At 40.5% G+C, this 144,179-nt stretch overlaps 1 protein-coding gene and 1 long non-coding RNA gene across 13 annotated transcripts in view; both read left to right on the forward strand.

Annotated features, from left to right (window-relative positions):
* Positions 1-254: 254 nt before the first annotated feature.
* Positions 255-100,562, forward strand: PTPN20 (protein tyrosine phosphatase non-receptor type 20). Of its 12 annotated transcripts, none has more exons than XM_050802983.1 (13): positions 314-333; positions 3,298-3,371; positions 24,801-24,838; positions 29,792-29,909; positions 38,990-39,084; positions 42,265-42,362; positions 44,897-45,009; positions 64,816-64,967; positions 67,802-67,892; positions 82,792-83,126; positions 85,915-86,130; positions 98,132-98,194; positions 98,906-100,562. In XM_050802983.1, exons 4-13 carry the CDS (start codon positions 29,828-29,830, stop codon positions 98,969-98,971), a joined length of 1,311 nt encoding a protein of 436 aa, XP_050658940.1. In that variant the 5' UTR covers positions 314-333; positions 3,298-3,371; positions 24,801-24,838; positions 29,792-29,827; the 3' UTR covers positions 98,972-100,562. The 12 variants fall into 12 exon arrangements, with proteins under 12 accessions (XP_050658944.1, XP_050658951.1, XP_050658940.1 ...); XM_050802982.1 differs by lacking the exon at positions 314-333 and adding an exon at positions 541-898; XM_050802988.1 differs by lacking the exons at positions 314-333; positions 29,792-29,909 and adding an exon at positions 30,749-30,902 and having other exon boundaries at positions 2,359-3,371; positions 38,951-39,084.
* Positions 100,563-143,254: 42,692 nt separating this feature from the next.
* The window catches only part of LOC126962783 (uncharacterized), a 3,996-nt gene continuing 3,071 nt past the window's right edge, over positions 143,255-144,179 (forward strand). Inside the window, exon 1 of the long non-coding RNA XR_007728802.1 lies at positions 143,255-143,305. This is a non-coding gene — a long non-coding RNA (uncharacterized LOC126962783). The remainder of the gene's footprint in view (positions 143,306-144,179) is intronic.

The raw sequence follows: 144,179 nt of genomic DNA on the forward strand, positions 1-144,179 counted from the left end.
CAGTGGTTCAGGATATAAGCATGGCGCAGACAGCTGTTGGCATTATCAGCCTGGCCTGGGAGAGGGGGATGCGCACAGGGTAGTGCACACGCCCCGCAGGGAATTTACAGCGGCGTCTCCCATGGGTTCTCAGTGCCTTGGAAGACCGGTAGAGGCTCTGTCTGTCCCGGCCTGGCAGGCAGAGGGCCCCGGCGCAGGGCGAGGCTCCAGTGCGCAGGCTCGCGGGCGCAGGTGGGATTGGACAGCGACGAAGGCCGGCGGGCTAGGCGTGGACCCAACTGGCGAGGCTGCTGGGGTTGCGGCGGGGCAGTTGGGGCGGCCCCGCAGGCCCAGGTGAGGAAAGGTGACTGGGGGCCAGGTGGGCAGGGGGCGTGCGGGAGGCTGCCGCGCCGGGCTGTGGGAGGGCGGGCGTGAAGATGCCGTTGATGTGCAGGGGACCTAAGGCGTGGGTTGTGGCCCTGGCCCGGGAGGCTGCCCGGGTGGGCCTGGGCTGTGAGGTAGTGTCGCTGCAGCCCGAGGGCAGGACCCGATCCTGGCCGTGTGATGCCAGCTGCACTGTGACGCGTGTTGGGGCGCCTATGCATGACGGGACTGGGACAGGAACCCTGTGGCTCTGTGGCAGGGGAAGGCCACCAACTCCCTGAGGAGCAGCAGTGTGGTATGATTAGTAAGAAGCCGTCATCAGGCCCTAAGACAGCCAAGAACTTCCCAATGACTCAAGGGCCGGTGGAGGTCAAGAGACCTAGAAAGAAAGAACATGAATTCATCAATCCATTCAGCAGCTATTTTGAACGCCTCCTGTGTGCCAGACGCTGTTCCAGAAGCTATGAATATCACTGAATGTGATAGACAAGGCCCTCATATGCTAGCGTTGACTCAAGGAAAACTGTAGGATGGGGTAGGTTTCATTTTTGGAAGTTGTAGAATCAGTACTTACGTTTTGAATGTGTTAAGTTTGAGATGCCCAGTAGGTTTTTCCCAATAAAAAACCTACTAGACATAAGCATAAGCTGGGAAGAATTTTACAGAGGGCTCTGACCACCTACCACCTACAGGTGCCATGAACATTTAGCATATTTGATTTTTCACATTACCTATTCACCTTCTCTCCATTTATCAGTCACCTGGTAGTTTTTTTTTTGTTTTGTTTTTGTTTTTTTTTTTTAGTGTGGTGAAATATACACACATAAATCATCTAGTAGATATTTGGGTTGAGATATCAAATATACTTTTTAGAAATTTAAATCTGAAGTCCTGGAGGATGTCAGGCTAGAGTTAATCTTTGAAATCGACATCATATACTGTACATAGTATTTAAAATATATGGGACTGGTGAAGACATCTAGTTTAATAGTGTACACAAAGAAGAGGGGAAGCCAAAAAAGGGAAGGAGGTAGTGGTCAACCATGTTGAATGTTACTGTGTAAGATGAATTTGGTAATTAGGAGGATTTTAATCATTTTGACAAGAACAACTTTAATGGAGAAGAGAGGCATTAAGGTTGGGTAGAGTTTTTTCAAGAGAGAAGAAAGCAGAATGTTTATATGGCAATGTGATTAAACTCATAGAAAGGAAAAACTGCTGCAGATGAAAGAGGGGAACATTGTAGAGGGTAGCTGTTGAATACCTGAGAGAGGAGGAGACCCTACGCAGGTGAGTAGTTGGTTTTGAAATGAGCAGCGACACTTACTCTGTTGTAACTAGAGGGGAAGCTGAGACAACAGGTGCAGATACGGTGGATGGTGGGAAGAGAGTCTATTGGTACAGTCGTCCATCAGCTGAGAGGGAGGGCAGCAGGGGAGAGGAAAGGTGTGGGAACTTGGAGGAGAGACATGTGACAGAGTCCTAGAGAGGGTGAAAGTGAACTTACTAGAGAAATAAAGTTGGATTCCCAGGCAGTGCTGAGGGCCCATTTGAGATGTGGAGTCATGCATTTAAAGTGATACAAACCAGTGTAGTTGTATCGTGTTCAACTTCGGAAGGGTGTTGTGAGGATTAAATAAGGTATTGCATGAAAAACATTTAATAGAGTATCAGGCATTTGATGAATGTTAACGCTTTTTATTTGAGCCCTCATTTTGTTTTTCTTTTCTGTTTATACATATGTGACTGAGGAGGCCTGGCAATTACTACCCGACAGACTGTTCTGGGGCATGTTCTCCAATCACAGAGAACTGCAGTTTGCAGCTACTCAGAAGTCTGATTCCTGTTGCGGTTACATGTACACAGCGTGATAATTGAGGGTGTTTGCTTTTTAGAGGCATTGTCCTGGACTGTTTGGGCTGAGGTTTGTCACAGCGACAGTCCTTAAGTTTTTGTGAAATCTTTTATGACTGCATTTCATATTAGATCTGATGCACTAGTAATCTATAGAATCTACAAATCTAAGATCAGCAGGAAAATTTTCAGTTTGATAGATTTTCATTTCTCCCTGACCACTTGAGCTGTATTAAAATACAAATAACAATAATGTCTGACAGTAAGCTCTTGAAAGTGCCAAGCACTTTTCTAAGCACATCACATGCATAATCTTGTTTAATCGTCACCTCAACTCTACAAGGCAGGTACAATTATTTTACTGATTTTTCAGATGCAAAAATAGGCTCCAAGGGGTTAAGTAATTTGCCCAAGGTACACATACCTTGACCTCCAGTTTCTACTGCAGACAGTAATTTTTTTTTTTTTTTTTTAAACTGCTTCGCCATCACTCATCTGCATTGCAGTGGAGTACTTAACATGCTGGACTCCAAAGCCAGAATGCCTGGTTTCAGAAAACTGCCACTTAGAAGCTATGGGACTTTGGGTAAATTATCTAACTTCTGTGTGTCTTTGTTTCTTTTTTGACAAAATGGAAATAATAATAGTACCTGCCTGATAGGGCTATTATCATTGCAATTGAGAATCACATGAGTTAATATATTCAATATGCCTAATATAGTGCCTGGTTGTTTAAATGCTACTATTATCATCTGCTTGCTAGTACCACCATGGAGCAGTATATACTGATTGGTTTGATCAAAATAATACTCCAAGTGTCCTGTTACTGTGTCTAAGCAGAGTTTTAAAATTGCAGCCCACTATATTATTCCCACCTCAGGGATCACTCCTGTTTCCTCTGAGTTTATCTCTCTGAGGGAAACAAATAGATAAGTTTGCTTCCAGGAGCAGAAAACAACTCAAATTTCATTCATACTCATTTGACCAATAGAGTTCATTTCATTCATCCTGGCATTACATACAACTTAGCAAAGGGGAATAAGGCTGGGGAGTAATGTGATTCCGTGTTGTTTTTCCCAGATCAGCAGCCCATTTAGAGGAATTTGGTTAGAAAGGCCAATGGACTGCATAGCCAGTATTGGACACAGCATATGGTAGGTGATGTGGGTCAGTGGGCTGGACATAAAAGTATTCTGAAAAGATCTGTAAAGTCTTTGGAGTTACTACGATGTGTTGTGTCAGTTACTGATTAAAAGTGACTGGCAGGCTTGGCATTTGAGACCAGTGAAAGTTCTAAGTGATCTTTGCTGATGTGCAACACGTAGAGTAAATGTATGATAAAAAGTAGTAATTCTCAGTGAGTTTGCATCAGAATCACCAGTGGGGAGCTTTATGAAGATTTGTGAAGAATCTTCATAAGATTTGTGAAGAGCTTTATGAAGAATGACAGGCTCCACTTCCACAGATTCTGAATCAGTAAGTCTCAGCAGGGTTCTGGAATCAATCAACTTTTTAAAGAGCTCCCCCAGTGACTGTGATGTGCAGTTAGCTTGGGATATCATTAGTGCAAATCAGTGCTTTTAAGCCCTGACTGTGTTTTACAATTACCTTTCAATCGGCTTTTTAAAAACATACTGATGTTCTGGAGCCACCCCAGAGATTCTGATTTAATTTAGCCTGGGTGAGGTCTGGACATTTGTGTGTTTCTTTAAAAAAATTTCTCAGGTGATTCTAATGTACAGCTAGGTTTGAGAATCACTGGCATAGTCAGCTAGATTTCCTGCCATAGTTTATTTACTCTTAAAAATTTAAACATAGCTTCAGGCAGCATCTTACCACCAGGAAAGTGGAAAAATGAACATTTCTGAATTTCCCCAATGTAAATGTTCAATATGATAATCAGGTAACAACGAAAAATGTGAATTGCTGATAGAATTAGCATTTCTTACACTAAGCTGTGAAGATTTGATCAAGTTTCCCCTGGGGATGAGAATTTACATTTCCCAAGAGCTTTGTATAGAATCTCAATATTTCAGCAACTCTGGGAGGTACATATAATTCCCATTTTGTAGATGAGAATTTTGAGGCTAAGGGAGGTTAAGTAGCTTGCACACTCAGTTGTGTACATTTCCAAGGTCTAGGTTCCATTTTCTCAGTAATTCTCAACTTTGAGTGCACACTGGGATCGCCTGGGGAACTTTAAAATTACGAGTGCTTGGCTGGGTGCGGTGGCTCACGCCTGTAATCCCAGCACTTTGGGAGGCCAAGGCGGGTGGATCATGAGGTCAGGAGATCGAGACCATCCTGGCTAACATGGTGAAACCCCATCTCTACTAAAAGTACAAAAATTAGCTGGGCGTGGTGGCGTACACGTGTAGTTACAGCTACTTGGGAGGCTGAGGCAGAAGAATCGCTGGAAGCTGGGAGGTGGAGGTTGTAGTGAGCCAAGATCACGCCACTGCACCCCAGCCTGGCAACAGAGCGAGACTCCGTCTAAAAAGAAAAAAGAAAAAAAAAAAATTACCAGTGCTGGTGTTCCATTCTCAGAGACGCTGATTTTGTTGGTCTGGTGTGGCCTGGAATTGGGATTTTGCAAAGCTCTCCAGCTAATTCTAATATGCAGCTGAAATTGGGAATCATGCATTACACCATGCAGCTTCCTGGTGGTCTAAATTAATTTTCTCATACGCCCGTAGATTGCCCTTCTGTAGACTGCTGTGACTGGGTTCCTTGCCTTCGTATATTCACTTATAGATATCTTAGTGTCTTTTCTTTCCACTCCTTCCTCAACTTTTAACAAATAGGTAAAGATTGCCAGACACTGTTCTTGGTGCCAGAATGACACAGTGATGACAGGGCAGACCAAGTTGCCAGCCTCATAGTACTTATACTGGGGGAGGTAGACAATAAACATGTGAGAAGATGCATATGGACTTACATAGGTAAGCAAACTTTAAGGTAATGAAAAGTGCTTTGGGGAAAAGTAAAGCAGGATGATAAATAGTGATCCCAGCAGCAATGCATGAGATTCCATTTGCTCCACATCTTCATCAGAACCACTTTGTATTGGATTGTGTTTGTGTGCTTGATTTCAGCATTTCTAGTAGGTATGTAGTAGTATTTCGTTATGGTTTTCCTTTGCATTTTTATGTTGGCCAGTTCATGAAAATACATCTTTTCATGTATTTATTTGCCATCTATGTTTCTTCTTTGGTGAAGTATCTGTTCACATCTTTCGACTATTTAAAATTGGGTCGTCCTCTTTTTGAGTTATAAGGGTCTATATATTTAGGATATAAGTCCTTCCTCAGATGTGTGTTTTGCAAATATCTTCTCCCAGACTGGGGCTTGACTTTGCATTTCTTAATGTTGTCTTCTGAAGAGCAGAAGCTTTTAATTATTTTGAAGTCGAGTTATCAATTATTTCTTTTGTGGTTTGTGCTTAGTGTCTTAAGAAATCTTTGTTTAATCCAGTGTCACAAAAGTTTTCCCTTAAGTTTTCATCTAGAAGTTTTATAGGTTTAGAAATTTGCATTTAGGTCTGTCATCTATTTTGAGTTGATTTTTGTACATGTGAGTATGGGGTGAAGTTTATAATTCTGTGTGTGGATGTCTCATTTTCCCAACACACTTGTTGAAAGCACTATCCTATCCCCATTATATTATCTTGACACCTTTCCCCTCCTAAATCAATTGTTACTATGTGTGAACTATTTCTAATCTCTCTGTTCTTTCCTGCTGAGGTATATGTCTATTCTTATACCAGCACCACATTGGATATTCCAGTCATAATTTCTCTTCATTATAGGGAGGTCTTAGTTAGTGAAATAAAGGAAGGAAAAGATATAAGCGTAACCAGATTGAAAAGGAAGAAATAAAATTGTCTTTATTTGCAGACAACATGATTGTTTATGAGGAACCTGAGGAATCTACAAAAAAGCTACTAGAAATAACATGACTTTGGCAAAGACACAGGATGTGAGGCCAATATACAAAAATCAATAGTATTTATCACTGGCCGTGAACAATTGGAAATTAAAACTTAAAAACACAATTGACAATAGTATCAAAAACATGAAAAACTGAGGGAAAAATCTAATGAAGTTCTGTAATATTTGAATACTAAAAACTATAAAACATTGAAGAGAGAAAGAAAACCAAATAAATGGAGAAATAAATCTATTCTATTTGATAATATTTTGTTAAGGGGTTTTTTGCATATATATTCATGAGAGATACTGGTCTATAAAGATACTGGTCTGTAATATTCTTGATTTTGGTATCAAGGTTAATGGTGGTCTCATAAATTAGTTGGGAGTGTTCCCTTTTCTATTTTCTGGAACATTTTGTATAGGAGTGTTATTCTTCCTTAAAGGTTTGGTAGAGTTCAACAGGGAGGTGTCTGGGCCTAGAGTTTCCTTGTGTTAGTTTTATACCATCGACTCAAGTTTTAAAACTATATATGGCTATTCAGATTTTATGTGCTACTCAGTTCTTTTTGAGTGAACTTTAGTACTTTGTGTCTTTCAAGGAATTAGTTCCTTTCATCTATGTTATCAACTTTGGCATATAGTTGTTTGTAATACTTTCTTATTATCCTTTTAATGGCATTAACATTAGGATCTGTAGTGAAGTCCTCTTTTTCATTTCATTTCTGATTTTGGTTATTTGTGTATTCCATCTTCTCTGCCTCCCTTTTTCTCTCCCTCTATCTCTTCCTCTTCCTCTTTCCTTCCCACCCCTTCCTTTCTTTCAATAGTCAGTCTAGAGCTGCACTGTTCAATAGTTATCCCTAGTCACATGTGTCTATTTAGATGTAAATTAATTTCAATAAAATTACATTGAAAATTGAGTTCCTCAGTCACACCGGCCACATTTTAAGTGACCAGGAGTCACAAGTGGCTTCCATATTGGAGGGTGCTGCTATATAGAATGTTTTCATCATTCTACAAAGTTCTACTGGACGTTGAGGGTCTAGAGGTTAGTAATTTTTCTTTAAATCTTTTCAGGGACCTGTTTTTGATTTCATTGATTTTTCTCTGTTGTTTTTTTATTTTCCACTTCATTGATTTTTTGCTCTTTATTATTTCCCTCTTTTTGCTTGCCTTGAATTTAATTTCTTTTTTAATTTCTTAAAGTAGGACCTTAGATTACTCATTTGAGGCCTCTATTGTTTCCTAATATAAATATTTAACGCTATAAATTTCTCTATCAGCACTGTTTTAGCTGCATCCATGAATTTTGATGTTGTATTTTTACCTTCATTCAATTCAGAATAATGTATAGTTTCCTTTGTCACTTCTTTGAATTTAGAGTTATTTAGAAATATATTCTTTAATTTCCAAATATTTGAGAATTTTAAAGATGTATTTCTTTGATTTATATTTTAATTCCATTTTAAAAGTGTTGTTCAGGTTTTCTGTCCTTATTATCTGTCTACTTGTCTCCAACATTGTTGTAGATTTTTCTGTTTTTTCATTTCAGTTTTCATTTTATCACTTTGGAAGCTATGTTGTTGGATACACACACATTTCGAATTCTTACGTATTATGTAATTCCCCTTTTTATTTCTGGAAATGTTTATCATTTTTTAAAGTCTATGTTGTCGATGTTAATATGGCCATTCTATCTTTCTTTTGATCGGTATTTACATGGATTATCTTTTTTCCATTTTTAAAATTTATCATGTCTTTATAGGTAAGGTGGGTTTCTTGTAGACAGTATATAATTGGATCTCACTTTTCAAATCCTGTCAGACAATCCCTGACTTTTGATTTGGATGGCCAGACCGTTTACATTTAATATAATTATTGATATGATTAGATTGTAATCTGTTATCTTGCCGGGTTTGCGCTTGCCTTACCTGTGCTCTAATCTATTCCCTTCTTTTCCCATATTCTTTTGGTTTAAATGAGGCTTGCTTTACTTACTCAATTTTTTACTCCATTTTATCTCCACGCTGCCCTTTTCAGAGAAAAGCTTCTGCTTTTTCTCCTCCATGCTTCTTCTCCTTCTTTTTATTCTTTTTCTTAGTGGTTACTCTAGGCTATATAAGTTTGTCACAGTCTACCTTCAAATAATATATCATTTCACATATAGTATAATATATATACCTTACAGCAGTATGCTTTCATTATTTCCCACCCATACTTTGTGTTATGATTGCCATACATTTTACATCTGCATATCTTATAAACTCCACCATGTAATTGTCATTATTTTTGCTTTAGACAATTATCTTTTTAAATTCTTGTTCTCTTCACTCTTAAAAATCTTATTTTATAGACTACTTTTAGAATAGTTTTAGATTTATAAAAAATTGAGCAGATAGTACAGTAAGTTACCCTATACCCCCTCAGCCCCATGGTTTTCCCCATTGTTAATATGTTGCTTTTGTTTGGTACATTTGTTATAGTTAATAAACCAATATCCATAGATTAGTATTAACTGAAGTCTCTAGTTTACATTAAGGTTCACTAGTTATATTGTACATTTCTATGGGTTTTGACAAATGTATAATGTCATGTATCCACAATTATAGTATCATACAAAATAGTTTCATTGTCCTAAAAGTCTTCTGTGCTTCATCTATTCATTATTCCAGCTCAACCCCTGAACCCCTGCTAACCACTGATCTTTTTGCTGTCTCAAAAGCTTTGCTTTTCCTACAGTGTCATATAGTTGGAATTAAATAGTATGCAGCCTTTCAGATTGGCTTCTTTTGTTTAGAAACATTGATTTAAACTTTCTCCGTATCTTATTATAGCTTGATAGCTTATTGTTTATCATTATATAGATAGATGCTCCTTGAAAGGGCCATATATGCAAAATAACCCCCAAATACAGAAGGAGCCAAGAAATCAAAGAATGAGGCAGGCATATCTAGTTTATTGGCAGAGGGTGATTTTTAGGGGGAACTTATGGAGACAAATGTGTTCTTCGGCAGAAATGTGTTGTTTTAAGACAGGCAGATGTTCACACCATTACTCCCCAGACTCAGGGTTTATATACCATAGGGAAAGAGCATATATATGTTCCATAGACAATTAAAGACAACCCTCCAGAACAGGTAAGATTTCTCTATGTATCATAGCCTATAATTTGTGTGATAACATCAAGGTCGACATGTTCTTACACTATGGATAGGAAATAAGGTAGGAATCAGGAGGCGTTTCCAGGACTGGGGTTCATCAGAAGTTGGAGTAGTGGATTAGCATCCAAAATGGAGTAACTTCTGTCTCCACAATGGATATATCACAGTTTGTTCAAATTATGAAGTACATCTTGGTTGCTTCCAGTTTTGTGTGATTATGAGTTAAGCAGCTATACACATTTGAATGCAAGTTTTGTGTGAATGTAAGTTTTTGGATTAATTAGGTGAATACCTAGGAGTACAGTTGCTGGATAGTATAGCAATAGTATGTGTAGCTTTGAAGGAATTTGCTTAAAGTGTCTTTAAAGTGGCTGTACCATTTTGCATTCCCACTGACAATGAATGAGTGTTCCTGTTGCTCCATATACTCACCAGCATTTGCTATTGTCAGTTTTTTGTTTTTTAGCCATTCTAATAGGTATATAGTATTGTCTCATTGTTGTTTTAGTTTGCAATTCCAATAAGGACATATGATGCTAAGCATCTTTTCATATGCTTATTTTCCACCATTATAACTTCTTTTAGGAGGTGTCAGTTTAGATATTTTGCCAACTTTTTTTTGTTTCTTTTACTTTTTTTTTTTATTTTACTTTAAGTTCTAGGGTATGTGTGCACAATGTGCAGGTTTGTTACATAGGTATACATGTGCCATGTTGGTTTGCTGCACCCATTAACTTGTCATTTACATAAGGTATATCTCCTAATGCTATCCCTCCCCTAGCCCCCCACCCCATTACAGGCCCTGGTGTGTGATGTTCGCCGCCCTATGTCCAAGTGTTCTCATTGTTCAGTTCCCACCTATGAGTGAGAACATGTGGTGTTTGGTTTTCTGTCATTGTGATAGTTTGCTCAGAATGATGGTTTCCAGCTTCATTCATGTCCCTGCAAAGGACATGAACTCATCCATTTTTATGGCTGCATAGTATTCCACGGTGTATATGTGCCACATTTCCTTAATACAGTCTATCATTGTGGACATTTGGGTTGGTTCCAAGTCTTTGCTATTGTGAATAGTGCTGCATTAAACATACGTTTGCATGTGTCTTTATAGCAGAATGATTTATAATCCTCTGGGTATATACCCAGTAATGGGATTGCTGGGTCAAATGGTATTTCTGGTCCTAGATCCTTGAGGAATCACCACATTCTCTCCAGCACCTGTTGTTTCCTGACTTTTTAATGATCACTATTCTAACTGGTATGAGATGGTATCTCATTGTGGTTTTGATTTGCATTTCTCTGATGACCAGTGATGAGGAGCATTTGTTCATGTGTCTGTTGGTGGCATAAATGTCTTCTTTTGAGAAGTGTCTGCTCATAGCCTTCACCCACTTTTTGATGGGGTTGTTTGTTTTTTCTTGAAAACTTGTTTAAGTTCTTTGTAGATTCTGGATATTAGCCCTTTGTCAGATGAGTAGGTTGCAAAAATTTTCTCCCATTCTGTAGGTTGCCTGTTCACTCTGATGGTAGTTTATTTTGCTGTGCAGAAGCTCTTTAGTTTAATTAGATCCCATTTGTCAATTTTGGCTTTCGTTGCCATTACTTTTGGTGTTTTAGACATGAAGTCCTTGCCCATGCCTATGTCCTGAATGGTATTGCCTAGGTTTTCTTCTACGGTTTTTATGGTTTTTGGTCTAACATTTAAGTCCTTAATCCATCTTGAATTAATTTTTGTATAAGGTATAAGGTATAAGGAAGGAATCCAGTTTCAGCTTTCTACATACAGCTAGCCAGTTTTCCCAGCACCATTTATTAGATAGGGAATCCTTTCCCAATTTATTGTTTTCATCAGGTTTGTCAAAGATCAGATGGTTGTAGATGTGTGGTATTATTTCTGAGGCCTCTGTTCTGTTCCATTGGTCTATATTTCTTTTTTGGTTCCATATGAACTTTAAAGCAGTTTTTTTCCAATTCTGTGAAGAAAGTCATTGGTAGCTTAATGGGGATGGCATTGAATCTATAAATTACCTTGGGCAGTATGGCCATTTTCATGATATTGATTCTTCCTATCCATGAGCATGGAACGTTCTTCCATTTGTTTGTGTCTACTTTTATTTTGTCGAGCAGTGGTTTGTAGTTCTCCTTGAAGAGGTCCGTCGCATCCCTTGTAAGTTGGATTCCTCTTTGTAGGAATTGTGAATGGGAGTTCTGGTTTGTAGGAATTGCAAATGGGGGATGTGGCTGTTTGTCTGTTATTGGTGTATAGGAATGCTTGTGATTTTTGCACATTGATTTTGTATCCTGAGACTTTGCTAAAGGTGTTTATATCAGCTTAAGGAGATTTGGGGCTGAGACGATGGCGTTTTCTAAATATACAATCATGTCATCTGCAGACAGGGACAATCTGACTTATACTTTTCCTAACTGAATACTCTTTATTTCTTTCTCTTGCCTGATTGCCCTGACCAGAACTTCCAACACTATGTTGAACAGGAGTGATGAGAGAGGGCATCCCTGTCTTGTGCCAGTTTTCAAAGGGAATGCTTCCAGTTTTTGCCTATTCAGTATGATATTGGCTGTGGGTTTGTCATAAATAGCTCTTATTATTTTGAGATATGTTCCATCAGTACTTAGTTTATTGAGAGTTTTTAGCATGAAGGGCTGTTGAATTTTGTTGAAGGCCTTTTCTGCATCTGTTGAGATAATCATGTGGTTTTTGTCTTTGGTTCTGTTTATATGCTGGATTATGTTTCTTGATTTGCATATGTTGAAGTAGGCTTGCATCCTAGGGATGAAGCTGACTTGATCATGGTGGATAAGGTTTTTGATGTGCTGCTGGATTCAGTTTGCCAGTACTAAGAATTTTCGCATGGATGTTCATCAGGGATATTGGTCTAAAATTCTCTTTTTTGTTGTATCTCTGCCAGGCTTTGGTATCAGGATGATGCCGGCCTCATAAAATGAGTTAGGGAGGATTCTCTCTTTTTTTATTGATTGGAATAGTTTCAGAAGGAATGGTACCAGCTCCTCTTTTTACCTCTGGTAAAATTTAGCTGTGAATCCGTCTGGTCCTGGACTTTTTTTGGTTGGCAGGCTATTAATTACTGCCTCAGTTTCAGAGCCTATTATTGGTCTATTCAAAGATTCAACTTCTTCCTGGTTTAGTCTTGGGAGGGTGTATGTGTCCAGGAATTTATCCATTTCTTCTAGATTTTGTCGTTTATTTGCATTGAGGTGTTTATAGTATTCTCTGAGGGTAGTTTGTATTTCTGTGGGATCAGTGGTGATATCCCCTTTATCATTTTTTATTGCATCTATTTGGTTCTTATCTCTTTTCTTCTTTATTAGTCTTGCTAGTGGTCCATCAGTTTTGTTGATCTTTTCAAAAAACCAGCTCCTGGATTCATTGATTTTTTGAAGGGCTTTTTGTGTGTGTGTCTCTCTCCTTCAATTCTGCTCTGATCTTAGTTATTTCCTGCCTTCTGCTAGCTTTTGAATGTATTTGCTCTTGCTTCTCTAGTTATTTTAATTGTGATGTTAGGTTGTTGATTTTAGATCTTTCCTGCTTTCCCTTAAATGGACATTTACTACTATAAATTTCCCTCTACACACTGCTTTAAGTGTGTCCCAGAGATTCTGGTATGTTGTGTCTTTGCTCTCATTGGTTTCAAAGAGCATCTTTATTTGTGCCTTCATTTTGTTATTTACCCAGTAGTCATTCAGGAGCAGGTTGTTCAGTTTCCAGGTAACTGTGCAGTTTTGAGTTCTAATTTGATTGCACTGTGGTCTGAGAGACAATTTGTTGTGATTTCTGTTCTTTTCCATTTGTTGAGGAGTGCTTTACTTCCAACTATGTGGTCAATTTTGGAATAAGTGCGATGTGGTGCTGAGAAGAATGTATACTCTGTTGATTTGTGGTGGAAGTTTTGTAGATGTCTGTTAGGTCCACTTGGTGCAGAGCTGAGTTCAAGTCCTGGATATACTTGTTAACTTTCTGTCTCGTTGATCTGTCTAATATTGACGGTGGGGTGTTAAAGTCTCCCATTATTATTTTGTGGGAGTCTATGTCTCTTTGTAGGTCTCTAAGGACTTGCTTTATGAATCTAGGTGCTCCTGTATTGGGTGCATATATATTTAGGATACTTAGCTCTTCTTGCTGAATTGATCCCTTTACTATTATGTAACGGCCTTCTTTGTCTCTTTTGATCTTTGTTGGTTTAAAGTCTGTTTTATCAGAGACTAGGATTGCAATCCCTGCTTTTTTTTTTTTCTTTCCATTTGCTTGGTAGATTTTCTTCCATCCCTTTATTTTGAGCCTATGTTTGTCTCTGCATGTGAGATGGGTCTCCTGAATACAGCACACTGATGGGTCTTGACTCTTTACCCAATTTGTGAGTCTGTGTCTTTTGATTGAGGCATTTAGCCCATTTACATTTAAGGCTAATATTATCATGTGTGAATTTGATCCTGTCATTATGATGTTTGCTGGTTATTTTGCCCATTAATTGATGCAGTTTCTTCATAGCATCGATGGTCTTTACAATTTGACATGTTTTTGCAGTGGCTGGTAGTGGTTGTTCCTTTCCACGTTTAGTGCTTCCTTCAGGAACTCTTGTAAAGCAGGCCTCGTGGTGACAAAATCTCTCAGCATTTGCTTGTCTGTAAAGGATTTTATTTCTCCTTCACTTATGAAGCTTAGTTTGGCTGGATATGAAATTCTGGGTTGAAAATTCTTTTCTTTGAAAATGTTGAATATTGGCCCCCACTCTCTTCTGGCTTGTAGGGTTTCTGCCAAGAGAGCCACTGTTAGTCTGATGGGCTTCCCTTTGTGGGTAACCAGATCTTTCTCTCTGGCTGCCCTTAACATTTTTTCCTTCATTTCAACCTTGGTGAATCTGACAATTATGTGTCTTGGGGTATGTATCTTTGTGGTGTTCTCTGTATTTCCTGAATTTGAATGTTGGCCTGCCTTGCTAGGTTGCGGAAGTTCTCCTGGATAATATCCTGAAGAGTGTTTTCCAACTTGGTTCCCTTCTCCTCGTCACTTTCAGGCACACTTATCAAACGTAGATTTGGTCTTTTCACATAGTCCCATATTTCTTGGAGGCTTTGTTTGTTTCTTTTTATTCTTTTTTCTCTAAACTTCTCTTCTCACTTTATTTCACTAATTTGATCTTCAATCACTGATACCCTTTCTTCCATTTGATCAAATTGACTATTGAAACTTGTACATGCATCACGAAGTTCTCATGCCAAAGTTTTCAGGTCCATCCATTCATTTAAGGTCTTTTCTACACTGTTCTAGTTAGCAATTCATTTAATCTTTTTTTCAAGGTTTTTGGCGTCCTTGCAATGGGTTCAAACATGCTCCTTTAGCTTGGAGAAGTTTGTTATTACAGACCTTCTGAAGCATACTTCTGTCACCTCCTCAAAATCATTCTCTGTCCAGCTTTGTTCTGCTGCTGACGAGGAGCTGCGATCCTTTGGAGGAGAAGAGGCACTCTGGTTTTTAGAATTTTCAGCTTTTCTGCTGTGGTTTCTCCCCATGTTTGTGGTTTTATCTACCTTTGGTCTTGGATGTTGATGACCTACAGATGGGGTTTTGGTGTGGATGCTCTTTTTGATGATATTGATGCTATTCCTTTCTGTTTGTTAGTTTTCCTTCTAACAGTCAGGTCCCTCAGCTGCAGTTCTGTTGGAGTTTTCTGGAGGTTCACTCCACACCCCGTTTGCCTGGGTATCACCAGTGGAGGCTGCAGGACAGCAAATATTGCAGAACAGTAAATAGTGCTGCCTGATCCTTCCTCTGGAAGCTTCATCCCAGAGGGGCACCACCTGTATGAGGTGTCAGTTGGCCCCTACTGGGAGGTGTCTCCCAGTTAGGCTACACGGGGGTCAGGGACCCACTTGAGGAGGCAGTCTGTCCATTCTCAGAGCTCAAACAGTGTCCTGGGAGAACCACTGCTCTCTTCAGAGCTGTCAGGGACGTTTAAGTCTGCAGAAGTTTCTACTGCCTTTTGTTCAGCTATGCCCTGCCCCCAGAGGTGCAGTCTATAGAGGCAGCCGGCCTTGCTGAGCAGCAGTGGGCTCTGCCAGGTTTGAGCTTCCTGCTGCTTTGTTTGCCTACTCAAGCCTCAGCAATGGCGGACGCCCCTCCCCCTGCCAGACTGCTGCCTCGCAGGTTGATCTGACTGCTGTGCTAGCAGTGAGCAAGGCTCTGTGAGTGTGGGACCCACTGAGCCAGCTGCGGGATGTAGTCTCCTGGTCTACTGTTTGCTAAGATTGTTGGAAAAACAACGGTATTAGGGTGGGAGTGTACCATTTTTGCAGGTACAGTCTGTCATGGCTTCCCTTGGCTAGGAAAGGGAAATCCCCCGACCCCTTGCACTTCCTGGGTGAGGCGACACCTCACCCTGCTTTGGCTTGCCCTCCGTGGGCTGCACCCACTGCCCAACCAGTCCCAATGAGATGAACCAGGTACCTCAGTTGGAAATGCAGAAATCACCCGTCTTCTGCGTCGATCACGCTGGGAGCTGCAGACTGGAGCTGTTCCTATTCAGCCATCTTAGAAGGCATTTCTTGTTTCCTTTAAAAAAAAAGATTTCAACAGTTTTGGGGGAACAGGTGGTTTTTTGTTATATAGATAAGTTCTTTAGTTATAATTTCTGAAATTTTGGTGCACCCATCACCTGAGCAGTGTGTACTGGACCCAATGTGTATTCTTTCTATCACTTACCCCACTTCCCAACTTCCTCCTAAATACCCAAAGTCCATTATATCATTCTTATGTCTTTGCATCCTCATAGCTTGAGATCCCATGTATAAGTGAGAATATATGATATTTGGTTTTCCATTCCTGAATTATTTCACTTAGAATAATGTTCTCCAACTCCACCAGGTTGCTGTACATGCGATTATTTTGTTCCATTTTATGGCTGAGTGGTATTCCATGGTGTATGTATGTGTGTGTGTGTGTGTGTGTGTGTGTGTATATATATATATATATATATCTCACATTTTCTTTTCATTGGTATTTAGGCTTGTTCTTTATTTTTGCAATTACAAATTGTGTTGCTGTAAACATGCCTGTGCAAGTGTCTTTTTCATATAATGACTTCTTTTCCTCTGGGTAGATACCAGTACTGGGATGGCTGGATAAAATGGTAATTCTACTTTTAGTTCTTTAGGGTATCTCCATACTGTTTTCCATAGTGGTTGTACTGGTTTACATTCCTACCAGCAGTGTAAAAGAGTTCCCTTTTCACCACATCCATGCCAACATCTATTAATTTTTATTTTTAACTTATTGCCATTTTTTCAGGGGTAAGGTGGTATCTCACTGTAGTTTTGATTTGCATTTCCCTGATAGTTATATTGAGCATTTTTTCATATGTTTATTGGCTGTTTGTACAACTTCTTTTGAGAATTGTCTATTCATGGCCTTTGCCCACTTTTTGATTTTTTTTTTTCCTTTCTGATTTAAGTTCCTTTTAGATTCTGGAAATTCGTCCTTTGTTGGATACATAGTTTATGAATATTTTCTCCCCCTCTGTGGGTTGATTGTTTACTCTGCTGATTATTTCTTTTGCTATGCAGAAGCTTTTAAGTTCATCAGGTCCTATCTACTTATTTTTGTTTTTATTGCATTTGTTTTTGGGTTATTGGTCATGAAGTCTTTGCCTAAGCCAATATCTAGTAGAGTTTTACCAATGTTATCTTCTGGAATTTTTATGGTTTCAGGTCTTAGATTTAAGTCTTTGATCCATCTTGAGTGGATTTTTGTATAAGGTGAGAGATGAGGATTCAGTTTCATTCTTCTGCATGTGGCTTGTCAGTTATCCCAGCACCATAAAGTGGGAAAAGGATACTTTCCCCACTGGTAAATCACAGAATTTGTTGAACAGGGTGTCCCTTCCCCATTTTATGTTTTTGTTTGCTTTGTCAAAGATCAGTTGGCTGTAGTTGGCTTTATTTCTAAGTTCTCTATTCTGTGCCATTGGTCTACATGCCTATTTTTATACCAGTGTGATGCTGTTTTGGTAACTATAGCCTTGTAGCATAGTTTGAAATGGAGTAATGTGATGCCTCCAGATTTGTTCTTTTTGCTTAGTCTTGCTTTGGCTGTATGGGGTCGTTTTTGGTTTCATATGAATTTTAGGGTTTTTTTCTCATTCTGTGAAGAATGATGATGGTACTCTGATGAGAATTGCATAGAATCTGTAGATTGCTTTGGGCAGTTTAATGATTTTCACAATATGGATTTTACCCATCCATGAACATGGTGTGTATTTCCATTTGTTTGTGTCATCAGTGATTCCTTTCACCAGTATTTTGTAGTTTTCCTCATGCAGATCTTTCACCTCCTTGGTTAGGTATATTACTAAGCATTTTATTTTTATTTTTTATAGCTGTTATAAAAGGGATTGAGTTCTTGATTTGCTTCTCAGCTTGGTTGTTGTTGAGGTATAGCAGTGCTACCGATTTGTGTGCATTGATTTTGTGTCTTGAAACTTACAGAATTAATTTATCAGATCTAGGAGCTTTTTGGATGAGTTTTTAGTTTTTTCTAGGTATACAATCATATCATTGGTGAACAGTGACAGTTTGACTTCCTCTTTACCAATTTGGATGCCCTTTATTTCTCTTGTCTGATTACTCTGTCTAGGACTTCCAGTACTATGTTGAATAGAAGTGGTGAAAGTGGGCATCCTTGTCTTGTTCCAGTTCTCAGGGGGAATGCTATCAACTTTTCCCTATTCAGTATAATGTTGGCTGTGGGTTTGTCATAGATGGTTCTTACTACCTTGAGGTATGTTCCTTCTATGCCAGTTCTGCTGAGGCTTTTAATTATGACGGGATGCTGGATTTTGTCAAATGCTTTTTCTGCATCTATTAAGATGATCATATGATTTTTAATTCTGTTTATGTGATATATCACATTTATCTTCTTATGTATGTTAAACTATCCCTCCATCCCTGGTATGAAACCCACTTGATCATGGTCTATCATCTTTTTGATACGCTGTTGGATTCACTTAACTAGTATTTTGTTGAGGATTTTTGCATCTATGTTCATCAGGGGTATTGGTTTGTAATTTTCTATTTTTTTTTAATTACGTCCTTTCCTGGTTTTGGTATTAGGGTAATACTGGCTTCATAGAATTATTTAGGGAGGATTCTCTCTTTCTCTATTTTTTGGAATAGTTTCAATAAGATTGGTACCAATTCTTCTTTGAATGTCTGATAAAATACAGCCATAAATCCTTCTGGTCCTGGGCTTTCTGTTGTTGTTGTTAACATTTTTTTTTTTTTTTGTTATTACTGACTGAGTGTTGCTACTTGTTATTGGTCTGTTCAGAGTTTCTATTTCTTCATTTAATCCTGGAGGGCTATATATTTCCAGGAATTTATCTCCTCTAGATTTTCTAGTTTGTGTGCATAAAGGTGTTCATAGTAGCCTGGAATGAGCTTTTGTGTTTCCATAGTATCTGTTGTAATATCCTGTTTCGTTTCCAGTTGAATCTATTTGGATCTTCTCTCTCCTTGGTTAATCTAGCTAAAGGCCTTTCAATTTTGTCGATCTTTTCAAAGAACCAGCTGTTTGTTTCATTTACCTTTTGTATATTTTGTTTCAATTTTATTTAGTTCTGCTCTGATCTTTGTTATTTCTTTTTTTCTGCTGGGTTTGAGTTTAGTTTGTTCTTGTTTCTCTAGTTCCTTGAGGTGTGACCTTAGAATGTCTGCTTGTGCTCTTTCAGACCTTTTGATGTAGGTATTTAATGCACTGAACTTTCTTCTTAGCACCACTTTTGCTGTATCCTAGAGGTTTTGATGTTATTTCACTATTATTGTTCAACTCAAAAAAATTTTAAATTCCATCTTGATTTCATTGTTGACCCAAAGATTAATCAAGAGCAGATTAATTAATTTCCATGTATTTGTATAATTTCAAGAGTTCCTTTTGGAGTTAATTTCCAGTTTTGTTCTACTGGGGTCTAAGAGAATACTTGATATAATTTTCATTTTCTTAAATTTATTGAGACTTTTTGATGTACTATTATATGATCTATCTTGGAGGATGTTCCATGCACTGAAGTAAAGAATGTATATTCTGCATTTGTTGGGTAGAATGTTCTGTAAATATCTTTTAAGTCCATTTGTTCAAGAGTGTAGCTTAAGCCCATTGTTTCTTTGTTGACTGTCTTAATGACCTGTCCAGTGCTGCCAATGGAGTATCAAAATCCCTCAATATTATTGTGTTGCCATCTGTCTCATTTCTTTGGTCTCATAGCAATTGTTTTATAAATTTGGGAGCTCCAGTGTTAGGTGCATATGTTTTTAGGATTGTGATAGTTCCCTGTGGGACTAATCTTTTCATCATTGTATAATGTCCTTTTTTTTTTTTTTTTTTTTTTTTTTTTTTTTTTTTTTTTTACTGTTGCTGTTTTACAGTCTGTTTTGTCTGATATAAGAAAAATTATTTCTGCTTGCTTTTGGCTTCCATTTACATGGGATATCTTTTTCCACCCCATTACCTTAAGTTTATGTGAGTCCTTATGTGTTAGGTGCATCTCTTAAAGAGAACAGTTACTTGGTTGGTCTATTTTTATCCATTCTGCCATTCTGTATCTTTTGAGTGGAGCATTTAGGCCAGCCACTTACAGTCAATGCTAGTATTGAGATGTGAGGTGCTATTTTATTCATCATGCTAGTTGTTGCCTTAATAACCTTTTTTTCATGATGTCATCATTTTATAGGCCCTATGAGATTTGTGCTCTAAGGAGGTTCTTTTTTGGTGTATTTTGAGGTTTTGTTTCAAGGTTTAAAACTTCTTTAAGCATTTCTTATAGTGTTGACTTATTAGTGGCAAATTCTCTCAGCATTTGTTTATCTGAGAAATATTTTATCTCTCCCTCATTTATGAAGCTTAGTTTTGCTGGATGCAAAGTTCTTGGCTGACAATTATTTTGTTTCAGGAAGCTAAAGATAGGACCCCAATCCCTCTGGCTTGTAATGTTTCTGCTAAGTCTGCTGTTAATCTGATACTTTTTTCTTTATAGGTGGTCTCACAGCTCAAGATTCTTTTCTTCGCCTTGACTTTACATAACCTGATGACTGTGCCTAGGTGATGATCTTTTTGCAATGCATATCCCAAGTGTTTTTTGAGCTTCTTGTATTTGGATGTCTAGATTTCTAACAAAGCCAGGGAAGTTTTCCTCAACTATTCCTTTAAATACATTTTCAAAACTTTTAGATTTCTCTTCTTCCTCAGGAACATCTATTATTCTTAGTTTGGCCATTTAACATTTTCCCACATTTCTTGGAGGCTTTGTTCATTTTTTTAAAGTTCTTTTTTCTTTGTTTTTGTCTGATTGTGTTAATTCAAAAGCTGTGTCTTAGAGCTCTGAAGTTTTTTCTTCTACTTATTCTAGTCTGTTGCTGAAACTTTCCACTGCATTTTGTATTTCTTTAAGTGTGTCTTTCATTTCCAGAAGTTGTGATTTTTTTTAATATCTATTTCTCTGGAGAATTTTTCATTTATATGCTGTATTTTTTAAAAATTTCTTTTTTTTTTTTGACTTTTTTTCTGGTATCTCCTTGAGTAGCTTAATAATCAACCTTCTGAATTCTTTATGCGGCACTTCAGGGATTTGTTCTTGGCTGGGGAGCTGGTGTGATCTTTTGGGGCTGTTAGAGAACCATGTTCTGTCTTGTTACCAGAATTACTTTTCTGGTTCTTTCTCATTTGGGTAGACTATTTCAGCAGAGAGATCTGAAACTCAAGGCCTGATGTTCAGATTCTCTTGTCCCATGGGGCGATCATTTGATGTGGTGTTCTCCCCATTCCCTTAAGGATGGTACTTCCTGAGGGCTGGACTGCAGTGATGGTTATTGCTCTTCTGGGTCTAGCCACCCAGCGGGGCTACCAGGCTCTGGGCTGCTGCTGGGGGATGTCTGCAAAAAGTCCTATGATGTGATCCGTCTTCAGGTCCCCCAGCCGTGGACACCAGCACCTGTTCTGGTAGAGGTGGCAGGGAAGTAAAGTAGACTCTGAGAGTCCTCGATTGTAGATAATGTTTACTGTTCTGGCTTTCTTGAATGCTGGTTATGCTACAGTGAAGTTGTCAAGTGGATACACTTAGGACCTCTGGTTAGCCAGGATGTTTCAGGTAGTGGAATTAGGTGTTGACTTCCCCTTCCTAGGATCAGGATTATTCTGTTATGTGTTGCTGTAATGGCCTGAGTTGGTTGGCCTCTAGCCAGGAGGTGGAATTTTCAGAAGAGCACCAGCTATGATACTAGTAGGGGGCTCTAAGTCTGCCCTAAGACGGCCAGGGTAAGTATTTTTGTTTCTCAGGTGCTGGGGGCAGAGTTCAGGGAATAAAGTTCCCCAGAGTTTCTGTGTTTTGTGTTCAGCTACCAGGGCAGGTAGGGAAATGCCATCAGGTGGCAGCAGATCAGGCAGGTCTGGTTTCAGACTCTCCTTGGGCGGGGTTTGCTGAGGCCACTGTGGGGTCTGGGAGTTGGTTCTTCGGCCCAATGGGATTATGTTCCATAGGGAATCTTGACCACCTCTGCTGTATTACATAGTTTGCCAGGGAAGTCAGGGATAGCCAGTAGCAAGAGGCCTGACTCATTTCCCATGCAGTTGGCAAGCCCACATATTCTGCAATGCCCCGCTCAGACCTTGCCCCTGCTCTGTTGGTGGCAGTTCTTGTACTCCTGCACTTGCTTATATCTGCAGCAGCTCCTGCTCCTTCCTCAGACTCTACTCCAGAAAATGTGTGCCCAGTCGAAACCACTACCAATTTCATCCGGGAGCTTTCTTCACCCCACAACACTTCCACAATTCTGCTGGTTGCCTTCCTCAAGGGCCCCAGTGAGATATAGTCAGGAATGGCTTCCCTGTGCTCGAGTTGGAGACGAGGAGTTCATACAAGGCACTTCCTGCTGCTACTTCTACTTTTATATTTTGTGTGACTCTCTAAATCCTTTCATCTCTAGGTAAGGTTAAATTATTCTTTTGTGATCTGGATTTTCAGATTCCCAGTAGGGATGTGTGTTTGGAGGTCGGTTTTCTCCCTCTTACACTCTGGGAACTCACAGTTTTTCTCCTGTTTCACGGAATTTGCAGTGACACGCCTATTTTGCCATTTTTTAAATGAGGTTGTTTGTTTTCTCATTGTTGAACTTTAAGAGTTCTTTGTATATTTTTTATTAGAACTTTTCTATTGGATATGTGTTTTTCAAACATTTTCTCCTGGTCTGTAGCTTGTCTTTGTATTCTCTTAACAGTGTATTTTGCAGAAAAGTAGTTTTTAATTTTAATGAAGTCCAACTTGTCAACATTGTTTCCTGGATTATCCTTTTGGTGTTGTATTTAAAATCTCATTGCCAAAACCAAGGTCGCCTAGATTTTCTCTTTTATTATTGTTGTGTGGTTGCATTTTATACCCCAAGAGAATATTTTGAAGTCCTAACCCCAGGTACCTGTGAGTCCAACAAGTTAAGCTGAGGTCCTAATACAATGATTGGTGTCCCTGTAAAACAAAGGAAATTTGGACACAGACAGAGGGAGAAATTCCTGTATCAGCAGAGGCTGAAATTGGAGTGGGATGTCTATAACCAGGGAACATCAAGGATTACTGAAACCACCAAAAGTTAGGAAGAGACAAGGAAACGTCCTTCCCTGGGGCCTAAGAGAGGGCATGGCCTTGCTGCCACTCTCAGACTTTTGCCCCCAGAACTGTGAGAGAATACATTTCTGCCTCTTTAAGCCATCCAATTTGTAGCACTTTGTTATGGCAGCCATAGGAAATGAATACATATTTTGATACCAGGAAATCTTTTTCTGTTGTAATAAGTACCTAAAAAACATGGAAGTGGCTTTGGAATTGTGTATAGACTGGAAGAATTTTTAGGTGCATTATATAAAATGAACCTAAAAATTAAAAATTTTCAGGTGTTCACACACCTGAAAGACATACTTGTGGCTCGGTACATGGAAGGTGTGGTTACCAGGCAACCACATCCAGCCTGGGTTGTTTGGTGACTGGATAAGGTATGGGACTGGTAATCTCCAAACCATCCTAATCACTTTCTTAGAACTATCTGATTGAGGCTAAGGGCATGCCTCTTTCTGTTTGTCCTTTTCTTCTGTTTGTTCTTGAATTAGTCACTGTGAAACTTTAGCCACTCACTTCTAAGTAGCATAGAGTCCCCCAAAACATGAGTACCATTGCTATTCTTTAGGAACAGCTTTAGTACCAGAAATGGGTGGCTCAGGCATCACTGCTTTATCACAGGGAAGTGTTTTCCACCTATTACCTCATATCTGACTGTGGAGACCACAGAGGAAAGAGAAGGTGAGGAAGGTGAGCTAGGAGAGGGAAGAATTTCAAATGAGGAGAACTTTCTTCTTCTTCTTCTTCTTCTTCTTCTTCTTCTTCTTCTTCTTCTTCTTCTTCTTCTTCTTCTTCTTCTTCTTCCTCCTCCTCCTCCTCCTCCTCCTTCTTCTCCTTCTCTTTCTCCTTCTCCTTCTCCTTCTCTTTCTCCTTCTCCTTCTTTTTTTCTTTTTTCTTTAACCAGGCTTCAGAAACTCAGGGTTCACACCATTAAATGATGAGAAATCTAGAAGGTTGGTTTTCTCTTCTCATTATTAACTTATCATGGGAAAGATGTCTACAGAGGATAACGGAGTAGGAACATGCCTTTTCTTTTTTCTCTGTTCATGGCAGGGCTTCTAAAAGGAGCCTGACTATAGCTCTCAGTTCAGACAAGAATATTATAACCATCACTAATGGTCTTCAGTATTTTAAGGAGAAAGTTTATGGACTTAAAAAATTTTGTATCTGCAAAAGATCCATATTGCCCATAGCCCTTTTCTAAATCTTTTATTTTATAGATTAAATGGCTAAAGATTCAGGACAAGGTTGGCCTTTAGACATATGTGGACCCATGGATATGATCTGAGTAAGTCAGGAAGTTCTCTCTCTGATTTCTTTTCATTTTCTTAGTGCAGATGCCTTCCTTGTCCTTTAGGTGGCATATTGGTTTTTCTGGAATCTGTTGCCAAAAAAAGGGAACTCATTTGAAGTCTGAGCCTTGAGGGAATAGGTAAAACAGGCATGTTGGAAGGAAAGTATGAGTCTCAGGTGAGTCTCAGGTGGCAGGGCCAACTGTGTACTATAATTTTACTTGGAGTTTTCCCTGGTTTGATGATGTTTTATTAAGCCTGTAATTTTAGCCTTATTTATATAAGCCCATTGACTGCACATTATGAGACATTTGTCTGGAATTCCTCTTTTCATGATAGCAGAACAAGTTAAATTTTGTTGGACATGTATATTTTTACATTAAGAAGATACTAGCTTGTTACTTTTAAACATTTAGTGCAAAAATAGTCAAATGTAGGTAAGCCTTGTATGCAAAATTATTTGCAGTTAAAAATATTGCAACATTACCTAGTTCGTTTTTCCTTCTTTTGCAGAGATGAGTGTTCTGTGATTACCCTGGGATGATGTTCAGGTAATGCTGTGTGGTTTTTTCTCTCCTGGGAAGTGGAAGGCAGGAACTTAGAAAGTGAGATATAACTAAGAAGGGTCTGTTAATGAGGACGACAACGTATTTCCCACACTAGCCTTTGTCAGAGCTCTCTAAGACTACTCCCAGGTTCAGCGATTGGATAGAAGGATTCATAGGTTTCAGGAGGTAGTCACATTCATGGCTAAGATATGGTAGACTGAAAAGGTACAAAGCAAAATCAACAAAGGAAAATCAGACACAATCTCCCCAGAATATTCTCCTTGTGAGTCACGTAGGATGCACTTAATTTTCTGAATAACAAGGTATGAGAACTTGTGTGAAGTGTTGTCTATCAGGGAAGCTCATCTGAACATAAGAATTTAGGGTCTTTATCAGGGGTTAGTCATGGGCACAGACTGTCAGTGCGACTGATAGCAGTCACTGAAATTCCAGATACCTAGAAGGAAAGAAGATGTTTTAGGAGAAATGAGCTACTTTTCTCATTATAGAAAAAATTTTGCATTAGTATAGGCAATGATTTTACCAGCCAAGTTCCCAGACACCAGCCAAGGGCCAGTCTTGTATGCAGGCATTCCTAAGGAGACTCGTCTTGGACCTGGTAGGTGAAGTCATGAACTTTTGTCTGCGCACATATGTGATGTGTATACATTCCTGACTTACATGATCTCAGTTATGGAAATGGTTCAGCTGCACCCAGTAAATAAGTAGTTCTTTGGAGTACGGAAGCTGAGGTCTACTAATGAAACCGTGCCCCAAAGAGTTAATCAGTGGCAAAGAGAAATTCTTGAATTTATAGGATTGGTTGATAAAAACAAAAAACAAAAACAACTTTCTGAAACACTGAAATTCTCTCTGCTTTTAAGATAACAAAACTGGCTGAAATCAGTTGGAACCAATATGGCAAACTAGAGTCTACATAGTATGAGCTTGCTGACACCACAGCCCACATTTCCACTGCATGTTTTGTACTAACTCCCCCGGAATTTACATATGTGACCCATGAGACAGCATGAAGAGATACTGCACATAACCAAAGCCTTTTCAGCCACCCTTTTCTTTCTGCCAATCTCCTGCTATCCCCAAATTCACTCCCTCAATGTGTTCTAATAAAAATACTGCCTTAAAAACAGTACATGGAGACAGATTTGAGCTAGACTCCTGTCTCCCTGTTGGTTGACCTACAAAAAAGTCTTTCTTTTCTCAAAAACCCAGTGCCATAGTATTGGCTTCTAACACATTAAACAGTGAACTTTTTTGCTTGGTAACAGTGATTGGAGGTACAGGAATTGTGAATTTTGAAATAAAGCACCCTCTTGTAATTACTGATACACTTCCAAAAGAGAGAGAGAGGAATGTAGGAAGGAGGGAAGAAAAGAAGTTTAAACAGACAGATGGACAAACGGATGGACCTGAGGTTCAGGAGGTTGGAGGGAATATGCCAAAGCAATTTATATCATGAATGAAATAAACAGTAGAAGGTTGTTTGCCTTGGCACCTTAATAGCAGAGGCATCCAGATAACAGAGTCATTTCGGAAAGATGTCTTAAGTCATTAATTACTTTTACTTGAACCATTCTAATAATTGAAAAAGTATTTACTCAGAATGTAGCTCATGGCAACGCTATCATCAGTGCCTGGGTTTCAAGGGGTGAAGCATTGTTGACATAGGGTTCCAGCGCCTTTGGAACGTTAAGTCTTCCATTGTTCCAATGGATGCTCACAGTAATCCTTAGTGAGCTTGCTGCTAACACAGATGGTGACAGTTTGTTCTCATGTCTATGATGGGTGGGTAGCAACTATTTTTTAATGTTTAAACTTACATTATTAGTCACTTGATATTATCTTTATACAAGTGTTTCTATATTTTATTTTAATTGAAGTACATTATCTTTTTGCGGCTTTTTAAAAATCAACTTTATTGAGGTATAATTATGTATAAAGCTTTTAACCTTGCAAATAAAGATGGTTTTCTTTCTTCCTCCCCAATATTAATCCTTTTATTTTATTTTTCTTGTTTTGTCTGATTGCACTGGGCGAACTGTCAGTGGCTCTGGAGGTAGCACTTCAGCACTTCACTTCTCCCCACTTCCCTCTGAGCCCCCAGCCCTCACACTCACATACTACAGAGAATAAGAAACCATGGAATGACATTTCTTAATGGTTACGTTTATAATCAGAAAAAGCAATACCACCATTCTTTATAAAAAACTAAAAATCATTATTAAAAGGCATAAAACCTGCCAAATAATTACTAGTAGCCTAAGAAGCTTGTACTGAGAATTTAGTCACAGGAAATACAGATTTCAGAGGAAAGAACTCTTATCCCTGGGGTAACTACAGGTAGGGCAAGAGTCAGTCACTATTGAACATTTGAGACTTCTTTCATTCCCTTCTCTTCAGGCTAGTGTAGGTCTCAGGGAGTAGTGTGTGATAGGACTTTCACAAGAATTAGAGGTAGCCCCAGCCCTGGTGCTAAGAATTGACAGAGGCCGAAGGTGCTGAGCATGTCATTTTAAATTGTATGTTTTCGCATCTTGCACCCAACCCAAAGTCCACTGTGAAGAAATAGTCTTTGTTAGCACCTGTTTCAGTTTTGAGAGAGTTTGAGATAGACTGAAAATCCTGTCCTGGCTGAGGATTTGAGAATATGTACAGTATTCACTGATTCTCCAATTATGTCACCCTGCCACCTGAGGAAAGGTGTTTTGCTTTTGTTTCTTGAGCAAACTAAACACTTGTAGTTTTTCTTTTTTTTATGATTAGATGGGATCACTTTGTTTCATATTGGAGCTTTTGTTCCTCTATCCTCAGTGCTCTATCATAGAATAAGTAATACTTTTAAAAGGATTTCCCTTTTATCAGGGCTAATTCTCTATTTTCTATACTATTGCACCTTCCCCAGGAGTTGGAGGGAAACCTTTGTCTTACGGATCTGACCACTGGCCCCTCAATATCTTTCACAATCTTTCCCTCAGGGACCGAGTGCCTGTCACTCAAGTGATACCTCTGTGACTTCTCAGAGCTCTTGATGTGGACATGCAGATTAGTTACCTGGTGATACATACACGTTCTTTATGGAATTAACTAATTAGTCCCTCAAACATTTCTTGTATGTCTCCAATGTGTTAGTTTAGTGGCTGGAGATTAAAAAATGAAAATGTTATAGTTTCTGTCCTCAAGATGCTTCTGGTCCAACCCTAGGAGATGAGTCCAGAAATCATTATAAAACATGGAGCTTATAGGGGAAGCACTTGCAGGGGCTTACTTAGCTAAGCTTGAGGGGAGGTGGGAAATATGGTAAAAGCTTGCACTATATTTTCTGAAAAGTTTTCTTCTGCAAATGAAGATTTTGTTTTTATCATATAGTTTACTTTTCTAGGCTATCTAAAATTTCAGTACACATGTGTTGATGTTGACTTGTGTGATCCTATTACTGATTTACTACAGTAGCTGCAACTCAAAATTGAATTAAATGTTAATCATTTTAATATTGCTTTGTTTTGTCTATTTTAAGATACACTAGAAAACATGTCAGAAAAGGGAAATTTATCCAGTTTAATTCTTGTGTTTCTGTAGGGTTATCTGTGACTCGCTGCACTGTTGTTTATTAAAATACTAGGATTAGGCATGCATTTCTGATCAAAGCTGTTCTGATGGAAGGTTTGAACAACTGACTGTTGGTATGGTTTGATATGAATTTTAGTTTATTCATCTGTGCACTAGAGAGATCTTACTAATATGTGTGTGTATTTACATAAAGAGGATAAGTCATTGGTGTAGAGGGCCATTCACATATTTATTTGTGCAATGCAAGGTATAGCATGTTTAAACCCTAGTATTTGAATTAGTAATGAGTGTCTCCAGTTATCAAGGAGTGTCTTGAAATTACTTGATGAAATTTGAAACAAAATTTATTTTGTCTTTAGTTAAAATTGTACTATTTTGTATCTTTTCAATCACATAGTTGGTAGGCAGAAGCTTAGGTGTCATTCTTAGAGGTTCTTAGTTAATTCTGAGGTCCTTAAGATCTCATGTCTGCTTCCAGGGAAGGCTCCTCACTGAAATCTGTTACCTCACTACCAGTCACAAGACCACTGCCATCCTTTTGTTTTTGTTTTTAATTGAGACAGAGTCTTGCTCTGTTGCCTAGGCTGGAGTACAGTGTAGCACAATCATAGCTTATTGCAGCCTCCGTCTCGCGGGTTCGTAATCCTCCTGCCTTAGCTGCCCAAGTAGCTGAGACTACAGATGAGTGCCACCACACCTGGCTATCTTTTTTTAAAAAAAATTTTTGGTAGAGATGAGGTCTTACTGCATTGCTCAGGCTGGCCTCAAACTCTTGAGCTCAAGTGATCTTCCCACCTCGGCCTCCCGAAGTGCTGGGATTACGGGTGTGAGCCACTGTGCCTAGCCCTCCTCCTATTTAAAAAAGATATTCTTCCCCTTGTCAAAGTAGAGGTTTTTAAAAATTAAAAATGTGACTCATACAAATTTGAAATGAAACCAGGTTAAACATTTTACTCAATGTATTAATTAGTGAATAAACCAGGAAGATGGCAAAGGTAGTTCAAAGAGCAGTTTGAGGATCTAGGTTTTTCACTGGCATTTTGAACCAATGTTAGAGTAAGAATGCTAGATTAGATTAAGAAAACTTGGTTAACATCAGACAGAAATAAATTATAATCTTTAGTGTTACTTTATCAGACAGAAATTATTTGTATCACTGCTGGACAAAAATCTATAGGTTACCTTGTAATTGCATTAAGTCTAGGACTTTTAATCAGTAGTAAACAATGAACTTAATAAAGTACAATTTCCCCACACAAGTAATCTTTGGGATGGCCTGTCATCATTTTATGACGTTGAAGTGACATTCCACTTGTCTTTTTGCCTTACTTTCACATTTTAGGTTTTTTTTTTTTTTTTTTGCCACAGGGTCTGGCTCTGTTGACTACGCTGGACTGCAGTGGCATGATCTCAGCTCACTGTATCCTCTGCCTCCCAGGCTCAAGCCATTCTCCTACCTCAGCTTCTGGAGTAGCTGGGACCACAGGTGTGTGCCACCATACCCATCTAATTTTTGTAGAGACAGAGTTTCGCCCAGTTGCCCCAGCTGGTCTCAAACTCCTGAACTCAAGCGATCCTCCTACCTCGGCCTCCCAAAATGTTAGGATTGTAGGCATGAGCCACCACACCCAGCCTTAAATAATTTTTTAACACTTATATCTCAAAGTTTTAAGATAAATCTGTTTCACAACATTCATTTTAGATTCAGATTACAGCAATACCATTTTATTTGCTGGTAGTTAATGGAAAGGTCTCCAGACAAAAAGTATTCTTGGTATTTTAACCAATGGGAGCAATGTAACATGGCCTTACAGGACCCTTATGGGAAGAATTAGAAAAGAAAAAATATTTATTCTATGCAAGAACTTTTTATAGATTGAATGAACAAGAACTCCTTGAAGACGGGCTCTGTAATTAATTCTTATTTATTCAGTACTGAATTCTCAGCACCTAATTTAGCTTAAGTGTGGCATTTAAATAATTGAGTTTCCATTGAGTGACACTGATTGCATTTGTGTGTGTGTATGTGTGTGTGTGTGTGTTTATATAAAGAGATCCATCATTGGAGTGGAGGGCCATTCACATATTTATTTGTGGAATGCAAGGTATAGCATATTTAAGCTCTGGTATTTGAATAAATAAGCGTATCCAATTCTCAAGGAATATCCTGAAATTATTTGATAAAATTTCAAATGAAATTTGTTTTAATTGTCTTTAATTAAAATTGCACTGTTTTAAATATTTTGAATTGAGTAATAATAAGTCAAAGCTGTGATAGCTCCAGTTGTCTAACAGAAAAATCTTTGGCTTTGTGTGTTTCACTAGGTGAACAAAAATTATTTGCTGGCCCCCAGGATACTAATTAGACCTTTGGCCTGACTCACAGGATATTAAGGCTCCATTTCTGAAGAAACCTTTTACCAGTCTAATTTAGGGGATGGGAACATGTCTTCACCTAGGGACTTTAGAGCAGAGTCTGGTAGGTGCATCATCTACTTTTGTGGGTATGGGATCAGGAGGAGCTACAGCAGTGCCTCTCAGACTGTAGATTTGGATAGGGACCACCTGTGGATTATTATCCTGCATATTCTGATCTCCTGGGTCTTCGTGAGGTGGGGGACGGGGGCAAGACTTTGCATTTCTAATAAGCCATCACACTTAGAGTAACAACAATTAGACTCTAGTGTTTTACTTTACTCTTTTCAAATAGCATTTTTTTCCTGATTATAAATGTAATATAGGTTTATTGTGAAGAATTTGGAAAGTACTAAAAAGCATAAAAACACAAAACAACAAGACAGTAAAAACAACCTGTAATCTGCCACAAAGCTGTTTGTTTTCATAATTTTGTTAGATGTAAACTCAGGGCTTACACATTTCTAAGGTTTTTGATTTAGTTAAATGTCAACTGTCTCCCAGCCGACCCATATTGTCATTGTCTTGCTTAAAACATTACTAGCTTGCCATCATTTCTCAGTATGTCTTTTATGCATTTTCTCATTCCTTCCACATTCAGCCCAGCTTCCATTCCCTCTTCTACCTGCCCTCCTTGTCATTATTATTGCTTCCTCCTTAGAAGTGTTTTTCCAATCCTTATCGAGGTATAATTGACGAAATTGTGTATATGTAAGGTGTGCAACTTGATGTTTTGATTTGTCTATATACTGTGAAATGATTATCACAATTAAGCTAACATATCCACCACCTCACGTAGTTACCATTTTCTTTCTTTGTGCGTGTATGTGTGTGTATGTGTGTATTACAAACATAAGATCTACCCTCTTAGCAAATATCATTAAATACAGTATTGTATGTATTATGCTGTACATCAGATCTTCAGAACGTATTCATCTAGTATAACTGATACTTGATACCATCTGACTAACAACTCCCCATTTCCTCCTTCGCCTATCCTCTGGCAACCACCATTCTGCTATCTGCTTTTGTGAGCCTGGATTCCATCTATAAGTCAGATTATGCAATATTTGTGTAAGGTGAGGGATAGGAATCTAAGTTTATTCTACATAGGAATATCCAGTTATTTCCAGGACCATTTATAGAGGAGACTCTCTTGTCCCCAATATATGTTCTTTGTGCCTTGTCATAAAAGAGTTGGCTATAAACATATGGAATTATTTCTGGGTTCTCTATTCTATTCCACTGGTATATGTGCCTGTTTTTATGCCAGTGTCATAATTTTGTGGTTACTATAGATTTGTAGTGTATTTTGAAGTCAGGTAGTGTGATACCCCAAGCTTTGTTCTTGTTTTTTTTTGTTGTTGTTGTTGTTTGCTTTTATTTTGTTTTTGTTTTTCTTGGCTCAGAATTGCTTTGACTATTTGGAGCATTTTTTGTACTTCCATGTGAATTTTAGGATTTTAAAATTTCTCTGAATAATATCATTGGTATTTTGATAGGAATTGCATTGAGCTCTCAGATTCCTTTGGTTATATTGTCATTTTAAAAATATTTATTCTTTCATTCCATGAACATGGAATGTCTTTCCATTGGTTTGTGTCTTCTTCAATTTATTTCATCAATTTTTTATAGTTTTTATTGTAGAGATCTTTAATCTCTGGTTAAATTTATTCCTAGGTATTTTTTTTGTAGTTATTATAAATGAGATTGCTTACTTGATTTCTTTTTCAGGTAGTTTGTTATTGGTGTATAGAAATGCTACTGATTTTTGCATGTTGATTTTGTATCCTACAACTTTACTTAGAGGAGTTTTTTGGTGAATTCTTCAGGTTTTTGCATTTATAAGAGCATGTCATCTGTAAACAGGGACAAATTTGACTTCCTCCTTTTCAATTTGGGTACCTTTTATTTGTTTCTCTTGCATAATTGTTTCTCCTTTTCAAATTTGGATGCCTTTTATTTGTTTCTCTTGCTTAATTGCTCTGGCAAGGACTTCCAGTATGGTATAGTTCGGATGTTTATCTCTTCCAATCATGTTGAAATGTAATCCCCAACCTGGTGGGAGATGTTGGATCATAGGGGCAGATCCTTCGTGAATGACTTGGTGCTATAGTTAGTGAGTGCCCGCTCAGCTCATGTGAGATCTGGTTGTTCAAAGGTGTCTAGAACCTCCCCTTCTCTCTTGCTTTCTCTCTCACCATGTGATATGCTGGCTCCTCATTCACTTTTTGCCATGACTATAAGCCTTCTGAGGTTAGATACTAGAAGCGGATACCAGCACCATGCTTCCTGTACAGCCTGCAGAACCACAAGCCAGAACAAACCTCTTTTCTTTATAAATTACCCAGCCTTAGACATTCCTATATATAAATGCAAACAGATGAACACACAGTATTATGGGTTCAACAAATTTTTTTTAAAATAACATCTGCCTGGTTCCCTCACTGATTAATGAATATAATAAAGTAACACGTTCATTTATATATCTGTATGAGAGCCATGATTTTCTTTTTCTGAAAACTATCCTTTAACAGTTGCAAACTTTTCTGAAAAAGCTAATTTTAATGCTAAATCAATTATGCTAGAATATGGGAAAACATGGAAAGCTACCCAAACTGTTTTGTAGACTTTTTTTTTCCAACTTTTATTTTAGTCTTGGGGGTACATATGTAAGTTTGTTACATGGGCAAATTGCTTGTTGCTGTGGTTTGGTGAACAAATGATTTCATCACCCAGGTAGTGATTCATTTAGGATAATGGCCTCCAGCTGCATCCATGTTGCAGCAAAGACATGATTCCATTCTGTTTTTGTTGTTGTTTGTTTGTTTCTTTGAGACAGAGTCTCCCTCTGTCAGCCAGGTTGGAGTGCAGTGGTGCGATCTTGGTTCACTGCAATCTCCATCTCCCAGGCTCAAGCAATTCTTCTGCCTCAGCCTCCTGAGTAGCTGGAATTACAGGCGTGTGCCACCATGCCCCGCTAATTTTTGTAGTTTTAGTAGAGACAGGGTTTCATCATGTTGGCAAGGCTGGTCTCAAACTCCTGACCTCTGGTAGTTCATCTGCCTTGGCTTCCGAAACTGCTGGGATTACAGGCATAAGTCGCCGCACCTGGCCATGATTTCATTCTTTTTATGGTTGTGTAATATTCTACGGTGTGTATGTACCACATTTTCTTTATCCGCTCCACTGTTGACAGGCATGCAGGTTGATTCCATGTCTTCGCTATTGTGAAAAGTTCTGTGGTGAATATACTTGTGCTTGTGTCTTTATGACAGAACAATTTATACCCCTTCATATACCCAGTAATGTGATTGCTGAATTAAATGGTAGTTCTATTTTATGTTCTTTGAGAAATCTCCAAACTGCTTTCCATAGTGGTTGAACTTACATTCCTATCAGCAGTGTATAAGTGTTCACTTTTCTCTGCAACCTCACAAACCTTTTTTTTTTTTTTTTTTTTTTTACTTTTTACTAATAGCCATTCTGACTTGTGTAAGATGGTATCTCGTTGTGGTTTTCATTTGCATTTCTCTGATGATTAGTGATATTGAGTATTTTTTCTTATGCTTCTTGGCTACGTGTGTGTCTCCTTTTGAAAAGTGTCTGTTCATGTTCTTTGCCCGTTGTTTAACGGGGTTGTTTGATTCTTGCTTGTTCATTTATAAGTTCATTATAAGTTCTGGATATTAGACCTTGTGTTCTGCCAGGTTTTGGTATCAGAACGATGCTGGCCTTATGGAATGAGTTAGGGAGGAGTCCCTCTTCCTGATTATTTGGAATAGTTTCAGTAGGATTGGTACCATCTCTGGTTTATACATCTGGTAGAATTTGACTGTGAATCCTTCTGGCCCGGGCTCTTTCTGATTGGTAGATTTTTTAAAAATGACTGATTTAGTTTCTGATTTAATATCTATTCCATAGCCTAGAAATCAAGGAGCAATTTTGAGTTTCATGTCTCATTATTTAAGAAACATTTTATAAGGCTGTAGCTGCCACAGATAGTGATTCTTCTGATGGTTCTGGGCAAAGTAAATTGAAAACCTTTTGGAAATAACTCAGCGTTCTAGATGCCATTAAGAACATTTGTGATTTATGGGAGAAGATCAAAATGTCAACATTAACAGGAGTTTGGGAGAAATTGATTTTAACTCTCATGGATGACTTTGAGGGATTTCAGACTTCAGTGCAGGAAGTACTAGCCTAAGTTTTAGGCATCCACAGGGGGTCTTAGAACACATTCCCTGTGCGTAAGCAGGGACTGCTTTACCATTTCACATATAGTTGTAGGAACATAGGATATTTCCATTTCCTCCCGTTTGCCTTTCATGCTATTATTGATACCAATTTTTTTGTGAGTGTCATATACCCTACAATAGATTATTATTTTTCCTTAAAATTGAGTTATCTTTTAAAGAAATTAGAACATGTGAAAGAGTTTGTTTTATGTGCTCATATATTTTCCAGTTTTGCCACTCTTCATTCCTTTGCATAGGTCTACATTTTCATATTTTATCCTTTTCCTTCTGTCTGAAAAACTTCCTTTAATTTTTTGTTGTTGTTGTTTAGTGCAGGCTGGATATTATCTTAATTTTTATTGGTCTACAGAAGTCTTATTTTTTGAAATATATATTTTCAGAGTATAGAATTCTATACTGGCATTCTATAAGAATTCTATATTCTTTCAATACTTTAAAATGTCCTCACCATTATCTTCTAGCATGCATGATTTCTGATGAGAAATCCATCATTCTTATCTTTGTTTTTCTATATTTAATGTGTCTGTTTTCTCTGGCATTTTTTCTTGTCAGTAATTTGAATATGACATACATGAACGTGATTTTTCTATAAGCTCATATATTACACTTGTATTTTATTGATCTTCTTTGGTCTGTTGGTTTATAGTTTTCATCTAGTTTGGTAACATTTCAGCTATTATTTCTTCATATTTGTTTTACTTTTGGTATTCCAGTTACAGAAATTTTAGTTCACTTACGTTGTCCCAGTTTGCTGAGTCTGTTCAGTCTTCTTTTTTTTGCTACTGTGTGCTTCATTTTGGATACACTCTTGCTGTATATTGACAGACACTGATTTTTTTCCTTCTCTACTGCCTTATCTGCTGTTAATTTCTTTTAGTTCATACATTGTCTCTAGAAATTTCAGTATATCTTATTTTTACATTATTTATATCTCTTTATTGTATCATGTTTTTCTTTATTTCCTTGAGCACCTTTTAAAAACTTGTAATAGTTAAAAAGTTCTTTTTTCTGAATTTTGTCATCTGTCATTTCTAAGTACATTTCTATTGATTGATTGATTTGGCTATGGGTTATACTTTTCTATTCCTTTGCATACCTGTTAATTGTTTACTACATATTGTGAATTACATGATTTTGGTGCTAGATTTTTTTTTTTTTTCTTTCTTTCTTTCTTTCTTTCTTTCTTCTTCTTCTTTCTTTCTTTTTTTTTTTTTTTAGACAGAGTCTTGCTCTGTCTCGCAGGCTGGAGTGCAGTGGTGCGCTCACTGCAACCTTCCGCCTCCCGGGTTCAAGCGATTCTCCTGCCTCAGCCTCCTGAGTAGCTGGGATTACAGGTGCACGCCACCATGCCCAGCTAATTTTTGTATTTTTAGTAGAGATGGGGTTTCACCTTGTTGGTGAGGCTGATCTCGAACTCCTGACCTCATGATCCACCTGCCTGGGCCTCCCAAAGTGCTGGGATTACAGGCATGAGCCACCGCACCCAGCCTTGATATTTCTTTAAAGAATGTTGGGTTTTTCTGCCTCGTAGTTATGTTACTTGAAGTTTAACCTGATCCTGTCTGAGGCTTGCTCTTCACCTTTTTTATAGGTGGCCCTAAGGAGCTTCTGTTCCAGGGATGGTTTTACTACTAAGAGGTATCTCTTCTGTGCACTATCCTCAATGTCCCTGTATTGCAGGGTCTCCTCATTCTGGCTCATATGAACTGTTTCTAGGAATTATGTGGCTTGCTACTTTCCGGTGATCCTTCCTGAGTATCAGAGATTGTCTTCCTTCATATAAGCATATCTACATTCTGCAAAAGACATGAGTGGGTTTCTTTGCAGCTACTTAGACTTCTCTTGTTCTGTATAGCTCCCTCCTATTATTATTATAATAATATAATAATAGGCCTCCCTGTTATTCTGCCCTACAAATTCTGGCTGCCTCAGCCTCTCCTAACTTTGATCTTTTTCTTCTCAATCGGTGAATCACTGGACTCTGATTCCTTTCCTGAGCTATAGCCTGCAAACTCCTGGAGGCCATGATCTGGAGCAACCAGAAGGCTCACCCCCTTCTCTCTGGGATCATAATCTGTTGTTCAAGGTCTGAAAATTATTGTTTTATATATTTTGTCCTATTTTCTGATTAGTTGTGGTTAAGTCCTATTACAGTAAATCTCTCATAAGCATAAATGAAAGTAAGTTGTAGGTTGTTTCAATTTTCATTTTTTGTTTGTCAGGTGAGACTGGACTTTTTAAAAATACATTACTGGCCTGTAAGTCACCTTCTATGAGTTGCTTGTTTATATTTCTTATAGACTTGTTTTTCTGTTAATTTTTTTTTTCTAGCACTTGAAGCTCCTTCCTAGGTTTGCGGAATTTCCTATTTTCAAAACCGTTTGCATAAGAAAGATTTTTCTTCACTGAAAGTCTGATAAAATGCCATCTAGAAACCTGTTTGGGCCCATATGCTTTTTCCTCTTGGGAGTGGTATTTTTGATTATTGGTTTGACTTTTTAAATGGTTATGACACTATTTAGGCTTTCTACATCTTCTGGAGTAAATTTTCATAACTTATAATTCTCTTATAAAAGTTTCCATTTCATCAGATTTTCCTAAAGTTTCTCATAGTATTTGCTTATTACCTTTAAAAATGTGAGTTGCATCTGTAGTTGTGTGCTTTTTCATTTTCACACTTGATCTTAGCCAAAAGGCTGAGAAGCGATTCTTTTTCATTTTTAATGTCATTTGTGCACTTACTCTCCATTGATTGATAGTGAAAGAGGGTTGTGTATTTTTAAGTTTTTTTCCAAAGAACTAGTGTATTGGATTTTGCTGATTATTCTTTAGGCTTATTTTCTATTATTATGGTTTTCTTTATGATTTCCTCCTTTGTAGTTTCTCTGGGTTTCCTCGGTTTTTCTTTGGCCTCTATGACTGAATACAAAACTCATTTATATCAGGTTTTTTTCTACTTTTTTTGTAAACATATTTAAACCTATACATTTTCCCTCTATCTAAATACTCATTTAGCTACTTCACATTAGTTTTGATATGTTGTCCCTTCATTGACATTTCTTAATGTTTTAATTTATAAAATTAATTCATATGTTATAAAGGTTCATAATTTCTATTAGATTTCCTTTTTAACACACATTCAGGAACACACTTTTTCAATTCCATAGTGCTTGTTTACTATATTTTTATTGATTTTGTAATATGCCATGTCACAGAAGTTCTAAATCATAATATTTCATGCTGCTATGGTATGAGAAACAGTACTGTGAGTGCTCAATACTGAGATCAGAGAAAATTTTCTCTCGGCTTCTTATCTGAAAGAGTCTGTGCAGTAAAATTTACACAGTAATTAGGAACAATCATATAAGAAACCCAGAGTTTCCTTGGGATGATTCATATTACATTCTTCAACAAAGCTGAAAACAATTTTCTATATAATTTAACATATTGCTTGCTAACTTATGAATTATAAATAATACAAGAAGTTAAAGTGTGACTTTTGTAACACAGTATTCTTTATTCAAGAAATAGACTCTGAAACACAGAAGACTGTATTCTGTAGATCCCAATGCATGGGTTCTGCAGGTTGTAAATATCTAGGATTTACTTGAAGAGTACTTTCTTGAATAATGTGGCAGTGAGGAACAAGGGAACTGCTCAAAAGTCAACTCCCTGAGGATAATCCTAGAAGAAGGATCAGCTTTGCTATGTTGCTTTTTTCAAAGCAGGGGGGAAAGAGATGATTACCATAGGAGATAAAGATGGGGTGTTTGGAAAACAGGAAAAGTAGGTGAAAATTTCCCTCATGTAGCTTGTTTTTTCTCATTAAGTCTCCATTTTTCCTTCTGTGTAGTGTTTTCTATTTGATCAGTTTTCCCCCCGCTTTGTTCAGTAAAAGATTATGAGGGAAATGACTCTGAAGAAGAAGACCTGAATTTCAGGGAGACTTTGCCTTCATCAAGTAAGAAAAACACACCTAGATCAAAGGTAAGACTAAAAGGAGAGGGATCTCTACTAATTTTGGCTAATACCTAAGTTGCTGACTATGCTCTCTGGGAAATGGGTATCTATTTTGTTTTCACCAAAATAATTTCTTAATTCTTTGCACTGTAGTGTTGACAGTGACCAAAATAGGGATTTGAAAGAGTGGAACTTTTTGCCAAGTTTCTAGTGAATTGCATTTTCTAATGCTACTCTAGAAATTTTACAGGCACTTGTTTTGTGCTACTAATGAAGATACAAAATAAATTTCACATGAAGTTTGAAGCACCTTTAGATGTATTGATTGTGGACTTTTTCATTGTTTGAGACAGCATGATTGGGTATCTCCAAACTATGGAAAAGTAGAGGGCTGTGAAAAGTCTGTGACAAAACCTCTTACGTCAACACATTACCCCATTTGTGGAGATAGTGCTGGGGTTAGGACACAAAAAAAGGGAAATGGATTTTAGTCTGGCGGGTGCTTTGCATTTTTTTTCTCTTACCTAGTCAACTAGAGCTTTGGAACTGCCATGATGATGCTGGCCTTGTGCTCATTTCCTGTAAGTTACAGCAATAATAGAGATAAAGTCAGTACATAGACCAAATACTGCTTCTACCGCTTCCCCCGTTCAATTGCCACCTCCACCCCAGATGGGCAGGAGTGCCGCTTTTAAGAACAACATTGTAACTTGATTATTATCTCCTGTCTGTTCTCTGCTATACTTAAGTTGGGCACATCAAGGCTACCATCACATCTTTGGCTGGGAATCTATGGCTGTTAGTGCCATGTTGGGCTTTTAGCTCACTCTTGAGCCATTCTTTTCTCTGATCAGAATGGTTTCCTGTTTGAAGCAGAGACAGTTTGAATGGGAACACCTTCACAGAATGGCCCAAGTAGATCCTTTGTATAGTCTTATAGTCTTATTTGACTTCTTCTAGAACTGAGCACATTTTGTGATTTTGTTTATATTTTTACTTTGTTTTTTTTTTTTTTCTAAGTTATAGCTTGGCCTATCTAGGATGAATTCTGATATGCTTTAAAGTTTCCTTTAAGAAAAAAGGATCTTAGAACATTCCTGGATGGTTTTTAGAGTGTTGGGAAAATTACCTGATTTCATTAGAAATTGTTTTTCTTATATTTCATGAAACAATTTGATATTGTAGCCATTTTTATGTCCTTTCAGATAGATGCTGTCCCCTAGAAATTGTCTAGACTCATAGACTTGAAGTTGGTTAGATTTGGAGCATTACTAATTTTTTTTGAGACAGGCTAATTTATTTTTTGGATTTTTGGTAGAGACAGGGTTTCACCATGTTGGCCAGGCTGGTCTTGAGCTCCTGGCCTCAAGTGATCCACCCATCTCGGCCTCTCAAAGTGCTGGGATAATAGGCATAAGCCACCACGGCTGGCCTGTTAAAGACATTTTTATGCCGGCACTCATTTTAGAGGTGAAAGCTGAAGCAATTTGTCTATGATCATACGACTCTTGAGTCACAGACTAGAAACCAGGCTCCTATCTGTGTTACTGTTTTCACTTTGTCCTCATAAATCCTTGCTTCATGGAGTACAGAAAAGCTAACTTAGGCTCCTCAGAAAACATTTTCTAACATTTAAAAAAATTTCATATTAATTTGATTCACTGAGCAATCTCCAAAAGTCCTGCCATGTTGATAATTTATTATGTTTCTCCATGTTAGTTCTTGGTATTGTTAGCAAAATCACATTTCACTCAATCAGACATATGTTAGTCAACCTTAAATTTGAATTGCAGCCGTCTAGAACAGTTTGCTTCTTTAAAAAATAAATATAATCAATTTGATTTTGAACCATGACTTGAAAGATGTCTCAGGTTTAAATTGTGTTAGGACTTCCAGATGTTACTTCTTCTAAGTAAATGAATTGTACTCAAATGACTTTTAAACATGTCTCATAGGAGGGAAGTGGGATCATGTTTGTGTAATAGCACTGTCCCACTTCTTTTCCTCCATCCCACTGGAGCCACAGTTTCTACATTTCAATTTTAATTATCCTGAAAGTAATTTTTAGGGATTTCCCAATCAGTGCTGATTTCAAAACTAGTTCAACTCTGTGAAGCTCATTTCATTTAATGTATTGGTTAGCTACATAGTTTAATGAGAAGGAATCTTAGGTGGACAATTTCCTGTGATTTTAAAGTAAAAATTAAATATACACCAAGCAAACACTAGTAAACTCATTAGTCAAAGAAGAAATCATAATGGAAGTTTAAAGTATTTAGAATGGAATGTACACAAAAATACTAGATGTAAAAACGTGGTTTGCGGACTGAGCAGTGTGTAGCAAATATAAGGTCTAATCTATAACATTACATTTACAATTGTGCCACTTAAAGTGTTTAGCAGTAAATCTAAGAAAAAGTGTACATTGTCTTTATTGAGAATATTTTATAATGTGTTTGCTGGGTAGCTATATCATATTAGTGGATAATAATACTTAATATATAAATATATCACTTATTTCCAATTTAAATTTAAAAATTCGTATCACTTAATTTCAGTAATAATCCCAAAGTTATTTTTGTGTGTGAATGAGATTCGATCAGCTGATTCAAAAGATGTTCTTGAGAAAACAGAAGGTCAAGTATGGCAAGACAGTATTAGACAAGGAGGGAAGGAAACATGTGTATATGATGACTGGGGCACTGGCACTGCGACTTGTCAAGACTGAAGTCTCTCCAGTGCAAAATTGGGCAGTGAAATGTGGAGAAATACTTAGAATTAGTAGATTGGATGGTGCAAGTACTAAAGTAAAGATAAATATAGTGGCAGGAGTTTTATATTCACAGTAAACAAAACATGGTGAACACTTATAAGAAAATCTCTTATGGGCTGAAGTAATAAATCTATTTTTTCTCAAACGAAGCTTTTTAAAAATTTAGTTTTGAAAAATCACTTGAGTTATTTAATATAAATAACTTCTGTTTACATAGTACTCTGCACTGTTTTGACAGATTGAAAAATATTTTATAGGGAGATATACAGTTAAGTGATTTTCTAGGAGCAGAATTATACTATGTGATTGTGGTTATAATTCCATTATTGCAGATCTTTTCACTCTTCTTAAGTAGCTATAGAAATCATGTTTCTTTTAAACCACATTTTTTCTAAAACCAGGGCTATAATTTGTTTCCTTTCTTATGTCTGTAGGTTTTTGAGAAGAAAGTTAACTCAGAGAAGGTAAAACCTTCTCTTCGGAATTTCCCACGTAATGATTATGAGGATATTTTTGAAGAGCCTTCAGAAAGGTATAACTGATATGCTTATTTAGTGAGTTTTCTGTTTATGCTACTTATATTCATAGCTAGCCCTCTGCATGGAGACAGTGAATAATGGCCCTCAAATGTTTAATTTTTCAAGATATAGCCTTTTATAAACCTGATTTAGCTTTCTTAGGAATATGGTTACGATCTCACAAATATGGTAATTAACACAAGAGAAAAGTATTCTTGAAGGATTCAATTTCTCTATCCTCTCAATAGTTACCTGGTGTCAAAGCTTTTGCAAATATGCTTGGAGCTTTTGAAGTGGTCAGTGTACTTGAGGTAGCATGAAGCTCTCAGTACAGCACTAAATTTTGTTAGAAATGTAATCTGTTTTCAGAAAGAAAATTATATGGTATAAGCAATAGGATTATTAGTATGGTGAATTTCTGGTAGTATATGTTTAAAAAATTTAAAGTACCTGAAGAACAGTAAATTTCCATTAAGAAAACTAAAGAAACAAGTTTTCATGCTTATAAAATATTCAAATTTAGGTGTTATAAGCAAAAACATCAAATGAGGAAACATTTTGTTAAGCCATATTTTCTTAGAGATTTATCAGTAATTTTAGCTACCCTCACTGGAATAGCACTGTATAAGAATGTGTATATTCTTTATATTGTGTGTTTTCGTATGTGTATTGTATGAAATTTGTATGTACAACTTTCAGAAGTGCATTAAACAAATAACAGTAATTCCAAAGGCTTTTTGAGATTCTATGATATACTAAGCATTGTACACAAATAAAAACTACTATATATTTTTTGCTCTTCAGTTCACAGTTTAATTAGGAAAACAGACATATAAAAGACAAATTGATGTACAATGTAGTAAACATTATTTTAGAGTCAAAATCCAAAGATTGCGGGTACAGAAGACTGACTATGCATGAGGGAGGTTTCCCACAAGCTTCTCTGAAGAAAAGATATTTTAGTTGAATTTAGGATTTAATTAAATAGAAACCTAGCAGGTGAAAAGGAGAAGAACGTTTCAGGCAAGAGGAAGAAGTTTGAGCGAGGGTAAGGAGTTGTGAAAATATCTTACTAATGGGGAGAAATATTAGGTGCCAAGAGTCGTAGGGTGTGTGTGAGGTGGAATGCCAGGAAGCTGGAGAAGATGAGAGGTGGAGCCCAAAATACAGCGTGGGCTGGGGTGGGAAGTAACGCCATATATGTGAAGCTGAGTATACATTTTATTCAGTCTGTTAAAATGAAAAGGATGCATAGGGAGGGTCTTTTTGTTTTATTTGTGAAACTGTCTATTTATCCACACAGAAGGAGGAATGCTGGTGGCAAGGTGAGGATAGCTGGAAGTGGCAGTCAGTGGAGATTAATTAAATGTTTATAGTAATCCAAGAAAAAATGAGAAGGAGAAAAGAGTAAGAAACCCGAAATGCCTTACAGAAGTAAAAGAAAAAGGCATTTATTTTGCTAAGGTTAAAGCATACAGTGGAGGTAGGAAATCAGTGGAGATGGTGATGAAAAAGTACACAGAGGCCACCTGGCCAATATCTTAAACTTAGGTGTCTGATAAGGGGCTTTGATTTATCCTGATATTGGTGGGCAGGTGTAATTAAGTTTGTGTTTTAGTAAGAATTTTCTCTAAACATTGAAGGTTAGATGCGGAAGTCAAGTTAGGAGGATTTTGCTAGGTAGGGTTGCAAATGAAAATGCAACAGGAGCCAAGTTGATAGCATTAGCGAGTCAGCTGAGTATGGAGAGGTTGCAAAGGAAACAGAAAGTGAATATGGGCTAGTATTTGAAAAATCTGTTAACGATTAGTAGCTAGACAGAGTTTAAAGCATTTCCTATTTTTTAGATACAGAAAAGTGAGTATGATATGAAAGAATTTGTAGATAGGGAGTGATTCATGATATGTTAAAAAATATATATAAGTTATAGAAAGTACCTTAGAGGAGGTAGAAGGAATCAGGTTAAGAACATGGAAGGATGAATTTTGAACAGGCAGAAAGCAAGGAATAAGAAAGACATTGATGCATCTAAGTAAATGTTTTAAAAGATAATTGAAAGAATTTCTATTTTCTGGTATTTTCTAGAAGAAGTTACAGTTTTACTAAGGCGGAGAAAGTATTAAGATAAGGACTCTAACAGGATGGTGGCTTGGAATTAGCTGCCATGGAAGAGTGGTACAGGAAACCAACCAGGGACATGGTGGTGTTTTCCAAATGGCTCTCTGCTGATATTAGAAAGCCCAGTAACCCTAGTACTTCCCTCCCGCAGCCTAGGTAGAGGAGAGGAGAAGATAAATAGGCGGATGGATCTGAGGCGACTAGTTTGCAAGGTAAAAGTAGTGGGAGGAGATGGAGTTTATGATCAGACATTGGGATTTGGGAATTATCTCACAAGTGAGCCAATTTCAGGTGATGACAATGGGAGTGGGTGACTGAATTGAAATGGAAGTGAATGTCAATTAAATAATCAATAAAGGTGATTAGAAAGTATTTCTCAAATGTATATATTCTTTGAAACCATGGGCAAATATATACATTTCTTTTCTAGTGGCAGTGATCCCAGCATGTGGACAGCCAGAGTCCCCTTCAGAAGAGACAGGTTGAGCAGTGAGAACGAGGAGCCTGCAGGGCCCTCACAGGCTCTCTCCCCACTACTTTCTGGTATGACATCATCCTATTTGTAGTAACAAGTTGAGGCTCTATTTTAGAGATATGCACAAAGATATTTCTATTACCAATGAAAGAAAGAGCTAGGAAAAACTTCAAAAAATGGGAAAATATGCTTTTCTAGGATTTTCTTTTAAAAATAAAAAAATACAATTAAAAAAATGCTCCACACCCCATATTCAGAATGGCTCATTTCTGTCCTTTCTTCAAGTATTTTAAGGTATTAAATATGTCAGTTTAGTAAAATCCATTTTTTTAAAGCTAGATATTTTATAGATTTGAAAAATAACAACCTGCTTCCTAATTTCCTTTTTAAAAATTTGTTGCACAATATATGCTTTGTAAGTAAAATAATAACATTTTTGGATTACAAATTATCACATGTTTATAGTGGGGAAAAAAGAAAACAACAAATATGCATAACAAATTATAACACTGAAGAATATTTCAGAACTGTTTGTGTATGTGTATTTACATGTATATATAATATAAATGTAATTAGAACTATGAATATATACTTTATATATGTGTGTGTGTATATATATATTTATAAAATTTGTATTTGTAAACTTGGGGGATCACATGCACACCTCAAAAACCTTGGAGTTGGAGAGGATCTTGGAGGTCATCCATAACCAACGTCCCATCAAATGTTGGAAACATCTTCTCTAATGACTTTATTTGAAACATATCAAACCCAATTAAGAAAATATCATATTACACAATTATTAAACTGCAGATCTCATACAAAAATATTGCTAAATATTATAGGGGTATAGAAAACTGTATTTTCTTTCATATGACTAGACAGTTATACCAGCACTATTCACTAAATAAACCACATTTCCCAAATGAATTTATATATACTTTTATCACGTATTAAGTTTCTAAAAATGTTTGATCCTTTTGTATTCTCTAAATTTTTTTACTAATTGACTTGTTTGTTCCTGTGGACATATTATATTATTTTGTTTTGATTCTACTCATTCTAAATTTATCTGGAAAGGAAAATCCTCCCTCTAATTTTTAAAAAATACATTGTTGTAGCTGTTTGGGCAAGTTTTTGCTACCTCGGTGATTTTAAATTATTTTGTGCATTCTTGTGTAAACTTGTTTGAAATTTAGATAGAATGACATGCCAGTTATATTCATTCAGGTAGGATTGGCACTGTTGTGATTTTAGGTTCTTCCTTCCACATATAGAATGAGGGGAGTCAAGAGATCATCCACAGTGCATCTGAGCACAGAATAGCTGCTGCCCCATGTTCGCCTTCCATATCTGACATGAGGATGAGGACCTCGCTTGTGCCCTGTCTTAGCTGGAAACATTCAGGAAACAGAATTCTGGGAAAAGTGGTCCAGCCTAGCCATGTTAACATATTATAAAGCTGTCACAGTCCACACTATATACAAAATATACAAAAATAGTTTGTTATAAGAATATGCTTTTGTAAAATGAGGCATAATTTTAATTAATTAAAACATGCTTAATTAAACTGAGGCATACAGGAAAATTCACCGTTTTAGCATACGGTTCTATGAGGTTTGACCCAGGTTTGCCACCACAATCAAGGTATAGTACATTTCTATCTCCCCACACATTTCTCCTGTATTTTTTTGTAGTTAACTCAACCCTACCACCAGTGCCTAGCAACCAGTAATCTATTTTCATTCTCTTTACTTTTGTCTTTTTCAAGGTATTATATAAAAGGAATCATAAATATGTAGCCTTTTGAGTCCAACTTCTTTCACTTAGCGTAATTCTTTTGATATTCATCTGTGTCATTGCATTTATCAGTATTTAATTTCTTTTTTATTGAATAGTATTCCATTCACCAGTTGAAGGACACTGGGTTGTTTCCAGATTTTGGCAATTATGGATAATACCACAGATATTCACAAACTTTGTGTAAACATAAGTTTCCATTACTTTAAGGTAAATATCTAGGAGTGGGATTGCTGGGTCATAAGTGTATAATAGACAAACTGTATTCCAAAGAAGCTGTACTAATGTTATTGGTTGCTTTTTACTTTTTTTTTTTCCTATTCTTTTTACTCTTTGTATTTCAGTTAGGTAATTTCTGTCAACCTATCTTCAAGTTTACTGATTCCTTTCTTGGTTGTGTCGAGTCTACTAATGAACGCATTGAAAGCATACAGTGTTTTTTTATGTACAACATTTCCATTTGACACCTCCTTACAGATTCTGTCTCTGTTGATAATGCATTTTGTCTGCATTTTTCATAGAGCTTAAACATGTTAATGATAGTTATTTAAAATTCCCTGTTGGATAACTCTGACAGATGGGTTGTTGCTGATACTTTTTTCTGTGATTGCTTTGCTTTTCGACACTGGCTTCTGTTGTTGCAGCTGCTGCAGCTTCATTATATGTCTATATATCTGATTGAGTGTTGGTACTGGGTGTAGAAAAAAAGAGACTGAAGTAAATAGAATTTATGCCTAGAAATAGTCATGCCTATTCCTCCGGTAGGCCATTTAGGACATGAGCTGGGTTTTGGTTTTGTGTTGCTCTCATTACCTATAGTGAACCATTGGCTTAGAATTCCTTAGGATTTAGCTTGTGTGCAGGGTGGCAGCTGGGGTGCTAAAGAGTTTTTATTGTTGGCCTTTTCCTATTTCATCCTCAACTTTGGGCCTTCCCTGTGTGCCTGTGCTTCAGAAGGGCTCTCTCTCCTTCTTCTGCCCATCTTCCAGCAGTAGACTGGTGCTTGCTTGCCTGGGGAGGGAGGGCCAAGTCATTGTTTCTTGTCCTATTCCATTATCAGCCTTGGGCAGGTCCTCCATCCCTGGTCCTCAGTGACAGGCTTGGTCAGTGATACTACCCCTTCTCATGGCATCCAGACTCTGCCTGACACCTTTGGTAAGTCCATAGTGGAGAAGGTTTCCTCCCCTTCACTTAGTGTAGTGGTAGGAGTTTTGTAATAATAATGGCATCAAATCCTGGACTCAGGACTGCTTTCTGCACCTTCTCCAGGAATAGAGGGGTTTTGTTTGCTTTTTTCCCAACTGCAGTGTGTCTACACTTACATACAGCAGGAACTGATGCTCCTCCTCCTGCAGTGTGAGGCTTTTATTCTGGGAAAAATAGGTCTTAGTGAGGCTTTATGCATTTTCTACCATGACAGTAGCTCCCCTCCTCCAAGCCTACCCTTCTGAGGGAATGGTTCTTCCCATCTCCTGCTCTGCTCTCAGTCTTTCTTATGAGCACCTGTTGGAGGTCTGTGAATTTGAGTCTTTGAATGTGTGCAAGTTCTCTTTGTGTCTGTGGCTTTACGCTGTTCTGTATTGTCACACTGGCCCACATCCAGCTATCAGCAGTACATTTATGTACAGTACATTTTATGTCTGAATACTTCTTTCCCATTTGTATAGTGCCTGGTATCTCTTTCTCCTTTGAACTGCAACAGGGAGCCAGTGTTCACGTCCTGTCACTCTTTAGGAGAGTCTGTCTTTCCTTAGATTTCAGACTACTTGGTTGCCCTGCAACTTCAGCTCTCTGATGGGTTCAAAATTTTTGATTTAGTGCTTTGTTTTTTCAACTTGTATATATTGTTAGGGTATGAGTGATGCTCATACTAGCTTTCTATATTTAGGCAGAAATGGAATTTTGAATATAAATATATTTTAAAAATAAAAATAAGAACATATTCCTTTGCAAACAGGGAATACCATGTCTTAGCTGTTAGAGTAAGGCCAGTTCCTATGGAAAAGTAGATAGACATTGCTTTTTTCTTTCTTAGTACCCTCCGTGTCAGTTTCAGTTTAGAACTATGGTTAAGCTCCTCCTAGGGTCTGTTACTGAGGTCTATGCTCACAAAGGATTAATGACTAGAAAATATAAAGAACTGCATATTAATAAGTAAAAGATAACCAAATAGAAAGATGGGCAAAACACATTAACAGGCATTTCACAGAAGAGAAAATAAGAAAAAGTGGTCCAACCTAATTTTGAATCAGGGAAGTGAAAATTAAATCATATTGAAATAATAATTTACACTGACTAGATGGTTTCCATTTTTTAAAATGTGATAATAGTTAATATTGGTGAGTATGTGGCTTGATGGAAACCATTTTGGAAAATAATTTGGTGTTTTTTTTAATGTGCACATGCCATATGTCCTAGCAATTTCCTTCCTGGTTATTTATCTTAGAGAAACTCTTTTCCTTTTGTAACAGAAGACATATGCAAGAATGTCCATACTAGGCTTGTTTGTAATAGACTTCAACTGTAAATAACTCAGATATCTGTCAACACCAGCATGTATGAATTAAATATTGTATTTTGTTTAATGTGAAGATGAATAAACCCAGATGCAGTCTTAGCAAAAAAGTTGAGATTTAAAACAAAATAATTTAATCTATATAAACTTGCAAAAAATGCCAAACAGCATAAAGGGTAAACAAAACAAACAAAAGGAATGATAGCACAATTCAGAATAGTGATTATACCCTGAGGGAGGAGGACGAGGAATGAGGTCTGGGAAGGGGACACAGGAGCATCAGGGGCTAATGTTCTGTTTTAAATTGGGTATGTATTGTTCTTTTTCTTAAAGATATTTCACTTAATTATTATTTTGTACCTATTTAACATTTAATAAAATATTTTAAAAGCCAAAATTTAAAAAATAAATTATAAAGTTAACATATGCTAATATTTTAATGAAAATCAATATAGAATGATATCGAGAAAAAGTTAATAATTTCCTCCCGTCATCTTGAATCCTGATTCAGAGGCAACCAATATTAATAGTTTATCTAACAATACACAAAGATATAAAAACAGATTTTCTGTTTAAAGTTTAAATGAAAATTGATGTGTGCTCTACAACTCTACAATTACTCTGCAACCATAGTTTTTAAAATTTAAACTGTATTATGTACATAGGTTAAGACATATTCTAACATAGGATTAATGGTTGTCTAATATTTCATTGTATGTAGATACCATAATACATTCACCCATTCTCCAATTGACTTTTTCTGCATTATATATTTTTACACATTTCCTAAGTACTGATACTTTGATTTTGGTTAGATTCCCTAAAGTAAGATAGTTAAGAAAAAGTTTATGTTCATCTTATATTTTAATGGGCAATACCAGATTCCTTTCCAAAAGCTTAGAGAAATTTATTGTTACCCTAAGCTGTTAGGGATGGTTCAATTTTCCCACCTTCCTATTATTATTAGATAACCCTTTTTCTAATTTTTGCTAATCTGATGGATGAAAAACAGCATCTCCTTATTATTCAAAATTTTTGTTATACTGATTACTAGTAGGATCAATTATCTTTTTTTGAGACAGAGTCTGGTTCTCTCGCCCAGGCTGGAGTGCAATGGCGTGATCTCGGCTCACTGAAACCTCTGCCTCCCAGGTTCAAGCAACTCTCCTGCCTCAGCATCCTGAGTAGCTGGGGCCACAGGCACGCACCACCATGCCTGGCTAATTTTTGTATTTTTAGTAGAGACCAGGTTTCACCATGTTGGCCAGGCTGGTCTTGAACTCCTGACATTGTGATCCACCCCCCCTTGGTCTCCCAAAGTGCTGGGATTACAGGCATGAGCCACTACACCCGGCCAGGATCAAGTATCTTAATATATGTTTATTAACTTCTTCTTGGATTTGCGTATTTATACACTTTGTTCATTGTTTTTCTTTTCTTATTAATTTGTAGGAACTCTTCACATGTTGGAAATTTTAACATGTTGTCTGTCCTACAAATGTGCTACAAATTGTGACCCTCAATTCTATATCTTAAGAAGGGAGACCTTCATGAACATTCTTAATTTCTAAAATGCTTAAAAAGGTCTTCTTTACAGGAAAAACATACAAATATTCTCCTAAATTTTCTTCAGAATTTTTATTCATTTATTTTGCTTAGATCATGACTCTGCAGTTTGTTACTAAATATTATAGGGGTATAGAAAACTGTATTTTCTTTCATATGACTAGACAGTTATACCAGCACTATTCACTAAGTAAACCACATTTCCCAAATGAATTTATGTATACTTTTATCACGTATTAAGTTTCCAAAAATGTTTGATCCTTTTGTATTCTCTAAATTTTTTTACTAATTGACTTGTTTGTTCCTGTGGACATATTATAGTATTCTGTTTTGATTCTATTCATTCTAAATATATCTGGAAAGGAAAATCCTCCCTCTAACTTTTTAAAAAATACATTTTTGTAGCTATTTGGGCAAGTTTTTGCTACCTCGGTGATTTTAAATTATTTTGTGAATCTTGTGTAAACTTGTTTGAAATTTAGATAGAATGACATGTCAGTTATATTCATTCAGGTAGGATTGGCACTGTTGTGATTTTAGGTTCTTCTTTCCACATATAGAATGAGGGGAGTCAAGAGATCATCCACAGTGCATCTGAGCACAGAATAGCTGCTGCCCCATGTTCGCCTTCCATATCTGACATGAGGATGAGGACCTCGCTTGTGCCCTGTCTGGCTGGAAACATTCAGGAAACAGAATTCTGGGAAAAGTGGTCCAGCCTAGCCATGTTAACATATTATAAAGCTGTCATGGTCCACACTATATCATGCTGGCACCCATACACACCGTTTTAAATGTTACTTAATATCCAAATAAAGACAACATTATGCTTGCGTCTACAGTGATAAAACTAATCTGTGTACAACTGAGAACATTCTCTCCCCTTCTCCAAAAGTGTCTCTTTCTTATCTTCAGTGATAGTCTTTCTTTTCCAAGTGATTCATATTCCCTTTAATACTTTTAAAAGAAAACAAAAATATGATATATATAAATATGCATATCAAAAAAGAAAAAGTCACAATATTATATCCCTGTTCATGCAGCTGGTCACATGGTTGTATCTGGTTTTGATCACTGCTGTCTTACACTTGTTTGGTATTCTCTTTCAGCTCAGCAAACATCCTATTTGGTTGTGGTTCCTGGTCTGATAGGGTGACCCAAACATTCATTCCTCAAGATCTAAGTCATTAGTAGTTCTGCCTGGATTGGGTGGTTGCAGTTTTCCATTGACTTTAATCACCTTGACACACCCTAGAGGATCACTGGCATGGCAGACATATTCCTCCTTACCCCATTGGATAGCAGTAGCCCCGTTTCCCCTTAATACTTAGAATCCAGCGTACTAGGCAGTGTAGTAATCCCTCTTTCCATGATGATTCAGTAGCATATGAGGAGCCCAAAATGGCCTAGTGGCTTTCTCCAATTCCAATTCAATGGATTTGTAGTTGTTTCTCCTGATGGAAGCATTCCTCACTCTGTTTAGGTCTGCTTTGATTTCTTTCATCAGTGTTTGTTTGTTTTGCAGTCTTAACATATAGATTGTATATATGTTTTGTTACATTCATATCTAAGTATTCCATATGTTTTGGTGCTATTGTAAATGGGACTTATGAAAAATATTGTAGCTTCTATTGTTCATTGATAGTAGATAGAAATATGATTGATTTTTGTATATTACCCATGTGTTACCCTTCAACCTTCCTAAACTCTCATTAATTCTAGGACCTTTTAAATATATTTTTTGGAATTTTTTTATGTAGATACTTATGTTGGTGAATAAACATAGTTTTATTTTTCTACCTTTACAATGCATATGCCTTTCCTTCCTTCCTTCCTTCCTTCCTTCCTTCCCTTCCTTCCTTCCTTCCTTCCTTCCTTCCTTCCTTCCTTCCTTCCTTCCTTCCTTCCTTCCTTTCCTTCCTTCCTTCCTTCCTTCCTTCCTTCCTTCCTTCCTTCCTTCCTTCCTTCCTTCCTCCCTCCCTCCCTCCCTCCCTCTCTCCCTCCCTCCTCCTCCTCTTTCTTTCTCTTTTCCTTCCTTCCTTCCTCCTCCCTCCCTCCCTCCCTCCCTCCCTCCCTCCCTCTCTCTCTCTCTCTCTCTCTCTCTCTCTTTCTTTCTTTCTTTCTTTCTTTCTTTCTTTCTTTCTTTCTTTCTTTCTTTCTTTCTTTCTTTTCTTTCTTTCTTTCTTTCTTTCTTTCCTCCCTCCCTCCCTCCCTCCCTCCCTCCCTCCCTTCCTTCCTTCCTTCCTTTTATTTTTTTTGACTTACTGACTTATTGCATTAGCATTAACCTTTGGTATAATGTTGAATAAGAGGAAAGAGAGTGGACATCTTTCTAGATTCTCCATTTTGGGGAGAAAGCATTCTGTTTTTCATCATAAAGTATAATGTTAGCTGTAGGATTTTTGTGAATGCCATTTATCAGATTAAGGGAGCCTTCCTTTTATTCTAGTTTCCCGAAGAGTTATTATGAATGGACTCTTACTTTTGTTAAATGCGTTTTCTGCATCTATTGAGATGATCATATAGTTTTTCTTTTTTTGCCTGTTGATATATGATGAGTTACTTTGGTTGATTTCCAAATATCTAACGTGCTTTGCATTCCAGGGATAAGCCCAACTTGGTCATGGTATAATATTGTTTTTATCTTTTACGATTTGATTTGCTAGTATTTTCCTGAAGACTTTTTCTGTGTTTATATTCATGACGGATATTGATCTGTAATTTTCTTTTTTGTGATATCTTTTTCTGGTTTTAGTATCAGAGTAATGCTTTCCTTATAAAATTATTTGGAAGTGTTTTCTCCTCTTCAATATTCTGGAAAAGTTTGTATAAAATTGGTAGTATCGCTTCCTTAAATGTTTGGTAAAATTCACCAGTGAGGCCAACTGGACCCGGAATTTGTGAGGTTTCTAAATACATATTTGTGTTAGTTTTTTTTTTTTTTTTTTTTTTTTTTTTTGCGGGGGGAGGCTTTTATAACAAAGTATCGAAGAATTGCTCTCGTGATTCTGTGGGCTAGCAGTCCAACATCAAGGTGTCAGCAAAGTTGATTTCTTCTGAGGCCTCTCTCCTTGGCTTGCAGGTGGCCCTCTTTCCTCTGTGTCTTCACATGGTCTTCCTGCTGTGTATATCTGTGTCTTATCTCTGTGATAAGGATACCAGTTACATTACATTAAGGGCTATTCTAATGACTTCATTTTAACTGAATCATCTCTTTATAGACCCTATCTCCAAAGGCGGTCACATTTAGTTACTGGGAGTTAGGACTTAGTATATATGTATTTTTTGGGGGATTACACAATTCAGCCCACAACAGTATTCAATTTATTTAATTGATATAGGACTATTTAGGTTGTCTTTCTCTTTTTTTTTAATGAGCTTTGGCAGTTTGTATTTTTCAGTGAATTTGTCCCATTCATGTAAATTGTCTAACTTATGGCACTAGAGTTGTTTGTAATATTCCCTTATTAACTTTTTAATGTCTTATCTTCATTGATCACCTCTCTTTTTTTTCAATTACATAAAATGTGTCTTTGTTCTGTGTTTCTTGATCAGTTTGGCTAGATACTGCATCAATTCTATTGATATTTTCCAAGAACTAGCCTTTAGTTTCACTTACTTTCTCATTGTTTTCAATTTCATCGATTTCTGCTTTTTATTATTTCCTTTTTCCTTCTTGCTTTGGATTTTATTTTATCTTTTCTTAATTTATTAAGGTGGAAACTTAGATTACTGATATATTTCTTTTTCATAAATACAACTGGCCCTCCATATCTGTAGATTCTGCATCTGCAAATTCAACCAACTGTGGATCAAAGATATTTTAAGAACAAAGATAACAATACAACAACAAAAAATTACAAATTTTAAAAATATAGTATAGCAACTATTTACATGGCATTTATGTTGTATTAGGTATAAGTAATCTAGACATGATTTAAAGTATCTGAGAGAGAGGATGTGTTTAGATTATATGCAAATACTATGCTATTTTATGTAAAGGACTTGAGCATCCGAGGATTTTGGTATTCGTGGGAGGTCCTGGAACCAATCCCTTGCAAATACAGAGGGATAACAGTAGTACAAGCATTTAATACAACAAATCTTCCTGTAAGTACTGCTTTAGTTGCATCCCACACATTTTGAAGTGTTTTTATTTTCATTCAATTTATAATGTTTTCTCATTCTAAGTAGCAAAGGATGGAACAATTTGAACAACAATCTAGTGTAGCAGTGGATTATAGTATGAAGTATAAAATAATCTTCCATGAGTTCATACTGATATAAATAAATGATTAAATATGTTAATAAATGGGAAAGAAGAGACGAATCTCCCATGCAGAAGAATTTGTGATAAATTACATTGATATTCAATTTTAAAGGAAGTGGATCATAATTTCCCAACTCTTAAGTGTGGGTTGCACATACTGACTTTCTTTCAAAAAGTACAGTATGGCCAGAGGAGTACAAAGAATAATTGCATAGTAGAGAAACCTAATAAACACTACTGCAGCCAGGTGATCAAGGTCACCATCAACTGTCGTACATCATGTTGATAGAATATACCCTTGATACTATGGATAAATATGGCACTCTACTTCTGTGATCTTATTCCTGAAAACCCATAACCCCAGTCTTAATCATGACAAAAAAAATAGACAAATTTCAATAGTAAGGCATTGAAGAATACACCTGGCCAATACTCTTCAAACCTATCAAGGTCATCAAAAACAAGGAAATCTGAGAAGCCGTTGTAGCCAAAAGTTGCCCGAGGAGACCTGACAACTAAATACAATGTTTTATCCTAGATGGGCTCCTGAAACAGTAAAAAGACATTAAGGAAATCTAAGAAAACCAAAATACAGTATGCACTTTAGTTAACAAAAATGTATCAATATTGGTTCAATACTAATGAATGTACCACCCAAATGTAAAACATTAATAGTAAGTGAAACTTTGGCAGGGAATATATGGGAATTCTATGTGCTCATTTTTTTAATATAAAACTTTTCTAAAAAATGAAATCTATACATTTTTAACAAAATGTCTTCCTATTTCTCTTGTGACTTCCTCTTTGATCTACGGGTTACTTAGTTGTATTTTCTCCAAATTATTTTTATTGTAGTAAACTTTACATAACATAACATTTACTATCTTAACCATTTTAAGTATATATGTCAGTATTATTAATTATATTTTTAAAAATTTGTTTGTACCTTTGGAATCATTGCCAGATCCAACGTCATGAAGTTATTGCCATGTTTTCTTGTAAGAGTTTTATAGTTTTAGCTTTTACATGTAGGTAATGGATCCATTTTGAGTTAATCTTTGTATACGGCATTTGGTAAAGATCCAATTATATTATTTTGCATGTGAATATCCAGCTTCCCAGCACCATTTGTGTAAAGACCGTTTTTTTCCCATTAAATGGCCTTGACAACTTTTGAAAATAATTGGGTTTTATTTCTGGACTCTTTCTTCTATTCCCTTGGCCTATATGTCTGTCTATGCCCGTACCAGACTGTTTTGATTACTGTAGTATTGTAGTAAGTTTTGAAATCAAGAAGTGTGAGTCTTTTTTTCCCCCATATTTTTCAGGATTGTTTTAGCTGTTTGGGGTCCTTTGAAATTCCATATGAATTTTAGGATGAGTTTGTCTATTTATGCAGAAGGGGTCATTGGGATTTTGATAAGGATTGCATTGAATCTGTAGATCGTTTTGGTTAGTACTGATATCTTAATGATATTAAATCTTCCAAACCATGAACATGAGATATATTTGTTTAATTTTTTTTCAGCAATGTTTTGTAGGTCTCTTTGTACAAATCTTTCCCTTTCCCTTCTTGGCTAATTTCAAAGTATTTTATTTCTTTTTATATGTTATTGTAAATGAAATTGTCTTCTTAATTTCATTTTCAGATGGTTCATGTGAGTATATATAAATGCAACTGATTTTTGTGTGTGACTTTTTATCCTGCCACTTTACAGAATTCATTTTTTTTAACTCTGTGTGTGTGTGTGTATGTGTGTATGTGTGTATGTGTGTGTGTGTGTGTGTAAAATCCAGTCATCTTTAGGATTTTCTATGTATATCATATCATTTGCAGACAGAGATGTTTACTTTTTGTTTTCCCCAATTTGGATGCCTTTTATTTCTTTTTGTCCCCTAATTTCTCTGACTAGGACTTCCAATACTATGTTAAGTAGAAGTGGCAAAAGTGGCATCCATGCCTTGTTTCTGATCTTAGGGGAAAAGCTTTTACTCTTTCAACATTGATTATGTTTGCTGTGGGTTTTCCATATATAACTTTTATTATGTTTATGTATCTTCCTTATGTTCCTAGTTTGTTGAATTTTTTTCTACAAATGAATAGGCCGGACATGGTGGCTCATGCCTGTAATCCCAGCACTTTGGGAGGCCAAGGCAGGCAGATCACCTGAGGTCGGGGAGTTCATGACCATTCTGGCCAACATGTCTCTACTAAAGAAAAAGTACAAAAATTAGCTGGACGTGGTAGCAGGTGCCTGTAATCCCAGCTGCTTTGGAGTCTGAGGCAGGAGAGTCACTTGAACCCAGGAGGCAGAGGTTGCAGTGAGCCAGGATCTCTCCAGTGTACTTCAGCCTGTGCAACAGTGAAACTCTGTCAAAAAAAAAAAAAGAATATAACCTTGAAAGGATGTTGAATTTTGTCAAATACTTTCTCTGCATCAGTTGAGATAATCATGTCTTTTTTCCCCTTTCATTCTGTTAATGTGTTGTATTACCTTGATTTTAAGGATGTTAAGTCATCCTTGCATTCCGATAATAAATCCCACATAGTCTTTTGATCTTTTTAATATGCTGCTGAATATTTGCTTTGCTACTATTTTGTTGAGGATTTTTACATCAATGTTTAAGATGGATATAGGCCTTTAATATTCTTTTCTTGTAGGGTAATATCCCAATTTGATATTGGGATAATGCTGGCCTCGTAGAATAAGTTAGGAAGTGTTCCCTACTCTTTAAAGTTTTTGAACAGTTGAGAAGTATTGGTGTTAGTTCTTTAAATGTTTGGTAGAATTTACCAATGAAGCCATTGGATCCAGGGCTTACTTTTTTGGGATAATTTTGATAACTTATTCAATCACCTTACTAGTTATAGGTCTATTTCTTTGTGGTTTGGTTTTGGTAGGTTTTGTGTTTCTATAAATTTGTCTATTTCATTGAGGTTATCCAGCTTTTTATTTTTATTTTTATTTTTTTGCATACAATTGATCATAGTACTCCCTTATCTTTTTTGTGTCTTTAGAATTGGTAGTAATGTCCTCATTTTTATTTCTGATTTTGGTAATTTGATTCTTTTCTCTTTTTATCTTAGTTTATCTAATTAAAGGTTCATCACATCATTTTGTTGATATTTTTGAAGAACTTGCTTTTGGTTTCATTGATTTTTCTCTTTTTTATATTTTATATTTTGACCTCTGCTCTAATCTTTACTATTTCCTTCCTTTTGTTAGCTTTAGGTTTAGTTTGTTCTTCTTTTTGTAATTCCTTACGTTGTAAAGCTAGTTTAAGGTCTTGTTTTATTCGTGTAAGCATTTATAGCTATAAATTCCCCCCTTAACCCTGCTTTTGCTGTGTCCCATAGTTTTGATATGTTGTGTTACATTTTCATTCATTTCTAAATGTTTCTAATTTCCCTTGTAATTTCTTCTTTGATCCATTGGAATTTTAAAAATATGTTAATTTTCACAAATTTGTAAGTTTATCAGTTTTTCTTATATTTGATTTCTAATTTTATCTCTTGTATTTGGAGAAGATACTCTTTGTGATATTAATCTTTTAAAATTGATTGATACTTAGTTTAAAGCCTAACACATGCAAAGTATTACATGTGTTCTTGAATATGTGGTCTGTTGTTGCACAGAGGATTCTGTATGTATCTGTTAGATATACTTCGTTTATTATATTGTTCAATTCCTCCCTCTTCTTCTGTTTGATTGTTCTATCCACTAATGAAAATGGGATATTGAAGTCTTCAATTATTGTTATGAAACTGTTTATCTCTTCATTCCTGTCAATTTTTGCTTTGTGTATTTTGATTACCTGTTATTAGGTGCATAAATGTTTATAATTGTTATATGTTCTTGCTGTATTGAACCTTTTATATAGAACCTGATATATAATGTCCTTCTTTGTCATTTTTAACTTTTTAAAATTAGAATCGATTTTATCTGATATTAATATAGCTATTCATGTTCTGTTTTGGTTCCTGTTTGCATGGAATATTTCTTTTACTTTTAACCTATTTGTGTCTTTGGATCTAAAGTGAGTCCCTTGGTAGACAGTGTATAGTTGGGTCATGTTTTTATTTTTTTTAATCCATTCTGCCAATCTCTCTTTCAATTGGAGAGCTTAATTCATTTACATCTAAAGTAATTACTGATAAGGAGGGACTTCTCTCATTTTGCTGTTTTAAAAAAATATTTCTTGTAGCTTTTCTGTTCCTCATTTTTTTTTTTTTTTTTTTGCCTTACTGTTTCCTTTTGTATTTAGTTGCCTTTTGTAAAAAAAATTTTAATTTTTTAAAACTTTCCTTTATATATATATTTTAGCTATTTTCTTTGTGGTTACCATGGGCATTATATTTAACATCCTAAACTTATCACTCTAATTTGGATTTATGCCAGCTTAATTCAGTAAAATACAAAAAAAAAACACACACACACACACACAAAACTGTGCTCCTTTAAATGTTCTGCCCCCCACCTTTTTCATTTGTTATCACAAAATTACATTCTTATATATTATGTGTCCCAAAACATAAAATAATGTTTTTAATGCTTTAGTTTTCTATGTAGAAAACAAAATGTGGATTTACAATCTAAAGTTATGACAGTTTTTTATTTTTAGACTAATAAATTTAGAAAAATGTCATCTCAAATCATGTAGAAAAGAAAAAGTGAAGTTACACATTTTTGTTACAAGAATACTAGCTTTTATAATTAGTCATGTATTTGCTGAAATCTTAATTTCTTTGTGTGTATTTTTTCTTTGATTACATTAAAGTTGTCACTCAGTTGTCTTCTGGCTTATATTGTTTTTGATGAGCTTTTGGATCTGAGGCTTGGTGTCTCATTCATTTTGGAAGAAATTCTCAGTTATTATCTTTTCTAATATTTTTTCTGCCCAATTCTCCTTCTCTTCTATTTTGGGATTCCATTTACAGGTATAATATATTAGTCTGCTTGATATTGGCTTGTGGTTCTTGGATGGTCTCTTCTTCTCTGCCTCTGCCACTCATCTACCTTTTTTTCTCTGTGTTCTAATTTGGATAATTCCTCTTGATTTATTTTGTAATTCATGAACTCTTTTCTTGCCTCTGTAAAATCTACTGATGAGCTTATCAATAATGTGCTTAATTTCTTACAATATTTTTTTACTTTAAGCATTTCCACTTGATTCTTTTTTATGGTTTCCATTTCTCCATTGAAATTCTCCATTTGTTCATGTAAGTTGTTTACTTTTCCCACTGACTTTTCACACCTCGATTATTACTATTTTAAATTCATCACTTGACAGTTTTAACATATGTTATATCTCTGTTTTAAAAAAATATTTCTTGTAGCTTTTTTACAAAAAATTCTGCAAAAAATATTTCTTGTAGCTATTTTCTACAAAATAACCTTGTAGCTCCAGGTTCTGTTGATTGTTTTGTCTCTTGACAACTTTTTTCTCTTTTTCTTCTGTGTGTACTCTATAATTTTTTGGTTGAAAACTGGATATTGTATAGTCTAGAGATGGAAGTAAAAATGCCTTATCCGTGGTTTCACTCTTCATAGTTTCAGTTACCTGCAGTCGACCACAGACTACAAATGTTAAGTGGATAATTCCAGATATAAACAGTAAGTTTTAAATTGTATGCTGTTCTGAGCAGTGTGATGAAACCTCACACTGTCTAGCTTTTTCCTGCCTGGAAGTGAATCGTCCCTTTGTCTAGCATATTCATGCTGTATATGCTACCTGCCTGTTAGCCAACTAGTAGTCATCTTGGTTATCAGATCTACTGTTTTGGCCTCACAGTGCTTGTGTTCAAGTAGCTCTTATTTTACTTAGTAATGACCCCAAAGAGCAGTAATGCTGGCAGTTTGGATATGCCAAAGGGAAGCTGTAAAGTGCTTTCTTTACATGAAAAGATGAAAGTTTTTGACTTAATAAGGAAAGAAAAAAAATCATATGCTAAAGTTGCTTAGACCTATGGTAAGAATGAATCTTCTATCCAAGTTTTGCTGTTGCACATCAGAGTGCCAAAGTTATGGCCACAGTGCATGATACATGCTTACTTAAGATGGAAAAGGCATTAAATTTATGGGTGGAAGACATGAACAAAAATATGTTTCAGTTGATGATAGTCAGGTTCAGTACTATCCAGAGTTTCAGGCATTCACTGGGGGTCTTGGAACATATCCCCTGCAGATAAAGAGGAGCTATTGTAGTATTTCTTACCTAAGTTCTAGACGCTGTGGTACATAGGGATGGACATGCCTCTTTTTTTGGTAGCCCTTCAGTGTGAGGAGTTGCATCAGTTTATTCAGTAATGCAGCAGGGCTTGGATTTGATGTTGCTATGGTTACCCTCAATACACCACCAGCTTCAAATTCCTCCAGTGTTACCTTGCATGTAGAGGATTTGCCTCAGTGTTTACTCCACCTTCTGCTTTAGCTCTTCCCATTGTACATGCACCTCAGAGAAGGTCCTCTCCATGATCTTGTCTAATTCCCAGCAGTACAGAGCTCTTACTTATGATTACCTTGCTTGCCAGCCTGGTTGGAGGTGACATTCTTTGATGTCCTTGTTCAGCCTCAGTCTTAGGAAGGCCTCAGGTGGTACCTTCTTTGTTGTTCTGTCCATTCTCCAGGGGTAGGGAATGTCTTATGGCCTAAGTCCGGGATGCTCTTCTCCCTTCCCTACCCCCAATGTTAATGAGTCTTCACTTGTGCCTTGAGGATGACAGAGTTTCATGCCTTTCCCCAGCTTCTTATGCTTTTGGTCCATTAGGGAAACAGGGAAAAGCATTCTGGACATGCTTTGTGCCATTCCTGTGAATGCTGTTTTTCCCCTTCCCAAGCTTGCCCCACGAAGGAGGATTTCTCAAGTTCCTCACCCTGTCTCCAGCTTTTCTCCTGAGCCTCTGATGAGGTCCTCACATGCATTATCTTTTCATTGTTTGTTTTTAAACCTTTCTTGTCTTCATTAATAAATGTACACATGCCTTTGTCCTATGTCAATAAGTCGATTTTGAACTGTCTGCTTTGTTTCTTGCAGAATTTGATATAATTATAAATTGCTATAATTATGTACTTTTGAGTTTTACTTTTATTTTCTTAGGTTTATAAACTAATTTTTACCTCATTCTATTGTTTTCTTATCTCCTTGTGAACTCTTACTTAAAATAATTTATTTTTTTTTCTTTTGACAGATGTTGCGTACACAGTGAATTTTCCTTTTTAAGCTTATCTTCCATTTTAGAATAGATTTTAAAAATTATTCTGCATGCTATATTATATTATATTATTATTTTTTCTGTTTCATGTTTTATTGCATTTTGTTACGAACATGTATAGTTTTTTCTATCTCTTCGATTTTGTTGATTGAGCAGGAATGAATTCTTCTTGATTTCCATTTTTATTTGGATCTCATTATCTTCCCCTGTAAACTATATTTTGGAGGGCTGCATTTTTTATTTTGCCTGAGGACAATGATAAGTGTGCTGAAGGGGTAGGGACTGAGGAGCAGGATACTCAAAGGGCATGGTGTGGCTGAAATGTTAAGCAGATATCATAGATGCCCTTACTCAATATCAATCAGACCCTTCTCCTAGTGTACCTTCCTATATGGCACAGGCAGAAAAATGAAAAATTACATTTTCAAGACTTCTTATTTCAAGAAGCTTATTTGGGCTTCACTAATCATATGCACTTAGCCAAGATGTAAATATTTAGAGAGACATCCATTTTGTTGCTATACATCACAGCAGGCTTGGCGTTCCTGGTCCTCATTATAGGTAAGGTGATGTGTTATTAGAGCCAACAGTTGTGGTAGTGACTTTCTCATTTCTCCATTGTTGCTCAAGTGGTGTCATCCAGGAGCCAGTGGCTAGAAAAAATGATCTCCAACTTCCTCAGTTTCCTAATTGTAGTAGAGACAGAACTTTTCTTGGCAGACCATTGTGCAGTGTTCTTGGATCATAATGAGAGAGGCATCTGCTCTTCAAGCCCACCCAATGGTGATACAAGCACCAAATAGCTAGATCAAATCCCTTTCTGTAAACTGGCTGAAATGATTCCCGTGATCTACAGCTGAAACCTCACCTTTCTTGGACCAGGCTACAAGAAAAAGAGACCAAGTTCAGAATGATGTTAATGATAAAGATATGTATTTTCTACCATAATGGAAGTCCAGAGATAGGAAGGATTCCAGGTTCCGTATGATCAGTTGCTAATGTCACCAAGAACATAGGTTCTTTATGTTTTTCACATTTGCTATACTCCTTCCTTTTGTGGCCATAAGAGGGCAGACTATGATAATTAGGTCCTTAATGTTCTTTGTTTATGTCTGTACAGAGGGATGAAGGTAGAAGAGAGGTTTGCTTCTCTTTTTTACAAGACCAGCCTGTTTCTGTGGGTGGCGCAAATCACCTACCCATTTCTGAATTATTCACTGGAAGGATCTTACTGTGGAATGATCACAAATGGCTTTAACTAACCAGAGGGGTAGAATCAGTGTTGGGGAGTCAACACCAGTGTTTGTTCCAGTCATTCTACATTTTCATTTTTTTTCTCTCTTCATTCTCTCAGCTTTTGTACTAGCAAAGATGGAACACAATGTGAAGGTCTAAAGGTTTTCCTGCTGGGGATCAAAGATGATCAAAATGGCTTCTACTCTGGTGGAAATTTTATCTCCCCTTCTAGCCTGCTTAGACCTCCTTTCATACTAAGGTTAGGGAAACTTGTGAGAAATTTTAGGATTTCTGTGCCTGTCTATCCCAACCAAGAACCCTCACTTCCAATTCTACAAACAGCCTCTGTATATAGTGGAGTTCCAAGACAAGATGTGCTTCCCAGGAATGTGCAGATTCTTAGAAATGTCCACCTCTTTCTTTTTCTGTATTGTTTTGTATGTATCTTTTTGCTGGTATTAACTTGATTATTGTTCACATTATTTGGCTTTGCAAAGAGATGATGAGAACTTGTTTTACTTGAACATCTTACCTCAAAATTTTGAAGCTTTTAAAATATTCTTTTACTGTTGACTTCTAGATTTATTGCATTTTGGCCAGTGGACCTATGTATAAAATTTCAGATATTTGGAACCTTGACTGTCAACATGACCTAAAAGATCATAATTTTAAAAATAAAAAGATTGCATATGTTATTAAATATTAATAGAATGTTCTCCCTAATTATTGGTTACAAGTGTCCATATGTATCCATTATTCAGTCTTATGAATTACATTGCATAGATTCTCTCCATCCTTGGTGTGTGTGCACGTGTGTGTATTCATGTTCAATCTGTTTCAGAGTAATGAAACAGGACGTGAACTCTTCACATCCCCACATCTCAGACTCTAGGAACTTCCAAACACTTGGTCCCAGGGAAGGCAAAAGTTCTCTTTTTCCTAATCTAAGCCTTGTACGTTCTTGCTTTGGCATAACTGTCAATCCATATACCCAATTCACATTATAAAGCAGAACACTTCTCAATACACAGCATCTGTTATGTTTGTAGCACTAAACAGTTTTCTCCAAGGACAGTGGATTTTGTATAATTTCAAGGTGTAAATAGCCATGATTTTTTCCAAAGGAAGCCTCTTTCCAAGTAATGTACTCTTTATCTGTGGAAAAATAAACTTCTTTTTACCCTTAAATGGTTGTGCCTTTAAGAGAAACAGAAACAAAATCTCCCTTCACATATATACCAGTGACTTTATATGTGAATTTTTCTTTTCCTTAGATACACACAAAATTGTTTCTGAAGGGGAACTACATCAGTTGGCTCAGATTCGGCCATTAATATTCAATTTTCATGAGCAGACAGCCATCAAGGATTGTTTGAAAATGCTTGAGAAAAAAACAGGAGCATATGATATCATGAAGGAATTTATGGTAAATATTTTCTTAACAAAAGTCTATATGTGATTTCTTTTTCTATATCATTGCCAGAGGGTTTCTTTTCTTTTCTTTCTTTATTTGGTTTTAGTACATTATTTTTACTTTTAAATATTATATATATTTTAAAGTAATAGATGTACATGGTTAGAAAAAAAAAAAAAGCCAAATAACATAAAAGGATATAAAATAGAAAGTCTCTCTCTCTCAAGACTTTCTAGGATGCCTTTACACTATTCATTTTGTCATTTTGTCATGCACACTTTTTAAAAAATTTGTTGGAATGCACTTTACATCCTTAAATTTATTTTCCACCTAGATACAATTTCCTATATTATCAGCATGTAAAGCAGTATCTCATTTTTTTAAGTGTTGCATAGTAATTATATGGTAATTAATTTTCAAAATTGAGATACTTATAATATTTAATTTCTGAAATTAAGGTTCTTATCCATATAATTAACTACCATGCAACACTTGGACATTTAGGTTGTTCTAGTCTTTGCTATTATGAACAGCAGTCATCTCTCTTCATATACTGTATGCATATATTTAAATATTTTTAGAACAAATTCCTAGAAAGACAATATTAATATCTTGGGCTATCAATTTTTTGGATCTTTTCTCGTCTCTTAAATGACAAATTGTTTCTTATTGATTATATAATTGGTATTTCTTTATTTGAGAACAAAAGAATATCTTTCCATATGTTTTTAAGCCTTTTATATTTTCAGAGAACTGCTAGTTTCAATTCTTTGCCCCATTTTCTATTTTTTTTTTTTCTTATTGGTTACTAACTCTTTTTTTTTTTTTTTTTTTTGAGATGAAGTCTCGCTCTTGTCCCCCAGGCTGGAGTGCAATGGTGTGATCTCAGCTCACTGCAACCTCTGCCTCCCACGTTCAAGCAATTCTCCTGCCTCAGCCTCCTGAGTAGATAAGATTACAGGTGCCTGCCACCACACCTGGCTAATTTTTGTATTTTTAATAGAGACGGGGTTTCACCATGTTGGCCGGCTGACGTCAAACTCCTGACCTAAGGTGATCCGCCCTTTGGGATTACAGGAGTGAGTCACCGCACCTGGCCGATTACTAACTCTTTAAGGAAAAAATTGTGCCTTTTTGTGTCTTACATGTAGTATTTTTTCTGCTGTTGTTTGTGTTACACACAGGTTCACATGCACTTGCACACACATGCCTGTTTACCATGAAGAAATAGCTGATTTTTAGTGGTCAAATATGGCAATCTTTTCTTTTGGGGCTTCTGGGTTTGGGGCTTTTGGTGCTCTTTAGGAATGCTTCTTTTACTCTAGGATTGTAATAATTACTTCATGTTTTTTTCTAGTACTTTTATGATTTTTTAAGCATTTAACTCTTTGATGCAGCTAGAATTTAATTTGGTATAAGATGTTTGATAGGGACTCAGCATTATATAGCTATCCAGTTGTCCCAAGACTCTCCTGGAACTTCCCTTGAGTGATGCAAAATGCCACTTTTATCATATACTAGAGCTTTACATATATTTTAATTTATTCTTGGACTTTTTCTACTGATTTTCTTATTCCTTTATTGGTATTACTCTGTTAATTAGCAGAGCTTCATATTATCTTTTAACATCTAATGAGACTCATCTGCCATCATTATTCATTTATGAAATTTTTTTCTCATTCTTCCTACAGATTTTTTTCCAGATTAATTTTAGAATTGTTAATTCTAAAAATTAATTAATTTCATTAATTAATTTTAGAAAGACTTGATCATTTTATCATACTACTTAAAACCTTCACAGGCTCCTTCTTCCCCATGGTTGCTATGTTGGCTACACAAGAGTTACCCAAGAGCTTTGAAAATGTATAGATTCTCAGGCTTTCTCCACAAATATTCTAATAGATTTTGACTAGCTACTTCCTAATTTCATTTATATACGAAACAAGATCGTTTGTAGTTTTAGTCTGTTGTTGGACTAGATCATGTGCTCTGTGCTCTTATTACCATATTAGTCACAGTTTCCCAAAGGGATGCTTATGCCTCCATTATTTCCACCCCTTCACCTTCTCTCCTCTTTCCTTCTATGTACACACTGTTTTTCATATGCTAACTTCCAATGACTTACTAAGGCCCAGTTCAAGGGCTACTTCATCTTTAGGAGCTTTTCTTCTTGACTTTTAGGTGCAATCTAGTACTGTCATTTATACTAGTGTCTCCGTACATTGGTCACATGGTATTTGATTACATGTCCTCTAACTACTCTGTTCACTCCTTAAGGATGAGGCCATTATCCAATTCATCTCTGTATTCCAGTGTCTGAAACAGGGCCAGGTACCTACTAAATGCTTAATAAGTGTTTGTTGAATTCACACTTGGTAAAGAAATTTTTTGAAAGGAAGGATTCTTAGGGTCCTAACTATAATTTCTTCAAAGGGGAAGGGTAAATTGTGAGACTGTTTGTATATATTTTTTGTTTACATGTTTCTGTTATTGTTATTTTGTTATTTTTATTTATAAAATGATAGATCTGTGGGTAGGTTGGGAGAAGTGATTAGCCTGTATTTCCTTTTTTATGAAAGAAGAACAAAATGAAGTTCAAATGGGAAATATCTCCAGAAAGTTTAACATTTTCTTATTAAGCAGCTCATTGATTGGCATCTAAACTTGAGATATTTTATATAGTACTTTTAAAATGGGGATCTAACTTAACACAAAACATTAAATAGCAGGTCATGTCAGATGGGGTTTAAGGATCATGAGCACTAAACAAAGGCAGATTTTTTTCTTGTTTATTGGTTATAGTAAATACACAATTTATTATTATTATTTTTTTTAACCTTTTAAAGGCTTTGGAACTGAAGAATCTGCCTGGTGAGTTCAAATCTGGGAATCAACCAAACAACAGAGAAAAAAATAGATACCGAGATATTCTTCCATGTAAGCTAAAAATGGTTTTGATTATTTTCCTGTTTACATTTAGCAAAAGTGAAAAGGGCACTGTATGGCTTTTTGTATGAGACATTTTGGCCTGTGACCAGGATGAAGAGTTCTGGCACATAGCACTGGGCGACCTGGGCAGATTCTAAGATATGTGCTGCATAGGAGAGAGTCAGTTCCTCTCTTTCTGGTACATCCTTCAGCCACTGTCACAGGGTCCTTTACAGCAGTCCTTCAGCCTTGTTCTCATATATTGCTGCTTCTCAGGGCATGAGCCTTCCAAAACAAAATCCAATAGTCTGAGTCATACTATTGGATTTGGTACCCAAAGCCTTAACCACCTTCTCTGGCTATTTTGTTTAGACACACAAAAAAGCTATTTGCATCCTTCATCCTGGACAATAAAGCTATGAATCTCCTCTCCAACAGGAGGCTGCCTTTTGGTTGTCTCCACAGGGCCTTAACATTGCTTCCCAGTGTTGATGGGAGGGTAGTGGCACTTCTGTCCTCCCCACTTAGTTACTCTTAGGAGTTATCCATCTCAGGCCATTCAAAGAGCAGAATCAAAACACAACAATGCAATTTTAATCTTAGGCAGGAAGTCTCATTCCATAACTCACATTCCTTTCAGAGTCAAGGTTTTTCAAAACTAAATTTACTATTTTACTTCCTCCAACTTAATCCTCTTCTTATATTTCACATCTTACGTAATCACCAAGTTCAAACCAGAAAACAGGGAGTCAGTTGATTGTAATACTTCCAGGGTCCTACCCCATCTCTCAGTTCCCATGGCTGCTGACTTAGTCTGAGCCCATTTTAACTCTCAGCTGGTTTACTGCCTCACTTTCTGATCATTCACAAAAGCTACTGAGATTTCCTTAAAATGCAAGTCAGAACATGTAGCTTTTCTTTTAAAGCTCTTCGTTGGCTCTTTGTTACTGTCATGGTGCAGTTGTTTAACATGGCATATGAATTTCACCTGTTTGCTTCTCTAGCCTTAGCTCTCCCACAGAACTTCTTTTGCTATCTAGAATTAATAATTCTTTTTTTGTTCGTTGGTTGTTATGCCTCTAAACTGCAGTTCTTGAAAGAACTACTCATCCCTTCTTTGCTGAGGCAGTTCCTGCTGTCTTACTTAAGCAGCTCCAACAGTCTTTTCTTATTTTCCTCAAAGGTAGGTTTGGTGTTTTTCCAATAGTTTCTTAGCATCTTGTAACCACTCACCCCTTCTACCAAACCATATTTTAATTTATTTTCATTTTTGTTTCTCCTACTAGACTTGAGATAGTTATTATAAAAACCAGAGTGGAATGCAGTGATTGCTGTCATTAGATAAATACCTCATGTTTAGTGGGTTTATTAAAATTGAAAATAACTTTATGATTATAAAATACAGTAAATACATTTCCAACATGGTTAAAATAATCTATTTTGTATCTTCTGTGGGGAGAGTGTGGAGAAGTACATTGATGAATACTTCTGAAATCAGAGTAATGAACCATGATTAAACATTTTAATAAATAATGCTAATAATTTGTTGCTTCTCCAAAATGTCAAAGGTCCAAATTTCATAATTTCTATTCCTGCATGTGCAGTTTGCCCTCAAGGAGACTAAAAGCAAACATGCCTTAATAATTAGCCTCTCAGGATTGTAAGAAGCTCATTTTACAATAGAGGGTACACATAATATTTTATCTGACTTGAAGTTTTTATTCTGGATATCAAAAGAGTTACAACTAAGAAATTCAAAGATAATAAAAAATAAAGTTAAACCATTAAAGTAAGGAAAGTTATGTGAAACTTTCTGCTTTTCATAAAAGAAAAGAAACTGTAATTCAACCATATTCTACCTAAAGGCCCATTGGTGTATCTACCTCATAACACAGTGTAATCTAATCTGAAACTCAGTCAACTTAAGTGGCCATCACAAAAAACTCTTTGGTTTTTTAAAATCACACATTTCTTGGCTTTATAGAAAAGGTTCCTGAAGATTCACATCAAGAAAGCTAGAGAAGTAATTTGTGTGTCGTCTTCAAATGCTGAGAACACTAAATGGATGAATTCACACACCTTTGAACACTACAAATACAGGCAGCCTTCACTTTGCATGGCCTCAATATGCTCAAATATCGGTTACTGTGTTTAACTAAATAACACCAGTCCCACAACAATACAATTCACATTTTAGTTACTACAATATATTCACTGCAAGTAATTGCCTAAAGCAATAAGCATCTTTGCTAGCACTTTAGTCCACAAGTCCCTATGTAAATAACAGATGTGCATCATGACCAGTGACTAATAAATGTTACTTCTTTCAACATATGTCAGTGATAGGTAACTGTGAGCCTGTTATTCAGTTCACACACAGCAAAGCATCTGATTGTGTTGTCTTCTCGTCTCTCAATGGTAAACCCCTATGACCTTTTATCAAAATGTATAATCGAGAGAGAGATTTGGCTGAGAGACATGAAACTACAGTAAAGAAACAAAAAGTGATAATGTTGGGAATGAAATTTGAGTGGAGTTATAGAAGAACTAGCTGACCAGGGACATGCTGACACTGCTATTGCTCAAGAGACTCTAGAGTTGCAGCCTAAGGCACCTGTGGAAGGGGAACTCACCGACATGAATGACCAAAGTGGTTGTGAGGAAAAAGATAAAGGCAACCTAGGGGAGGCAATGATGGCAAAAACTTGACATTAAAGAAAGAAACTTTGGAGCTATTTCACAACAATATAAGTGCCAAGGATAAAAGGTAGAAACTGATCCAGACTTAGAAGTTAGCCTAGACATAGAAAAAATGCTCACTCTGTATTGTAAGTTATACAACAAAAAGAAGAGGCAGACACTGTTCAAACTACTCTTGGTAAGTTTTTTTTTTTTTTAAACAAATTAAATGCTTTAATTCCCAATATTTCTAATGTTTTAAATTACAATGTTCTAAATACATGTTAGTCTTGCTATTTTTTGCTTCTCTATATATGTATAGCCAGCAATAAGTAAGTTTTTAATGATTTCACAAAAAAATTTAAGAGTCATGAAACAAGAATAGTATTTCCTATTGATTATTAAGATTCTTTTGCATGGTTTCAACTTGCATGGTCATATTTATGGCCCCGTACCATCATGCCAAGCAAGAATGGCCTTTATTTTGTAGTATAGGAATTTTTAGGTATAAAGACAATATCTTCCATTTCTTTACCATTTCACAACTTACAAAGCATTTTGAAGACTAATAAAAGAGCAAGTCACACAGGTTCTCCGACTCTTGGCCTAATACTTTTTCTGTTACTTGTCTGTCTCTCAGGGATCTACTCAGAACTAATAAAGGTAATGACTTAGGTTTCTGTTAGCTTCTCACTTTTCAGAGCATGTTTACGAATTTCTCATTGAGTGCTCTGTATGCTCATGTGAGAAGAACAGGGAAGATGATAATATCTAAATTTAATGCAAGACAATAAGGAAGGGATAATCTTTCAGCAAATCGTCTGGAGAGTTGCATATTCATATACCAAAAATGAACTTTGATTCTTACCTCAAAACTTACATAAAAATTAACTCAAAGTAGATTATAGACCTATCATTAGAGTTAAAAACATAAAACTTCTGAAAGAAACCCTAGGAGAAGATGTTACTGCTCTTGGGTTTGGCAAATTTTTCCTAAATAGGACACAAAACCCTGAAATTGTAAAAGAAAAAAAATAAATTGGACTTCATCAAATAAGAAAAAATCCCTGCTCTTCAAAGCATATTATTATAAAACCAAAAAGGAAAGCAACAGGCTGGAAGAAAAATACATGCAAAACATTTATCTCACAAAAACTTATATTCATAATCTATAATTACTACAAATCAAGAAGAAGACACAGAACCCAACACTAAATGAGCAAAAGATTTGAGCAGACACTTCTCAAGGAAGATCTATGGATGGCAAATAAATGCATGAAATGATATTCACCATTATAAATCATTAGGAAAATGCAAATTAAAACCATAATGTGATACCATTTTATGCTCACTACAATGAAATGGAGTTTGTTTCTAATAAAGTTAAACATATACCTACCATATGATTCAGCAGTTCTATTCATATGTTTTACCTAAGAGAAAGTAAAGCATATGTCTGCATAAAGACTTATATATTAATGTTATCAGCTTTACTTGTAATAGCCAAAAACTGGAAACAGTGCAAATGCCCATAAACAGGAGAGTTGGATAAACAAATTGTGGTATGTCTACATAATAGAATGCAACCAGGCAATAAAAAATGACTAACAATGCATTGAACAACATGAATGAATCTTAAAATAATTTTACTCAGTGGAATAAGCCAGTCAAAAAGAGTATATACTGTATGTTATGAACCAAATTAAATTCTCCCAAAATTCATATGTTGAAGTTCCAACCCTTCGTACCTCAGATGTGACCTAATTTGGAGATAGGACCTTTAAAGTGCTAATTAAGATAAAATGAGGCTCTTAGAGTGTGCCCAATCCAATCCATCAGGTGTCCTTATATAAGAAGCAATTGGGACACACAAGAGACATCAGGGATCCAAAGGCACAGAGAAAAGTCCACGTGAAGACACAGCAAGAAGGCAGCCATTGGCAGGCCAAGGAGAGAGACCTCAGGAAAAACCAAGCCTGCTGCCACCTTGATCTTTGTCTTAGTTTGTTTTGTGTTGCTATAAAGGAATAATTTATAAAGGAAAGGGATTTATTTAGCTCATAGTTCTGCAGACTGGAAGGTTCAAGAGTGGGCATCTGGTGAGGGCTACAGGCTGCTTCCACTCATGGTGGGAAGTGAAGTGAAGCCAGCATATGCAGAGATCACATGGTGAAAGAGGAAGCAGGAGAGAAATGCGGAGGTGCCCGGCTCTTGCAGAACGAATAGAATGAGAGCTCACTCATGCCATTAATCTATTAATGAGGGATCTGCCCTTGTGACCCAAACACATCCCGTTAGGCTTCACTTCCAACATTGGGAATCAAGTTTCAGCATGAGGTTTAGAAGGGCCAAACATCTAAATCATAGCATTTTGCCCCGGCCCTTTAAAACTTATGTTCTTACCACATTGCAAAATACAATTATTCCTTCCCAATAGTCCCTAAAAGTCAACTTGTTTCAGCACCAACTTTCATATCTAAGATTCAGAGTAAGTTCTTTCCAGTTGTAAGCCTGTAAAATCAAAAAAGAGGATATTTACCTCCAAGGTAAAATGGTGGTACAGGCATTGGGTAAACACTTCCATTCCAAAAAGGAAAAATTGGTCAAAAGAAAGGGATAATAGTCCCCATGCAAGTCCAAAACCCAGCAGGGCATACATTAAATCTTAAAGCTCCAAAATAATCTCCTTTGACTCCATGCCCTGCATATTGATCACAGTGGTGTGTGGGGTGGGCTCCCAAGGCCTTGGGTAGCCCTTCCCCCATAGCTTTGTGGGGCACAGACCACTGGCTGCTTCCATGGGTTGTAATAATGCTGCAGCTTTTTCAGGCTGATGTGGAATGCTGTTAATAGCTCTACTGTGGTGGGGTTCCAGCACCTTTGTGGCTCCACTAAGAGTTGCCCTGGTGTGGACTCTAAGGAAACTCTAGCCCAACATTTCCACTAAAGATTGCCTTAGTAGGAGCTCTCTGTGGTGGCTCCACCCCCGCAATAGGCATCTGCCTGCACTCCCAGACTTTTTAATATATTCTCTGAAATTTAGGTTAAAGCTGCCAAGCCTCCATGTCCCTTGCATTCTGGATGCCTGCAGACTTAACACCACATGAATGCCACCAAGGCTTACCACTTAGGAGCAGTGGCCCAAATCCTACCTGGGGCCATTTGACCCATTGCTGGAGCCAGAGCAGCCAGGATGTGGGGAGCAGCATCCTGAGGTGGCCACGGGCAGTGGTGCTCCAGGTCTGTCCCCAAAAGGCATTCTGTCCTTCTAGACCTTGGGGCCTATGAGGGAAGGGGTGGCCCTAGATATTTCTGAAGTGCTTTTGGGCACTTTTTTCAGACTCTTCCTCATATTTTTGTCTTTTTCTGAGCCTTCCACACATTTCCACCCTCTGCTCACAACCCAGTTCCAAAACTGCTTCCACATTTTCAGACATTTTTATAGCAACACCCCAATTCTCAGTACCAATTCTGTCTTAGTCCATTTTGTATTGCTATAAAGGAGTACCTGAGGCTGGTTAATTTATAAAGAAAAGAGGTTTATTTAGCTCCCGGTTCTGCTGGCTGGAAGGTTCAAGATTGGGCCTGTAGTGAGGGCCTCAGGCTGCTTCCACTCATGGTAGAAGGTGAAGTGGAATCAGCATGTGCAGAGATTACATGGTGAAAGAGGACGCAAGAGGGAGAGAGAGAGGTGCCCCATCCTTTTTAATAATCAGTTTTTGCAGCAGTGAATAGAGTGAGAACTCAGTCAACCCCGAGGAAGGGCATTAACCTATTCATGAGTGATTTGTCTCCATGTCTCAAAACCTCCCATTAGGCCCCACTTCCAATGTTGGTGATCAGTTTTCAATATTAGTTTGGAGAGGACAAACATCCAAACCCTAACAATTGCTGCACTTCCAGCCTCCAGAATGTGAAAATAAATTTCCACCCTAGAAAACTAATATACTGTATGCTTCCACATATATAAAATTTTGGAAATTTTAAACTAATTTGTATTGACAGAGTATATCAGTGGTTCCACATATATAAAATGTTAGAAAATTTAAACTAATTTGTATTGACAGAGCATATCAGTGGTTGCCTTGGGGCAAGATGAGAGCAAGAAGGATAGATTATAAAGAGGCATGAGGATAGTTTTGCACTGATGGAGATGTTTAATTATCTTTATTGTTGTGGTGGTCTCATGGGTGCACATATATGACAGCTATACCTCCATAAACTGTTAAAAAGGTGGTTTGTGAGTGCAAAAGGTATATTTCACTTGTAAAAAATTTTCATACAGTTCACCATTATAATGTAGATAGATGGGAAAACAAGCTCTTTAAGGCAGAGATTTCTTTCTGTACTTCTTGAGGTTGCTGTATGTTTGCTTCTATTCCTACCACCAACTAATGGTAATAGTAGTAGTAGTAACACTAATATGTTTATTACTATTGCTTATTACTAATTTAAGTCTGTTATAGGTAGTAATATTTAATTCCCACAACAACCTACCTCTGAGGTGTCAGTATGTTGGTGTCCTTGTTTTACAAAAAGGCTAAAAGAGATTAAGTAATTTTCTCACAGTCACACTGCAAATAGAGAGAGATCTGGGATTCAAACCCAGGCTTAACCACCACTGTATTTATTGTACATTGCTTTGTTTTCTATTTCAAGAAACTTTTTTTTTTCATTTTGAGATGGAGTCTTGTTGTCTCCCAGGTTGGAGTGCAATGGCACAATCTCAGCTCACTGCAACCTCTGCCTCCTGGGTTCAAGCGATTTTCCTGCCTCAGCCTCCCAAGTAGCTGGAATTACAGGCATGTGCCACCACACCTGAGTAATTTTGTATTTTTAGTAGAGATGGGTTTTCTCCATGTTGGTCAGGCTGATCTCGAACTCCCAACCTCAGGTGATCTGGCCACCTCGGCCTCCCAAAGTACTGGGATTAGGCATGAGCCACCACGCCCAGCTGTTTTGTTTCTTTAAGAATCAGTCTACTTGGAGTTCAGTATCACAATCATAGCTCACTGAAACCTCAAACTCCTGAGCTCAAGCAATCCTCCCACCTCAGCTTCTCAAGTAGCTGGGACTATGGGGATGGGTATGTGCCACCACACCCAGCTAATTTTTTATTCATTTATTTTTTTTAGAAACAGGGACTCACTCTTTTGCTTAGGCTGGTCTCAAACTCTTGGCTTCAAGTGATCCTTCTGCCTCAGCCTCCCAAGTAGCTGGAATGCCTGTCTCTCGTCATTCTTCTCATAGATATGAAACTTTATTTTGTAGTATTTGTTGCTATTACTTCATTTTCTTTCTCTTTTCCCTTAATTTTAAATCACTATTCTGATCTATTAGCTGTTTGATTGGAGATGGGCATAAGTAGTTGATGTAGTCTCAAATTCTACCTTTATCTTTCTTTCTTTCTTTTTTTTTTTGTATCCTGATAAATGAATATTTTTATTGGTTTTAGGAATCTTGGATTTTAGTTCTTTTTTTTCTCATTTTTTTTCCCCTGAGTGTTACTTTACTGTCCTTTCCCTTCCAGTGTTTTAGATGAGAACTGTAATGGTCATATGACTCCTTTTCTTCATGAGAAATATGTTCCTTTTTTTCAAAATCTTTAACTATCTTCCTGGAATTAAATAATGTTACCAGGTGTGCTTCATTTCCATCAGTGTTACCTAGACAAATAAACCCTTTAATTGATCTTCCTTTAGCTGTAATACATTTCATCAGTTAGTAATTGCTCCTCTTGCCTTCTTTTTTTTTTTTTTTTTTTTTTTGGCTTCTATGAATCGTGGGGTTGTCTCTCGGTTCTATCTTGTAAAACTTTTTCTCTTGTTACTTCTTCTACCTCTGTAGTTTTGCATGTACTTTCTCTATCTCTCTGATTTTTATTCTTATTTTCTTCTTTCACTTGGTCTTATAGGAAACTAATTTAAGTTTTTAAAAAAAACTTTCCTCCTTCAAATCATCTACTAAAATTTTTAGCTTGTTTGATGGTTAATTTCATGTGTCAACTAGGCTAGGCTATGATACTCAGCTATTTGGTCAAATATTAGTCTAGATGTTGGTGTGAAGGTATTTTTTAAAGATGTAATTAACATTTAGATTAGCAGACTTTGAGTAAAGCTGATTAACCTCCATTATGAGAGTGGGCCCCATTCAGTCAGTTGAAGTCATTAAGAAAAAAAGGCTCATATTTCCAGAGGAAGAAGGAATTCTACCTCCAGACTGCCTTTGGACTCAAGACTACAATGTCAACTTTTCTCTGTTTCTAACCTGTTGGCGTGCCCTGCAGATATTGACTTGCCAGTCTCCACAATCATGAGTCAGTTCTTTAAATCTTTCTCACCGTATATATACAGTCTATTGATTCTATTTATCTAGAGAATCTAGAGTAATAGAATTTGGTACTGAGAGCAATTCTAGAGGAACAGAGTTTTAAGGATGAGTTTTATGAATTACTTCCTTAATCTGATAAGATGTAAAAGCATTAATGACATTTCAATAGTGAACAGAGTATTAATAATTCATAGTGTAATGTAACAGTAGAGATGTGCAAAGTATTGCCATTAGGTAATCCTATTCAGATACTTAGAAGAAGCAAGGTTCTGGGTGTCTGTATTTGATACCTTAGAACATTTTTGAGTTCTCATGAGAACAATGAGATTGGCTAGTTACTCCTGATGTAGAGAAGGAAAGGATGATCTTAGGGATTAATTTTCCCAGCTCAAGTGCCACATAAATAACGCAAAAGTTTCTCTTTCTGCCCTGAAAGAAACTCTTATATTCCAACAAAACTGAGATTGTAGAAAACCAAACCCAAAATCTCATCCTGAAAATGACTGAATTACAGTGCAAATTGAATCCCCACCCTTTTAGGGTGTCTGCTGTTAAAATGAGGGCATTGACTGAGAAGGAATGGGATCTTGAAAATTGGAGTGGAGACGTATGTGAAGAGCCTTATAAAGCTGGGTGTATTGAACCCCTTGACTCTGATGAGTCTTCCTTGCCAGTAAAAGCAGCCAGGCCACCCCCATCTGAGGAGATTAATGCTACTTTACCTGAGGAAACATTTATTACCTCCCTGAGTTTGTTGTCTTGCAAGACATTGCTGATTCTTCTCAAGACTCACAGCCACCATCCTTCATTGCTTCTAGTCTCAGCAGGCCCTTAAAGGTAAGGTACGGTGGGCGCGGTGGCTCACGCCTGTAATACCCAGCACTATGGGAGGCCGAGGCGGGTGGATCACAAGGTCAGGAGATCGAGACCATCTTGGCTAACACTGGATTTTAACCCCGTCTCTACTAAAAATGAAAAAATTAGCCGGGCGAGGCGGCGGGCGCTGTAGTCCCAGCTACTCGGGAGGCTGAGGCAGGAGAATGGCGTAATACCCGGGAGGCGGAGCTTGCAGAGAGCTTACGAGATCGCGCCACTGCACTCCAGCCTGGGCGACTAAGCGAGACTCTGTCTAAATGAAGAAAAAAAAAAAAAAAAAAAAAAAAAAAAAAAAAAAAAAAAAAAAAAAAAAAAAAAAAGGATAAGGTACGAAGTGTGGCCCATGGGGAAGTATGTTATACTACAAAAGAGCTATATGATTTTTCCAATTTATACTGACAGAAAGCTGGGAAATATTTGTGGGGAAGGATTTTAAGGGTGTGGGACAATGGTGAAAGGAACTTAGTGTTTGATCAGGCTGAATTTATTGAAATGGGACCACTAAGAAGAGATTCTGGACTTAATATGTGGCTTGGGGAGTTAGAAAGAGCTCTTACAGTTTATTTGGTTAGTTGTATTTAGTGGACCAAAAGGTAGCCCAGTCTAAATGAAGATAAAATGCCAGAACTGCCTTGATATATACTATATACTGTGAAGGAAGGGATCCAAAGGATTAGGGAGATTGGAACATTAGATTGGGTTTATCATTTAAGACCTGCCCACCCACCCCAGGAGGTCTAGAGGATGTACTTTTCTCATAACTGTGATAAATATATTTGTGAGGCGAGTCCCAGCATCCTTGAAGAATACTGTGATTGTTCTTCTCTGTAGCTCAGATATTGCAGTGGAAATTGCTGCCACTGAATTGGGAAACCTGAATGCAGTGGGTATAATTGAATCCCAGAGAAATCCAGGAGACCCGAAAGTCAGATGGTGACTCCAGTTGCAGCTGCTTTAAGGATGAAGTTATGTTGATATCTATCACATCCCATTCAACTCACCTGTTTGACCTATACAGAAAAAAGATGGAATTTGGAGAATGACAGTGGATTATTGTAAGCTTCCTCAGATGGTCCAGTTGCTGCTGCTATACTAGATAAGAAAATCAACACATCCCTTCATACCTGCTATGTAGCTAGTAGCTATTGATCTGGGAAATGCTTTGTTTTCTCTATACCTAGTAATCAAGAACACCAAAAGTAGTTTACTTTCAGCCTGGCAGGGCCAGCAATACACCCTCACTGTCCTGCCTCAGGGGTGAATTAACTCTTCAGCCCTATGTTGTAATTTAGTTCTCAGGGATCTCAATCACCTTTCCGTTCCACTGGATATTACAGAGGTTTATTACATTGATGACATTGTGCTGATTGGACCTAGTGAACAAGAAGTAGCAAATGCTTTAGTCTTACTGTCTGTCAGAGGGTAGGAGATATATACAACAAAAATTCAGTGGCCTTCTACTTCAGTGAAATTTCTAGGGCTCCAGTGGTGTGGGACATGTTGAGATAATCATAAGGTGAAGGATAAATTGTATCTGGCTCTTCTTACAACCAAAAAAGAGGCACAATGGCTAATGAACCTCGGTGTTTTGGAGGAAACATTCCTTATTGGATTTGCTACTCTGGTCCATTTACTAAGTGATATGAAAAGCTGCTAGTTTTGAGTGGGACCCAAAACAAGAGAAGGCTCTGAAACACGTTCAGTCTGCCATGTAAGCCTCTCTGCCACGTGGGCCGTATGATCTAGCAGATCCAGTGGTGCTTGAAGTGTTCATGGCAGATAAGGGTGCTATTTGGACCTTTGGCAGACCCCTTTAGATGAGTCACAGTGCAGGCACATAGGATTTTAGAGTAAATTCCTGCCACCCTCTGTGGACTCTCTTTTTGAGAAACAGTTTTTGACCTGCTACTGGGCCTTGGTAGAGACTGCTTCATAGACTACTAAGTGGTTAAGAAGTACTGTTGGGGAGAATATTGGGTAGTGCACTTGGTGGTCCCATGTGAATGCTCACCAAAGGTTGATCTCAGCAGAGGAAGACTTTAATAATCAAGTGAATAGAATGACTTGCTCTATGAATATCAGCTAGACTATTCCCCCAGCCACCCCTGTCATTGTGTCATTGCCTATAGGTCTCATGAACAAAGTGGCCTTAGTGGCAGGGATGGAGGTTATGTATGAGCTCAGCAACATGGACTTCCACTCACCAAGGCTGACCTGGCTACAGCTACTACTGAGTGTCCAATCTGCCAGCAACAGAGACCAACACTGAGTACCTGATGGGCACTATTCCATGGGATGATCAGCCAGCTAGCTGATGGCAGGTTGATTACATTGGGACCACTTCCATCATGGAAGGAGCAGTGCTTTTTTCTTACTAGAATACACAGTAACTATGGGTATGGATTTGCCTTCCCTGCACACAGTGCTCCTGCCAATTTACCATCTGTGGACCTACAGAATGCCTTATCCACCATCATGGTATTCCATACAGCATTGCTGTAATCAAGGAACTCACTTTGTGGCAAATACCTTGTGGCAATGGCCTCACTGCCACTGTGTTACCATATTCCTTATCCTCTCAAAGCAGCTGGCTTGATAGAATGGATAAATGGCCTTTCGAAGACTCAATTACAGTGAAAGCTAGGTGACAGTACCTTGCAGGGCTGGGGCAATGTTCTCCAGGAGGTTATATATGCCCCAGATCAGCATCCAATATATGATGCTGTTTCTACCATAGCCAGGATTCAAGAATCAAGGGGTTGAAATGGGAGTGGCACCAGTCGCCATTATCCCTAGTCATCCATTAGCATAATTTTTCCTTCCTGTTCATGTGGCCTTATGCTCTGCTGGTCTAGGGGTCTTAGTGGCTCTCTTCATTAATGTTGTCTGACACTTAGGCCTTTCTGTCTGCAAACTTGGGTCTTCCTTGATGGACAACAGAGTTTGAAATTATTTTTGCGCCAGAGTCTAGATTTACCTAGTCTGTGGAGTCTAGAAGATTGCTGTATAATATGGAACAAGTTGCTTTGTACAGATTCTTTATTTTAAAAGTATGAATAGAATAGCACCTCCCTCGAAGGTTTGTTTTGGAGTTGACAAGGTGATACATGTAGTGTATCATGCTGCTTGAACCTGGTATGCATGTTTCACTGCGTTCTATTAGTACTCTCGCTTCTGTTTAGGGAGCTTTCCTATGATCACTTGAATTACTTCCTTTCTGTAGTGAATTCCACAGCTTGCTTCTGAAATTCCTTTTTTATATTCCCCTTCTATGCGCTATGTCTTTTAGCACTTTAATCATTATTGTAGGTTTAAAAATTTTTTGTTTCTGAGTTCTGGGAAAATTTTTTAAGCTGGTTTTTAAAACATGAATTTGTTTTTCTGTTCAATTCCTGCTTTAGGAGTTTGAGTTGAATGATTGTGACTTTTATATGAAATCAAGCTTTTATTAGTTTAGATTATTTAATTTTCACATATTTAATCTCATTTCAAAATTTAAAACATGCTTTTTTTACTATGAAGTAACTCATACTGTTTATATACTGTAATAACTGCTGCTAACATTGTGATGAACACTTGCCAGGCTTATGATTATATGACATATATCATCATATATGTACATACATATGATGAAAGATCTCCCTACAGAGCCATTGTTACTGCCTTTATAATTTAGTAATATAACATATTTGTTAGTAAACATAGATATATAGTATTGTTTTAAACAATTAATGCTCTCTTGAATTTTATTTAATATACAAATAGGAATTTTTAAGGTGTTATCACCTTTTATAGAAAGGAGAACATTTGTTGTGATTTTTTAGAATGTGCTCCCTTTTTGAAATACTGGGTACCTTTATATATCTAGCAATTTTTTTTTTTAAACGGAGTCTCACTTATTCTGTCGCCCAGGCTGGAGTACAGTGGAGCGGTCTCGGCTCACTGCAGCCTCCGCCTCCCTGGTTAAAGCGATTCTCCTGCCTCAGCCGCGTGAGTAGCTGGGATTATAGGTGTGAGCCACCGCGCCTGGCTGTTTTTTCTGCTTGTTCATATTTACAAGGGAAAGTTTCTGTGTACTATGTTAAAATTTGAGAAGAGTTCTGCCAGATATTAGGTAAATGCCTGTTTAGGTCTTCTCAGTATATTTACTAGATAAATGGTCCGTGTGATTCTGAGTAGTGAGGACAGGTTATTGGTGAGAGAGCTGCATGGCAGAGAAGGGCCTCCTTTTCTGTGTGTGTTTGTGCTCTTCATGTGGGGACTGGTGGTGGAACCAGAGCTTCAGATGTCTGTGTCAGGTGAAGAAGGAACTCCTGGAGCAGTGAAGCTTAGTAGGCCAAATAGCTGGTTTTCCCTCTCGTATTTGTTATAACAGTCCATGTTAGATGAGTCCCATATTACTTGGAGCAAATCCCCTTGGTAGCATCCCTTTGCCACAATATCTTTGCTTTGAATAACATGTCCCATCACCAGCTGAAGGCTGAGAATGGACATAAAATATGGCTGTCTAGTTTGGAGGACACTGGTGGAATTCCATTAATCCTAGGATTTGTCTGCAGTCAACTATTAGATTTTTTTTTCCCCTGGCCCCTGCTGCTCTGGGTTTGCAGGTTTCACAGATTTGCAGGAGAATATCATTCATTTACTCCCACAGAGAGTTTCTTCTCTGTTGTGTTCAGTTGCAAACTAGAGGATACGTCCCTTGACTTAATCTTGCCTATGCCAGTTCTAGCAGAAATTTCCAAAAGTACCTGGATGGTAATGATATCATTCTGTGTTTATTAAAAACTGATCTGAAAAATAAACCTCTCATAATTGTATATTTCTTAGGTCATGCCAATAGTTTTCAGGGAGGAAAGAATTTAAACTCATGGACTCAACCCTTTTGAAAAAAAAACTCCTAGGCCATCTTCTTTATTGATCAGAGAGATATACGGATTTATGTGTGTGAAATCCTTTCGTGAAGTCTGGGTGTGATGTATCTCCCACCTTTATCTACCAGATGTTTCTGTTTCTGTAATAGATGATTCAACACGTGTTCCTCTTGGAAAAAGCAAGGACTACATCAATGCTAGTTATATTAGGATAGTCAATTGTGGACAAGAGTATTTTTATATCGCTACTCAAGGACCACTGCTGAGCACCATAGATGACTTTTGGCAAATGGTGTTGGAAAATAATTCTAATGTTATTGCCATGATAACCAGAGAGGTAGAAGGTGGAGTTATCAAATGCTACCCTTACTGGCCCATTTCTCTGAAGAAGCCATTGGAATTGAAACACTTCCGTGTATTCCTGGAGAACTACCAGATACTTCAATATTTCATCATTCGAATGTTTCAAGTTGTGGAGAAGTCTGTAAGTTTTTAAACATCAGTATTAGATATATGTTTCACCACATAAGCAAATGTCTTAGAACTAGAAGTTAGGAGTAGGATGGAAAATAGACCGAGGATACTTCTTAAAGTAACTTTTTACTTGTCCCTGGTACCAGAAGCCACCACCACTTCTCCTCCTCCTTAACCAGATTCTGTAGAGAAGAACAAATTGGAAAAGAGAGGTGGGGTAGGGAGAGTGTCTGTTGAAGTTTTCTGATTCTGGGTTATACCTGCTTCTGCCAAGTGTGGCAGATAAGTGTTGAGTCCTTAAGGTATGCTAATCACTGGGCCAGGCACTATCAGTACTTACCGAGTAGTGGAGAGGTTGGTACACTCACTGATAGATACCTAACTTACCGTGTTCAGTGATAATGTTGAGATATGTCTTGGCCACTTTGGGGCTCAGAAGGTAAGTACTTAGCTTTACTTGGAGTTTGGGGTAAGGTTTACTGGAGGAGGTAGCATTTGTTTTGAGAATTATCCAAATGAGAAAGATGGAGGGAGAAAGTAGATGATCAAAATATAAAATAATACAAGGTGTGTATAGAGACAAATGTAAGTAGTTAAGTGTTTCTGAAATGTAAAAGTTCAGTGCCAGGGAGTAATAAAAGATGAGATGAGGTTATCAACAGTAAGCAGGGGTCAGCTAGAATGTGAAATGTCTTAAATTTCAGCTAAGTAGCATGAACTTTATTATGAAGATAATTGGGAGACATTGAAGAATTTTAGTAAGTGACATGATCAACTACGGCTATTGGCATGGGGTGGAAAGAACAGACGCAAGTGTTTTGCAGATAAAATTGGGAGACTTATAATTGACTTATGACTTATGATTTATAAGTGACAGAGGAGGGGTTGAAAATATATTCAATACAGTAACCACATGTGGATATTTGTTTAAATTTAAGTTATTTAAATTTATGTAAAATAACAAATTGAGTTCCTCACCTGCAGTAGCCACGTTTCTAGGGCTTATTAGTCACATGTTGATAGTGGCTACTATATATTGCCATATTTAAGACATTTGCTTCAGTATAGAAAGTTCTGTTGAGAAGCACTGGTCTAGAATAATTCATGTATTTCTTGGTCTAATAGACTTAGAAAACAGAAAAGGAATGGTTTATAGCAGAAAGCAATGAGTTAGATTGCTCTAGTGGATTCAGTTGGCAGGTAGGTGATACATGTGTTAACAGGAGTGAAGGGAATAGGAGTTGAACAGGAAACTTGTAGAGAGTGGTGAGTTTTGGAGTCATCACCAAAGAAGTTGATTGGAGCACAATCACCAGGAAAAGGGCTGCTGAGTGATGCTGAGGTTTGACCCATAAATTTGTAATAGCAACAAAATATGTGATTATGTGTTTTGTTTTGTTTTTTTTCCAGCAGTATAACATTGAGATTCCTGAGTACGGGTTATGGGACTGACCCAGAGAGAGAGATTAATTTTAAGGAATTGGTTCAAGTGATTGTGGAGGGTTGGCAAATCTGCGGGGTGGGAAAGTAGGCTGAAGACCCAGGGAAGAATTGCAGTTTGAGTCCAAAAGCAATCTGCTAGTAGAATTCCTTCTTGCTCATGGGAGATCAGTTTTTGTTCTGTTAAGGCCTTCAGCTGATTAGATGAAGCCAACCCATTTTATGGAGAATAACCTGCTTTGCTCAAATTCTACCAATTTAAATGTTAATCTCACCTAAAAAATACTTTCACAGAGACACAAAATAATATTTGGCCTAGTATCTGGGTACCAGGGCTCAGCCAAGTTGACACATAAAATTAACTATCACAAATTTCAGTAGACACTGTGGATTAGAATAGAGCTCTGAACACTAGCATCTTTATTCAGGAAGCTTAGGAAAAAGAGGTGCATTCAGAAGAAGCAGAGGAGAAGTGAGAAACTCATTTTGAGTTCTTCCATTAGGGTCCCATGTGTGGTAAAATAAGGGCCCCACACTGGGGAAAGGGTCATGATCTCTTTGAATGAGATATAGGTAAATTCAAAGTGCTTTATCTGACAATACTGGGAAGAGTTTCATGACTCCACTTCAAGGGGGCTCAGCACAATAGTGGGACCCACAGTCTACTCTCATGGTCATTGACTACCCTGTCTTCATCGCTGGAAAAGATTGGCGCCTCTCTTGTCAGACACCTGTATGTCTTAATTCAATTTCATATGTCATTTTTAAACTAAAATACATTGCCTTTTGGTCTTATTCCTAACATGACAGTCCATCTCTCACTCTAAGCATTTTGAAATCTTGGTTTTCCTGCAGCCTCACGGTACAGAAGAATGATGCTAGATTAGAATTCAAGACACCTACATTACAGTTCCAGCTCTAAATGTGTGAACCTTCTAACCTAGCATACATCTCTCGTCCCCCTCATCCTTACATTTTCATCTGTAAAATGGAGATAAAATGGTGCCTACCTCACATGATTGATGTGAAGATTGAAGGAGAGAATTCATGTGAAGCCCCTAGCATAGTACCTGCCACATAGCAAGTGCTTAACTTTTGTTACCTGTTAGTACTGGTATTTTTATTGTTGTTACTGTGCTCTCCTTTGTAAAATGGAGAAAACCTCTATTCCTAGCAACTTCCAGAATTCTTATAAACATCAAAAAGAGGTTTGAGTATTTTTTGAAAGTTCTATATAATACCAAGGTAATACCATGTAGCCATTATTATTATCATTTAAATATTAGAAGTTGGCGTGAGGTCTCTCTAATATAAGAAATCAATAAATATCTTTCTCGCTCTGTTTCTTTCTCTAACAGACAGGAACTAGTCACTCTGTAAAACAGTTGCAGTTCACCAAGTGGCCAGACCATGGCACTCCTGCCTCAGCAGATAGCTTCATAAAATATGTTCGTTATGCAAGGAAGAGCCACCTTACGGGACCCATGGTTGTTCACTGCAGTGCTGGCATAGGCCGGACAGGGGTGTTCCTATGTGTGGATGTCGTGTTCTGTGCCATCGTAAAGAACTGTTCAGTAAGTGTGTGAATCAAGCAGATACCCTGATGCTGTTGGTAAACACACTACGTTTAACAGCCTGATCATTTGGAAGACTAATATTTGGTCTTCAAAAGCAACTTAGTAAATCAAAAGCACATGAGCTTGCAATACCTGATTCTCACTGAACTTGCTGCAGGTTCCTGGGGGTGTTTGTGAAAATTAAAGTATGTAATGTAAATAATGGCTTAGGACAGTGTCTGGAACATAATAGATACACAGAAAATGTGAGTTCCGTTTCCTTTTCCTTCCCTGTATCTTACACAGGGTGTTTAGACTTACTAGAGAATGTTGATGGAGTGTGCCTGTTTTTAATGAATATAAGTGACAAGCACATAAGAATGTGAGAAAAAATGTAGACTTCCGAGTGAATGAGGGGGTCCCTGTTCGACTGCCTGTTTTGCCACATAGTTTAGATTTTGGTGACTTTGGGTAAATTGCTCAACCTCTCTCAAACCTAGTTTTCTCATTTGCAAAATGAACATAATAATATAATTGAGTTTGAGTCAATAATTCACAATCCTTTACTTTTCTTTTTTAATTTGGAAACAGCTAAGAGATAGACACAGGAACAAGACATGTGATGATTACAATATTTCCTTTATTATTATTTTTATTCTCAAGTTTTATTTGTTAAAATAGATTCCATCTGTGTTGTTTTTCCTTTTATTTTTAGTTGACATGTAATAATTGTACATATTTGTGGGGTAGAGAGAGTGATATTTAGGTATCTGTATACAATGTGTAGTGATCAGATCAAGGTTGTTAATGTATCCATCACCTCAAACATTTATCATTTCTTTGTGTTGTGAACATCAAAAATCTTCTCTCCTAACTTTTTGAATATATACAATAAATTACAGTCAACCATATTTGCCCTACAGTGATGCAGAACACCAGAGCTCATTCCTCCTATCTAGCTGTAATTTTGTATTTGTTAGCCAACCTTACCTTATCATCTTTAATACCCACAGTTCTACTCTCGACTTCCATGAGCTCGATTTTTTAGCTCTCATATATAAATGAGAACATACAGTATTTATCTTTCTGTGCCTGCCTTGTTTTGCTTAATACAATGTTCTCCAGACTTATCCATGTTGCTGCAAATGACAGGATGTCACTCTTTTTTATGGCTGCATGGTGTTCCCTTTTCCAATCCATTAGCATAGGATTTTCACCAGTGTTTCATAGTTTTCCTCATAGAGGTCTTTTACTTTTTTTGGTTAAATTTATCCTAGGGTTTTTTTTTTTTATAGCTATTGTAAATAAGATCACCTTCTTTATTTTCTTTCAGCTAGTTCGTTATTGGCATCTAGAAATATCACTGATTTTTGTATGTCGACTTTGTATCCTGCAACTTTACTGAATTAGTTTATTAGTTCTAAGTGTTTTGGTAGAGTCATTAGTTTTGGGGGATATGTATGTGTATATATGTGTGTGTGTATATATATATATGAATATGTGAATATATAGTCATGTCACATGCAAAGAGGGACAATTTAATTTCCTTTTTCCAATTTGGATGCCCCTTCTTTCTTTCTCTTGACTAATTGCAATGGCTAGGATATCCAACATTATGCTGAATAAGAATGGTAAAACTGGGCATTCTTGACTTGTTTTCCAGTTCTTAGAAGAAAGGCTTTGAGCTTTTCCCCATTCAATATGATGTTAACTGTGTGTTTGTCATATATGGTCCTTATTGTGTTTAGATATGTTCCTTCTATGCCTCATCTGTTGAGAGTTTTTTTTTTTAATCATGAAAGCATGTTGAATTTTATGAAATGTTTCTTCTACATCTATTAAGATTCTCATATGGTTTTTGTCATTCATTCTGTTGATGTGATGTATCACATTTATTGATTTGCATATGTCAAATTATACTTGCATTCTGGGGATAAATCCCACTTGATCGTAGTGCATTATCTTTTTGATGTGCTGTTACATTTGTTTTGCTAGTATTTTGTTGAAGATTTTTTTTTGCATCTATCTTCATCAGGGATATTGGCTTGAACTTTTTTTTTCATTGTGTCTCCGCCAGATTTTGGTATCAAGATGATAATGGCTTCATAGAATGAGTTAGGGAGGAATCCCTCCTCCTTGAATTTTTTGGAATCATTTCAGTAGGATTGGTACCAGTTCTTCTTTGTACATGTGGTAGAATTTAGCTATGAATCCATCTGGTCCAGGACTTTTTTTGGTTGGTAGGATTTTTATTACTGATTCACTTTTGGAATTCATTATTGGTCTGTTCAGGTTTTCAATTTCTTCCTGGTTCAATCTTGGGAGGATGTGTGTTTTCAGGAATTTACTCATTTCCTCTAGACTTTCTAATTTTTGTGTGCAGAGATATTTATAATGATCTCTGAGAATCTTTTATATTTCTATGGGATTAGTTGTAATGTCATCTTTGTCATTTCTGATTGTGCTTAGATTTTCTCTTTTTTTGTTGTTTAGCTAGCAGTCTATCAATTTTGTTTATTCTTTCAAAAAACAGACCAGGCATGGTGGCTCATGCCTGTGACCCCAGCACTTTGGGAGACTGAGGCAGATGGATCACCTGAGGTCAGGAGTTCGAGACCAGTCTGACCAATATGGCAAAACCCTGTGTCTACTAAAAATACAAAAATTAGCCAGGTGTGGTGGTGTGCACCTGCAGTCCCAGCTACTTGGGAAGCTGAGACAGGAGAATTGCTTGAACCCAAGAGGTAGAGGTTGCAGTGAGCCGAGATTGTGCCACTGCACTCCAGCCTGGGAGACAGAGCGAGACTCCATCTCAAAAAAAAAAAAAAAAAAAAAAAAAATTGTTTTGTTGATCTTTTGTATGCATTTTTGCATCTTAATTTCATTCAGTTCTCCTCTGATTTTGATTATTTGTTTTCTTCTGCTAGTTTGGGATTGATTCATTCTTTTTTCTAGTTTCTCTAGGTGTGACATCAGATTGTTCATTTAAGATCTTCCTAACTTCTTTGATGTAGACATTTAGCACTATAGACTTTACTCCGAGCACTGCTTTAGCTGCATCCCAAAATTTTTTATTTGTTTTGTCTCTGTTTTCATTAATTTCAAAGAATTTTTTTGATTTCTGAATTCATTTGTTTACCCAAAAGTCACTTAGGAGCAAGTTGTTTAATTTCCAAGTAATTGTATAGTTTTGGGAGATCTTCTTGGTAGTAATTTCTATTTTTATTATACTATGGTCTGAGAGTATGCTTGAGATGATTTCAGTGTTTTTAAATTTTTTCAGATTTGCTTTATGGCTGAGCATATAGTTGTTCTTAGAGTTATTCCATGTACAGATAAGAAGACTGCATATCCTATGGTTTTGGAGTGGACTAGTCTATAGATGTCTATTGAGTCCAATTGGTCAAGTGTTGAATTTAAGTCCAGAATTTCTTTATTAATTTTTTGCTTTGATGATCTCTCTAATCCTGTCAATTGGGTGTTGAAGGCTCCCAATATTATTGTGTGGACTAAGTCTTTTCCTAGGTCCAGAGGAACTTGTTTTAAGAATCTGGGTGCTCCAATGTTAGCTGTGTGTATATTTAAGGTAGTTAAGTCTTCTTTTTGAATTGTTCCCTTTGTCATTGTGTAATGCCCTTCTTTGTCCTTTTAGATCATTGTTGGTTCAAAGTCTGTTTTATCTGACATAAGAATAGTGACCCCTGCTTTCTTTTTGTTTTCCATAGATCTTTCTCCATCCCTTTACTTTGAACCTGTGGGTGTTCTTACATGTGAGATGGGTCTCTTGAAGACAGAAGATGGTTGGGCCTTGTTTTTTAAATCCAATTTGCCATCCTAAGCCTTTTAAGTGGGATATTTAGACCATTTGCCTTCACGGTTTATATCAATATGTGAGATTTTGATGCTGCCATCATGTTGTTAGCTGGATGCTTTGTAGACGTGATTGTGTATTTGCTTTATAGTATCTGTGGGCCATGTACTTGTGTTTTTGTGGTGCCAGGTACTGCTCTTTCATTTCCACATTTAGCACTTCCTTAAGGGCTTCTCGTAAGACTGGTCTAGTACTCATGAATTTCCTTAACTTTGCTTGTCTGAAAAGGATTTTATTTCTCCTCTGCTTATGAAGCTTAGTTTGGCAGAATATCAAATTATTGTTTGGAGTTTCTTTTATTTAATGATGCCGAAAATAGGTCCACAATTTCTTCTCACTTGTAAGTTTCTGCTGATAGGTCTACTCCTAGCCTGATGGGATTCCTTTTGTAAGTAAACTGACCTTTCTCTCTAGCTGCCTTTAAGATTTTTTCTTTGGCATTGACCTTGGTGAATCTGTTAACTATATGTCCTGAGGATGATTATTTTGTATGGTATCTCATAGGACTTTGCTGAATTTCTTAAATTTGCCTATTGACTTCTCTAGTGAGACTGGGAAAAGTTTTGTGCACTATATTTTCAAATATGTTTTCCAAGTTGTTTACTCTTCTTCTCTTTCAGAAACGACAGTGAGTCATAGGTTTGGTCTCTTTACACAATCTCTTATTTCTTGGAGGTTTTGTTCATTTTCAATTTTTATTTATTTATTTATTTTTTGAGACAGAGTCTTTCCTGTCGCCCAGTTTGGAGTGCAGTGGCGTTATCTCAGATCACTACATCCTCCACCTCTCAGGTTCAAGCAATTTTCGTGCCTCAGCCTCCTGAGTAACTGGGGCTACAGGCGCATGCCACCATGCCTTGCTAGTTTTTGTATTTTTAGTAGAGATGGGGTTTCACCGTGTTGGCCAGGCAGGTCTTGAACTCCTGGCCCCAAGTGATCCTCCCGCCTCAGCCTCCCAAAGTGCTGGGGTCATAGGCATGAGCCACCATGCCCAGCCTGAAATTCTTTTTTGTTTATTTTTGTCTGTCTGAATTGATTTGAAGGACCAATCTTTGAGCTCTGAGATTCTTTCCTCATCTTGGTCTATTCTGTTCTTAATGCTTCCAACTGTATTATGAAATTTCTGTAGTGAATTTTTCAGTTCCAGAAGGTCAGTTTGTTTGTTTCTTAAAATGGCTTTGTCAGCTTTTTAACTCTTGGATCATTTTACCGAATTCCTTGGATTAGGTTTCAGCTGTCTCCTGAATCTTATTAAGCTTCCTTACCACCCAGATTCTGAGTTCTTTGTTTGTCATTTCAACCATCTCAATATAGTTAAGAACAATTTCTAGCGAGCTAGTACAATTATTTGGAGATAAGGAGGCACTGACTTTTTGAATTGCCAAAGTTCTTGCACTAAATCTTTCTCTTCTGAGAGGGCAGGTGTTCTTTTATCATGTTGAATTTGTTATCATTTTGATGAGGCTTTTGTTTTTATATTCTTTATACCACTTGAGGATTTGACTGTAGCGTAAGCTGAGTATAGTCAATTGGCTTTATTTCTGAGTGCTTTCAGAGGGCCAACGCTCTGTATGGAATATTTATTAATACTTGTAGCTAGATTCTCACACTGGGTTTCACAGGCAGTGTATACTGGAAGTTTTGGATGTTGTAATTTAGGCTTCAATCCAGTAGATGGTGCTTGAGAGTAATGATCGGCAAATAGACTCTTAGCCACACAACTCTTTTATATTTCAGCGTATTTGCAGCAGTGGGGGTAGGAAGAGGTAGCGATGATCCCCTGCCAGGTCCATTTCCAGGCCTTAGGGGAGCCCCCTCCAGTCACTGGCACCATGCCCACATCTCTTTAACCCCAAGGGGGACCCTGGCAGCCTGTGCTCTCTCCGCCCTTGGGGCAGCCTGAGCCAAAGATTAGGTCACCAAAAGATCCACAGCACGCTGGAGGCCTGCTGGTCCTCTGTGCTTGGGAGTCAGAGGTAATTGTGTCTACAGATGGTTTGTTGATGCAGTAGGTCAAGGGTGTGAGATCTCCAGGCAGGGCGGTGTTGCTGTGGGTGTACAGCTGATGTGGCACCCATAGCCTAGGGTTTTCTGCCCAGCAGACATCTGTGGGGACTTCCCAGTTCTTTTTGCCTTGACTGGTTCTCAAGAAGCTATTCTAAAGAAGTGGCAACTTATCTTAGATCACAAAGTAAAGAATAGAAACAAACAAAGAAAAAATTTTTTAAAAATTCTCTATGCTTTAACTCCATCCCAACCACATTTCAACTGCTTATTATCTAAATTTATGTATTTTTATATTACCTTTCTCTTAACAGGTTGCTATAGCTATTATGGCTTTTTATGAATTCGTCTTTCAGCTTCATACCAGAGTTAGGCATGGATTGCACACCATCATTACAGTAATAGAGTATTCTGGCTTTGTCCATGTTGTTAATGTTATCAGTGGATTTTATGCCTTGAAAAGTTTTCTTTTTGAATGTGTATGTGGTTTTTTTGTTTTTTTTTTTTTTTTAATTTTCCTTCTGAAGAACTTGCTTTAGCATTTCTTGTAAGTCAGGTCTGGTGGTGGTGAATCCTCAGATTTTGTTTATCTGAAAAATACTTTATCACTCTTTCATATTTGAAAGTACCTTTGCTGAATACAGTATTCTTGGATAACAGGTTTTTTTGTTTTTCTTTCAACGCTTTGAAAATTTATCCCACTTTCTCCTGGCCTATATGATTTCTGTTGAGAGTCAATTGTCAGATGAATTGGAACTCTTTTATATGTTAATTGCTTCTTTTCTCCTGCTACTTTTTAGGATCCAGTCTTTATCCTTGAGCTTTGAGAGTTTATTATTATATACTTTGGTGTGGCCTTATTCGGGTTGAATCTGTTTGGTGTTCTCTGACACTCTTATACCTGAATATTTATATCTGTTGCATTTTGGAAAGTTTTGTTATTATTTCTTTGAATAAGCTTTCTACCCCTTGCTCTTGTTCGATTCCCTCTTGAACACCAGTAATTTTTGGATTTGGTCTTTTGAGGTAATTGTCTATATCTGGTGATGATCTTTATTCTTTTTTATTCCTTTTTCACCTATGACCGTATTTTCAAATAGCCTGTTTTCAAGCTCACTGATTCGTTCCTCTGCGTAATTCATTCTATTATTGTGAGGCTGTAATGAATTTTTCAGTTCAGCTAATATATTTCTGAGCTCCAAGATTTCTATTTGATTTTTAAATTATTTCAATCTCTTTGTTAAATTTGTCTAATAAATTTTTGAATTGGTTTTCTGTTACCTTGGAGATTTCTGAATTTCCTCAAAGCTATTAATACTAGTTTGAATTCTTGATCAAGGAGCTCTCATATGGCCATCTCATTAGGGTCAGTCACTTGTTCCTGCTTTATCCATTTGGGGAGGTCATGGTTTTCTATTGGCTGCAGTTTCTTGTGGATGTGCAAGAAGTATATATCTTGTATTGATGTCTTTGAATGAAAGATTAGTTATTTATTCTGGTGTTCTCTGTCTGGCTTATTTTTGTTTTTTATTGAATATATTTGCTTATAGATTCTTTGTAATTTACCTGTGGAATTTTTTGTGTGTGTGGGTTGGGGGGGGTGTGGGGTGCTAAGTTGCTGCCTTTTTTTGGCACTAGATGTCACCTTACGACCAAGTTTGCCTTGGCTCCAGTAAACAATAAGAGAACTGCTCATCCCAATTAGGCAAAGTCTCAAAGGGGATATCATGGCAGTGTGGGAAAGGTGGCTTGAGATCCATGCCCAGGGGTCCTGTGCAACATACCTTCTGCAATGTGGTGCTACTAAACAACCACTCTGGTTTGGCATCTCCAAGCTGAGTTACAGACCAGAGTTTCAAGGGCAGGGGGTGGTAGTCCCACCTCACCTGTTTGTCTCTGACTGTTCTCAGGATATTTCTTTCTTCAGGCACGTGTAGTGCTTCCTGTGAGTTGAGGTAAGGACAGGTTTCCTGCCAGGTAACCCAGATGGTGGGAAACCTGGCTGTCACCTTTTCTAGTATAGAAATCATGAATCAGGTGGAGATTTTTTGCACACTTGGTGCTGGGCAAGTTGGAGGAATGGGCATTGCAGATGTGGAAACCCAATTCTCTTACTGCCTACTTAGACTTTTTTCCCCATCTCTGTGGATCCAGGAACTGTCTTCTCCTCATACTTGATTTCTGGGATATTGTTGTTGATAATTTAAGTGCTGTATATTTGGTTTTGGTTTTCTTTGTAAAGAAGTGAAGCCAGCTTGCTTCTACACTATTATTTTGGAACCGGAAGTCCTCTCTTGTCTTTTTAATCTAATTCTCTTTAAGACAATTATTTTATCTTTGAATTAATTAATTTTTATGTAAATTACAATTAAGTCTTAATGGTTCCTTTGCTTTGTTAACCAATACATCTTTGCAAATAACACAAGTGTAGTTTTAGAGCTTCACAATCAATAATGACTACAAAACTCAATATACGAGGAATCATAACTCCAGGTGAAAATTATATAACTCTTGGTCTTCATTTCATTGCAGTCACTTCCGTCTTCATTATTTGGTTAACCACTACAGCCACATTCGGAAAGCTGTGTCTTTTCTAACTAAACAGTCCAGTGATGCTTGTTTTGTAGTCAGTAAGTTGATTACAAATTAGTAATTCTAATGTGTTTCCATAATTTCCCTAATCTTAAATTATAATTTTTTAAAAAATAAGCTTTTAAAGAAGTAATAGTTTTTAATTCTGATGAGATTGTATTTTATTAGTATTTCCTTTTATGGATCCTGTTTTGATATCAAGTCTAGCAGCCCATCACTTAGCTGAGGGCCTGAATAATTTTTTGTGTTCTTTTATGAAAATTCTGTAAGTTCATATTTGACATTTAAGTCCTTAGTCCATTTTGAGTTAATAAATTACGAAATTTAGGTGAAGATTCATTTTTTGGTCTATTGATGGCTAGTTGTTTCAATATCATTTATTGAAAATTCTATTATTCCTCCATTTAATTATTGTTGTACCTTTGTCAAAAATCATTGGGCATATTTGTATGGTCCTATTTCTGGTTCTGTATTCTGTTCTATTGATCAGTGTGTCTATCCTTCTGCCAGTACCACCCTTTGGATTATTGTAGTGATATAGTGAGCTTTAACATCAGATAGAATGATTTCTGCCACTTTATTCTTCTTTTTCAAAATTCTTTGAGCTATCCTAGGGGGTCTTTGCCTTCCCTAATAAATTTTAGAATTAGTTTGACTACATATACAAAAAAAACTTGCTGGGATTTGGATGGAAATTGCTTTAAATCTGTAGATTAGTTGGAGAGAGCTGACATCTTTACTGTATTGAATCTTCAAGTCCATGAACATAAGTATCTCTATTTATTTAGGTTTTCTTTGAATTCTTTCATCAGCATTTTGTCATTTTCAGTGTGTAGATCTTGTATATGTTTTGTTAAATTTACCCTATTCATTCTCTTTGGAGCAATTGTAAATGGTATTGTGTTTGAACTTTCAGTTTCCACATATTCATTGTTAGTATGTAGAAATTCAATTGATTTTCATTTGTTGATCTTGTTCGCTGTGATCTTGTTGAACTTACTTATTCTTAGAGGTTTTGTAGGTTTTTTTTAAGATTCTTTGGTATGTTCTACATAAACAGTCATGCTATGTGCATATAGATTTGTCTCTTCCTTTTTGATCTGTATAAATCCTACTTATTTTCTGGTCTTATTGCTGTACTAAAATGTCAAGTGCTACATTGAATAAGAGTGGTGAGAGCAGGCATTGTTGCCATCACTGATCTTAGAGGGAAAGCAAACTAAAATTTTATTTTCTGTGAAACACCCAATGAAGAGGTTTAAAAAAAAAGCTAGAGAATAACTACATGCAGGGCACATATCCAACAAAGGCCTTGGATCTAGAATTTATAAGGAACCCTCAAAAATCAATAGTTAAAAAAAAAAGAAAAACAGAAATGGGTAAAAGACATGAACAGACAATTTACCAAAGAGAATATACAAATGACAAGCATGTGAAAAGACGCTCAGCTTCATTAGCCCTTGGGGAAATGCTAATTAAAACCAGGATGGAGTAGCATTACACACCTATTAGAAAAGCTTATGTAAAAATAGTGACGGCATCCCATGCTGATGAAGATTTGGAGAAATGCTGGTGAGGATTTGGAGAATTTGAAGATTTGGAGAAACTGTATTGCTCATGTATTACCCATATGTATGAGACATTGGGAATGTAGACTGGTACCAGCCACTGTGGAAAACAATTGAGCAGTTTCTTGGGGAAAGAAACTGACTAAACTAAAGTTGACATATAACCCAGCAATAGCACTCTTGGGGCATTTATCCCAGAGAAATCAAAATTTATGTTCACACAGAAAGCTGTATGTAAGTGTTCATAGCAGATTATATTCACAATAGCCAAAAACTGGAACAACCCAGATGTTCTTCAACCAATTGATGGTTAAAGTGGCACACATCCACATCATGGAATATTATTTAGCAATAAAAAGAAGCAAACTATTGTTACACCAACAACTTGGATGGATCTCCAAGTTATTCTGGGTGGGAAAAAGGTAAATCACAAAAGGTTAGATATTGTGTGATTTTATTCATATAATGAATTTTGCTATTTCTTCTTGAAATAGCAAAAGCATAGAGAAGGAAAACAGATTACTGTTTGCCAAGGGTAAGAGACTGAGGTGGTTGAGTGTGACTCTATAGGGATAGCAGGAGGAAGACTTGTGGTGGAACAGCTCTGTATCTGGACTTTGGTTAGAGTTTCATGAATCTTCACATATACAATTGCATGGAGCTGTGTGTGCACACATGCACACATACTGACGTTCACATGCTCACTAACAGTTGCATGTAAAACTGGTGAAATCTGAATTAAGCTTTGTGGATTGTCCCAATGTCAGTTTCTTTCCTGGTTTTAATATTATATCTGGTTAAACAAGATGATAGCATCTGGGAAACTGGGTGAAAGATACACAGGGCCACCCTGTACAACTTCCTGTATGTCTATATTATAAAATAAAAGGCAGACATGGTGGCTCACGCCTATAATCCCAGCACCTTAGGAGGCCAAGGCTGAGGATCACTTTAGGCCAGGAGTCTGAAACCAGCCTGGGCAACATAGTGAGACCCCAATCTCTACAAAAATAAAAATAAAAAAGTTAGCTGGGCATGGTGGCACGCACCTATAGTTCTTGCTACTCAGGAGGTTGAGGAGGGAGGATTGTAGTTTGAGATTGCAGTGAGATATGACGACACCGCTGCACTCCATCAGCCGAGACTACAGAGCAAGACCCTGTCTCTAAAAAACAAAAAGTTTTTAAAAAAGGGTTAATTAAAATTTTTAATTATAAAGATGACAAGCTATGAAAATAAAGGAATGCTTATTGTTTTCTATTTTTATATGCTTTGGGGTTACAGTTGACAAAACTTACATGTGTCCACAATGTCTTGCTGAAACGACTAATACTCAGCTTGTACCATATGTGACTCTCCAGGCAAGTTCAGCAACATCTGAGCGGGTCTATATCCTGTTCAGCTGAGCACACTTCTCAGTGCCGTGCCAGTGTCAAATTGCCATAAGAGTTTCTGGGCACTTACTCCCAGTTTCTCGACTTATTGTGGACCAGCAACAGACCTTTGTAGGCCTGCACCAACTCAATGACCACATCCAGCTGTACTGGTGTCCACACGCAGTCTAGAATCTAGTGTTGGGTCGACTGTTGCTCCAGGTCTCCGTGTGAGTTGACAGAGATCTTCATATAAGAAACAGATATGCTATTGTTGGGGCCAGAGAAAGTCTTCTGTTCCTTTCCAGAATTACAGTGCTGCTTTAAGTTCTGCCTCTGGATAACAAACGGGGACACACAAGGACAAATTTATTACTTATTTTGGAGAGCATTTCTTATTATGAATGATTGCTTCCTGCTTTCTCCTGAAAACCTATTAAAATAAGTCTTCCTTATCCATTGGGTAAGTCAAAAATAGTACATTTTCTTGTGAGTGAAAACGAAATCTTTCTGGTTAAATCTTGACATCTCTTTTACTCTTTGTTGCAATCTGTGAATTTGTGTTTTTCGCCCTACGTGGATCATACAAAATTACTGTCATCTTATTACAGTTCAACATCATGGATATAGTGGCCCAAATGAGAGAACAACGTTCTGGCATGATTCAAACAAAGGTAAGCTTTCACCACATACATAATAATAAGATTAATGAATATAAAGATTAACATTGTCTAACACTTTACCACTTATAAAGTTCTTTTACTGACATAATCTCATTGAATTCCTACTGTTTGAGGTAGACATTAGTTTTGCTCTGGTGCTCTGGTATTCCTGACCAAGTACTTTAAATTCAGAGCAGTAAAGCCTGCTTCACGGGGTCACTCAGATAGAAGGGGAGGAGCCAAGCCTGAAGTTGAGGTCTCCTCATGTCCAAACACATGCCTTGTCCATAATGCCGTACTATGTAAGTAACATCTAAAGTTATTTTTAAAACATTTCTGCATAGCAGTTTGAGATATTTACTTGCCACTAACCTGTCAAAGTTATTGAGATGTCACAAAAAGACATTATTTATGTCACAGATTAGTTAGTAGTCATTGGAAGAGTAGATTAATAGAGTATGGATAATGATAAAAAAAAAAAAAAAAACAGTTATGTTAAGCCTTAAGGTAACTAGTTCTAGGCCAAGGACTATATTTTGATCATTTATCTTCCTCATAGTTTTAAAAATGTATTCACATAAAGTTCTTAAGTGTTTATAGTTCAATGTTTGCTCTTTTTAGGAACTTTCCAGTGTGACTGAAAATTACAAATGTGTTTTCTGAAAGTGGGTTCAGATATTCAATTACTTAACATTCTGTTGTTTTTTATATATATGTATATAGGAGCAGTATCACTTTTGTTACGATATTGTGCTTAAAGTTCTTCGGAAACTTCTGACTTTGGATTAAGAAAGACTTCTGTTGCCTCTCACTTGAAATTACCAAGTGGCTTTGAGCCTCCTCCTAAAGAACACGTTCGCACTGTGCTGAAGGGCTTTGCTATGCATACAGTCTGCTTTCTTGGTTTATCGATTTATTTTCTTTCTAAAAGCTCCCTGAACGGCAGCATCATTTGGCTTGGGGTGAACAGTGTTTACTCATTGATCTTGCTAGACAATATCAAAATACCTTCCCACATTTTCCAGTGAAACAGATGTTACATAAAACAGTTGCAGCTTGGCTATTTTGTTGAAGGGATTACAGAGCCCAATAAAGGATTTAAACTATATTCATTAAGATTTTATTTGGAAGGGTGGCTGGAGAGAGTTGAGGATTTCCAGGACTTTATAAGCTCTTATTCTGGGAGAACATAAGGCCAATAAACTACAGGATCACATCATGACCTCTTCCAGGCATTTTTAAGACAGATATCTATTCATGTTCTTTAGCTAGAGCCTGTACCTAACTAGCATTTGAATAACCTAGTTTAAAAAGAGTTCAGTTAGGGTGGACTAACTTTGGACACAAATTGGCTTCTATTTCCTACATTTTCACACTGCTGCCTTCCTACAGCAGCTAGACAAGGACCTGTTGGTCTGGGAAGGATTTCACGGATGGGGAGAGCTCCTCTTGGTGAACAGTCCAAAACTAAAATAGATGTTTATATAGAAAGTCCAAGAGGAGATTTTTGCCAGGCCTGAGTTCTTTCCTATCCCACCCTAACCCTTAACATATTACTTAGTCTGCTTTGTTAAAAGCAAGTATTACATTTAACTTGCCTCTTACTCTTTGCCCTTTAGCTAACTCATAAAGTTTGATATAGGCATTATTATATAATTCTGAGTCATTCATGGTATCTCTTATGTTTGATGTGTTTTTCAAACTAAGATCTATGATAGTTCTTTTTCCAGAGTTCCATTAAATCATTTATTTCCATTACTTTCTCACCTCTGTTGAAACATTTAGAAACTGGATTTGGGAACCAGAGTTTGGAAAACCAGATTCATAGTCATGAAAATGGAAACTTGTATATTCTGTTTTTGAAAAGATGGGGCCATTATTACATTAATTTTATTATAGGACTTTGCCTCGTACAATTAATAGTGATATTTTGGGCAAGGAGTTTTGGTGACCAGTTATACCTAATTATAAGCTATAAAACAACAGATATGAGTGTTTATACAGTTTAACTCAGTGGAGATCAGAATATTCTATTTATTGAGAAAATGTTTAATGTCAATCTATAAATCTTGAATTTCTAAGAGGCGTACTTTCTTATTTTGGCTGAATGAGTATATTTGAATTGATTGAATAATTGATAATTCTCATTTTAAATATAATTATATGCCAAAAATATATTTGATGTTAAATCAAATAGATGATTCTGTTTACATTGTTCATATGAATAATAGTCTGTGTTAATTTCATTTTGATAATTGACCCTTAATATTTGTATCTCTAATTTTATTTTCTCTCTGTTACTGTAAAATAATAACTATAATGTATAACAATTTTCTTCAGAAGAATTCTATGCTATTATTAAAATAAAATATTTACTATGTATTGCCTGAAGTATTTTTATCTGGGCCTTGAAATAGTCTTGTAAAGAAAAATTCCACAATGCTTAATGTTAAACATGTCTCTCCTTTAATGTATGCCTCGTATTTTTACAGCTGGACTACTTTTTAGTTTTCCAGGGAAATTAAAGGAGTGAATATGGAAATACTAATTGCATTTGTTTTCCCTTCATTCTTGGAAGGTGAATGCCAAAGTGAAAACTTTTGCCTTATTGAAATAATTTTATATCAGTAATGAATCAATTTCTGCCTGCAATATGAATATGAAACTCTCATTGACACCTTTGTGAGTATATGAATGCTAATTTAAAGGAAGTTTTAAAATATTTAAATATAAGCATATATACATTTATTAACTTTCAACTTTAAATACGTATTTTTAAAGTTGTGTGTTCTTGAGGCTTACATGTTAGACCAAAGCTTTTCAGAAATAAACATCATAGATTTTTTTCTTCCATATTAGAGTTAGTAATTTATCTTCCTTTGGACCTTTTACCCCCAATCTCCTTAGAACGTTATTGAATTTTCAGCTAAGTTTACCTTTAGCTCTCAAAAGTTATTTTAGTGATTTATTTTTATTGAAAAACCTCAAAGGAAAACACCTTTAAAAAGTCTAAAGCAAAAAACTTTTATTTCCTACTTAATTTTTTTCTAATTCCTGGAAAGAATTCATTTTCTTCTATGTTGTCTTGAGGTTCATGTAATTGAACAAAAAGATTCAGAAGGTCTCTATTAAGTAAAAACAAGTCATCGGTATTCAATGGGGGTGATGAATAGCTCACTGGAACACTCATTTGTCTACAGCCACAATCAAAAACTGGTAATTACTTCATAATTAAACAATTTGAATTAGAAGGGATCTTAAAAGATTGAATACAAGCATCGTATTTGATATTTGAACGTGATAAAGAACAATTTTTAGAAACCAACAGCAACATCAAATTTGTAGGTGAAAAAATAGAGCCCCCCTATTAACAAAACAATACCTCCTGTTAGCACAGTAGCTGAGTATTGCTCCAGAGTTATCTAGCCGATGCAGTAAGACTACAAAAGTGGAATAATTGCTGTAAATATTGGAAAACTAGAACAAAATGATCTTTTGTTTGTATGTTGTTCACATAGAGATAAGAGACTCAACTCAAAAATAGTATTAGCAAACTTATGAAGTTAAGATACAAGATGACTATGTAAAAATTAATCTTTCTCTACATCTATTAGTCTGTCTCTTCATCTACAACTAGCAAACTGTGGCCCACAGGCCGTATCTGACTTCTTGCCTTTTTTTGTAAATAAAGCTTTATGCCCATTTGTTTACATATTGTCTATGGCTGCTTTTGTATTATGGCAATGGCTGAATGAATAGTATCAGCAGACATCACATGTCTTATAAAGCCTACAATTTTTACCACCTGGCCCTTTAAAGAAAACGTTTGCCAGCCCCTGTCCTGTATCTTCAACAGGAAAAATATCTCTGTGCAACAGGCATATATAAAATGTATATTTTATAAAATATATGAAATACTTAAGATTAAACTTAACAAGAATGTGACCAGATGATGCTTACATTCTAAATGAACAGTAGATGTATGAAAAGAACCAAGATATTTTTGAGAAAGAAAAATTAACTGGAGGAAAGGGAAAAGGCTTGCCTTAGCAATAGTCAAAGTATTATCTAAAGTCACAGTAATGAAAACAATCTGATTCTGGCACATGGATATATAGATAGATAAATGAAACAAAATAGAGTTGAGCATTACAGACTCATTTATATTTGTGAATTTATGCTATGGATAGCATTTCAAATACAGAGCTTCAAATACATGAAACAAAAATTGATAGATAAGGTGAAACTGGAAAAATAGGCAAATCCATAATTAGAGTTTGAGATTTCAGCATTTGTCTCTAAGTAATTGATAGAACAAGTAAACAGAAAATAATATATAAAAGATTTGAATAACCCTTCCAACCTGCTTTACCTAACAGATACTTATAGAACCCTAAACTACAGCAGAATACACATTCTTTTCAAGTGGACATAGAACATTCACCAAAAAACACTATATTTTGGGTCATAGTCTCACTATATTTCAGAAGAATGTAACTATATAAAGTATGCATATAGAATTAACTAGAAATCAATAATGTAAAGATATTTTTTAAATTCCAAAATATATGGAAATTAAACAGCATATTTCTAAATAATATATGAGTCAGAGAAAAAATTAGAAGTTACAAAATATTTGGAACTGAACGAAAATAAAAATGCAACAAAACTTGTAAGATTCATTGACAAAATGTGGGGAGAAAGTCATGCACTTGTTTGATTCATGCTGAATTTGTTATACCTATGCAAGTGTCTCTACAAGTTTCATGTTAAAAAAGATTCCTGAGCTGAAAACTCAGATATGGAGAAATGCTTGCCTCAAAGTGATGTTTGAGGGCATGGGAATGGATGAGCTCCACAAAGAAAGTGAGGTGGAGGCCAAGGGCAGAGTGCTGGGGAACTTCAACATTCACTTCGACCATGATTGCCCTCCAGGGCCTGGCCTAAGAACTATCTCTTCCATGAAGCCTTCTAACACTCATCTCTCCCTCTGCTGATTCCTTCAGCAATGCTTCTCAAACTCTGGTGAAGGACCAGTTTTATTTACCAACTGATAGACTTGAACACAGCCAAAAGATCCAACAGATATTTACTGGGAGGTGTGGTGGGGCTAAGCTGAGGATGGTGTCTGAAACTGGATGGGCATTGCTCACTTTCAAAGTGGAAAAGTGCAAGGAGCACATGGTAGGGCCTGAAGGGGTTAGAGCAGTGTAGCTCTTATCTGCTTTAAAGGTGACCAGCCATGGCTCCTTCCCAGAACAGAGTCACACTGAGGAGAAACCTTAGAATTAAAATTGAGCAGAATGGAGAGAATGGGCTGAAGAAAAGAGAAGGTCCTATAAAAGTGATTGAGAATAGAGCCAGAAAACCTCAGAAAGCAAGCTTAGTGAACTTGTGAGAGCTGTCTGTCCAAGCCAAGTTTACTTCAGGAAAACCAAATTCACATGGAAACAAGCACTAGAAAATATTATGATCAAATCCCATACAAGTTACCATAAGAAAACAAAGACTGAGGAGCTGAATAGCATCCCTTACAAACAATGAAGGTATACCAGAAAGATATACTCAAAACACAGTTCTCAATGGCAAGCAGTTCAGGAAGTCACAGAAAACGATATCCTACTATTTCAAAATGAGCTTAAAGACAATAGGAAAATTGCATAAAGCAGGATGGAACAACAAAAATCAGAACTAGAAAATGTTAAAGCAGTGTGAAAATCAAGAAAGAATTAGAAACAAAAATTAGAAATAAAATCCATAAACTAGAAAAAACAAAAAATTTGATAACTGATGCTTTACAATAAATAGAAAGCTTAAGAGGAATAATTTCAAAACAAAATGGAGAAAGAAAACAGGATTTAAGAGCATAACAAGAATCAATGATAGGGAAAGAAGACTAGTAGATAGATAATAGAAAGTTTAAAGAAGAAAAACCAAAGCAAGGGTTCAGAACAAATTCACTAATTCAAGAAATATTTAGAATAATAATTAAAGAAAATATTCCTGAAATAATTGGTTATAAAAGTATATGTTGAAATATCATAGTACATACTTGAAACCATCAAATGAGTATGACCAATACCAAGGTTTAATACATTTTTACATAAAATTGCTGTAGTTTGAAGAAAGAAAATGGGGGAGGGGGGGTTTGTGCAAAAGAATATGAGGAAAAGAAAATTAGATTATTGTCAGATTTTTAAGAGTAATGCTTTAATACAAAAGAAGATGGAATAATATAGTTAAAATGTCCAAGGAAAGATTTTTATGAGCCAAATATGTTATATCTAGAAAAACTGACCTTGATGCCCTGGGTGCAAATTGAAATCAACATGCAAGAGCTCAGGAAATATTGTTCCCAAGAGCCATTCCTCAGTAGATGCAGAAACAAAATTCTAATCAAATTTGATATCCATTCTATATTTTAAAAATAAAAATTTTTTTGTAAACTTGGAATAGAAGGGAATTACCTTAATCTGCTAGGGGATAGCTACAGCAAACTTATAACAGGAGCACATTTTATGGTAAAACACTGTTTCTGTCCTACAAGTCAAGTACTGTCTTGGACTGGTCTCAAGAATGGATTGGAGTGCAACTGGGGAAACCGAGTCCACCACACAGCCAGGCTTGGAGATAATAACCCCAGGGAAACAACTAAAAGTTCCTTTATGCAAAAGAAGCTATCTTCCTCACTGGTGACAATGCCAAAATTTTTTCAGATATAGAGGGGGAGTGGATTTGGTTAATTACACTCCATAGAGCACCTTTAAAATTCTCTGTCAAGCCTTTCTCTTCAGGATCACCACTGAGATGTCAGCAATCGGAACCATCTCTCTTACACATCAGATGTATAGAAGGCATTTCACAGTCCAGACTGAAATATGTATGGCACAGTATTTCATTCTCCAAGAATATACATCTCCAGCAGAGCACAAGACTGCGGTTGCTGAAGGGCTTATTTACCAGGAATTCTGCCTGCATGAAACAGAAAATGAAGTAAACATTAAAGCGAATAGCAACAAAGGACTGAATCAATAGCAACAAAGGACTGAGGCTGGCTTTCCAAGAGTCTGAGCCTTACTGTATGGCCTTACAAAACCAAATGGTGCCTGGGTCCTTTCGTTACTTCCTAAGCTGCTTGCGGTTGAGAACTGGGGCATGCTGGGGCCTCACCAGGATGTCTGCGCTGGCATACCTGTGGGGTCAACTTGTTTCTATGAGAGTTCTTATGACCTCTAGGGAAGACAATGACTGGGCCCCTGGCACTGACTGCCACCCCCAGAGCTAGGTGGCATGCCACTTGCTATGACATTAGAGCACAATAGCCATTCCTGACTTCTCAGGTCACATACTGTGTGGGAGAATAACCCAGGCATAAAGAGACTGCCAACACTCTGGACAGAGCCAAAGACCATGAATAAGGGGTTTGTAATAATGTTAGGGAGGCCAAATGTTGAGAAGGGTTGCTCATATTTTTGTCTGGATTTAGACCTTCAGGGAAAGTATGTCAAGTTGAGGCTGGGTAAATGGCATGACAAAGCCAAAACATTATGAGTATGATAAGAACAGATAGCCTGGGGATATTCCTTTGTTGGGGGGCGCTCCTCAGGGGTTTCAATGAAAAGAAAAGAGCCCTCAACTCTTTGCTGTAACGATGAGAGCACAGGAACCTGCTGCTTTGAGGCTGGGACAGGAGCCACACCTGCAGCCAGGAGGGTGTTCTGCCAGGGGAATCAGAGTTTGAGGAGTCCAGGGACCCCTGGAGCAGCTGCCTCAAGGGGGTGAGGAGGAGCTTCAGAGTGCTGCACAACACTTGGAGATGGGCTGGGGACTCCTAAATAGATGAGTGCTGGGGGAGGCGCCTCTGGGTGAGGAGGCTGTGGTTTTGCTCTAGCTTGGCTCTATTGGGACTATTGGTCCAGGAAAGTCACAGAAGTAGCCCTTCTCACGCTCATGTGTACTCTGGTTGCCAACACCCAGATACATGGACATTCGTGCAAGTGTGTATCTCCTGGCACTATGCCACTTGCCCTGTGACACACCTGTCTAATAAGTAGGACAGGTGGGAACATGGTCATATTCCAATTGTCGATGAAAACAAACACTATAAAATATTTGAAGAGATTTAAGCAAATTAGTACCTGAAGAGCCTGGAGAAGAACTTACATGGATAAAATGGCATCACTTCAGCTTTTGGTTATGAAATTAGGAACATAAGGATAAGGAGGAGTGAATTAAATATCCGAAGAGCGTAATATAGTGACTAATTTGTTTTGTCTCTTCAGCTAGTGTATAGAAATTTCCTTATGCATAACTTGGTTGATGAGAGTTCATCCTCCAAAAGGTTTTCCAAAATGGACTCACAAGTTCTATTGTCCTTGATTTCTGGCATTCTTTCAATTTCTTGAGGTTCTTTATATGTACATGACATTTTGGTTCTATATAATATTCATGTGTCATTCTTTTCTCACTTGGAGGTCTTTGTAGACATTGTTTCACTTACTTTCTCTTTCTCATTCAGTGTTGTTATGGAGGAATCTATTGTGTTGGAAACATAATTCTCATAACGAGAGAGAGTGAGCACATTTTATTGTTTCATTTAGCTTTATAATGACTTGCCAGTGGGAAGGCAGAAGACCTGGGTTGGAGGGCATTAAGAAACAAGAATTGCTTTCCCCAAGCACTGTTGTCGACTCATTTATTTTTTATTTTTGAAAGTTTTAAATTGTATTACGTAAAAGTGAAGAAAAGAGGCATATATTCCACTAGAGTTTGTCATTAATACAGAGTCTTTCATTGACATGCTAAGTTCTTTCTTTCTTTTTTAAAAAATGTCAACTTTTATTTTAGATTTAGGGGATACATGTGCAGATTTGTTACATGGGTATATTGTGTGATGCTGAGGTTTGGCATATGACTGATCCCACCACCCAGGTAGTCAGCATAGTACTCAATAGGTAATTTTTGAACTCTTGCCTCCCTCCCTCTCTCCCAACTCTAGGAGTCCCCAGTGTTTATTGGTTCCATCTTTATGTCCATGAGTACCCAGTGTTTAGCTCCCACTTATACGTGAGGACATGCAGTATTTGTTTTTTTTGTTCTTCCATTAATTCATTTAGGATAATGGTATCCAGCTGCATCCATGTTGCTGCAAAGGACATGATTTCATTCTTTTTATGTGGCTGTTTAGTATTTCCTGGTGTGTATGTACCACATTTTCTTTATTCAGTCCACACTGATGGGAATCCAGGTTGATTCCACGTCTTTGTTATTGTAAATTGTGCTGAGATGCACAAACAAGTGCATGTGTCTTTTTGGTGGAATAATTTATTTTTCTTTGGATATATACCCAGTAATGAGATTGCTGAGTTGAATGGTAGCTCTAAGTTCTTTGAGAAATATCCAAACTGCTTTCAACAGTGGCTGAACTAATTACACTCCCACCAACAATGTATAAGCATTCCCTTTTCTCCACGGCCTCGTCAGCATCTGTTATTTTTTGACTTTTTAATAATAGTGATTCTGATTGGTGTGAGATGGTATCTCATTGTGGTTGCGTTTCTCTGATGATTAGTGATGTGGAGCATTTTCTCATATGTTTGTTGGCTGCATTTATCTCTTGGTTTGGGAAGTGTCTGTTCATGCCCATACTCATTAACTTCTCTTCAACATAGTACTGGAAGTCCTAGCCAGAGCAATCAGGCAAGAAAAAGAAATAAGAGATAATATGATCGTAAACCAAGAAAACCCTAAAGACCCCATGAGAAGGCTCCTAGAACTGATAAACAACTTCTGTAAGGTTTCATCAGACAAAATCAATGTACAAAGATCAGTAACATTTCTATACACCAATAACGTTCAATCTGAGAATCAAGAATACAATCCTATTGACAACAGCCACAAAAAATATCTAGGAATACATCTAACCAAGGAGGTGAAAGATCTCTACAAGGAGAATTACATTACACTGCTGAAAGAAATCACGGATGATGCAAACAAATGGAAGAACATTCCACGCTCATGATTGGAAGAATCAATATCATTTAAATGGTCAACTCACTTTTAAACTCTTTCTGCTACCTTTTTTTGAGGGCTTCTCTCATTTAGCTCTTCCTGCGTGGAAGCCATAGTTTTCATCTATTGTGTATTCTTGAGCTACCTGTTGCTTTCTTTTCTACTATCTTCGAATGGCTGCCTTGGTTGTTCCTTTCCTCTTTGGAAGCCGCTTTTCCTCCTCTCTGCCAGCTGATGCTGACAGTTGGTGTTGAATCAGGGCAGGGGGCAACTCAGATTTTGCTCTGTTGTCTCTAAACCCATCCTCACCAACACTGTCCCGTAGGGGCAGGGGTGTCTCTGCTCCTCAGTTTCGAGTAGCATATAGTTTCGGAGGAGTCAATGAATGCAAATACCTGACTTTCACTGTGTGATCTCCTAGTGTTGGGGCGAAGAAGGCCCCCATAATGTCCTTTCACTTTTAGAGAAACTGAGTGCCACCACAGGACCAAGAATAAGTAGCATAAGTGTTGTCACAGAGAACCCTCAGGAGCTTTCCTTTTTCATGGAATGAGAAGAGATGCATTTGAGTTTTCATTCTGCAGTGCCAACTAGGATTATTACATAGATCACATTTGACAGATAAAACAGCACCTCTAGCCCATTCTCTCCCAGGCCATTTTTTGACAGAGGCAAGCTAGTCATGATTAATGCATAGTGGTGGTGGGGGTCACATTTTAACTCATGCTGCTGTCCAAGGTTTTGGGAAATCTGTCAAGCTAATCCTCCTGAATTTTGAAATTCCTGTTTTGCTTAGAAGATTCTGCTAGTAACAGATAGACCCAAGACTTACTAGTTAAAAATGAAATAAGTCATAGCATATGTCAGCTGTGTCTAGGATTCAGCCCTCTATGTGTATAGTTGCTCAAAGATATTAAAGCCCCCTGTCCTGTCTGTCTCAGGGGACTGGAGAAGCTGCCAATGATGATCAAAGGTGACATAAGACTCAGGCCCTGCTGACCCTGGAAGCAGGCCAGGGACAGTTCACTCACCGAGCACAATCGCAACCAAGGAAACACAGGGACAAAGGGAGGACAAAAATAAATAGACAGTCTTTGAATCAAAATAATGACTCAACTGTGCAGGGTTCCCTTCTCAATACTGTGGTTGGGCTAAGACACTTTTCCTCTTTGACCTGACTTGATTTTATGTTGGCCTTGCACCACCTTGCACACAGGGTCCTCTGTGGAGTGCAGTTCATATGCATGTTCTGCCCATGATGGGAAGTGGGATTGTGGGCATTTCTGGTAAGTAGAAGTGGCTGTCTGTCCTTTCCTGGATAGCAGCAAGAATCTGAAACCCACTCGGCATAATGTCTTTCCTAGGCCAGAATCATTCTGCTCCAACTGGAACGCACACTATTCTTGTGTTCCAGGCTGTGGGAACAAGCCTCAACCCTGCAGGGCTGCTGGGAAGGAAAGGTGTGGGTACCCGGATGGGTCCTTGTTGCTGAGATCAACTTTCATTTCTTTATTTCTCGAGAGAAAGACACCAGGGAGACCAGCACCAGGCTGGGCTTAGAACAGCCATGTCTCCTCTCAGAACTGTTCTTCTCCAATAATTCATATAGAACTTCCTTTTACCACCACCCTCGCAATAAGTCAACCCCACCTTGAAAAAAAAAAAAAAAAGGACAGAAAACAGACGGCTGTTTTACAAGCTGATTGTTGGGTTGATAATTTCAATAGCTACCTCTGATATTAACCTTGGTTCAAACATATCTCAATCTTTGCCATATTCATTTTGTATTATCAGTACCTAAGGTATTTTCTAGCCCCCAGAAACTCTGCTAAATGAGTGAATAAATAAATATTATGCAAGGTGGTAGCAGAGTGAGCTCATCCTGACTGAATATTGTATATTCATGCCTGTTCCATGCGCAACTTGGGCTTGGAGACAGCTCCAGCGTGCTGGAAGCCGGGAACCCACGAAGGAGGCAGCTCCACCCAGAGGGCCTCAATGGCCCTGGCCCTGCAGTGCCCGGGACAGGCGCCCCTCTCACAGAGCCCAGCATGCAGTTCATGCCCAGAGATTATAAATCAAATCCCTGGAATGCCTTCAGATGGGATCACGCCACAGCTGGAGGAATTTTCTTTTTTTCCCCCCAAACTTAGCACATCATAAAACACAGCCATTTGGGGAATGAGAACAGCCAGGAGGTGTTTTCGCCTTGGAAGCTCTGTTCTGGGAAGGCTGGGAGGGTGCGGTCAGGACTGTGATACAGCCACACAGCCCGGGCAGCTTTGCCAGCAAGCACCCGGAGGGCCTCGCCCCACATTCTGGGCTCCCGCTGGACCAATGGGCCGGCTGCTGTGGCCCAAGGCTAGCCCGAACTAGCAGGAAAAGGCCGTGGCTCCCTCTACAGGGCCACCTCGGATTTGTGACATGCAGGCTTACTGTAAGCGAGTGTGGATTTGTCCTGGATTCAGCACTGAATCCCCGCATCTGTTTCTGAGTCCGTCAGCACCTGTACCTGGCCCAGGTAGGTATAATGCACTTCTGGTCCGTGATGCCACGGGTGTCCAATACCTGCTTCCTGGCCTTAGAGAGCAGCACCCCTACCAGGTCCCTGTCCCGGGTCAGACCAGGGTCATGGTCTCCATCAATTCCTCCCCTCCCTATGCAGGAACATTGCTCTACTTTCAAGAGGTGGAGTCTTTTCCTGCCTCTTGAATTGGTGGCAAACCTTTGACACTCCCTGACCAATAGAATGTAGACAAAGTGATGATTTTTAAGCCAGTCCTGATTCTGGCCCTTAAGAAGACCAGCAGCTTCTGCTACCCTGGGGAAGCCACCATCGTGCCATAAAGAAGCTAGGACTAGACTAATGCCAAGAGGCCAAGTGAAGAGAAGCCACACGGATGAGCACCCAGGTGTGAAACAGTGATGATATCTGCCCGAGGAGGTTGCTGGCAAGATTGCGTGAGGCCACATGGACAGAGTGCTGAGCATGAACCAGGCACACACTAACAGTTGAGCCAGTGTTCACTTCCTTTCCCCCAGTTATCTTGCCCTTCTGACTCTAGAGAAGCCATCTTTTATTCTGGCAACCCTAGGGCTAGGAGGACAAACTTGAATGAGTAACACTTTGCTGTTTGTCCAGCGTGCTGAAGGAGAACACAGTGTTTGTTTAGTGCTGATACACCGCTTCAAATCTAGGCTGACTTGTAAAGCACACATTACATTTGAGAATCGCCTTCTGACCCTTTCTTGAAGCCTTTCCTCAGAGAGCCCAGTGGGCAGTACACCCATCTTACAAATGTGATGGTGACAACCTACAACACCTAAGATTTGTCCAAAGCAGCCCAGTGAAACCCATAATGGGGTCTATATGTACACATTCACAGCCTGTCGAGGAGAAATTGCACTGGACAGTTGTTAAAAGTGGCAAGAAAGGTTTTTGCAGTAGGGGAGGGAGACAAGTATAGAACTACTAAGTTCAACTTTGCATACAGAAAAGACAGCTGAGGATTTATAGCCAAGGTGCAGGGGTATAGTCAGGGGTCAGTGAGTGGAAAATCACTGAGAGGAACCTAATTATATATCAAGGATAGGGGGAGTCTCTATAAAATGAGTTCAACAGGCCAAGGCTAGTTAAGAAGAGGGCTCAAAGGAGACTGACTAAAGTCTGGGAAGGAAGGAGTCCTTGTCGAGCCACACCTTCTATTTATTATCAGATTAAAATTCTCCAATATGTGTAATACAAATTCTACTTCCATCCATGCATCCTTCCACCCATCCATCCATCCATTCACTTGCTTTCTAGTTTAATTTTCCTTTCTTCATTTAGTGAATATTTCTAGATATGTCCTAAGTAAAAGGGGCAGCCTAATAAGCAATCTCTCCTATCGTCTATCTATCATCTATCTAATCTATCATCTGTATCTATCTATAATCTATCTATTGTCTATTGATCTATCATCTACTATCTATCCATCATCATCTATATCATCTATCATGTATCTATCGTCTTTCTAGCCTAACATATACACATGCATGTCCAACTTCATACATATATACATATGTGTTTTATATATATGTCTGTATAGATGGTTATATCTACATTAGGTGATAGTATATGAGAGAGAGAGATTTGTGGTTGAAGCAGGCAGTGTGAGAAAGGCACAGAGGTGAGAAGCAGCATGGTGCATTCAGGGGACTGAAAGCGGATTAGCTTGACTGGAGCCAAGGGCAAGGGGATTGGCCGGCTTAGTTTATGTCCCTTGGGGGACCAAAGGGAAGGAGCAGATGGGACATATTAGCTTCACCAGGCAAAGTCACCTTAATTGGAGGTTTGGGATCGCCAGTGAAACAGATGATAATCCAGCCAACGTGACCTGCAGCCTGCAGGAGGACCCCCTGCTTAAGCACGGCCCTACAGTCTCCTGAAAGCACCTTTCTTAGACATTTATGTTTTTCAGGACCACCAGTCCCATGAGTCTCAGAAGAAAGATGGCAAGTACATAAATTACAAAAAAAAAAAAAAAGTTTTCAAATGCCCTAGGGAGAATCGCTTCATCACAGGCTCCTCAGTGTCTAATCTGTGAGAAGTTTTGCAGTTCCACAAACCCCAGGAAGAGCACATCCCCTGTAACTTATTATGGGAAACACCAGGCTAAGACAGCATGTTTCCCAGAGACTCCCACTCCCATTTACTATGCTGCCAGGGAGTAAGGCGCTGGCACATCAGCACGCATGCCTTACCCTGGAGGTGGGCAGCATCGTTCATTCTAAGAGTGTCTACACCTCTCTCTGCCCCAGAGGAGGAGCTGCTTAGGAAGCGCACACTGATAGGAGAGGCAGACATGGCGGAAGGCAGGCTAGGGGGCTTGGAGGGAGTGTAAACTGCGGCCAGGACTCAGGCAGGGAGAGAGGCCTAAGCTGCGTTTCCAGGAAACAACCTTGTAGCAGGGCCTTGAGAGAGCTGGGTCTTTGACAGGTGGAGGGGGAAGGCGTTCCAGGTGAAAGAGAAAATAGGAGTCACTATGGTACCAGGCAGGAGGTGGGATCCAGTCCAGCAGATGAAGGACACAGACTTAGACTTGAGGTATTAGATGTGTCAAGTCAGTATAAGTTGGGGTGGTTGGGGGGGCGGCAGGCAAAGCCCTGGCTCTCGATCCCTCCCTTTCCAGCACGCACCTGGTGTGTGTATGTGCACATGGTAGCTCTGGCTCACTCAGGCAGTCATTCTTACCTGGGGGAGGGGAGAGGAGAGGGGGTGGAAAGGAAGTATGTACTTTATGAAAAAGCCTCTTGGGTGACTGTGATAGTCCCTATATTAGCCATCCCTTTTATTTTCTGTATTCTGCTGCTGACAGTTTGGGGCCTTGCTGCCCCTCCCAGGGCTGCCAATTCCTAAGGACACTGAACAAGTCACCCAAGCGCATGCTTTTCAGACACAGACCAACCAGTCCAGAGCTTACACCCTGAACAGCCTCCTCCAGGGGACTCCCACTCATGACCACTACCCACCTGCCCTAATCACCCAGGGCCAGGTGCCAGATACCTGGGCAGCCCCTGTGCCCAGAGCCCTCTCCTATTATTCAAATTAGCTTCTCCTAGGCCTGTTTACCTTGCCTTGCCTGTTGCTTTTCACAGAAACCTCAATAAAGGCTCTTGTCCACAGATTCCCACTCTCCTTGCCCAAACCCAGTGCTTACTAAACCCAGTGCTTCCCTGTGGGGCTCTGACTGAGGCACCACGCCTCTTGTTTCTAGGGATCTGTGTGGAGGCCTCTTTCTTCCTGACAGTCATTTTAATTCCTGTGTGTCTTACCATACCCGATTAAAACAAATCCCAAATACACTTATTATGGCAAGCCCTGGGGCTAGGATGATCAGGACAGTCTACTTGATGCCTATTGACCTACGTAATTATTAATAACACCTCCTTCACTTTCAAAAATGTCCCAGTTCAAAATGCTTCAGGACACTGGTATGGGCAAAGACTGTTCCTAGGTAATACCTTAAAAGTAGAGGAAATCAAAGCAAAAATGGACAAATGGGATCACATCAAGTTAAAAAAATTCTACACAGCAAAGGAAACAAGTAACAAAGCAAAGAGACAGCCTACAGAATGAGAAAAAATATTTGCAAAATATCTATCTAAGAAGAGATTAGTAACCAGAATAGGTAAGGAACTCAAACCACTTAATAGGAATAATAATAATAATCATCATCATCATCCAATAAAAAAATGAGAAAAATAACTGAATAGACATTTCTCAAAATAAGATATACAAATGGCCAACAGATATATGAAAAAGTGCTAAACGTCACTAATCATCAGAGAAATGCAAATCAAAATAATGCAATATCATCTTGTCACAGTTAAAATGGCTATTATCAAGAAGACAAAAAGTAGCATGCTGGCAAAGATGTGAAGAAAGGAGAACATTCTTACACTGTTGGTGGGAATGTAAATTACTACAGTCATTATGGAAAACAGCATGGTGATTCCTCAAAAAAACTAAAAATAGTCCTGTATGACTCAGCCATTCCACAACTGGGTATCTATCCAAAAGAAAAGAAACTGGTATATCAAAGAGATATCTGCACTCTCACATTTATTGCAGCACTATTCACAATAGCCAAGATATGAAATCATCCTATGTCCATCAATGGATGCATGAAGAAACTGCCATGCACATACACAATGGAATATTGTTCAGCCTTTAAAAAGAAGAAAATCCTGCCATTTGCTTCAAAAAGGATGGGCCTAGAAGACATACTAAGCAAAATAAGCCAGTCACAGAAGGACAAATACTGAATGATGTCACTTATATAAGGCATCTAAGATAGTCAAACTCATAGAAACAGTAGAATGGTGGCTGCCAGGGGCTGGTGAGGGGAAGAAATGGGGAATTGTTTTTCAAGGTATAAAGTTTCTGTTATGCAAGATGAGTAAGTTCTGGAGATCTGCTGTACAGCATAGTACCTATGGTTAACAATATAATATTGTGCATTTTAAAATACATTAAGAGGACAGAGTTCATGTTAAGTGTTCTTACCAAAAAACATGACTTACAGAAGTACACAAATTTTTGGAGGTGATGAATATGTTTAGTTCCTTAGTTGTGGTGATGGTGTGTGCATATGTCCAAACTCATCAAGATGTATACATTAAATATGTGCAATTTTCTGTGTATCATTTATATCTCAATACAGCTAAAAAATAAAAGTTTAAGAAGTTAGAAGACAGAAAACCGGAAGAAGTTAGAAGACAGAAAAATGGAAGGAGGTCAGGAAGGAATCAGGAAGCTGAGAGATTTAGAGTCCAGAGGGAAATGTTTGTTTCAAAAAGAGGAAGGGTATTTCTCGGAAAAAGACACACTGGGGAAAGATAAGAGACATTCTGAGGAGAAGGGGAGAGAAGGTGAGAATGTCATTATAGGATGAAATTCTCAATAAATTATAAAGTGAATTCACCTGGTATGAGTTTGGGACGTGGGGGCGGATTTGTGGACTGGGGAAAAAGAAGGAGATTGGGAACATCTGTTGGGATGCTAGCAAGGGATGAAGAGCTGGGCTGTGCAGCAGCCTGGGGGGCTGGTGGGGGTTGCCTGGCTTGTCAAGGAGCCAAGGCACACAGTTGCACAGCTTCCCCTCCATGTTGCACTGGCCAGAAGATACAGGAAGGCAGGTGGTGGCTTATCCATGGTTGGTTCCTGACAAGGCAGCCACAGAAAGGGGGACTCTGCAGGGTTTTGGTCTGTGTGTGAGGATAGAGCTGAAAATGGTTTCAGGAGGGACTTGCAGGAAAAAAGAATGGGGTGTTCTTATGGAAATAAAAAGCAGGTGAACCAGGCCTGGGGAGAGGTGAAAAGGGAGGCAGATTGTGGCCAATGACGGCAATGTCAGAGGGCTTGGCCTGGGAGCTGGTTTGATTCTTGAGGGATGAAGAAACCCAAGATGAGGATGTTTCTGTGTGTGGCTGAGAAGAGTGGAGTCAGAGGCCACCAGAGGGGGCCTGGGAGCAACGTTTCAGCAGAGTCAGATAATGGAGGTTGGTGTCCTCTCCTTTCCCATCCTGGAGACAATGGCAGGGGGCAGAGTGAAGAGGGCGTTGAGGGTCTGGGCCCCCATCCTCTGAGAAGACAGGGAGCTTTGTGGGGGTATGCTGTCAGGGAGTGGCATTATTTTCCAGTGATGTGGTGAACACGCCACCGTGGAGTGGACACAGATAACATGGTAGGGTTGTAGCACAGATAAGATGATTAGTAAGGAAATGGAGGGTCAAAACCACATGCTTCTTCTTGATATAAGTAAATATACAACCTTGCAATTATCAGACAGTTTTTTTTTTTAACAATCTGTTGCATATCTAGGCCAGTGCTTCTTTCTGAAGGGGATAACTTCAGTGGTGATAGAAGAAAAAGATCATTGTCTTTAAAAACCTGGAAAGTAACTGCGGAGACATAAAGTAACTAGGAACCCTCTAGGTTTGCATTCAAAGCCTTCCATTCCGTGCTGAGGGCTCTGGGCCTCAGGCTTCTCATTTTAAAGACGGACATGGGAACTCCTGTGTTGCTTGCCTTCTAGAGTGTGGCCAAGAACTGGGGTGAGGAGAGGAGGTGAAGGGGCGTCAGGCACACTCAGCCCCCTCTGAACAGCAGTGTAAGCATGTGCTGTAAGAGTGTGGCTGGGTTTCAGAGAAGGTAAGAGATGGGAAAGGCTGGGGTTACACAGGGAGAAGATGGAATAAACTGTGTGAAGAGTCTGGGGCTGGTTCTTTAGGGGGAAAGTCTTTTATGAACAGAGAACCATTATTGTCCTAGAAATGAGGAAATCGGGAGAGTCCAGATCATCAGAGGCCACCTAATTAAGGCTGGGCTTAGTCACCCTAACAGGAAGTCTGGGAGCCTGATCATTGGAGGCATACCCTGGACTCAGAAACTCAGCCGGTCCAGCCTGGGAAGGTTCTGCCAGGCCATGGAGGCCCAGCTAGTGCACGCTCAGGCATTCCACTGCGGGCCCACACTCAACCCTCAGCGACGCCTGGAAACATGACTCCCAAGGGCTGGCCCAGGGGCCTTGGCCACGGCTGTAGACCCACCCTCCAGCCACAGCTTGAAGATCTACATGTCCTCCCATTTACAAGGTCTGCAATGAAAAAAAGGAAGGACACTTTTGGAGAAGGAAGAGTCTGGAAACAAAAAGAATGGGGTCGTATTAATTTTGTTATTCCTATGTAACAAATTACAAAGTTAGCAACTTAAAACAACTCACTTATCTCACAGTTCTGTAGTTCAGAGGCCTCGGTGGGCTCAACTGAGTTGTCCGCCCAGAAACCCACAACTGTAATTGAGTTGTTGGTAGGACTGCATTCTTTTCTGGACAATTTGGGGAAAAAAATGTTTCTAAGCTCATTCAGGTTGTGGGCAGAATTCATGTCCTTGTGGTTGTTGGACTGAGGTCCTCACTTTCTTGCTGGCTGATGTCTAAGGACCACCCCAGCTCCTAGAGGCTCCTCTCAGGGCCTAGCCCCATGGCCCCTCTGTCTCAGGAGAGGAGAACCTCCCTAGTGTACAAGCCTCTTTAAGCATTAAATCTCTCTGACTACCTCATCTCCCACCACCAGAAAAAAAATGTTCTACTCTTAAAGGTCTCCTGTGATTAGGTTAGACTCACGCAGAAAAAATCTCCTTAAGGCCAACTGACGGACTAGTAACCTTCATAACGTTTGCAAAGTCCTTGCCCCAAATTAGTAACATAATCATGAGAGTGATAGATTTTCATACTCACATTTACTCACTCAAGGAAAATTATAAAAAAGATGACAGTCATTAGGGGTCATCTAAGAATTCTACCCCTGCCACGGGGCTAGAGATGAAATGCAGCAAGGACAGCCCTGAAAGGAATTTCCTGGTGGGGGCTGTCCCTGGGGGAAGGGGAATTCAGTTTGGGGGTCTTTTCAAGGCCTCTGTTCCCTAATAAGCTATTCAGACGAACGCAGTGAGAATCAGAGAGGCAGCCGTGGTTGGAATCAAAAAGACCATGGACTTGGATATCATCTGAACTGTGTTCATCATTTCTTGCTGTATCAGTTACTTAAAATTACCCTGAATTTTAAAATTACTTCGTGGTTTAAAAAAACACATTTATTTAGCTCATGACATAGTGTGGGTCGGGCTTCGTGGGGATGGCTCCCCATGGTATCACCTGGGCAGTGCAAGGTGGGGTGGAGGGTCTGCTTTCAAGATGGCACACTGCATGGCTGTCAGCAGGGGACCAAGTCAGGTTCTTCTCCCTGGGCCACTTGGGCACCCTCATAGAAGGATGATTGGGTTCCAAGAGAAACCAGGTTTCTTACAGCCTGAGCCCGGAAACTGGCTCAGCATCATGTCCACAGTGTTTCCTTGGCCAAGCAGCCACAGAGCCCAGGCTCAAAGAGACGGCATAAACCCCACCCCTCAGTGGAAGGAAGGTCAAGGGATTCTGGGGCCATGTTTAAGACTGCCTCCCTTGCTGTGTGATCTTGCCAAAAACTCTGAGCCTTAGAGTCTGACTTTCCTCATCTAGAAAGTAGGAAGAACATCTTATCAGGGTTGCTGTTAGGGTGACTCATGCGAGAATCCTGGTTTTAGAACTTCGAAGGTGGAGGGGTCTCAGAGGTAAGGTCTTTGTACTTTCCCAGAGCAAGGGACTGCTGTGCCTGATGGGAGGAAGAGCAGGAGAAAAGGGGCTTGGCCAGCCTCCCCTGGGAGACAGCAGCTCTGAAATTCCTCTCAGGGCCCACCCCGGAGAGTCAGGGTCCTGGGGTCCATGCCGTGGGACTGCAGATGGCGTTCCCTGGGCTAGCCTGGAGCAGCAGCGAGCGTTGTGGGGGTGGGAGGCTGCCTCCTGCCCCTTAGTCAGGAAGATGGACGGAGTGTTTGGAGGTGCCTGAGTGAGGCTAGGGAATCAGGAGCTGGCTAGGGGTGTCTCCCATAGACATGGGCAGTGGCTAGGTGCCTCTTCCTAGACTCACCGTGCCAAAGGCAGGGCGTCAGTCTTCCATCGGGGCTGTCCTGGCCTAGAGAGTACCCGCAGATTGTCCGAATGCAGGTGCCCGGGCCCGTCCTGGAGAAAGGCCTGTTCCCACCACGGAGGTCAGAAATCAATGAGCTTCTGTGGCTGGGAGCGATGGCCACACTCCAGCCTGGCGTGGACGGAACAAGCCCGAGCTGACGCCATCAGATCTGCTCTCCAGTCCTGGTGTTGGCGACCTCCTTCTCCAGCTGCTGTGGCTGGCAAAGCAGTGCTGTTTGTCAGCCCCCAGCTGTGAGACGGAGCCTGACTTAGGGTTTTTCATAACACCTGGTTGAGTGAGCAGGATCCAAGCCTGCCTCTGAGTGTGGACAGGAAAAAGGGGACTTGTGTTGAGTCTCTCTTTGCTCCCAAGCACCATGTTAAGCAAGCATGACCTGTGACCCAATCCCTACTTTATAGCAGGGAGTGTGGGACTCAGAAGGGGACAGAAAAGGCCCATTGAGTTAGTTCTCTGTGGCAGCGTCACAAACTGCCCGTCCTTTGGTGGCTTCCAACAACAATTATCCTCACACAGTTCCTATGGGGCAGGGATTGGGGTGGCTTCGCTAGGTCTTCTGCCTCAGGGTGTCCCACAGGCTCCCCTCACACAGAGGCTCTGCTTCCAAGCACACTCAGGCAGTTGCTGGTGGATCACTTGCAGACTGTTGGCTGAGGCCAGGCTCAGTTCTCTGCTGCGTGGTCCCCTCCAGGCCACAGCCTGGCCACCGGCTTTCCCTGAAACAGGCAAGCGAGCGGGCAGGAGGCACCCAGGGCAGAACCCAGAGGGTTTTTTTTGTAACCTATTCTTGGAAGTGGCGGCCGATGACTTCTGCCTTGTTCTGTTCATTAGAAACAAGGCGCCAGGAGCAGCCTGCAGTCCAGGCACAGGTTCCACAGAAGCACGCCCAGGACATCTGGTGCAGAGCAGGGGTTTAACCACGCTCTGAGTGCCTGTTGGTGCCGCGAACCCCACTCACCACAAACGCACTCACACCACACACATCACACATTACACACCACACACATTACACACACCACACATGCACAGCACACCAGACACACCACACACATACACACCATACACTCCACACACCTCACGCCACACACTCCACTAACACACCACACACTCCAAACAACATACCACATGCACCACACACCTCACACACCACACATTACACACACCACACATGCACAGCACACCACACACATACACCACACACACCACACACATACACACCACACACCACACACACACCACACACATACACACTACACACCACACACTCCACACACCCCAAACCACTCACTCCACACACAACACACCACGTGCACCACAAACATCACGCACACCACACATTACACCACACATTACATGCACAATGCACCAAATAGATGCACACCACACACTCCACACACACCACACACTCCACACCCACCGCACACACCACACCACAGGCACGCCACACACATGCATACCACACACCACACATACCACACATTACACACACTACATCACATACACCACACCACACACACCACACCACATACTTGCCACACACACCACACATTACACTCACCACACCCACCACACACATGCACACCACACACCACAACACACACATACATCACACACACCACACACATGCACACCACACACTACCCACAGTCCACATACACACATCACACAACAAACACCACACATTACACACATCACACATGCACAGCACACCACATATATCACATACACCTCACCACACATCACACACCATTTACACATATAACACACACCATACCACACACCATACGCCCTCCACACACACTATGCCACATACACACACATTTCACCACACATCACACATACCATGTACACATATAACACACACCATGCCATACACACCATGCACACTCCACACTACACACACTCCACACACCACACACACACTCCACACCACAAACACCACATACACCACATATTACACACACTACACGTGCACACACCACACACACCACACACACCCCACATATACCACAAACACACACCACACACACTTCATGCCACACATACTCCACACTCCACACACACACTATACCACACACACACACCACACACACCATACCACACACACCACACGCACTACGCACCACACACACATATCACACCACACGTCACCCCACACACCACATATATACACACAACCACACACACCTGCACATATACATTTGTGCACACGTAAACCACACAGTCACACACACACACACACACACTGTTGCTGGGAGGAGAAGGAGGAGGAGGACAACGTAGGTTAGACAATGGCTGCTGAGAATGCAGGTTCTGCTGTTACTTAGAAAATCATCTCAGGACGTTAAATAAAATTATGAGCAAAGTTGATTCCACTTCAAATAAAACCGAGTTCAAGAAAGAAGTTAAAGGATCCAGAAAAATCCTTTTTTATGATGGAATAATTTGTGGAGCTTGTAGGAACCAGGCCTTCCAGATGCATACCCTGGGGCTTGCAGTCTTGTGTTCACTGGGTGGGCTTGGGCAAGCTCTTAGCCTTTCAGCGTGACAGTAACACCTCCCTCATGGCTTGGAGCCTGGCATGCACTAGTATGCCCTTAGCAAATGTGACCTCACCCCCTTTCCATTTCAGACTACCTGGCTGTCCTCACACAATCCCCAAATCAGCTTTTGGAAAGAGGAAGGATGCATGGTTTTATGGCTGCTGATGCTCAGCTCCAAGATGGGATCCAAGGGGTAGGAAGCTAGGAGACATTTGTGTGCGGGTGAAGGTGTGGGTAGGGGCCTGAGGTGTGTGTTCACAGCTCTGTGCGTGTGTATGTGCATGTGTGAGAACAATCAGTACCCTGAGTCATGGCACTATGCACGCCCACTAGGTGGTGCTGCCCGCCTGCGCAGCAATCAGGACCTTGCCAGAGGCAGGTTCTGGGAAGCAGGTTCCCCTGACTCCCCACCCACACCCTCAGCTGCTGAACCTGCATATCCTGCTCTATTTCGGGTCAGAAGTTCAAGGCTAACAGATGAGCCCCAGCTGGAAACCTCTGCCATCAGACCCACATCCCATTTGAGCATGGATTTAATATTATGCCTGACTCCCACTTCCCAACGCTGCACGTGTTAATTTCAGAGAGGAAAGGAAGGCTTCATCTGCTCCATGTGAAGCACTTGACACACATTATTGCTTTGGATCTTCACACCCATCTGTCAAGTGAGAACACTGAAGCTCAGAGAGGTTAAGCACCTGCCCAGGGTCACACAGCAGCGAGGTGGAGGGAGCCAGGCCTAACTCTACAGCCCTTCACTTCCATAGCCTGCTGCCTGTGCCCTGCTCTCAGAGGGAGTCTGGTGGAGGAGGGTGTGCTGGGCACAGAGCAGGGAACATATGGGGCCTCAGGACCAGAAACAGAAGACTGAGAAGACTGAAGCCAGATGGGGTGGGGCTTCTGCAGTCAGGGGCCTTTGCTCCCTCCCCTGCATGGTGCGGCAGGGTGGCTGTAGGACTTTGTGAACCCAGACCTGTGTGAGTAGGGGCTCGTCTGACCCTGTCCATATGAGGCTATAGCCTGGCAGCCCACAGATGCATAGTCAGTGACTGCACCCTTCTTAGAGGCTGGTGCTTGTTGGTGGCCAGAGCCTCCACCAGGCCCCATCATCAGCCTTTACTCATCCTTCCTGGCCCTTGCAGGAATCCAAGTCTGTGGCCCTTAGACAGGCTGGACTCTGGGCCCCACCTCCTCTGGGACAACTCCCAGAAGCCTGGGAGAGAGGAGTCCAGGCTGGGTGGAGGCCTGTGAGCCCCAGTCACCCTCAGCTTCCTGAGGAGGGACACGGAAGTCTGTCTGCCACTCTGGCCCCTCCTGGGGATGACAGCGGCTACAGCTGGACAAGATCAGGTGCCCACAGGTGCTCCAGCGCTAAGATGCAGATTCCCTGCAGGACCATGAGGCAGAGACCCCATCTGCCCTTTGCCTACCTGTAGGAAATACTACAGAGAGCCAGAGCTATACTATTGCCTGCAAATGTCATCGACCCCCAAGGCCACCTCAGGTCACTGTGCCCATCTCCACATGGTTATGCAGGGCATCGTGGGTGGTGCATTCACCCAGGGTCCCTGGCCCCATCCAACCTGGTTTAATCCCAGCTCTGTCCCCAGCTGTTCAAGCCTAGGGAGCTAACCCTCCTGGAGCCTCAGTTTCATCTTCTGTAAAACAGGGTTCATGAGAGTGCCCACCTCCCGTGAAGAGGGTGAGGATTCAGCAGGATTGGACCTGCACCCAGCACATACTGGCTCCGGCCTCCCCTGACCTCTCACTCCTGGGGCCCAGCCCCTGTGTCCCAGGCTCCTCATGGGGTCCACCTGCCTTGAGCCCTTCCATCCACACACATGAAGAAGATCAGGACCTTCCACTCGCCATTCCCTTCCTGGAGTTCCCAGCGGGCCTCTTCCGGAAGCCAGGAGCCCGGCCACTGCCGCTGACTTCACCATCAGGCCTCACAGCAGTTTCCAAGAGGGATTGCTGCCCTAGGTCCTTGGGCTCTGAGGGGTGCTCGCCCACAAGGTGTTGGTGGGTGGAGCAAGTGGGGAGTTGGGCTCCTGGGCTATCCAGTGAGCCCTCTGCCCAGCCCTGGCCCTTCCTTCTGGGCCCCCTACAGGGACCGCAGTGAGGATGTCAACTTGGATAGGGGGGTAGGGAGGGGGAGGGCAGAAGGGAGTCCTGCACTGAATGCCCTCTGGTGCCAGTGGAAGCTGGGCACCAGGCAGACAAGGGTCCCATCTCCTCAAAGCTTCACCCTACCAGAGGAGGGGGTCACTCATGGCCTTTTTCTTTGCAGAGAAGGGAACTGTGGCCACCCAGGGGTCATAGGGCTGGTCAGAAGCTGCCAGCCTGATGCCACACCTGCCAGGTTCTCCCCATCAATTGTGTCAGTGCCCCAACACACTTGTGTTAACATTTTGAGGGTATTCTGCCAGGGTGAGGCATGCCAGAGCCCTGGAAAGAAGCCAGGAGCCTCCCAGCCTCAGAAGGAGCTTCAGATGCAGAGCTATTGGAGTGGGAAGGGAAGCACTAGGGGGTTTGATGGGGCTCAGGGGGACAGGTTGTCGCCCTGCACTTCTGGAAGGCTCCATAGTTGGCTAATCAGAAGAGCATGACACAAGTCTCCACAAGCCAGGCAACCCGGATCCTGAGGCCAATGGGGAAGGGATAACCAGTGCCCACCCCAGCCAGGGTGCGGCAGAGGGGCATACGGACCTGTGGGCCAGGTGCTCCACAGGGGAGCCTCTCCCAGTCCTTGGAGAAGCCTGCTCATGGGACTGTCTTACCCCAACAAGGAACAGCACAGTGAGAGCGTTACAGATGCTGCCAGGCTTGCACCACCGATACTTCATGGGATCGGCTTTTCTTTCCTGGGAAGCTGTGCCCTGGGGAGAGGGAGAGAGCCAGGGATGGGAGGTCGGGGACAGGGCTGTACAGAAGACTTTTCCATCACAGCCCCAGCAGACCCTCCCCGGCAGCCATGGTATGGCTAGCCCCAAATCTGTGTCTCTTGCTCTGACTTCTGAGTTCTAGACACAGGTGTCCTCATGTCCGATGGCTATCCCTGCCCAGGCTCCGGTGTCCTCATCCTCAGTGTGTCTGCAATGAAGCTGCCACTCCACGCTCTTTCCTGCCCCCCTGCCCTGCATCCACAAGGCCACTCACAGCCCAGACAGAAGCCTGGAGCCCCTGCTCTGCCCACCCAGCTGGCCGGTCACCAAGTTAGTCCTGCTCTTAGGTCTCGGACACATGGAAGGCTCCCCTTAACCCTCCTGCTTCAGGCCCTGCCCAGTTCCATTCAAGGATTGTTTAGTGAGCGCTTTCCCAAGGCTGTGCGCTGTAATCTCCTGTATGACTCTCCATGTGGACAGCAAAACAGCCTTTCTTCATGGGTGCCGCCCCGCCCAACTCTCCCTGTCACTTAGAAGATAGGGTGGGAGTGCCCTAACACCACTCTGAGGGCCCCTGCCTGCCTCTGCAGCCTCCCACCCGGCATCCCAGCAGCCTGGCGGCAGTGTGGGAGCAGTGTGACTCGGTGCAGAAGTGGGTGCAGTCTTGCAGGGCAGAGCCCCTAGCTTGTGGGGTCTGTGCTAGCTAGAGGCAGTTGTGTTAGAATTGAATTGAATTGTGGGTCCTCGGTTGGTGTCAGAGAATTGTCACCCACCCCTTCTCTTACCTCACCTCCTTTCTTCTCCCCTCCATGGCAGCATCTCCAGCTATGGGTGTGTGGTTCAGATCCCACCCAGAGGCAAGGTGGCTTCCAGATCCTCGTGGAAGAAGCAAGAAGTTAAAGGGAAGCGCATCCCTCTGGGGGTAGGAAGCAGGACCCCCTTGGGGAGAGGGCTAATGCTCAGGCCAGAGAGAAAAGGGCTGTATGGCACCAAGGATCAGCTCCAGGAAACAGCCCCGCATCCTCTGCGCAGCCCCAGGGGAGTAAGCCGTGCCTGGGCGACAGGGCCCAAAGCGCTGCTGTCTGGGGCTCAGTCAAGAGAGCATTGCCTGGAAACCTGGCTCAAGCCCCCCTTTCTCAATGAGCACATCTCCATTTCAAGCAGTTCACCCTGTGGGGATGGGAAGCCACGGCTGGGCTGAGATGCCCAGGGCAGACAGAGCTGAAGGGCCCTCCCCAGGGGGAACACAGAGCAGGCAGTGGACACAGGCCTCAGGGACACCCTTGAACCCCTTCATGAGGCACGCTAAGCTTGGTTCCTCACCCAGCAGAGAGGCCCGCATTGGCCAGGGCTCTGGAGTGTCTGTCTTAGTCAGCTTGAGCTACAGAAACAAAGAATCACAGACTAGAGGGCTTAACCACAGAAAGTCATTTTCTCAGTTTCCCATATAGTTCCCACAGGGCTACGAGTCCAAGATCAGGGTGTCGGCAGGGCCGGGTTCTCCTGAGGCCTCTCTCCCTGCTTTGTAGATGCCGCCTTCTGCCATGTCCTCACATGGTCCTCCCTCTGAGTGTCTGTCCTCATCTCCTCTTCTTATACAGACACCAGTCATACTGGATTAGGGCCCAGCCTAATGATTTCATTTTAACTCGGTCATGCCTTTAAAGACTCTATCTTCAAATACAGTCACATTGAGAGGTACTGGGGGTTGAGACTTCAACATCTGAAATTTTTGTAAACACAGTTTAGCCTGTAACAGCACCCCAAGAGAGCAGTGGATCTCAAGGACTCAGGGAGAACTCCCTTTCTGAAGGAGAGTTGGAATTTGCCCTTTCAGCCTGGTGGGTCTGAGGGAGAGAGTTCCCCTGGATGTCAGCTCCCTGGATGTCCTGACCACCACGGGGTTTCCTAGTCCAGATACGCTGAGGAGCGGGATCACAAGCACTACCCCAGTGAGTTCCACGTGGCCCAGGCCCTCAGTGGCTGATGCAGGCGGACTGTGCTGGCCATCATGGCTGTGCTGGGCCCCAAGGGCTTCTTCATGCTGATCACGACTCTGGAAACTCACGGAGTCTCCACAGTTACGGCCTGGCTGGGCAGGCTGGCCTCACCCTCACCCCTTCTCCGCAGCCTCATAGGGCCCTTTCTGGGTCTTTCACACCCAGTGTTCCATTTTCCAAAGCTCCTGCCCATGAGAAGGGACATGCTGTGTGCATTTGAGAGCTCAGATGCTTGCTGGCATCTGTCTGCTGTGCTCAGTGGTGGCCTGGGAACAGGACATAGTAGCAGGAATCAGGGCCATTGGAAAATCACAAAAACATGTGTTTTGATGATGTTGTAAACTCTTCAGTCTATAAAGAAATCCAAATGATGTAACGGGAATGCATTCAGAGGTCCCAGGCTCAGGCCCTCCAATTCCCACCTCCGCGTCTGGGAAAGTTGCTGACCCTCAGGGCGCACAGCGGGACCTGACCTCCGAGAGGAACTCACAGGGGTCCCCCTAACCCTGATAAAGGCAACATGTAGCTTTGTCTCTTTTAACTTATTCAGAAATTCCACCCAAGATTACTCACATACGTGAGACCCAGTCAACAGAGTCCTAGGGAGTGGCTGCAAAACTTTGGCTGGCCAGAGTGTATCCCACTCGTTCATTCCTTCATTCAGCTAACAGTTTTGGGTCCTTTCAATCCCTTATTGAAGGCTTTTAGTGGGGGTGCTGTGTGGCACCACCAGATTAGCAGCATCGCCATCGTATGAACTTGACATTGGAAATGCAAATTCTCAGGTCCCACCCCAAACTCACCAGTCAGCAACCCTGAGGGGATCCCAGTGTTCTATGTGCCTGAACAAGCCCCTACAGTGATTTCGATGCACACGTAGGTTTGAGAGCCACTGCCCAGGGATGAGGATGGAGGACAACGGAGTCCAAATACAAGGGGTCAAAGTGAGAGAAAAGCAGTGTTGAGTGTGCAGGAGGGAAAGGCTCCCAGGTAGGGAGCAGGCCTGAGCCAGGTCATGAGGTTCTCCCTTGCTGTGTCAAGACATTTGAGTTCTGGCAATGTAGGGGGAGCCCTTGAGGGATTTAGAGCTGGAATGACGCACCATGTTGGACCTTTATAAAGATCATCTTGAGACCTGTGCTGCGGGAGGACTGGCAGGGAGCCAGCTTAGAATCAGAAAGACAGTGAGGGCGCTGGTGCGGTAACAGCCCTGGCGAAAGATGAGAGCCTGAGCCAGGGAATGACAGTGGGCAAGGGGATGGGCTGGGCTCAGGAAACCTCAAGCCAGTGCAGCCGCAATGCTGACTGATTGCTGGGGGTGGAGATGAGGGTCAGAGACATCTCAAATGATTCCCAGGTTTCTGGCGTGGGGACCGGCTGGTGGTGATGTCATTCTTTGGAGCAGGGGATGGAGGAGGAGTGAGTTTGGAGGGATCCATAATGAGTTCCGTTTGGGACCTGAGTTTGAGCTGCCTGTAGAGCTTTCAGATTGCATGGAGCCTGGAGCCAGGGGAGACGGGGCTGGGGATGTTGGGGAGGTGGGCGGACTCCCCCAGGAGCAGCAGGGAAGAGCAGATGGAAGGCCCAAGTGGGCCTGAAGTAAGCACAGCCCTCAGATCATTGCACTTCCCTGAATCCACTCTGGATTGAGGACAAGGATGCAAGAGAATCAGGGACATTGTGTGCAAAGCCCCTCACATGGTCAGAGACTTGGGTGGGGAGAGGGAAGGCCATGACTGGGTGTGAGTCAGAGCTGCAAAAGATTCCAGAGGGCACTCTCTGACTCTCTGAGCCGCTGTCTTCCATAGAGGCAGAACTGCCCGAATGGAGTGAGGCCTCCTCGGTGCTGCGCAGACCCCACCAAGGTCCTCTGAAGAGGCACTGTGGCCGAGCAGGAGAAAGATGGGCCTGGAACCATGTCCAGAAGGGACTGTTCCATTTGAGGGTAGAGGAAGGGAGCATTTGCTTCCATCGTGGCTCTGTAGCTCGCCGACAGAGAGAGGAGGATGTCAGCAAGACTCAGAGGGGGCTTTCTGATCTCTGAGCTATTGCTCATCACAAAACCCCTTCTCTGGAGTGTCTTGGGGGAAGTTGAACTCCAAGTTTTTTTTTATTGAGACATAATAGTTGAACATATTTTAGGGGTATGTGTGATAATTTGAAATATTCATATAATGTGTAAAGATTAAATCAAGGTAATTGGGATACTCATCACCTTAAACATTTATCTTTTCTTTATGCTAGAAACATTCTAATTATTCTCTTCTAGTTACTTTGAAATGTACAATAGATTTTTTTTTTAACTATTGTCACCCTATTGATCTATTGAACATGAGGTCTTGTTTCTTTTATCTAACTGTATATTTGTACCCGTCAATCAACCTCTCTTTATTCTTTGCTCTCCCTAACCTTCCTGGTCCGTAGTAACCATCAACCCACTCTCTATCTTCATGAGACCCAGTTTTTAAGCTTCCACATATGAGTGAGGACATGCGATATTTGTCCTTCTGTGCTTGGCTTATTGCACTTATCATGATATCCTCCAGGCTCATCCATGCAGCCATGAATGACAGAATTCCATTCTTTTTTTGTGGATGAATAGTATTCCATTGTCCACCGATTTCTTTATCCATTCAGTTATTGATGGACACTGAGCATCAGTCAAGCTCAGTGACCACATGTTGGCTATTGTGAATACTGCAGGAATAAACATGGCGATGCAGACATTGCTTTGATAAACTGATTTTCTTTCTTTTGAGTATAGACTCAGCAGTGGGGTTGCTGGATCATATGGTAGCTCCATGCACTCCAACTTTGGGGATGATTGCAGAATGGTCCCCTCATATAGGAGCTGGGTCTCATGGACCTCGAGTCCCCTTGACACTGAGGTGGGTCACCCTGAGGCTCATTCTCCAGGTGACTGTGTACTCCAGGTATATTAGCTGGTGAGGGGGACAATCCACAGCCCATCCTCACCAGGTGTCACTTCACTGAAGACTGAGCCGAGAGGTACTCGAGACAACCTTGCTGGCTGGGCAGGGAGGTTTCAGGCTTGAATCTGTTTTCCTTTCTTTCATCTGCCTCTTATAGTTCTGGTTCTTGGTAGGGGGGCAGTCATTTATGAAATGAAATCACAAACTGGAACTGTTTTGAGGATAAAGAGGGTGGGCACAGACCATGGCAAAGTTGCCTGTGCAGCTTTGAGGGAATGTGCTGGCTAGTAAGTGACAGCACATGATACAAGGACAGCCTTGGGTGGGTCCAGTGCCTCCCTCACACCTTGCGAGGTGCAGGTGCCATGCGGGGTGCAGTCCTGCAGGCATCAGGACTGACCTGGCCACTGCAGAGTCTAGTGGGATGGGAGACAGGACACTGACAGCAGCCTGTGGAGGGTAGGATGTGATGGACGATGCTGTCCGTGGGATGGGTGGGCACAGGAAGCAGGTGCGGGGCTCAGGACAGCTCTTGGGGCACTCTCTGAGCATGCCAATGAAGAAGGGAGGAAGATCCTTCAGGCCAGGGAGAGAGTATATTAAGAGTGGAGGTGTCAGGGACCCTCTGAGAAGGTGGAGGATTTTCACCATGACTAGAGCAGGAGCAGGGGGAGATAAGGCTGGGGCCCAGCTCAGGCAAGACCATGGAGAATTGGGGCTTAGCTCTACTTGGGAGGGAATAGAACTTTCTGCAGGGAGTTGTGTATTCTAGTAAGACTGCACTGGTAGCAATGCCTGGATGAATCAAGATTAGGGGTGCAGAGACCATTAGGAATGGGCTGGAAGAGGAAGGGACTGCCAGAGAGGCAGACTGGAGGACTCTGAGGCTGAGTGGGGAGCATGAAGGTGGAGAGAGGGGTGTGCAGGCCTCCACGGAGGTGGTGTCCCCTGTAGTCCATCGTAAGTATCTTAGACATGTGCTGCTTTTCTGACCATCTTATTTTTGAAGTGCAAATGTGAAAATAAATAAGCTTATTTAAAAAAAAACCCTAAAGTTGATTGTACTTGTTTTTGAAGAGAAACGTAGGAAATTAACTCATAGTTTCTGAGGTCTCCAAGTTGCCTTCCAATTTCTGTTGAAAACTTGGACAGGAGACTTGCAACATCCTTGTCGACTGTCCTTATTAACTCCACATTTTATTTCAATTGTGCTTAGCAGCTGCCTCCAATTACTCGGCTCTGGCAGAGAGCAGAGCTCTGATTAAACGCTGGGCTCTGTGTTACTACAGCATCACCCAGGCGCAGGCCATCATCCGTCTTCATCAAGCCTGCGGCCTCGGTGGCCTGACAGCCATTCCAGGAAGGACCAAGGATGGTTAGCACCCAGAGGCCGCATCACCCGAAATTGGCTCTGCGGTACCCGGAGAACGATTTGTATTCATTACTGTTCTCTCCAATCATTGTCCAGGCTTTTCATGGGCTGCTGGTGAGCTGGCACGGACAGCCCAGACAGGATGTAAAAGGGAGGGCGTGGGGCATGGGGAGGTTAATGACAGGGAGGATGCAGATGACAATGACAAGGTAAGTTGGGGGTGTCAGGGGTTGCCACAGCTGTGGACGAGCCCGTCACTGCCGGAGCACCCACCCTGGTGGGTAGCAGTCACCATGGGACTGATCCTCCTTGTGTGTGCCCCACAGTGAGGTCATGAAGCCAGCACTCTCAGGTTCTTTTTCCATTTTATAGTTGAGGAAATGGAGATTGCCTCATGACCGCTCACCCGGAACAAGGAATCTGTGTTCCCAAAGCCCACCACAGAGCATGGCTGCTTCCCTCCAGCCCCATCCAATGCTTGAGAAAATGGCTTTCCTACCCCCACTGCTCCCAGCCGGGAGATGCTCCTGCCCAGTGGGGCCAGGTGACTGTGGTCAGGAGCGGTCACCTCTGCCACTTCCCTGGCAGATAGGCAACTTGATTCAAGCAGGGCTGATGACTGGAGGTGTTAAATGCAGGTAAGTGTGTGTATGAAGCTGAATGCTTAGCCCTAGCACACAGGAGGAAGTAAGTGGGGGGCCTCTCGATTCCTGGGGTTGGTGAGAGCTGGGCTGGAGGGGCAGCTTGGCTTTAGTGCTCTGCTGTCTTGATCTTGGGCAAGTCCCTTATGGGTGAAAGCCTGCCTCAGGGAGCCACACCCCTGAGATGGAGCTGCAGGGTCCCCTTTACTACCAGGGGAACTAAGATCTGGAGTCCCCCTATCAACACATTCACCCGTCACAGGAGAGACAGGTGGCCCTGGGCACAGAGCATGGGGCACTCAGCCACACACAGTCGCAGCAGGACGGATGCCTATAGAACACTCTTCTCCTTCCTTCTCCCAACACTCCCACTGGAATAGCCAGTCACCTTCTGTGGGGACACACACCTGTGAACACAGCTGACAGCTGTAGTCTGACTCAGGACAGACACCTGGCCGCGAACAGCAAAGTCAGGGTCCCAGACTGGCGAGTCTGACCTTCCCCCTGAGTGTCCGGCCCATCTGTGCAGCCAATCCATGTCTGGAGGGTGCGACTCAGGGGACAAGGGGAAGGAGGTCAAGTTTATGCCATCCCGCCCTGTCCTGTCCACATGTCTTTAGGCTCAGATAGCAAAGCTTTAGGCATTGCAAAGAAATCTCTGGGACCCCAAGGCCCCATGTGTGGGGCCTGACAGGTGTGATTGTTCTTGACAGGTGTGCTGGGAACCGGCCCTCTGCCCTCTTCCTCAACTAGGCCTTGTCCCCCCAAGGACCTCCTGTGACTGGAGGCCCCTGTGTCCCTCCCCCGCCTCCGGGGCCTGACAGGTCAGGCTGCCCACTGCAGGCTAACTGCACTCTCCAAGATCACGCCTTCCCTTTCTCACTGCTCCACACACGGCGAAACGCTCCACTTTCATTTCTGGAGCCCACTTTGTCCTCTGCGGATTTGAAGGTGTTTCCCAGGAAGGCAGGTAGTTCAATAGTCCGACTCAGGAAAATCCATCAGAGAAGCCCTGGCTGGGGAGGAGGGTGAGGGGAGGGTGTCGGGACACTCACACCTGGCATCTGGGAGGTGGCCCATTTCTGAGGGTCTAGAAAGAGCAGTGTTGCTCCTTGAGAGGGGTGTGGGCTAGCGAGAGAGGCCTGTGCTTGTTAGGGTCAGAGGAGCTGCACTTGAATCCCAGTTCTGCATTTTCCCATCTGTTATCACTTTGGACAAGACACCTAATTGCTCTAACTCAGTTTCTGCACAGGTGTGGGCTGACTTTAGTAGAAAATGAATTTATTGAACTGATGGGGTGGTTGACAGAGAAGCCTGGAGCACAGGCTTGGGGAACAGGCAGGAATCAAAGCAAACTTGACCACCGAAGTCAACTTGGAGGTTGGGGGTGGGTGGTGGGGAGGTGTGGGCCACACCCCGCCACCCCACTGTGAGGCCTGGCAGAGCTCACCGCTGGATGGCAGAGTTCAGGTAACAAGCAGGTGGGTGCAGCAGCAGGAATATGGCTGAGTCTGAAGTGCCCTGCTCCCTATCTGTAGTGGCAGCTGGGTCCTGAATCCTGCAGAACTCATTCATGCTGGGCCAGTTCTTCAAGCACTAAGGGTGTTCAGAGGCTTGAAAGCCAATAGAGAGAACAAGAGGCACCCTGATGCCCAGCGCATCTGCTTTCTGGGCGATCCTGCAGACTAAAGATTACGTCTGTTGGGTTCCTGACTCCCGGAGGGCCATCACTGAGTAACCAGAGGTTCTGTCTCTGACAGCTTCTCTGTAGCCACAGATCAACTTCCTCATCCTGTGTCTCCACTGCCCAGTGAGGAGATACCTGCCAACCCCAAAAAGGACCTCATGGGGCATCCAGGTTCACCTTACCCACCTGGCTCAGGCTCCAAATGCACACACAATGCCTGGATCAAAGGGAGGAGGAAAAGGCTCACTGGTTGATACACTTTTACATCACAAACCTAAGGAGAAGACCAAAGAGTTGTTTGAATGAGTAATTTTTTGGATCTTGGAGGATAATATGGAGAGGGTCATTTATCTTTTCATTTTAACCAGGACTTCCATGGGGAAAGTTGGGGGCTGTTACTAGACATTCTGCAGGTTTAGGAGGTGTAAAAGCTCTAGCCCTGCTCCAGCAACAGGATCAAGGCAATGTTTCACCCTCAGCTTATTCTGCCAAAGATGCAACCAGACAAACGCCAAAAGGACAGTCTTTACAGTTAGTACACATGGGTTTGAGGCCCACCTCCCCTCCCTAACAGCTGGGTTCTATTTAACTTTGCCAAGACTTAGTGGCTTTCCTTCAAATGAAAGTCAGGGTCTATTACGCAGGGACATTATGAGGCTAAACTAAAATAGTTTTTCTACACCTCCTAGAATAGAAGACAGTAAACTTTCTCTATAAAGAGTCAGATAGTAAATATTTTAGGCTTTCAGGCCATAGGATCTCTGCTGCAACCACTCAACTCTGCCATCGTAGCTGGAAAGCAGCCATAGGCAATGCATAAACAGATTAAGCTGGCTGTGTTCCAACTAAACTTTATCAATAAAAATAGACAGCAGGCTGGATTTCACCTACAGGCCTTAGTTTGAGAAGCCTCCCCTGGAAAATAGTAGGTGCTACTCTGCCAGAGAAGGCTGGGTTGAGTGATAAAGAAATTGAGGGTTATACTCAACAAAAGGGGGCATGGAGAATGGCTGAAGGAAGGGGGAAGGGCTCAGAAGGTCTCCCCAGAGAATTATTAGATTGTACCATACTGTATCAGCTTCCAGCACTCCCTGACAGACAGGGCAGTCCTTCCTCGAATACCCCCCGCACCCAGGCCGAAGCGTGTCCCTGGAGGGGCTGGCCACATGGGTGCATTGAGTGGGAGGTGCTGCCCAGTCTTGAGGCTTGATGATCTTTCCGAACTGGATGACATGTGCCATCACTGGGGGTCCTAACCACAGGAGAGTGGGCAAGGGTACTACAGCACTGCTAGTCTTGGCAGGGACTACACTTGCTTGGGTGGGGGTGTGCTCCTGTGACCCCTTCCCTGGCCTGTGGAAGCTGTGGAGCCAGTCCTCTAGGATAGGATCACCCTCTGTGCAGGAACCCATGGCAAGTGTGATCATTGGGACCTACGTCACCAGATATTGACCCTAGTGGTCGTACATTTGCAGCCTTTACTTTAGATTCAGCAGTGGAGTCTCTGGTCCATCCGCCTGGGGCTGGGAACTGAGGTGAGTGTGGAGGGGGTTGGAGCACTCAGATGGTACCTGGGGATGTTATCTCATCCCAAGTGCAAGGGTGTGAGCTCCCATCACTCACTCAGATCACCCCAGACCCCCACCTCGCATGTGAGGGAGGCAATGCCTTCAAGAAGCCCACAGCCTCCTGGTAAACAGAGAACAACAGCAGAAGCTATTCAAGGTTACATTTTGGTCTTTCCCTGTCTGCCTGTTTCCCATTGTTCAAGATTGTTCTTGAATTTTAATCTGTTTTGATGATGGAGATGTAGACATTCAGAACTGTCCTAAACTGCCTCCTGGGTCATAAATGTGTTGCCATTGACATGAGACTGTCCCCTCACAGATCCCCTCCCTCAGGCTCTGGATGGCTGCTGGGGGTGTGCTCCTAGCCTGCTGCCAGGCCCCGCAGCCACACCCTCTGTGACAGGGGTGCTGGGCCCTGATAGGAGCATCCCCCAATCTATACTTGGTGAAGCAAGACCTGTCACTGTCACCCTTTATCACACTCTCATGGGCTGTTGGCTTTCTCAGCCTTCTGCCTGGTCTGTGCTTGTCAATGTCCCATTAGCAGAAGGACAGTTAGTGAGAGAAATCTGTGTCCTCTCCCTTGTATATGACCCCGTAGTCTTTAATTAGCTCATGACACCAGTGGTCTATAATTTCCGCCCAAGACCCACTTTGATTTTTGCAGCACAAACATTGCGCGAGGACCACTGATAAGATTCAGCGGGGACAGAGCAAAGAGCCAGCAGTTCTCGAGCAGATGGCCAAGGGATTGCATGGCCCATATCGCTAATCCTTTAATGAGGGCCTGGGGGCTGCTGAGGGCAGGGGCCACGGAGAGTGAGGGCTGGAGAAGCACAGCCCAGGCTACGCAGAAGTCCCAGGAATGTCTTACACTAACAAACCAGCCCGCAGGGCAGCCCCTCTGGCCTCATCGTCATGCTCATGGAAACTTGCGCTAATTATGGACAGAGCAACGTGGCTCTGCAAAGGAAGCTCCTTTGAAATCTCATGGCCTCTGATGATAATACTTCAGAGCTGTGACATTAACACAAACAGGCCTTGGTAGGTGGGCAGGGTGGGAATGTGCTGGCCCCACACGGCCTACCCAGCCATGCCTCACGGAACGATGCTGCGGGGGGGGGACAGCTCTGTCACACACCACGGCCGCTGCTGATACGTCTGTTCACAGCAGTGACCATTGTCTCCCCACTTGCTTTAGCTTGAGGTTTAGATTTCACCATCTCAATTCTCAAGACAGCTTTGCAAGGCACCTGTCACTGTTCCCAAGTTACAGATGAGGAAACCTTGCCAAAAGTCACCCAGCTGAGAAGGGACAGGAGTGGGATTTGATCCTAAGACTGGTTCCGAAAACCCGTGTAATAACCCTATGATGGTGTAGCCACCTTATCCCCAAACTAGGCTTGCCATAGCCAATGGACCAGGCTTGAGGACCACCCCGTGTCCTCATCATTCCTGACTGCTCTGCTGCTCCCCCATTCAGTCTCACTGTCCACCAGGCAGCGCCGTAGACAAAGCCCCAAGTGTGTTCCTCTGCACGCCCAAAGCCTGGCAGCCCAGCCTACAGGTTCCAGCCTCCATGGCAGGGCCTGTGCTCTGGTGCTGGCCTAGTCAAGCTGCCTACCAGGCTGCGACCTGAATCCGACCTGGGCCATGTGAATCTGTTCCATACCCATTCCTGGAGCTGGTCCATCCCCTGAGTCCTGTCTCACAGCCACAGCAGGGCACCTGCCTGCCTCCACGCATGGGTTTGGAAGAAGTGTGGCCTGTCCCTCTGCACACTTGCCCTCCCTCCTGCCCGCTTCGTGGGTGGATGCTGATCAGACCCAAGCCCGCTTAGCTTGCTCAGACTCTGGACAGGGGCAGTGACCAGTCTCCACTGAGGCTGCGAGACCTAGAGCCACCCCTTCCATTTAATGCTCCCTGGAGCTCTCTGAATGCTCTCACCTGGGCTGGGGTAGAAGGAGAGAAGCCTGCATGCAAAGCAGAGGGGATTGTTTTAAAGGGGGGAAGGGTGGAAAAGCCTGGGACTCATCTATCTCCGCTTTTATGTTATTTGCATTAAACTTTAGACATCTGTGTGTTCCTTTAACATCTTTCTTCTTGTTCTACATGGTAAGCGCTGTGAGGACAGAGACTTTGCTCACTGTTGTATCATCAAGTACTAGAGCATTGCCCCTGGCCCATGCCCACTAGATACTCATGCAGAGGTGTGTAGTAAAGGGAGGGAGGAAGGGAAGGAGGGAAGGGCTGTTCTTCAGAGGCAAAGCCTGCATGCTGTCATTTAGGATGTTCCGTAAGGAGCCACACACCTGGGCCTAAATCCTGGCTTGGGGAACTAAGCACCCACTGTCGGGGGTTCACCTGGAATATGGGGCAGGGGAAGTGAACAAACAACTCTGAGAGGTAGATGCTGTCATTCCCAATTTGCAGAGCAAGACACTTAAGTTGTCAGGAGGTTTTCGGTTTCTGTGAGATGATAGTCCCCCAGATAAACAGGTGCAGACTTGACATGCATGGAAATTATTTTATGCCAACCTTTAATACATACTATATTTTACATTTTATTTGGGTTTTATTAAGAAGTTAACTCATATCTTGTTAACAAAAAAATGAAAGTACATTTTAAAAACCTAAGCTCCCTTGCCGAATCACTACTTACGTTGAGTTTACTGGTACCCAGATGACAGTTGACTTTTTAAGTTCTTTAAGTTCTTTTTATACAAGTTTACCACTGAACTTGACAGAGATTACAGGACTGTGTTTGTTTTTAAAAAAATTTCCAACAGCAGGTTATTTGCTGAAAAAAATTATACTTATCAAGATATTTTGGTTTGTCCCAGTAAAGTGGACATCATATCCCCAGCACCCGCTTACTTATAAAGGAATATTGGAAAAAGTTCTTTTTTTCTTTTCTTTTCTTTCTTTCTTTTTTCCATTGGGACAACATCTGGATCTGAGATCCTTTACCAAGAAGCGATTCCTCTGTGTTAGTCAAATCCAAAAGTCCTCTGAGTACTGGCTGATGAAATTTCAAAAGGGATTCTCAACAGCCTTTTCATCATCAAATGGATTTTTATGTTGAAAAACATCTTCAGTCTTGGCACTGTGTATATGACACCTTGATTTAAAGTAACCGTGGATAAAGTTGTCAAAAATATACCTTCCTCTAATAACATGGTAAGATTTTGGAACTGAGGCTGACAATAAAAAATAAATAAAAACTGAGACTGGGCAAGGACACTTCTGTGCTCAGCGCAGAATAGCACTGAGGCCTGGGGAATGGCAGACAGGCTGTTGTAGGCAGTGGCAAGTGGACTTCGAACATAGGGATTGTCCAGGAACCTTGCTGCTGTCTCCAGCAGAGAGGTTGAAACTGGCCCAGCGGTCCGGGACATAGGCCAAGATAGTGTGTATGTCAAGGTGTTAGAAAGTTACTTCTCAGGGAGAAACCCTGACCTTGTCAATCCAGAGATATCTGGAGCTCAGAGAGGTTGGAACACTTGCCCAAGATCACACAACTTCCGAGTGAGAAGGCAGGATTTAATCCTAGTTCTAATCCTCGAGTTTCTAGTACAGACTGTCTTCTCTTCAATGAGGCTTCTACGGAGGCCTCCAACCTCCAGGCTGTGCTGGGAAAGGGAGAGAACTGTGGGCAGAAGGACAAAGGGTCAGGAAAATGACTCCAGCAGATGCTCCAATTCTCTGCCTGGTGCTTGGCCCAAAGGCCATGCTCCCTGCACCCAACATTGCTTGCTGGTAGTTTACCCTTACTCGAGGGTATGGTGTGTGCTGCTTTCACAGGCCCCAGAGGCTTCTGACACAGACAGTGGGGACCCCGAGCTGAAATGCCATGTGGTTCAGTGTAACTGAGATGACAAAGTTCTCTCACTGTAATGCATGTGTGTCTACACATGTCTACATTCATTCATTTCACAAACATTTATGAAGATCTCATTATGTGCTACCCACTGTTTTTGGCTCTGGGAACATTGCAACTGCAAAAATTCCAGACCTTAGATAACATTACCATTTTAGATACTATGGGCCAGGGGTTAACTATGCAGACCCTGGGGTCAGGGAGCCTGGATGGAGTCCTTGCTCTGCCATACACCAGCTGGTTGCTTTGGACAAGTCACTTAGCCTCTCCGGGGCTATGTTTCCCCACCTGTAAAATTGGAAGGTGCTGAATGAACCAAAATGAATGAGCACTGCGCATGGAAGGCACTCAGGGCAGAGCTCAACTGTGAGCCCTGTGAAAGCAAGGTGCTGCCCTGGAGGGGCTGACAGTCCCGCCCACACTGTGTCTGTGATGGTCAGGCTGCAGAGTGGGGAGACCAGGGAAGGGAAATGGGGAGCAGATGTTGGGGAGTCAGGGAAGGCCTTAGCAAGAGGGAGACTGCTGTCAGGACCAGAGCGTTCCTCCACCCAGGGCACCACACGCAGGTTCTTTGAGCCTCTGCCAAATGTGATCTGGATGGTAAAGCTGAGTGGGACTTTTTCTTCCTTCTTTTTAGCCAGAAGAAGAAGAAAGAAGAAGAAGGAGAAGGAGAAGGAGAAGGAGAAGGAAGAAGAAGAGGAAGAAGAGGAAGAAGAGGAAGAAGAGGAAGAAGAAGAAGAAGAAGAAGAAGAAGAAGAAGAAGAAGAAGAAGAAGAAGAAGAAGAAGAAGAAGGAGCAGCAGCAGCTGCATCCCATAGTCAACTCATGCCCCTCTAGAAATCCCCTCCTTGCAGGTGATCATGTGAGGCTCACCTGAGCTGCCACCTCCTCTGGGGGCTCTCCCTGCCTTGGTTCCCTGAGGTTCCCAGCTGACAGGATGGCCAGTGCCATAGTCACTCTCTCCAGATGGGGTGCGCTTAGGGCAAGCAGACTGTCCTTGCTTCACGCTCCAGTGCATTGGGCAGGGCCTCTGTGCAGGCTCCTGGTGGTTTCCCCCAGAGATGCCCAGCCTGCAGTGTTTCCCATGGAGGAGGCATTCCAATGTGGACAGGCAGAGATCCCCCATGTTCTCTTCCCTGGGACACTTGCAGCAGGCCCCAGGCTGTCCTCAAGGCTCCACCACTGTGTGGGTGTGTCAGAGGGACCCAGACCTAGAGCCATCAGCCTGCCTCTCCCCTTGGTCCTGATGAGTAAGCCCAGAAGTGCAAGACTGTGGCACCGGGGAGAAGCACCCTCGGGCTGAGTTAAGACCTGCCCTTCCTGCCATGTCATCAGCATGCGTCGTCCACTGTGGCCTCCATCCCATGTGACTTTCAGGGCACCATGAGTGCCACAGTGTCCCCTGCAAGCTGCTGCCACTGGACTTTAGAGGACCCATGCTGTGCTTTTCTTTCTAAATCAGGAGCCTGCGCCACTCGCCCTGCCCTGGGAATTCGCGACAGGTGCCTCTGAGTGGTTCCCCCAGAACTCATCATCGGCATCCCATGGACAAGAAGAAAAATAATTTGTTCCCTCTTCCCAAAAAATGTGTGTAAACAACATAGCCTTGTCTTCGATGCGAGCCAAGTCTCTCCAATTTGATTTGTCTCTAAAGAAGTGAGACTGTGCAGGGTCCCCCTGGGTGGGAGTGATGCCTGACGGGAGCCTGGAAACTTGGCAGCGACGCCCTGGATCGCAGCTCTGGCGTTGGGCCCACCTGGCAGAGGAATGGGGAGAAGTTTTCCCATTGTCCTGATGCGATTCTCCCAGCTGAGATGAGGCTGGTGCACATGTGGGCCGACACTGATGGGATCCAGCTTGCCAGGGAGGTGCGCTCCCCCATATGAGCTCTGGTCAGCAGGCACTTACCAGCATTCACTGAGTGCCCACTGTGTGCCAGGCACTCACAGGTGGTACTGGAGGAGGGCACAGAAGGCCTTCATATTTCCAGGGCCAAGAGGAGGGTAGGAGCCTGTGACCCCCATCCCCCTGCAGCCCCTGATGCTGCCCGGGGTGATCCTGAGTCGTGGAAATGAATCCAGATGTGCACACTCGCTCATCTGCGAGTGGTGACCCTCCCTCTGACAGCCCCCAGGACCCTTCCCAAGTGAGGATCTTAGTCCCTAAGTTGGGTTCCCTGGTGCCTGACATCTGGATATTAGGAGCCACCCCAATAACTGGAGGCATTTCTACTGCTGACCCAGATGTTCAGCATTAGGCAAGTGCCCTGTAGACGTCACCCCATGTTGTTTGAAAAGAGCTGAGATATTACATTAAATATTTTTCATAATCCAGAGGAACTTGGAAGAGATGCCCTGGGCTCCAGCCCCAGTGCCAGGGGTCTCCTGTCCTTTCTGTGAGGCAGGTTGAGCCTGGGATGGGATGCGGGCCAGAGGCTTCCGCAGGTTTCTCTGTGAGCCAACCTCACCTTTGCTGCCTGGATCTGGCCATGGTGCTCCACGGGGTGTGGGCACCAAGCTCACAGACTGTGGCAAACACAAGCCCCAGAGAGGAGGCAGCCAGTGGTTCCAGGGAGCGATGGGCCCAACCTCGGCCATTCCAGGCACCAGAATCCTGCATGTCTCCGCTCCCCTCTCCACCAGACCCTTCTCTGTCCACAGCACCAACCGCCAAAGAAATGGGCTCTGAGAGGCCCAAAGTGGCTCCGGGTAGCCCACCTGACCATGGACTGGGCCAACTCCAAGGCACAGTCTGGAGCAAGTTGGAGATCAAGGCCAGATCCCAAATCCCAGAACTGAGTCCAGTCGGGGAGCTGGGCTGTAAGAAGGAGGAATCAAAAGTTGAGGACGGTCACAGCAGGGAGACCTCAGAGTGAGGAGGAGCCTGGTGATTGGCCTCACTGTCACTGGTCAGCTGGTGTGGGCTATGTGGGCAGGTGGATTGGGTTCTGAGGTTCTGGAAACCAGCCATGCCCCATGCAGATGCATGTAGACAGACCCAAGCCTCCAGGCCTGATGGGAGGGACCTCTCCAGGGGGGCCTTTGCAGGCAAGACCGAACTCTCAGCACCTGCATCTTAAGACTCCAAGGACATGGCAGTTGTGGCCCGTGAGTGGCAGGCCTCCGCCTGAGGCTTGGGAGGTGTGAGGCGCTGGCTACAGAAGGCCAGGCAACAGTGCAAGATGTGGGGAGGCCACAGGGGCAGGGCAGGGGCTCCCTCCAAAGGGCCTAGGGCACGGGACAAAAGGCCAGGCTGCTGGCAAGCTCTCTGCCTTCCTCACCGCAAAGGCTCATAGAGGAAATCTGTGTATTCAACACGGCCCTGCAGCCCTCGGTCAAGCGCCTACTGAGGTGCATTGGTCCTGTGAGAGGCTGGGCGTGAGGAGGTGGAGAGCTTGAGCTTACAGCAGAGCCTGTCAGAAGGCCAGAGAGGGCCGGAAGTCCTGGGTGGCCCAGTAGGATGGGTGAGGAAGGTTCTTGGGGAGTGGAGATACCAGTGGCAGACAAGTGCACCATTCCTGGGACTTAGAGAGGGAGCAACACTGCTCAGACTCATGGTCAGGAGACGTAGGTGGTAGCATCAGGCCCTTGAGGCCGAGGGGAGGCTGACGTCCAGCTGGGCAGAGACCACACCACTGGGCCCAACATAGTCAGAACCCAGGAAGCTTAAATGTGGGGACAAACAGACCCTGGGTGGAGGCGATACCCAAGAATATGTTAAAAAGGGAGCTCCACTCACTGGTGCCAGACACTGCTCCTGGGCCTGAGTGTGCATTTTCCCTTGAATTTCCACATGGGCCCTCCAAGCTTGATTTAGCCAGGAGGGCATGAAGAACCCACAGTCCTGACACTCGCCTGGAGTCACACAGCTGTTTTGAAGCGTCCCAGTGATGTGGGTGTAGCTCACCGGGTCCCCAAACCCGTGCAGGCCATGACCAGTTTTGGGTGGTGGAAAGAGGTGGTCAGAGGACCCAGAAGTCCTTACAGGAAGGGCTGTTGCCCGCTGGGAGTCTGGGGCAGGCCTGTGCATCCTCTCCCCACCTCCCTGTTTCCTCCCTCCCCCTGTGCCCTGGGCCAAGACCCAGTGCCAAGTGAGGAGCTGCGGTTGCTGTGGAGGCAGGAAAGCCCAGGGCCCGGCTGGAAGGTCATGTGGGAAACTTCCGCTTGAGGGGAGCTGCTCAAATGGGTCACTGGGCCCCTCGGGTACCAGACCTTGTTTTCCTTTGGTCTCCTCCAATGGATAAGGGGCACTGGGGTAGGGGCCTGGCTCCAGCAGCCAAGGCGTGAACAATGGTCTTGCTGGCTGCCCCGTCATGCCCCCTCCTCAACTGCTGCCCTCCCGGAGGACCAAAGCTGCCATGTGAAAATGATTTATCTGAAAGGCTTCTCCGGGGAAACTGGGTGTCGGAGCCCATGCTCACTATGCTCCCTGCGTCACTCTTTTCTGTACAGAACCCTGAGTGTGGGCGGGAGGGTGGACACCAGAGAGGGTGTCGGGCCATGGGTGCTTCTGGGTGTAGGGGGCTCAGATGAAGAGGTGAGTGGCCTGGTGGGTCCATGTGCAATGGGAATGGACAAGAGGGCCTCGGCATGAGTCTTCCATAGGAATGAGGGCTCAGGGCTCTGTGAGGCTGAGTGAGCCTGTGCAGGTGGGGGCTGTGGAGGTGTGTGGGAGGCTGTTGTGAAGGGGCTTTCCGGGAATGGTGCTGTGCTGCTGCAGTTTGCTTAGAGGGCAGGTGTGAGTGGGAGTCAGGCAGGCAGGGCTGCGTCTGCAGGTTGAGTCTGATCACCCAAGGCTTTCCCTGGGCTCTTTCTCAAGGACTGGGAAGCCCTGGAGGTTGTGGAGCTGGTGGTGAGAACACTGGAGCGTTCTTGGCAAGAGGACTAGAGTGTGGGTGGTGTGCGGGATGGATGGGCGCAGGAGAGTGCAGAGTCAGGCCACTTGGTTAGGCCCTGGATATGTGTCCTGCTGGGGGCATGAAGACCTGGCTGAGGAGGAAGGCACAAGGGGCAGTTCTGTGGGGGTGAGAACCATGGGAGGTGGGGCAGGAGGACTCTGGCAAATTGAACACAGAGAGTGGAGGTGGGGAGCATCCAGGTAAGGTGAGTCTGGGCCAGTGTGTACACCACAGGTGCTTGTGAATTTGTTGATTGGCTATGTGATTGGTTTGTTGGTGGTGCCAGTGGGCACAGGGGGTCCTCAAGAGAGATGTCAGAGCATGTGTGTATGTGAGAGAATGAGAAATGGCCCATGCATGCACACCCCTATCCCGCCCCCACCCCGCCCAGCACTCCCCTGCCCAGCTTCCGGGGAGCTGCTGCAGAGGAAAGCCCTGTGAGCTAGGGCACATCATCAGCATGGCCAGCAGGGGGCGCTGTGCCCTTGGATGGCCCAAGCTCTCCCAACAGCT

The sequence above is a fragment of the Macaca thibetana genome, chromosome 9, assembly GCF_024542745.1.
Source record: "Macaca thibetana thibetana isolate TM-01 chromosome 9, ASM2454274v1, whole genome shotgun sequence".
Taxonomy (NCBI): Eukaryota; Metazoa; Chordata; class Mammalia; order Primates; family Cercopithecidae; genus Macaca; species Macaca thibetana.

Coding starts and splice junctions, on each gene's coding strand:
- PTPN20 (XM_050802983.1), top strand. CDS start 29,828: ATGATCTCAGCTCACTGTATCCTCTGCCTCCCAGGCTCAAGCCATTCT. Junction 42,363..44,896: donor TTTGAAGAGCCTTCAGAAAG/GTATAACTGATA, acceptor TTTCTTTTCTAG/TGGCAGTGATCCCAGCATGT. Junction 98,195..98,905: donor CTGGCATGATTCAAACAAAG/GTAAGCTTTCAC, acceptor ATATGTATATAG/GAGCAGTATCACTTTTGTTA.